The following is a 144,179-nucleotide window of genomic DNA, read 5'->3' as shown; positions in this document are numbered from 1 at the left end:
GACTATGTTAATAGATAGTCTTTATAAATCAGATAGAGAATGTAATGTCCTACGACCAGTGGGGGTATCCTCCATTAGTACTATTTATCATTTACTACATGATGAAGTGTCGGGAGATATGGACAATCTGCTTAAAACATGGGATCAGGATTTGGGACTAGAAATCTCTATAGAAACGTGGACTGATATTTGGGAAAATGCTAGAAGAATTACTATCTGTAACAGAACCCAGGCTATCCAGCTGAAGATACTTCATAGGGCCCACATAGCACCGGCTCAATTGGCAAAATTTAAGGCAGAAGCATCTCCAATGTGTCCCAAATGCAAAATAGAGGTGGGCACTCTTGTACATTGCCTATGGACTTGTCATAAGATCCATAGATATTGGAGTAAAGTAGCAAGTACCCTGACAGAAATTTTAGGAACAGAAATTAGAGTGGACCCTCTATCTCTCCTTTTGGGCTTTTCGAACGTTTCCTCCCTGGATATGCACGGGAAGAGACTATTTTCTATTCTCTCTTTCTGTGCAAGGAAAAATATTTTGGTGAACTGGGTGGCTGAGGGCCCCCCTGGACTTTCTATTTGGCACAGATTAATTATGGAATGTATTCCCCTTGACTTCCTTACAAAAATGGTGCACCGAAAGACTGAATTATTTCATAAAATATGGCAGCCCTTTTTGAATTACATAAATGCAGATATTTCGGCCATCCTAACAAGGGCCTTTATTTAATGAAGATTACAAACCTGGCTGCTCCGGGGCCCCTTGGGAGAGGAATCCCGCACGAATACGGGTTTTATTACATTTGATGTTAATACATTCCGAGCATGTAAGAGACTTAAGTATACACTCTGGTTAGTTATAGGTTAGATTAGTAGAAAGTTGAGTTTTTTTAAATTTTATTTTGTTTTGTTTTCTTTCCTTTGTTAAATTTTGACTATTATATATTTGATTTAATTGTCCATCAATGTTTGTATTTGAGAGTTTTGTTTATTTTTGTAAACTTGTAAAAATGTTAAATTTCTAATAAAAATATCTTTTAAAAAAAAGGAGGTAGTTACAGAGAAGTCTGCACTGGTAGTAATCTTCCAAGAATCCTTCAGTTCTGGTAAAGTCACAGAGGCTTGCAAAACTGCCAATGTAACACCATCTTTTTAAAAAAAGGAGGTAAAAGAAACAGATAACTGTAGTCCAGTTAACTTAATGTGTTATTGAGAAAATCTTAGATGCTATTATAAAGCAGGTAATTTAGAAATGCATAATATGATCAAGAAGAGACAGCACAGCTTCACCAAGGGGAAATCATGCCTGACAAATTTACTAGAATTGTCACAGGAGGTAACAAACAGGATGGATAAAGAGGAAACAATGAATATAATATATTTTAATTTTCAGAAGCTGTTTTGTAAGTTAGCGTGAAGTAAGCTACTTAATAAGATAAGAGCAAAGATGTTGTTGATAGCATATTAGTACAAATAGACAATTGGCTAACTAATAGAAGGTAGCGAGTTAGGATTAGGAAAAAGTTTTCAGGACAGCAATGTGTAACTAGAGTCATAGAGATGTACAGCATGGAAACAGACCCTTTGCTGTAACTCATGCCAACCAGATATCCTAACCTAATCTAGTCCCATTTGCCAGCACTTGGCCTACATCCCTGTAAACTCTTCTTATTGATAAACCCATTCTGGTGCCTTTTATATGTTGTAATTGTACCGACCATCACCACTTCCTCTGGCAAGTCATTCCATACACGCACCACCCTCTGCATGAAAAAGGCCCCTTTTAAATTTTTCCTCTTTTACCCTAAACCTGTGCCCTCTAGTTCTGGACTATTATTTATAATTTATATCAATGACTTGGCTGTAGAAAGTAAATGTACTGCCACCAAGTTTGTAGATGAAAATAAAATTAGGAGGGATGGCAAGGAGTCAGGATGGCACAAGGTGTCTACCAAAAGATATAGACAAGTTACAACAGGTGGGTCAAAAGTTTGCAGATCAAATTTAATGTGGGAAATGTGAAGTTATGCATTTTGGCAGGAACATTATTTAAATGGAAAAAAATCCGCAGAAGGCTACAGCGTGGAGGATTTGAAAGTCTCAGCCATGAATCACAAAAAGCTCACATCCAAGTTCAGAGGGTATTAGGGAAAGCAAGTGGGCCTTTATTTCAAAGGCAATAGAGCATAAAGGTAGGGAGTCAGAATCACAGAGACCTACAGCACAGAAAAAGCCCTTTGGCCCATCACATCTGTGCTGGTCAAAATCAGCTACTGAAATATTCTAATCACATGTTCAGAGCCTTACAAGCCTTGGCAAATTCATTCTGCTAAAACTAAACATGACAGTACTGAGAACACAGTTGGGAAACACTGCAAAGAGTTTTGGGCCTCTTATCTAAGGAAAACTTTACCGGCATTGGAGATATCTCAGAGAAGATTTACTGGGCTGATTCCAGCTATGAGGATACTGCCTTATGTGGATAGGTTGAGTAGGATGAACCTGTACTCATAGCAGTGATAGGCAACCTTTTTTGAAACATACTCAATTTTTCAGGGACTTGATATGGTAGATGCGTAGAGTTTGTTTCCCTGTGTCAGAGAGTCCGGGACAAGAGGGCATAAGCTCAGAAAAAGGAATCACTGATTTAAGGCAAAGATGAGAAATTTCTTTTCTCACAGGGTAGTGAATCTGTTGAAATCTTTATCGCAGAGCCCTATCAATGCTGGAACATTTACTATTTTAAATAGACAGATTTATAGTCATTAAATTAATTATAGGTTTATGGGAAAGACAGGCAAGTGGGATTGAGGGTTATCAGATCAACCATTTTCTCATTGAATAGTGGAGCAAGCTTGATGGGCTGCCTCACTAAATTCTACTCGTATGTCTTAGCGGAGGAATGCAATAGGTCATGGGATGAAAGGGGCAGTAGAAATGTGGATACGAAATTGGTTGAGGGATAGAAAACAAAGAGTAATTATTAATATGTATTTTCTGGGCTGGAGGTAAGGTTCCCAGAATTCCACTGGTTGAAGATTCTAGAACCAGTCTAAGAATTAGGGCCAGGCTATTCAGAGAGATGTTAGAAAACATTTCTACTCAAAAAGAATAGTGAAGGCTTGGAACTCTTCTTCAAATGGTGGTCAATTATAATTCAATTCTTAAATTTAAATCTGAGACAGACAAATTTTTATTCAGCAAACCCAGATAGAGAGTACCACAGCTGAACAGACATTCTCAATATATTCACGAGAAATCTTGTCATAGAACCTTTACAATGTGGAAACAGGCCATTTGGCCCAACAAGTCCACACCGACTCTCCAAAGAGTATCCCACCCAGACCCATTCCCCTGCCCTATTACTCCACATTTCCCTTGAATAATGCACCTAACCTACACATCTTTGGACTGTGAGAGGAAACGGGAGCACTCGGAGGAAACCCCACCCAGCCACGGGGAGAATGTGCAAACTCCACACAGACATTTGCCCCAAGGGTGGAATTGAACCCAGGTCCCTGGCACTGTGAGGCAGCAGTGCTAACCACTGAGCAACTGTGCTGGCCTGTGCATCTGTGACTCTTCCTATGAAGCATCGCTACTTTTTCCTTCCATCAATATGTAAATGAACAATTGGAATGAAAATGGCTGCCACCACACATGGAATCACATGAGAAATCTTGCTAGCTCTCACAGAGAGAAACCCTCCATGAAACTTAAAAGAAGTGAACTTTGTCACGATGGCAACTGTTGAAAAACTGAGGAACTGTTTAAAACTCACCCCATTCCAACCTCATAGTCCGGGAACCCCGCACCGCCCAATTCTACCTCCTTCCCAAGATCCAGAAGCCTGACCACCCTGGCTGACCCATTGTCTCAGCATGCTCCTACCCCACCAACCTCATCTCTACCTATCTTGACACTGTCCTATCCTTCCTAGTCCAGGAACTCCCCACATTCATTTGAGTCACCACCCACGTCCTCCACCTCCTCCAAGACTTCCGTTTCCACGGCCCCCAATATCTCATCTTCACCATGGATATCCAATCACTCTACACCTCCATCCGCCATGACCAAGGCCTCCAAGCCCTCTGTTTCTTCCTCTCCTGATGTCCCCAACAGTACCCTTACCCCGACACTCTCATTCGTTTGGCTGAACTGGTCCTCACCCTTAACAATTTCTCCTTCAAATCCTCCCACTTCCTCCAGACCAAAGGGGTAGCCATGGGCACACGTATGGGCCCCAGCTATGCCTGTCTCTTTGTTGGCTCCATAGAACAGTCCATCTTCCGTAGTTTACACCAGCCCCACTCCCCACCTCTTCCGCCGCTACATTGATGACTGCATTGGCGCCACATGGAGATTGAGCAGTTCATCAACTTCACCAACACATTCCATCTCGACCTTAAATTCACCTGGACCATCTCTGACACCACCCTCCTCTTCCTGGACCTCTCCATCTCCATTAATGATAACTGACTTGACGCCGACATTTTTTACAAACACATCAACTCCCACAGCTACCTGTATTACATCTCTTCCCACCCTACCTCCTGCAAAACTGCCATCCTGTATTCCCAATTCCTCCACCTTCACCGTATCTGCTCCCAGGAAAACCAGTTCCACCACAGAACACATCAGATGGCCTCCTTTAGAGACCGCAATTTCCCTTCCCACGTGGTTAAAGATGCCCTCCAACGTATCACGTCCACATCCCGCACCTCCGCCGTCAGACCCCACCCTTCCAACCATAACAAGGACAGAACGCCCCGGTGCTCACCTTCCGCCCTACCAACCTTCGCATAAACCAAATCATCCAATGGTATTCCCGCCTTCTCCAAACAGACCCCACCACCATGGATATATATTCCCTCCCCACCCATTTCCGCCTTCCGCAAAGACCGTTCCCTCTGTGACTACCTGGTCAGGTCCACACCCCCCAACAACGCACCCTCCCATCCTGGCACCCTCCCCCACCACCACAGGAATTGCAAAACCTGCACCCACACCTCCTCTCTCACCTCTATCCAAGGCCCTAAAGCAGCCTTCCACATCCATCAAACCTTTGTCTGCACATCCACCAATATCATTTATTGTATCTGTTGCTCCCGATGCAGAGTCCTCTACACTGGGGAGACTGGACGCCTCCAAGCAGAGCACTGTAGGAAACATCTCCGGGACACCCACACCAATCAACCCCACTGCCCTATGGCCCAACATTTCAACTCCCCCTCCCAACTGCTGCTCTATCACCACCCGATACCTGGAGGAAGAACGCCTCATCTTCTGCCTCGGAACACTTCAACCCCATGGCATCAATGTGGATTTCACCAATTTCCTCATCTCACCCCAGCTCCAACCTTCCAGCTCAGCACCATTCCCATGACCAGTCTTACCTGCCTATCTTCCTTTCCACATATCCACTCCACCCTCCTCTCTGACCTATCGCCTTCATCCCCACTCCCATTCTCCCATTGTACTCTTTGCTACCTTCCCCCACCCTTCTCTCTGACCTATCACCTCTATCTCCAACCCCATTCACCTATTGTACAACTTCCTCCCCAACCACCCCCCCCCCCCAACACTTGTCTTTCCACTCTGCAGGTACCCTGCCTCTATTCCTCATGAAGGTCTTTTGCCCGAAACGTCGATTTTCCTGCTCCTTGGATGCTGCCTGAACTGCTGTGCTTTTCCACCACCACTCTAATCTAGACTCTGGTTTCCAACATCTGCAGTCCTTGTTTTTACTTGTTTTTACCCATTCCAAACAATCCCAAGTCAGATAGTCTTTTACCTTTCTTTCAAACAGGTGGCGAATCTGGGAGTGACTGTGGACTGTTTCCTATAAATACGGTAACCTTGTGGAATGTAGGTTATAATATATAAGGTTGCATTAAAACATTAATCAGGTTTATCTCTTTTGCAGCTTAGAGCATTAGTCACCCATTGCAATATTCAGCCAACGTGGCTTTAGCTTGTTTGTTCTAACAAAAGATTTTAAACTTGAAATCTTGTCATCTTGTTCCTTTCAGTGAGTCAGTGGAAGTGAAATATCTTTTTAAAAGTTATCAATCTTTAAAGGGATCGTGACAAAATTAAGCTGTCATAGAGAAATTAGATCAGAATTCAGATTTAACACCTGGTGATAATTTGACAAGGAATATTTATGTAAGGCTGAATTTTACTAAAAGTGTCAACTCTGGTGAGTTTCATGGAGGGATTTTCACTGAGGGCCAGCAAGATTTCTCATGCAACTCCAAGTGTGGTGGCAGCCATTTTCATTCCCATTGTGCATTTGCATCTTGAAGGTGTAATGGACTAGGCCAGACCACTCAAAACATTCTTAAGCAGGCAGCACAGACCATAATTTTGCAATTTGTTTTGGTAAGTGTACAGTGAAAATTACCCGGATTATGTTAGCAAGGTTGACTACCAGGTTTAAAACAGACAAAACATTTATGCACAAAATTACACAATGAAACACAAAGAACAGAATAAAGAACCCTTACAGAACTCTGTCTATCCAAATTAGATTTAAGTATGCTGTTCCGAATATACACAACAGCCCCAACAAGCAAACCCCCTTTAAAATACAGTACTAAAAAGGGTCAGATGCTTACAGGTTGACTTTAGAAGGGCAGAAGAGAGAATTTCCACACAGCTCACTGTTGAACTCCCAACCAGTTCTGGACTGAATTAAACTATTTAGCTAGACAGCTGACCACTCCCCTTTCATTCTACAGGTCACTTCTAAAACATGACCACTTTGGCCTGAAGTCTCATCTGTTTACATATAAACAAAAAGCCTCTCAAAATCCTTTTCATCACTGTATCAAACCAATCTGATTGGAGCCCACCTGGTTTATCACTCCTCTGAAAAAAATCAAGGATACAGTATCCTTGAGCCAAGAAACAGCTTTTAGGAAAAAAAGGACTAGCTTTGTGACAAAGGAAGGAAAGAACAGCCATGCTTCATAGAGTGAGTCACAGACTCACAGACTCGGCCTCTCAGTGTTCGTAAACCCCCAAAACCTCCCCCCAGTCCCATCCTGCAAATTTTCACTTTCCCCTTCTTAAGACCATAAGACATAGGAGCAGAAATTAGGCCATTCAGTCCACCAGCTTTGCTCCACCTTTCAATCATTCTCCCACTTCCGCCCTGTAACCCTTGATCCCCTTGATACTCAGTCTTACATATGATTAGATCAGATTTCCTCCAGAATGGAAACAGGTCCTTTGGCCCATCAAGTCCACACTGACCCTCCAAAGAGCAACCTACCCAGACCTATTCCCCTACATTTACTCCTGACTAATGTACCTAACACTATGGGCAATTTAGCATGGCCAATTCAGCTAACCTGCACATCTTTGGATTGTGGGTGGAAACCCACGCAGACACGGGGAAAATGTGCAAAGTCCACACAGACAGTCGTCCGAGGTAGGGATTGAACCAGGGTCCCTGGCACTGCGAGGCAGCAGTGCTAACCACTGAGCTACTGTGCCGATGGCCTGAGCCAATGACCTGACCTCCACAGACTTCTAATGTAATAATGAATTCCATTGATTCACCACTCTCTGGCTGAAGAAATTTCTCCTAGGCCCTCTGGTCCTCGTCTCTCCTACAAATGGAAACATCTTCTCAATATCTACTCTCTCCAGGCCATTCAGTATTCTGTATGTTTCAATTAGATCCCCCCCCCCCCATCCTTCTAAACTTTGTCAAGTGTAGACCCAGAGTCCTCAAATGTTCCTCATATGCTCAGCTTTTCATTTTTGGGACCATTCTCGTGAATCTCCTCTGAACTCACTCCTGAAATATGGCCCAAAACTGCACACAATACTCCGATTCTGATCTGACCAGAACCTTGTATAAGTACATCCTTGCTTTTATATTAAAGTCCTCTCAAAATAAATGCCATCATTGCATTTGCCTTCCTAATTACTGACTCAACCTGCAAGTTTACCTTGAGAGAATCCTGGACGAGAACTCTCAATTTTCTTTGCATTTCAGACTTCCAAACTTTCCCCCCATTTAGAAAATAACCCAGCCTTTTATACTTCTGCCAAAGTGTATGACCTTACACTTTCCCGTGTTGTACTCCATCTGCCATTTCTTTGCCCACTCTCCTAACATGTCCAACTCCTTCTGCAGCCCCCCTGCCTCCTCAATGCTACCTGTTCTTCTGACTTTCTTTGTACCATCTGCAAACTTAGTCAAAATGCCCTCAGTTTCTTCATCTAGATCATTAATGCATAAAGTGAAAAGTTGTGGTGCCAACACTAAGCCTTGCATAATGCCACTTGTAGTGCCAACCTGAGAAAGATCCTTTTATCCCCACTCCTTGCTTTCTGCCAGACAGCCAAGCTTCTATCTATGTCAGCACCTTGCCTCTCACACCATGGGCCCTTATCTTACTCAGTAGCCTCTTGTGTGGCACCTTGTCAAAGGCCTTCTTGAAGTACAGGTTAATAATATCGATTGTCTCTCCTTGGTCTAACTTGCTTGTTAATTACTCAAAGAACTCTAGCAGATTTGTCAGGCATGACCTCCGCTTGATGAAACCATGCTGACTTTGCCCTATTTTACCATACACTTGGATTCCAGGGTCTTACCCAAACTGAGGTTAGGCTAATCAGTCTGTAATTTTCCCTCTTTTGCCTTACTCTCTGTTTAAATGGGGTTGTCACGTTAGCAATTTGCCAAGCCTCTGAGACCCTCCCTGAATCTAGCGATTCCTGAAAGATCACCACTAATGCCTCCACTATGTCTTCAGCTATCTCCTTTAGAACGATGGGGTGTAGTCCATTTGATCCTGGTAATTTATCCAGCTTCAGGTCATTCAATTTTTCTAGCAGCTTCTCCTGGCTCTGTCTCCTCACTCTCTTGAATTTTCATTTTTACTCGTATCTTCCATCATGAAAACTGACACAAGGTTTCTCAGCCATTTTGGCGCAAGGTAATTATTCAGGTGCTCAGCTATTTTCTTGTTCCCCACTATTATCTCTCCAATGTCTCTCCAGCAGTCCCATGTCCACATTTGTCTCTCTTTGAATCTTTATATATCGAAAGAAACTTACAGTCTTCCTTTATATTCTTGTTTGTCCTTCCTATTGATGCTATCAATTTTGATCTACTCCACATTCCCAACCTGCAACTGTGCATCTCCATATGCCAATGAGGCAAGATTAACTAACAATGAGAAGTTAATTACAAATAGGTGCAAGTAGGCCTCTCAGGGCTTATGAGTAAGATTCCTGTCTTGCTTAGTTAGACAATGGAACATGTTGCTCTTGATGTCAAGAAGCCAACTTTCACATCATTGTCTATGTCATTCAGGGGCTGGAAATCACCTCTAGTGACTAAATTCAGTGAGTAGGAAGTTAAAATGTGTTTGGCGTAGCAATTTTCTTGAATGACAAAACATACAAAAATTAAGAGAACGTTAGGTGTTCTTATTGGAAAGCAGGTGCATGCGGAAAGCATCAGAAGTTTTCACAATTTTCAGGTATGCAGTCTAATAGTTATGAGACAGTGAAGAATGCTATTTTAAATATGCATGAGTTGGCGCCAGAAGTTTATACATAAAAAATTGCATTCAAAGGAACAGAATCGGTGTGCTATGAAATTTGTTAGAAAAAAGCAAAAGATATTAAGTAGTTGGTAAAGGGCAACAAAGATTGAGCAATATTTTGAATATGTTAAAGATGAAATGCGCAGAGGAATTTGAAAATAGTGTCACTTTAGAAATATGTTCCTAACAAGGAGACCAAATGTTTCTAAGTTAAAAGCAGCTGAAATTAAAGCTGTTGACCATGCATTATCTCACAAACAAGTGAGTAACTCCAGACCAAATTTTGCAAACCCATAAAGAAACTGAAAAGAGGAGAATATTGTTCATGGTAAGATATCAAAATGAAAAGACAACTATATCTCAATGTATTAGGAGTAGGAGATGGCTTTTGGATTTCATCAGGGCTGCATAACTGTTTGAAGACATTTGATTTTAGCCTTAACCTAACTTTCTCTCCTATCACTGATATCATTTACTCCCTTAATCATTTAGGAGGAGAAAGTGAGGTCTGTAGCATCTATAGACACTGGAGATTATAGAAGGTTGTTTTTCAGACTGGAGGCCTGCGACCAGTGGAGTGCCACAAGGATTGGTGCTTGGTCCACTCCTTTTCATCATTTATATAAATGATGAAAAGCATAAGAGGTATAGTTAGCAAGTTTGCAGATGACACCAAAATTGGAGGTGTAGTGGACAGCAAAGAAGGTTACCTCAGGATCTTGTTCAGATGAGCCAATGGGCTGAGAAGTGGCAGATGGGATTTAATTTAGATAAATGTGAAGTGCTGCATTTTGGGAAAGCAAATCTTAGGAGGACTTATACGCTTAATGGTACGGTCCGAGGGAGTGTTGCTGAATAAAGAGATTTTGGAATGCAGGTTCATAGCTCGTTGAATGTGGAGTCACAGGTAGATAGGATAGTGAAGATGTTTGATATGTTTTCCTTTATTGGTCAGAGCATTGAGTACAGTAGTTGGGAGGTCATGTTGTAGTTGCACAGGCCACTGTTGGAATATTTTATGCAACTCTGGTCTCCTTCCCATCGGAAGGATGTTGTAAAACTTGAAATAGTTCAGAAAAGATTTACAAAGATGCTGCCAGGGTTGGAGGATTTGAGCTGTAGGGAGAGGCTGAACAGGCTGGGGCTGTTTTACCTGGAGCGTCAGAGACTGAGGGGTGACCTTACAGAGTTTTATAGAATTATGAGGGGCATGGATAGGATAAATAGACAAATTCTTTTCCCTGGGTGGCGGAGTCTAGAACTAGAGGGCATAGGTTTAGGGTGAGAGGGGAAAGATATAAAAGAGACTTACGGGGCAACTTTTTTCATGCAGAGGGTGGTACGTGTATGGAATGAGCTGCCGGAGGAAATGGTGGAGGCTCGTGCAATTGCAACATTTAAAGGCATCTGGATGGGTATATGAATAGGAAAGGTTTGGAGGGATATGGGCCGGGTGCTGGCAGGAGGGACTAGGTTGGGTTGGGATATCTTCGAGTAAAAAATGAGGTCTGCAGATGCTGGAGATCACAGCCACAAATGTGTTGCTGGTCAAAGCACAGCAGGCCAGGCAGCATCTCAGGAATAGAGAATTCGACGTTTCGAGCATAAGCCCTTCATCAGGAATCCTGATGAAGGGCTTATGCTTGAAATGTCGAATTCTCTATTCCTGAGATGCTGCCTGGCCTGCTGTGCTTTGACCAGCAACACATTTGCGGCTGGGTTGGGATATCTGGTTGGCTAGATATCAAGTTGGACCGAAGGGTCTGTTTCCACGCTGTACATCTCTATGACTCTATAACATTGCAGAGTAGCAACTAGTTACAGGCTACTTGAATAACACTATTAGAGATTTTGAGGAGCATCAGATTTTAGGATACTCTCCTTCCAGATCCTGAGCCGGTCTGCTCACCATGTCTATATGACACTATCGTAGTGGTTGCCACTAATGGTATTCTTCAGTATTATCCCATTCGTTCCATGTATGTATAATTTAAGATGAACTGAAGGGATGAAGAGAGTTGACACACTTGCTGTGAGTAAGATGCAAAATGTTCACACCTGCAAGTGTGTTAAGAGCAGCTATGCTACCTGTGGATAGATTTTTGGTTTCCAGAGTTTGGGACAGAAAGAGATCCAGACACTAGTCTGCTCAGCAACATGCAGAAGGCAACCATTTAGTGCTACATAATGTAATCAAGCAGATTCAGTTTGATTTCATGAAGGATAAAATCATACCTAATAAGTTTAGTAGAAATCTTTAAGAAGACAACAAGCAGTGTGTCTAACAAATTTGTGCTTTTTCCATAGTGTAGTGGTTATCACGTTCGCCTCAAACACGAAAGATCCCCAGTTTGATCCTGGGTGGGCTCATCGCACTTTATCTTTACTGAGGATTATATCTGCCATAAATGCTGTTGGATGCAAATCTTATCAGATCGAATGGATCGGTTGGTGAGACAGACAGAAGCGATGAGGAATTTGCAACAGCAACAGTACGTGATGGATGGCAGTTATAGGAAGGGGGGAGGGGGGTTAGTCTCAGATACAGTCACATAGATGGGTTAACTCCAGGAAGGGTAAGAGAGGTAGGCAGCTAGTGCAGGAGGCTTTTGTGGATATACCCATTTCAAACAGGTATGCTGTTTTGGAAAATGTATGGGGTGATGGATTCTCAGGGGAACGAAGCACAAACAGCCAAGTTTCAGGTATTGAGACTGGCTCTAATGCAATGAGGGTTACGTCCAAGAGATCAATTGTGTTAGGGGATTCTGTAGTCCGAGGTACGGACAGACGTTTCTGTGGCCAGCAGAGAAAAAGCAAAATGGTGTGTTGTTTCCCTGGTGCCAGGATCAAGGATGTCTCAGGGAGGGTGCAGAATGTTCTCACGGGGGAGAGGGGCCAGCAGGAGGTCATTGTCCACATTGGAGCCAACAACATTGGAAGGGAAAAGGTTGAGATTCTGAAAGGAGATTACAGAGAGTTGGGCAGAAATTTAAAAAGGAGGTCCTCAAGGGTAGTAATATCTGGATTACTCCCAATTCTACGAGCTAGTGAGGGCAGGAATAGGAGAATAGAGCAGATGAATGCATAGCTGAGGAGCTGGTGTATGGGAGAAGGAATCACATTTTTGGATCATTGGAATCTCTTTTGGGGTAGAAGTGACCTGTACAAGATTGCACCTAAATTGGAAGGGGACTAATATACTGGCAGGGAAACTTGCTAGAACTGCTTGGGAGGATTTAAACTCGTAAGGTGAGGGGGTGGGACCCAGGGAGATAGTGAGGAAAGAGATCAATCTGAGGTGGGTACAGCTGAGAACAGAAGTGAGTCAAACAGTCAGGGCAGGCAGGGACAAGGTAGGACTAATAAATTAAAACTTCATTTATTTCAATGCAAGGGCCTAACAAGGAAGGCAGATGAACTCAGGGCATGGTTAGGAACATGGGACTGGGATATCATAGCAATTACAGAAACAAGGCTCAAAGATGGGCAAGACTGGCAGCTTAATGTTCCAGGATACCAGTGCTACAGGAAGGATAGAAAGGGAGGCAAAAGAGGAGGGGGAGTGGCATTTTTGATAAGGGATAGCATTACAGCTGTGCTGAGGGAGGATATTCCCAGAAATACATTCAGGGAAGTTATTTGGGTGGAACTGAGAAATAAGAAAGGGATGGTCAACTTACTGGGATTGTATTATAGACACTCCCCACCCCCAATAGTCAGAAATTGAGAAACAAACTTGTAAGGAGATCTCAGCTATCTGTAAGAATAATAGGGTAGTTATGGTAGGGGATTTTAACTTTCCAAACATCGACTGGGACTGCCATAGTGTTAAAGGTTTAGATGGAGAGGAATTTGTTAAGTATTTACAAGACAATTTTCTAATTCAGTATGTGGATGTACCTACGAGAGATGGTGCAAAACTTGACCTACTCTTGGGAAATAAGGCAGGGCAGGTGACTGAGGTGTCAGTGGGGGAGCACTTTGGGGCCAGCGAACATAATTCTATTTGTTTTAAAATAGTGATGGAAAAGGATAGACCAGATCTAAAAGTTGAAGCTCTGAATTGGAGAAAGGCCAATTTTAACAGTATTATGCAAGAACTTTCGAAAGCTGATTGGAAGCAGGTGCTCGCAGGTAAAGGGACGGCTGGAAAATGGGAAGCCTTCAGGAATGAGATAACAAGAATCCAGAGAAAGTATATTCCTGTCACGGTGAAAGGGAAGGCTGGTAGGTACAGGGAATGCTGGATGACTAAAGAAATTGAGGGTTTGGTTAAGAAAAAGGAGGAAGCATATGTCAGGTATAGACAGGATAGATCGAGTGATTCCTTTGAAGAGTATAAAGAAAATAGGAGTATACTTAAGAGGGAAATCAGGAGGGCAAAACAGGGACATGAGATAGCTTTGGCAAATAGAATTAAAGAGAATCCAAAGAGTTTTTACAAATATATTAAGGACAAAAGGGCAACTAGGGAGAGAATACGGCCCCTCAAAGATCAGCAAGGTGGCCTTTGTGTGGAGCCACAGAAAATGGGGGAGATACTAAATGAATATTTTGCATCAGTATTTACTGTGGAAAAGGATATGGAAGATATCGACTGTAGGGAAATAGATGGTGACATCTTGCAAAATGTTCATATTACAGAGGAGGAAGTGCTGGATGTCTTGAAACGTTTAAAGGTGGATAAATCACTAGGACCTGATCAGGTGTACTCAAGAACTCTGTGGGAAGGTAGAGAAGTGATTGCTGGGCCTCTTGCTGAGATATTTGTATCATCGATAGTCACAGGTGAGGTGCTGGAAGACTGGCGGCTGGCAAACGTGGTGCCACTTTTTAAGAAGAGTGGTAAAGACAAGCCAGGGAACTATAGACCGGTGAGCCTCACCTCAGTGGTGGGCAAATTGTTGGAGGGAATCCTGGGGGACAGAATGTACAAGCATTTGGAAAGGCAAGGACTGATTCGGGATAGTCAACATGGTTTTGTGCATGGGAAATCACGTCTCACAAACTTGATTGAGTTTTTCAAAGTCACAAAGAAGATTGATGAGGGCAGAGCAGGAGATGTGATCTTCAGTAAGGCGCTCGACAAGGTTCCCCATGGGAGACTGATTAGCAAGGTTAGATCTCATGGAAAACAGGGTGAACTAGCCATTTGGATACAGAACTGGCTGAAAGGTAGAAGACAGAGGGTGGTGGTGGAGGGTTGTTTTTCAGACTGGAGGCCTGTGACCAGTGGAGTGCCACCAGAATTGGTGCTGGGCACTCTACTTTTTATCATTTACACAAATGATTTGGATGCAAGCATAAGAGATACAGTTAGTAACTTTTCAGACGACACCAAAATTGGAGGTGTAGTGGACAGCGAAGAGGGTTACCTCAGATTACAACAGGATCTGGACCAGATGGGCCAATGGGCTGAGAAGTGGCAGATGGAATTTGATTCGGATAAATGCGAGGTGCTGCATTTTGGGAAAGCAAATCTTAGCAGGACTTATACACTAAATGGTATGGTCCTAGGGAGTGTTGATGAACAAAGAGACCTTGGCGTGCAGGTTCATAGCTCCTTAAAAGTGGAGTTGCAGGTAGAAGAAGGCGTTTGGTATGCTTTCCTTTATTGGTCAGAGTATTGAGTACAAGAGTTGGGAGGTCATGTTGCGGCTGTACAGGACATTGGTTAGACCACTGTTGGAATATTGCGTACAATTCTGCTCTCCTTCTTATCGGAAAGGTGTTGTGAAACTTGAAAGGGTTCAGAAAAGATTTACAAGGATGTTGCCAGGGTTGGAGGATCTGAGCTACAGGGAGAGGCTGAGGCTGTTTTCCCTGGAGCGTCGGAGGCTGAGGGGTGACCTTATAGAGGTTTACAAAATTATGAGGGGCATGGATAGGGTAAATAGACAAAAGTCTTTTCTCTGGGGTAGGGGAGTCCAGAACTAGAGGGCATAGTTTTAGGGTGAGAGGGGAAAGTTATAAAAGAGACCTAAGGGGCAACGTTTTCACGCAGAGGGTGGTACGTGTATAGAATGAGCTACCAGAGGATGTGGTGGAGGCTGGTACCAGTGCAACATTCATAGGGCATTTGGATGGGTATATGAATAGGAAGGATTTGGAGGGATATGGGCTGGGTGCCGGCAGGTGGGACTAGATTGAGTTGGGATATCTAGGTAAAAACAATGACTGCAGATGCTGGAAACCAGAGTCTAGATTAGAGTGGTGCTGGAAAAGCACGGCAGTTCAGGCAGCATCCAAGAAGCAGTAAAATCGATGCTTCGGGCAAAAGCCCTTCATCAGGAATACAGCTGCGTTGGGATATCTGGTTGGCATGGACGGACTGGACCGAAGGGTCTGTTTCCATGTTGTACATCTGTATGACTCTATGACTAAATAGACAATCCACCAATCCGGAGTTTGCATCAAAGATAAACTTCATCCCAATTGATGAGTATTTCCCGCCAGAACCATCGCAGCATTGGGAAAATAGCTTTGATCCTTTAGGGTTTCTAATTATTTCTGCTCATCTTGCAACAGGATTGACTCTGAAGCAAATAAAATGCTGATGTTTCTTTTTAGGAAATAAATGTTGAATCATGACATATCTATTACAGGTATACAAAGAAGCATAGCAACATATTAGTGAATATCTGTGACTTATTGGTTTCTCAGACAGTGAGTAGAGGTTTTAATGTAATAAACACCGACACTGATTAGTAATTAACAGAAACCTGTACCAAAATCTAGTGTTTTTTATTTCATTGCATATTTATTGGTGGTGAATTTATTATCAGATTTCTTCATACAGTATGGAGTTATAACCCATATCTTTGTTGTGACAGTTCATCATTTATAGGCTATGCATTTTCCAGGATTGTTGCACATTCAATTGCTAAAAGCAGTTCATGTTTATATAGCATCTTTAACATAAATAGTACCTCATGGGGCCACACAACTGAGCATAGAGAAAATACAACAGCGAGGGTAAAAATTAGAGGGAATGCGTGAAAGATAAAGGAGGATTTGAAAAGAATTAGGGATGTAGGAACAGGAGTATGGCATATCTGTATCCTAAATTGTTCGTCTTGCTCTATATCTACTATTATTGTTGGCTAGGCACAACCTGGCAACTCAAATTTAAAGATTATTTATCAAACTGGCACATATTTGTATCACCCCTCTTACGAAGAAATTTTCCCCAACTTTTCTCTCCTATAAGACCAGTGTTATTCTAGGCTCTTCCACCACTGCAAGCATTTCTATCTACTAACAAATCCTTTCAAAATTCTAAAAATCTCAATCAGTGTCAATATGTAAGGAAATGTGAAGCTAGTTTGTGGTTTCAATTCAAAAGTTAACTTATATAGTATTTGTAATATTTTGCTGAATTGGTGCAGCATTCCTTCCAAAGCTCAAATTATCCTCTATCAAGTGCAGTGCCCAGAACTGTTCATGTTATTTCAGATTTGGTCCAGATTTTTTTTGTTAACAAACAGCCAAAACATACTTTCTTCTTTATATTCCTGTTTGCCAAACATGGGGCTCTTGTTCCTTCAGTCTTTCTTGTCAATTAGATTTTCATGACCTATATGCATAGGCCTTCAAATCTCTTTGGACCACCACAGTTCTTCGATGTTCATCGTTTTAAAAATAATTCAATGTGTGTGGTCCCATATTTACTTGCACGAAAATCCATCCCAATAGGTTTGTCTCCAATTTTATACTCAAATCAGCATGATGTACTATGTCGGGGAGAAAGTGAGGACTGCAGATGCTTGAGATCAGAGTCAAAGTGTGGCGCTGGAAAGCACAGCAGGTCAGGAGGAGCAGGAGAGTCAACGTTTCGGGCATAAACCCTTCATCATTAGATAACACTACAGCCGATCCCAAGCCATTGATTTAGCAAAAACAACCTAAGACTAATTTCTAGGGCCAGATAGAATGCACAGCAGTGTAGGGAATAAATCAATTATCTTCTCACTGGCACCATGTTCTTTCTGTTATCTCATACAAACACATGAGCTATCATGTTCCTTATGCAGTATTTCCACTCAACAATGGTCACCAACCTCATTCTTGACAACAACTAACCCTTCTGGCTAAAATGCTATGCTATGCAATTCACAGAGGCTGATGTGAATAAGCACAAAGAAATGAAGGCACGATCCAAAAGATGCATGAGTTGGCTTTTGTGTCCCTCTATACAAAGCAACAAGGAAGGAACATGAAAGTCAAAGGAGTCGCGAAGCTCTAAAGTGACGTTCTGAAGGTCAGAAGTGGATTTTGGGTTCGTCTGAGAATAGCCATGAGAACATATTGAGGGCAATTACTTGCAAATGCCAACTTCAGTGAATGTAGGATTGAGGAGGTGGTCCATAGGATGTGCAATGAGATACTGATGAATGAATCTTAAGATGGAAGCCCAGAGTAGTAAACTACCAGCTGCTACAGTAACTGCTCTTTCAAACTGGGAATTGTTATCATCTAGTCTCTCAAAAGAAAATTGCAAGTGGCATATAAATGAGGTGGATTTGGATACTAATGAGACAAAAATGTATGGAAATAAGGTAAATAATCACTTACCAGAAAGATTCAGATCTCATCATTGGAACCTCAAAGAGAAAACTACATATTTTTCCTTGACATGAGAAAATTCTCCTCAATGCTGCTCGTGTGGAACCTTAGGTATCTTCTCAAAGGCATAAATTAGCCCATAGACTTTCGCTGGATTTACAAACAGGATTAGGCCCTTCAGTCAGTAAAGTCTACTATACCATTTAATACATTCATGACTGAACATTCACTTCAATGACTTTCACCTACTTGATCATTTACCCCATCATCGAATTGTATAAATCACTTTCTAACTTTAACATACACAATGGCTGAGCATCCACAGTCCACTGCATTACAGAATTCCAGAAGTTCATAACTCTTTCAGTAAAAGAATTCTCTGCTTCTTGGCATCCCCTTACACTTAAATTGTATCTCTGTCTCTAGCCTCCCCAACCAAGGGAAATAGTTTACCTGCATTAATCTTGTCTACCCCTTTATCTTGTTAGTTGTAATGAGATTGCCTCACTTTCCATGAAACTCTACAGATTACAGCCCAGTTTGCAAACTTTCTCTTCAAAGGTTAAACCCACTATCCTGAGAACAAGACTAATGAACCTTTGTTGCACCCCTTCCACTGCAATAACATCTTTCCTGAAATAAGTAGACCAAAATTGCACAGTATTCCAGATAACCAGGTTCCCCTGCAATTGAAGCAAGAATTCATTAGGCTAGTGCTCAAATCCTCTTGCAATAAAGACCAATAAGCCCAAGACTGATGTTGGTCCTTTTGATTTCAATTTAGTACTTTTCTAAAAATTCATCTATTAAGTTAATTAGACATGACTTACCCTTTAGAAATTTTTATTGGCTATCTTTAATCCACTGAACTAATGAATCAAATTGTTCATATAGATTCAAACATCTTACTGGATTCTGGCTCTCACCTTAAAAAGTCACATTTTCCAAATGTTCAATCTTATGGGATCAAGCATGCTTTGGAAAGTTGAAGTTGAAATATTTGAAATCGCCATCTCTACTTCCTTTAAAACAATTGGTCCTGTGAATTTGACAGTTGCTGGTGGCACCATTGTTTCTCATTGTTTTTCTTAGAGTCATAGAGATGTACAGTCCAACCCATCCATGCCAACCAGATATCCCAACCCAATCTAGTCCCACCTGCCAACACCCAGTCTATATCCCTCCCAACCCTTCCTATTCATATACCCATCCAAATGCCTTTTAAATGTTGCAACTCCACCACTTCCTCCGGCAGCTCATTCCATACACGTACCACCCTCTGCGTGAAAAGGTTGCCCCGTACGTCTCTTTTATATCTTTCCCCTCTCACCCTAAACCTATGCCCTCTAGCTCTGGACTTCCCGACCCCAGTGAAAAGACTTTGCCTATTTACCCTATCCATGCCCCATAATTTTGAAAAACCTCTATGAGGTCACCCCAAGCCCTGACACTCCAGGAAAAACAGCCCCAGCCTGTTCAGCCTCTCCCTGGCAACGCGCTTGTAAATCTTTCCTGAACACTTTCAAGTTTCACAACTCCTTTCCGATAGGAAGGAGACCAGAATTGCACACAATATTCCAACAGTGGCCTAACCAATGTCCTGTACAGCCGCAACATGACCTCCCAACTCTTGTACTCAACACTCTGACCAATAAAGGAAAGCATACCAAACTATCCTATCTACCTGCGATTCCACTTTCAAGGAGCTATGAACCTGCACCCCAAAGTCTCTTTGTTCAGCAACACTCCCTAAGACCTTATCATTAAGTGTATAAGTGATGCTAAGATTTCCATTCCCAAAATGCAGCACCTCGCATTGATTTGAATTAAACTACATCCGCCACTTCTCTGCCCATTGGCCCATCTGGTCCAGATCCTGTTTTAATCTGTGATAACCCTCTTCACTGTCCACTACACCTCCAATTTTGGTGTCATCTGCAAACTTACTAACTGTACCTCTTAAGCTTGCATCCAAATCATTCATGTAAATGTCAAAAAATAGAGGACCCAGCACCGATCTTGGTGGCACTCCACTGGTCACAGGCCTCCAGTCTTAAAAACAACCCTCCACCACCATCCTCTGTCTTCTACCTTTGAGCCAGTTCTGAATCTAAATATATTCTTCTTGAACCTAGGTGAATTATTACTAGTGATTAGCTTCCTTAACATATGTTATCTTATCCTCTTCTGTGAACAGTATACAAAGTTATCATTCAACAAGACTGCTTCTTCCTAGTTTTAAATTGCAAGGTAACCTGCAAACGTTTTTAAAACAGCCATCAAAAAGTCTAACTTCTATCATTCTTCAACCACACAAACACTTTGTGACCAATGATATTTTCATTTTTTTAATTTATATTCCTTTACTAAACCCAGACCTTGTGTCTTCCAAGGGTATTCTTCACATTTTTCCTGGTCTTTGGATTTACTCGGCTTGCTCTTTCTTTTAGTTTATCATCACCGCACTTCATTTGTCAATCATGGTTGTCTCATTTGGTGAGGAAAAATTTACTCCTTAGGGATATATATTAGTTCTATCAAAGTTTATTTCCTTTTTTTGAATTCCTACTGCTCACTACAGTTTTACTACATTGAAGCTTTGACCAATATGCTGTCAACAGTTTAAATTTGAAAGTTTTTTTTAAAAAAAGCACAGAGCGGACCCAGAAGCTGGTGTAGCACAAGCTTACCTGGGTAGGTTTTTTTTTCCTATAAAGGCGTGCAGGAGAGGTTGTCTCTGGTTTGTTACCTGTGCCACGTGAGTGTGTGTCGAGAAATAGGGGGAAGAGAGCAGTTAAATGCGTGGCTACAGGGATGGTGCAGGAGAGAGGGATTCTGGTTTCTGGATAACTGGGGTTCTTTCTGGGGAAGGTGGGACCTCTATAAACAGGATGGTCTACACCTGAACCTGAGGGGCACCAGTATCCTTGGAGGTGGGGGGGTTTAAAACTAACTCTGCAGGGGCATGGGAACCTATACTGTAGCTTTAGAGTGCAGGACCTGGAGTGTAGGGAGGTTAGGAACATGGCATCAATCCCAAAGGAGGGTGCCTGTAAACAAGGAGGTGGCTTGAAGTGTGCATACTTCAATGCGAGAAGTATACGAAATAAGGTAGATGAACTTGCAGCATGGGTTGGTACCTGGGACTTCAATGTTGTGGCTATTACGGAGACATGGGTAGAACAGGGTCAGGATTGGCTGTTGCAGGTTCCAGTGTTTAAATGTTTTAGAAGGGTCAGAGGTGGGGGTAAAAGAGGGAGAGGTGTGGCATTGCTTGTCAAAGATAGTATTACAGCGGTGGAAAGGACGATGGATGAAGACTCGCCATCTGAGGTAATTTGGGCTGAGCTTAGAAATAGGAAAGGTGAGGTCACCCTGTTAGGAATTTTCTACAGGCCTCCTAATAGTCCTAGAGACATAGAAGAAAGGATTGCGAGGATGATTCAGGAGAAGAGTGAAAGTAATAGAGCCGTTGTTATGGGGGACTTTAACTTTCCAGATATTGACTGGGAAAGCTATAGCTCGGGTAGGTTAGATGGGTCGGTGTTTGTCCAATGTGTGAAGGAGGGTTTCCCGACACAATATGTAGACAGGCCAACAGGAGGTGAGGCCATACTGGATTTGGTTCTGGGTTACGAACCAGGCCAGATGTTAGAATTGGAGGTAGGTGAGCACTTTGGGGACAGTGACCACAATTCAGTGACTTTCACTCTAGTGATGGAGAGGGATAAGTGTGGACTGCAGGGCAAGAGTTATAGCTGGGGGCAGGGAAATGATGATGTGGTGAGGCATGACTTAGGACACATGGCTTGGAAAAGTAGGCTTCAAGGGAAGGACGCAAATCGATATGTGGAGCTTGTTCAAGGAGCAACTATTGAGTGTCCTGGATAAGTAGGTACCTGTCAGGCAGGGAGGAAAGGGTCGTGTGAGGGAGCCATTGTTTAAAAAGGAATTGGGATCCCTTGTTAAAGAGAAGAGGACGGCCTATGTAAAGATGAGGTGTGAAGGTTCAATTGGGGCGATTAAGAGTTATAAGGTAGCCAGGAAGGATCTAAAGAGAGAGCGAAGAGCAGCAAGGAGGGGACATGAAAAGTCCTTGGTTGGTAGGATTAGGGAAAACCCAAAGGCTTTCTATAGGTATGTCAGGAATAAAAGAATGACTAGGGTAGGAATAGGTCCAGTCAAGGATAGTAGTGGGAAGTTGCGTATGGAGGCTGAAGAGACTGGGGAGACACTGAATGAATACTTTTCGTCAGTATTCACTCAGGAACAGGACATTGTTGCCGATGCGAATATTGAGTCACAATTAATTAGAATGGATGGCTTTGAGGTATGTAGGGAAGAGGTGTTGGAAATTCTGGAAAGGGTGAATGTAGATAAATCCCCTGGGTCTGATGGCATTTATCCTAGGATTCTCTGGGAAGCAAGGGAGGAGATTGCAGAGCCATTGGCCTTGATTTTTGTGTCCTCGTTGTCTACAGGAATAGTGCCAGAAGACTGGAGGATAGGAAATATGGTTCCCTTGTTCAAGAAGGGGAGTAGGGATAACCCTAGTAACTAACTATAGGCCGGTGAGTCTCACTTCTGTTGTGGACAAAGTCTTAGAGAGAATTTTAAGGGATAGGAGTTACAAACATCTGGATAGGAATAATGTGATCAAGAATAGTCAGCATGGTTTTGTGAAGGTCAGGTCGTGCCTCACAAACCTTATTGAATTCTTTGAGGTGACTAAGGAGGTGGATGAGGGTAAAGTGGTAGATGTGGTGTATGTGGATTTTAGTAAGGCGTTTGATAAGGTTCCCCATGGTAGGCTACTGCAAAAAATACGTAGGTATGGCATTGAGGGTGGGTTGGAGGTTTGGATTAGGAATTGGCTGGCTGGAAGAAGACAGAGGAAACTAGTTGATGGTAAAGGTTCATTTTGGAGTGCAGTTACTAGCGGTGTTCCGCAAGGATCTGTTTTGAGACCATTGCTGTTTGTCATTTTTATAAATGACCTGGAGGAGGGGCTAGAAGGTTGGGTGAGCAAGTTTGCGGATGATACGAAAGTCGGTGGAGTTGTTGACAGTAAGGAAGGATGTAGCAGGTTACAGCGGGATATAGATAAGCTGCAGAGCTGGGCAGAAAGGTAGCAAATGGAGTTCAATGTAGCTAAGTGTGAAGTGATTCACTTTGGTAAGAGTAACAAGAAGATGAGGTACTGGGCTAATGGTTGGATACTTGGTAGTGTGGATGAACAGAGGGATCTTGGTGTCCATGTACACAGATCTCTGAAAGTTGCCACCCAGGTAAATAGTGCTGTGAAGAAGGCATATGGCGTACTGGCTTTTATTGGTGGAGGAATTGAGTTCCGGAATCCTGAGGTCATGTTGCCGTTGTACAAGACTCTGGTGCGGCTGCATCTGGAGTATTGTGTGCAGTTTTGGTCGCCATACTATAGGAAGGATGTGGAAGCACTAGAACGGGTGCAGAGGAGGCTTACCAGTATGTTGCCTGGCATGGTAGGAAGATCGTATGAAGAAAGGCTGAGGCACTTGGGGCTGTTCTCATTGGAGAAAAGGTTTAGGTGTGACTTGGTAGAGGTGTACAAGATGATTAGGGGTTTGGATAGGGTTGACCATGAGAACCTTTTTCCACATATGGAGTCAGCTATTACGAGGGGGCATAGCTTTAAATTAAGGGATGGTAGGTATAGGACAGTTGTTAGGGGTAGATTCTTTACTCAGCGAGTTGTGAGTTCATGGAATGCCCTGCCAGGAGCAGTGGTAGACTCTCCCTCTTTATGGGCATTTAAACAGGCATTGGGTAGGCACATGGAGGCTAGTGGGCTAGTGTAGGTTAGGTGGGCTGGATCGGCGCAACATCGAGGGCTAAAGGGCCTGTACTGCGCTGTATTTTTCTATGTTCTATCTGTTAACCTAAATGCTTAATCATAGCAGTGTTGAATTTCTCTTTCTAAACCTAACATTAATTATAATGACTGAAGTTATTAATCTAACAGAAAAAACATTTGGAAATCCGACCCTTTGCAAAATCTAATATGTCTAGTGTTTTTAATTACAAAAGATGGAGAAGCAATTGAGAGGGAGCCCCAGTGTAGGAGCAACTCAACAAGAGGCTTATGACTTGATACTAATATACTACAGACTATCACAGTAATATTATCCTACAGGAATTAAGTTAAAAAAAAATAATTTTGTAATAAGTTTAATAGTTTAAAAAAGACATGCACAACAGGAAGATACATAAGCAGCTGCATCATATTCTAGGAATACAAATATACAGGACTTCAAGCGATATATACAGTGCATAATTTTCACAATGTACAAATACTTAATATGAAATTTTAATCTCTAAATAGCTGATATTGCATTGTGGAAATTGTGCAAAATAATTTGGCTGTTAGGGTAGACCACACTGTACATTCTGTAATTTTGACTGACAATGCCCTCTATTTCAATGATGTTAAATTATGAAGTCTGAGTAATAAACTAAACTTTGTATCTTCACAAAAAATATAAAATGTCTGTTCCCTATCTTACAAAAAATAGAATGAGGTCCTGACTTTGGTGAACTTTCTCATTTTCCTTCCCTACCATTAACATATGAAGCTTGGCAAATAGAATTTGTATACCCCAACCAACGATTAAAGAGTATAGAGTGCACCAGCAGGCATGGCATTTTAAATTTCATAAATGCCAAATGTTTGGCAATGTGCAGAAAAATTCCTATAGTTCATCACAAATACGTGATTAGTTGTACCAAAACATAACATTTTTTAAAAATGTAAATCACTAAAGTACACACACAGGCATAATGCTTGACATGAATATTCAGTGTATGCCATGCATATACAGATTTGCTACTTGACAGAAATTTGCATATGAATCTAGACAGAGTACTTAAAAATCAGAAGCATTATTTAAAATAGTTAAGCGATGAAGGCCTCTTCAGAAGCCATTTTCAATTTTCCAACTTCTTTATGCCATTGTGTAACCATAGCTCCCACAGTGCAATGCAACAAGAATTCGATCCTTCAAGTTCTCTTTGCTGGGATATTCTGGCAATTTTAACATATTGATGCTGAAAGATATTTTTTTGAAGCAAGCATCATTATTGCAAGTCACAATACATTATTTTCGAACAATTAATCTAATAAAACAATATTTACAAAGTAAGCATGTAAATAATATGATGAATGCATGAAATAACCTGATATTCTATGTGCTCTTTGTTAGTGTTAGTCAAGCTATACCATAACAATGAAGGAAATCAAGTCATAAAATGAACCAATCTTCTGGTCATTATTTTATTGAAAAATTGCATACTGCACTCAAAATTTCTGGAATGCTCAAATGATGAAAGATGTTCCCTTAGAGGAATGCAAACATAGAAAATTATCCCTAAAACACTTGCTACAAAGAGCCAATATTTGATAATATATTGCTGCATTGTTTTGATTACAATTTGCATATGTTCCACATGCCCAAAGATCACAAGCTGATTTAAAAAGAATAAAACATTAATACACATAAGAAATTGGGTTCCATCTCTCCAAATGGTTCTTTTCTATTTATTGTTCCAAAAGTGCTTTTTGATTATCTCACATAAGTGGTAATCATGCAAAAAAGTTGTAAAGGGGTCTACAGTTCCCTGAAATAGCTCAAAGAAAGATCAGGACTCCAATTTAAACTTGTAGCATGATGAAAACTCTAAAACATTCTATCCAGAACTAAAAAAAAATCTCAAGACTTGTATTTTATGCCTTATGTGTTACCCTGATCTGAAGATATTTAATAACCTATATTCTACAAATATCATAAATATGAATAATTACTGCATTGAAATAGCTATTAGCTATTTTAGCCATGTGACAATCCACATGACCAATAAATACTCTTCGATTACTCAAAGTATGTACATGTTAAAAGGATACTAAAACTGAAAACAAAATACAAATACGGTTGAATGTTTCATTTCCTGATGGAACTTAGCTGAACTGTTAAGCAGATTTTACTGGAGACGTTCTACATGATTTCAGAATTTTGAACACTTCCAGTACAACATTCAGTACTTTGTGATATGGATCTACTTTATTTGTATTAATTCTGATGTCTGCATTTGTCTTCCTTCACAGTAATCTAAAGGCTGAAATCTCATGAAATTATCAGCTCCACCTACAGCAAACTGTACAAGGTACAAGATGGCATTCCATAACAGATGAATTTGAAGAAAATCTTTGCTTTGCCTCGTCTCAGTTTACATAAAGGCATACTATATTTTGTCTTGCATGTGAACTTACATACCAAGTACTGGATGTTGGTAAGAGGTTTGAAGTGTACGGTACAGCAGCTATCGTGAATTTCTGCAACCCACTGCCCCCCATGAGATATGCGAAACCACCATGAGGGACTCTCGAGCTTTGAAAATACAAACATAGAAATTCATCAATATTTTCAGTAAATAAATGCGCTAACGTTGTCATAACAGCAATGTTATATCTGTTATACTTCAGATTAATATAAAAATGTCACTTAAATTTAGAGTATCAGCTATCATTATTCTTATTACCAACGAACAGTGATGAGCCCTATTCTTTTAATTTCCAAATTTAGGCACAAAGTCAATAGTAACAGGTAGGACAACAGCTTTTCACTCCAAAAGAATTTTAAGACGACCAAAAAGGGACTTTGTGAAGGGCTACAGAGATCTGAAATGATAAAATAACCCTTTATCAGTCAAACATCATCTTTTCTAGTGAAAGCTTCATAATTAAATGAGCTTTTAATGCTGTTACTCATAATAAATTTGCTTCAACAAGATTTCATCCTCTTATTAGGTGGAAAAACCTTACAAAAGGATTGATTATCCCCGACTTTTGAATACTCTGCTGTGCATTTAAATTCATATGCCTAAAACACTTGGAATTCTTTCCCTAAATCTCTCCATTACTTCTTCCCTTATAGTACTCATTGAAACCATTCACTTTGTGCCAACTTCTGGTCTTCCATCTTACAATCTCAATGTGACTCTGCAGCAAATTTTGATTAATAATGCTCCTATGAAATACTTTGAGTTGTTTTACTACGTTCACAAGTGCCATACTAATATATGAAAACATTAAATTTATTCCAACTTTTGTGGTAGAAGTGAACATCCAGCACACTCATATTGCACAAATCTCCAGACAGAGTCATAGAAACGTACAGCATGGAAACAGACCCTTCTGTCCAACTTGTTCATACTAACCAGATATCCTAAATTAATCTAGTCCCACTTGCCAGCACTTGCCATATCCCTCTAAACCCTTTCTATTCATCTACCCATCCAGATGCCTTTTAAATGTTGTAATTGTACCAGCCTTTACCACTTCCTCTGGCAGCTCATTCCATACATGCACCACTCTGTGTGTGAAAAAGTTGCCCCTTAGGTCTCTTTTAAATCTTTCCCCTCTCATTCTTGTACACAACTGGAGAAATACCCTCACAATAAGAACTATATAAATAGAGCTACCAGAGGAAACGGAGAAGTTTACAGCAGGTAAGGAAACCATTCATCCCATCGGGTCTGTCAGTTCTTTATTAGAGCAGTCCAAAATTAATCCCACTGCCCTGTTCCTTCCACCTACATCTTGCTCTGTTCCAAATCTATCCATTTTATCCTGAAACAATGATGTCTGCTCCATGGTTCATGAAACAATTTCACCAACTGCATCAGAAATTAATTTGAAAATAAAACATCACATTAAAGTCTACATTGCAGCAGTTTTACTGATTCATCTGGAATAACTCCAATATGGTACTTTGCACCAATAATACAAATTAAATCATACCTGCAGATCTTCAAATACATTATAGCTTCAGATCAAATTTTTTTTTTTAAAACAGAGAACATCTTACCTGCCTGTAACAAATTGCAATAGTAAAACACATTCTTCTTGGGTAAGTGCTTCCACAACCTCCCAGAACCACTTTAAAAATAAAGACAAGATTAACAATGATTTCAAATGTAACTTGCATGCAGAATTTGTGACATATCTGATCATTCACATGCTCATTTTTATCAATACTATAACATACTTCCAGATTCAAATTTTCAAACCACCACTGAGACATTCAAACTGGTGTTCTCTGGAGAACCAGTCCAGTATTATAACTACTACATCACTATAATACCAAAGGCAAAATACCATGGATGTGGAAAATACAAACTAAAATGTTGTGAACAGATCGCATTCTGCTTTTTGCTAAAATCACACCTACCTTCCATCCAGAGCATTACTTTTGCATTTCCTTTTCAACTGTTAGAACTGTAACTTTTTCCAGATTTCATAAAAGACTGCAGGCCTGAAACGTTAACCTGTTTGTCTTAACAGATCCTGGACAGCAGCTACAGAGTACTTCCAGCATTTAGTGTTGACACGATAGTAGTGCACCACATGAGTATGATGTATAAATGAAAACAGCCTGTCTACAGAGTACAAAGTTGAGCACGGCCATTTGACAAATCGGGAGAAAGTGAGGACTGCAGATGCTGGAGATCAGAGTCAAAAAAGTGTGGCGCTGAGAGTACACAGCAGGTCAGGCAACATCCGAGGAGGAGAGTCGACGTTTTGGGCATGAGCTCTTAATCCGGTATGTCCTGATGAAGAGCTTATGCTTGAAACTCCAATTCTCCTGCTCCTCAGATGCTACCTGACCTGCTGTGCTTTTCTAGTGCCACACTTCTGACTCCGACATTTGACAGACCATCCAACTATGAAACCTACCATTGGTATCTTGACTACGGATTAAGAATGCTACTTTACTAAACAGTGACTATACTTCAAATGTACTTCATTACCTTGCAAAGTGCATTCAGATATTTGGTGATCAGAAGTGCTAAATTTTTAACTTCGATTCTTTTCTAAACTGTATTATAACTTAGAACATCGATTATTCAGACTATTCTTGAATAGAATTCAATCAAGGCTGCAATCGTATAATACAGTCAAATTACTCTATACCACTAGTGATTTATGCACAATTGTAAATACTAAATTATTTCACTATAATCTACAATAGATCAGAAATATCATTGTATGGTTAAGTTGCTTGTTGATGCATTTCTATGTCCAATCTTGTCTTTGATTCTTCTAAAACTATTAGTCATTTCTCAAGTGTGGTACAAAAAACTTCAGTTGAAGTCACAAATCAGTGTGGCAAAGTACAAATACGATTTGTCACCAAAGATTTGCAAGGTTTCCAGAATTTAAAATTTAGATTATCTTTTGATCAGTGAACTAGAGGAACCGCAATTATCTGAACAGCACGGGCGGGGAGCATGTTGTCAGATAATCGAATGCCGGATAATCAAGGTTCCAGTGTAATCTGTTGCACTTTATTGATTATTTGTTTACTATTGTTTATTCTTAACAGGACTTTTGTTGTGTTGTGTGCATTCTTTGTACAATTTATTTTTCCTGTGATTTCCATTAGGACTTGGTTCTGGCATGGATATGCCTAAATATCAAGGTAAGATGTCTAATAATTAAGGAATACATATCAAATAGATTCTATTTTAGGTTTTCCATTTTTCTAGCTGATACTAATGATACCTGTATCACCGGGTCATCTTTTTCATAGCCACTGGTGTATTCTGTATTCCGTTTCCAGTCAGCCACATCAATTTCTGGCATCCCAGAGAGGAGCAACTCCTATAGATAAGAGAACAACAGAGATGGATAAGAAATACTTTTAAAAGCATGCCAATTTTATTTCTTGTTGAAATTATTATTCTGGTTCTATTGTAGATTTATTTTTACTCATCTATCCTTTCTTCACACCTGGTTCAATCAACTCCCCAAAGCTATTGCTCTTATCTTTTCTGGTTTCTTTTGCCGCTCTCATAGCCTATTCTAATTTAAATCGAAGCCAATTTGTTTGACATTCTTTCTCGAGTCTGCAGTATCACTGATCTTCAGAAACCTGCATACAGTGTAGTTGGTTTTGATCAATTGCAATTGTCCTGAAAAGCTTTTAATTTTAGTTAATTGGGCTTCAATCGTCCATAGATTGGCACACTTAGGAAAACTGGTGTTTTCGACTTCAAAGTGGAAGGAATGTTTCTAACAGGCTGAATGTGCAGACCACAAAAGTTCAATAATCAAGCTACAAATTGCAAAATTAACCACTATTCAAAAGGCCCAACTACACTTACTTAGTTGCAAAATAAAGTTTATTTCAATTAGAGGCTAACGAGATTATTCGCATCTACTGTTTTCATTGTGCCTGTATTTGCTAATCTAGTGCTAAAGAGATGCAAACTGATGTTTTATTTCCCCCCAATTTATTGCATACAGGAACTACTGTGTTCAGAGGATAATTAAGAATCAAATCATATTGCTTTGTATATGAAGTCACATATGTGCCAGAATACAAAAACTGTTCCTTACTCCTTGCTAGTCAGTGGAAGGATGAATTTTTTTGCTTAATTCTCAGACATGACTTTGGTGTTTAGACCATTTAACTAGGAACAGAAAATAAACAAACTTCAAGCTTCAACATTCCATTCTAGAAAATGACCCAAGGGGTTTGAAAGGGGAACAAGCTGTATCTACAGAGGACTCAAACTCGCATCCATTCTCCAAAAGAACAGAACACAAATCAACATACCCCAATCCACAACAAACCCAAATCAGGAAAATAAAATAAATGGGCTATTTAAATGCTCAGATTGTTGTTTTCTCCCCATCATATTATGGTTTCCAATCCTACATCAAGTATTCAACGTTTGAAAACATTTTATTAAAATCCTTTCATTGTTTTAAAGGGAAATAAATTGTAAATAATTCAACCAAGGTCAGAGTTCAACGGAATTTGAGACTCTCATCTATTGAAATTTCTTGACCATGTCTCTGTATTGCTTAATGAATCCTCAAAAGCACATTTTACATAGGAAGCAGCTAACAATTTCATTAAAAGATCCAAGTAAAATAGATCAATGAGCTTGCTATTGGGCTGCAGAGATCAGAAAACATGGAACTTGAACTTAGCCTGCTTCAAATATACCACAATTAGCAAAAAAAAATTTGGTCTGTTGTTATGAGAAAATTGATAATGGGGAATAAGGGAGTGGCATAAAAACTAGAGGAAAGTATTAAAATAAATCGGAGAAATAATGAAGAATCGATGGGCTAGTGTGAATGAGGAACTGCATTAGTAATTAATTTTTAAAACTCATGGAGAAATTTAATGGGATTTAAAGTACATAAATCCCTTCGACCTGATACTCTGCATTTCAGACAATGTCCTTTTTATTCACTCGTGGGACATGGGAATCATTGGTTTGTCAGCATTTGTTGCCAATCCCTAGATGCCATTGAGAAGGTGATGGTGAGCTGCCTTCTCGAACTGTACTCCAAGTGCTGCACCCCACAATGTTGTTAATGATTTTGATCCAGTGACAAGAGAGGAATAGTGACATCTAAGTCAGGATAGCGAGTAGCTTGGCGAGGTATGTACAGGCGGTGTTCCCATGTATCTACTGCCCTTGTCCTTCCAGATGGTAGAGGTCATGGCTTTGGAATATGCTTTGAGGATTCTGTGGAATTTCTACAATGCATCTTGGAGATCTTACTGCTACTGAATTTCAGTGGAGGAGGGAGTGGATGATTATAGACGTGGTGCCAATCAACCTGGTGTCAAGTCTCGTAAGTGTTGCTGGGAACTGCACTCACCCGGGCATGTGAGGCATCAGGTGGTGAGTTGCTTGCTGCTGTATTCCTGGCCTCTGACCTGACTTTCTAGCCACCATATTTATGGCAACATCATTGAATGTCAAGAAATCATGGTTAGACTGGTTCTCATTAAGGAGGGGCATCATCTGGTATTTGTGTGGTATGAATGTTACATTTCGCTTTGTAGCTCAAGAAAGAATTAGTTGTAGAAATAGAGGATGCGGGATGCATTTTCTGAACTTTGGAATGGTTCTTGCAGTTTGGAAGGTGGAAAATACAACACTATGAAGTGAGGACGGACTGAGAAAATAGGGAACTGCAGACCATAACTATTACATTAACAGTCATAGGGAAAAAGACATTTATAAAACGTGATAATTGACAAATTTAGAAAATAATGGTAGGATTGGGCAAAATTAACATGGATTTATGAATGGGAAGTCTTGCCTGACAATCTTATTCGAGGATGTAACTGGCAGAATGTATAGGAGTATTATTAGCATGGATTGCGATCTGATTAATGAACAAAAGGTACAGCAGGAATAATTGGGTAATTTTCAGGTTGGCCAGCTTAACTAGTGGTGTACCACAGGGATGAGTGCTTTGGGGAGATGATGAACTAAGTGGCAGAGGGAGTTGAGAGGATCCAAGGAGGCTTAAAAACTAAGTTAATAGGCAAACATTGGCAGATGGATTACAGTATGGAGAAATGTGGGATTATCCACTTCAATAGGAAAAATGAAATACAACATATGGACGTAAGTGGAGAGAGAGTGGGAAGTGTTGAATTTCAAAGAACTGGATCCCTTGAGGGGTCATAAGTTATTGCAAGTTGACATGCAGGTACAGTGAGCAATTAAGGTGACAATGGGACATTTGCCTTTCTCACAAGAGGGTTTGACAAAAGCAGCAAAAATGTCTCATTGCAATTACAGAAAACCTTGTTGAGACCACAAATGGAGCACTGTGGCCAGTTTTGGTATGTCTTTACTCAACAACAGAAACACTTACCAGAGAGGGAATGCAACAAGGAAGTATTACGCTATAAGGAAGGATGAAATAGACTTTACCTTTATTCCCCAAGAGCTGATCTTATTTAAATATACAAAATTCTTCTAGGGATTAACAAGGTATATGTAGTTAAAAACCACAACACCAGGTAATAGTCCAACAGGTTTATTTGTAAGCACTTGCTTTCGAGGCACTGCCTCTTCGCGGGTGGTTGTGGGACATGACCATACGAGACAGAATTTACAACAAAAGGGTTACAGTGTCACAGAGTTGTAACGATATATTAAACAACTTCAGTTAAAAATCACGCACCAGGTTATAGTTCTTTAAAAGTAAAGTCTGTACCAATATTGAGTCAATTCTATTTCTAACATAGGGCTTACAGAATCTTATATGGATTAATGCAGTTTTTGAGCAAAATAAAATGTAATTCTGCACACACAAATTCACCCCATAACCTTATGTGTATGCAGAGACAGGGGAGACAGAGTGGGTGGGAGTGCATATGGAAATGTGCATGTATGTGTGTAAGTAAGTTTGATCAAGTATGTGAATGTGTGATGGGTATAAGCTTGTGAGAGGGTGAGTCCGTGTGTGTGTGCAGATGAGAGCGCCCTTGTGTATGATACACAGTCTGTGTGAGCGTGCGAGTAAGTGCATGCATGAGCATGTGCGCGGGCACATATTTTTTAGCATATATCTCATTCTTGGACACATGCATCTCCATCAAGAATGGGCACCTCAGCACCACACTCTACCGCAAACCCACGAATAACCACACAATGCTGCGTGATTCTCCAGCTTCCAACCAAAACATATTAAAACAAGAGGAGGAATGTGTATGGACACTGAAGGTGCTCAAGAATGCCCTCATAAGAGCAGGATACGATACTCAACTTGTCAACCGCCAGTTTCGACGTGCCACAGCGAGAAACCGCAACGATCTCCTCAGGAGACATGGGCTGTAACTAATAGGTACCCTTCATTGTCCGGTACTTCCCAGGAGCTGAAAAACTACACCATGTTCTTTGCAGCCTGTAACACACTATCGATGTAGAGGAGCACCTTGCCAAAATCTTCCCTACGCCTCCACTTCTTGCCTTCAAAACAACCACCAAACCTCAAAATAGATCATTGCACACAGATAACAGCCCAGCCTTCAGGACAACATTGGCCACAACACCATATAACCCCGTCATAGCAGCCACTGCAAGACGTGTCAGAGTGTCAACACTGATACCACCATGACACGTGGAGACACCTTCCACCATATACACGGCAGTACTCAATGTTTTTTGGCCAACATTGTCTGCAGGCAGGAATGCCCTGAGGCTTGGTACATTGGCAAGACTGAACAGACATCGCCCAACGATCACTGGACAACTGGACAGGACTGCTCCCTCCCTGTTGGGGAACATTTCAGCAGTCTGGACATTTGGCCTCGGATCTCCAGGTGAGCATGCTCCAAGGCAAATTTTGGGACAAGTAACAACACAAAGTGGCCAAGGAGAGACTGATAGCCAAGTTGAATATCCATAATCAAGGCTTCAACCGGGACCTCGGGTTCATGTCACACTACAGGTGATTCCACTGCAACACACACACACACACACACACACACACACACACACACACACACACACACACACACACACACACACACACACACACACACACACGTCTCTCCTGCATGTGCAGAATTACATTCTATTTTGTTCAAAAACTGCATAAATCTATGTAAGATTCTATAAGCCTCACTTTAGAATTAGAATTGACTCAACATCGGTACAGATTTTACCTTTACACATTTCATGCATTGTCTGAACGGAGATGACACCTATTATTAGATGAACTGACACCATCTTGAGAATGTAATTCTGGGATTTACATATTAAAGAGTCTAAATCACTATTTCCCATTCTAAAAGATGAAAGACCATTTAAATTTGTTTAAGAACTATAACCTGGTGTTGTGTGATTTTTAACTAAAGTTGTTTAATGTATCATTACAACTCCATAACACTAACCCTTTTGCTATAAACTCTGTCATTTGGCCATGTTCCACAACCACCTGACGAAGAGGCAGCGCCATGAAAGGTAGTGCTTCCAATTAAACCTGTTGGACTATTAGCTGGTGTTGTGAGATTTTTAAACTTTGTCCACCCCAGTCCAGCACCGGCACCTCCAAATCAAGGAAGATGTAGGAAGACTCATGGGGGTGATGTAGATCAAAAGATCTGAGGTAATTCAGAATAAGGAAAGACAATCTCAAGATAAGGAGTAGGCCATTTAGAACTGTGAGAAGGAGGTATTCCTTTCCTTTGGGGTGGTGAAACTTTGGAATATTCTTTCCCAGAGCACTGTGGAAGCTCAGTTTTTGAGTATGTTCAAGATTGAGACTGATAGATTTTTGCATGTGGTTGTGTCGTGGATATATCAAGGAAAACAGGGATAATGTTCAAGTTGAAGAGCAGCAATTATTTCATTAAATTGTGGAACATGTTTAGAAAGCTGACTGGTCCTATTTCTTACTTTGTTATGTAAACCAACTTGTTGATTTTATTGCAGCCAACGGGTACTGATACTGCAAATATGAAGGAAATCCTGCCCCTCATGGTGCAGCATAAACAAGTACAGCCTATTATAAAATCTACAGTTTTTAAACACAACCATTAGTTGCGTGGTCACCTGTACTGATACCAACCTTTTGCTTCAAATTTGTTCAATTAACTGAAATTGAATTTTTCAACTGCCCACAGTGAATTTCAACTCACATTAGGTTCATTAGCCCAGGTCTCTGATTGTTAGCCCAGTATTTTAACTGTTGTGCTACTTTACTCTCCAATATCATTGTGTTTATTTGTTTGGTTTCTTCAGAGAGCAATTACAGGGACACTATGTGTTGGCTTTCCACATGGGCTGAAACAACTTAACATTGATCACCCTAAACAATTAACTTGACCAAAATACAGATCAGTTAAAAATCTGTGCAAATTCAGTAACATCATGCTTTCTAACCTAATTATGAAATACATTTTCAATTCTAACAAAAATATGGAAATTCTGCATGTTATATTGAGCAACCACCTCAGAACGATGATCATTCCTCATTTCTATCATGTTCTATCCTACACTCATTGCACATTTTAAATCAGCACCAACATTCAGTGTGCTGTATATACTAGAGTTCTTACCAGCTCATATTCGTCAAAAAGCTGAATGAGAGAGGGTGGAATAAACAGATGGAAACCTTGCAGAAATGCATTTATCTGGGGTTGAATAGCACGAGTCATACGTAATTCAGTGACAAGTTGCACATATTCATCCTGAAAAGAAAGTTTGCCATTTAATCTTCAAACATTCACAATTTTACCAAAACATTTAACTGAATGAAATAATAGATGCAAACATTGCTACTAATTTACTTAACACATAATATGAAGTTCTTGCAATTTATTTTAAAAACTTCTGGAAAGGGAGGGAAACAATTCACCAAAAACTTTATTTCAAAAGCACTTTTAAAATGGCACCTAATGAAATTCTGAATTACTCAATTTCACATAATAATGTCTATTGAAACATTAGCATCAGAGCCTCAAAGCTTTGGAAACTTAGCATTCACACATTAGTTAGCTGCCGCTTCATTCTATTACAATTAGCAGGAGGAAGCAAATAAATGCACTCCAGCTGATTTTGCGGACAATGCTGAAATAGGTAGAACGGCAGTTTGTAAAAAAAAAGTTACATATAGTTTACAGAGCGATATTGATAGATTAAATAAATGGACAAAATGTTAGGAAATGGAGTACAACATGGAAAAATGCATAGTTTTTCATTTTGGAAAGGATTTAAAAAAAGGTGTATTATTAAATAGAGAAAAACTGCAGAAAGTTGTATACAAAGGGACTTGGGGTACTTATGCACAAACACAAAGCTAGCACACAGACAGCAGACAATTATAAAGACTAATGGAATTGTGGCTCTTATTTCAAGGAGTTGGAATATAAGAGTAGGGAAGTCTTACTGCAATTGCACACAAGGTGCTGGTGAGACCACATCTGGAATGCTGTGAGCAGTTTTGGTCCCTTTATTTAAGGAGGATATTGCTTCATTTGAAGCCGTTCAGAAAAAGTTCACTAGGATAACACCTGTATGGAGGGAATGCCTTATGAACAAAGGCTAAATAAGATGGGACTCTACCCATTAAAGTTTAGAAGAATAAGAGCTGATCTAATTGAAAGGATTCTTCAGGGCTTGACAGGGTAAATGCTGACAGTAAGTTTCCCCTCATGGGAGGCCAGAGGACCAGAGGGCATGATCTCAGAATAAAGGGGTGCCCAATTTAAGACTAACGTGAGGAGGAATTCTTTTTGAGGGTCAAGTATCTTTGGAATTCCTTGCCACAGAGAGCTGTGGGGTAAAGTCCTTCGTATATTTAAGGCTGAGATGGATAGATTCTTGAAAAGTAGGGAAATCAAGGGCAGGAAGGTGGATATGACAAATATCAGAACAGGCTAGAAGGGCCAAATAGTCTACTCCTGTTCCTATTTCTTAGGTTACCTGCCATTTTATTTCTGGATAAATCCTACACCAGAGCAGAAAGACTCAATGGTAGCAGTGAATTAAAAGGGCAGCCAATAAAATAGCCCAGAACCGGTGAAGTACAGGAATTATTAAATTATGGACCAAGATATGTGCAGGGATGTTGGACAAAGGACAGGATCTGGTGAGAGGGAGAAGAAGGCTATCATTCAATCGAGGATCATCAATACATCCGTGAAAATTCCCTTTGCTCAATAGCACTTCTAACTGTAGAAGCATTTAAAAAGGAACAAATTTAAAGTTTTACTAGAAACAGCAAACACATGAAATCTTCCTAAAAGCACATCTAATTCTGAGATATAAATGACAATAGGAATTCTTAACAGTTTGGCAAAATACCTGTGTATACATGTAGTCCTCACTTTAATGATTAAAGCACAATTGATTTCGTTGCGCTCCAGCAATTGAACAACTTGAGATTTCTGGATTTTTAACTGCTCCACCAACAGCAGCAATGCTTTTGGTTGCCAAAGCCCTGAACTTCTCTGCATGGATCCCTTTGTCCTGTCGTTTTACTAAAGATGCTCCTTGAAACACACTTTTCACTAAGCTTTGGTCTTTTTTTAAAAAAAGTTCCTTCACAGCATGTGGGCATTGCTGGCTAGATCAGCATTTATTGTCCATCCCTAGTAGGCTGGAGAATAGTTAACAACCAACCACATTGCTATGGTCTGGAGTCACATTTAGGCTAGAGCAGGTGAGGACAGCAGATTTCTTTCCCAAACCCCCACCCTGCCAATTCCTCATACATCACTGTTGGGGTATTCAGCTTCCAGTTCAAACTGAGCTGGCGAAAGTGCAAAAGCAATTTACAAAAATGGTTCCAGGAATTACAAACTTCACTTATGAGGATAGATTGAATATATTAGGACTAATCTTGAAAAGAAAAAGATTTTAATTATAAAATCATGAAAGGTTTGGCAAGAGTAGATAGGGGAAGCTGTTCCCACTCATAAAAGGAATATGAACAAGAGGGCAAAGAGTTAAGGTGATGTGCAAAAGCAGCAAATGGCCAAACGGGGTCCTTCTGGGCCATAACAATTCAGGGATCCGGTCATTGTGAACATATTGGTGGGTGTTCTCAATGCGAATAAGGGAGTAATCTCAAGGACTGTCTGGTGGTCACTGCTATTGATATCGTCATGGACAATTGGATAGATTTGCAGTGAGGACAATTGGCAAGTAGGCTTTTCCCCACTGGATACTGCGTCATGTCACAGGCACAGCTTAGCAACTCTACTTTAGGCCTCAGTCTGCTCGATCATTTTGGTGCCACTATGCCATTCTTGGTTTAGACATTCAAGTCCCTCAAGAAGGGGGAGGTTCGTAAACTACAGAACAGCTTACATTTGATTAATCATAAAACTAATAGGTCACATATGTAACTTGTGGCAAGTCACTGCATTTCAGAATGTCTAGTTGTGGTCTGTGAAAACAATTTGATAAGTCCTTTCCAAGTCGATCAACTTTCCACAAATATCCTGAGCTCTCACAACCTGCAGATTCTCAAAAATTTCTCCTCGTTCAGAAGGTACCTTATACAATGAGCATGCTATGATAACAATGAAGTCTTCTAACAAAGATTTGGAAACAAGTAAACCAATAAATGGCAGATCTGTACAACATATGGAAGAGTAGAGACAGATTGCATTTCATGCCTCCAACATGCCATTCAACAAGTTTATTCTTCATTTGGATGAAGCAGAAGGAAGGCAAGTTGTGCTCATGGCCATAGGGTGGTGGGGTTAGGAGAGAAGAAAACTTTTAGAAATCCTGACACTTCATTAGCTGTTCTGCACCTATCAGTTACCTAAAATATAGCATGTAGAATATATGGCTTTTCTGAATTTAATATTAGTTCCTTACGCAGTGTAAAGCTCCATTTATACACAAAAGAAACCTAGTAAAGGTTGTCACATATCTAATTCTGAAATCAATGCTTCAGAAGTGACCCTACATTATATCAATATCAACATGTTGCGTTTGGAATCAGCCGAAGAGATTGCAGTTTTGTACAGACAATAATTCTTCTTTCCTCAGTTTTTACTTTTGTGATCCCAACTAATGGCACTACTCAACAAGTCAGAATTCAGAGTAAATCTTAGCTTGATTGATTTTTTTTTTGTTTCGTTAGTTCATATGGTATTTAGTCACCTAGAGACGTCACACAAATTTCCAGATTTACTTAAACAGAACAAAAGTCAATTACACAAAATAAATTTTAAAACAAACAAGCTGGTCTTTAGAATTTTACACAAAATGTATTATGATGCATTTATATTTTCCAATTAAAGGCCATTTAGTCAAGATCACAAAATAGTTAGTGCCTTTTTTTGAAAACATTGTCTTTTGAATATTAATAATATTTAACTAAATTAGATCCAATCTAAAGCACAGATAGACAGCAATGTATCAGAAGGACAAAGTATTTGATTAAGAAAGGACATTCAGTATTCTTTGGTGTTGTCTCAATTCCTGTACCAAAATGCACTTGGCTAATGTTAATCATTACTGTTAGTGATTAATGTTAATTATAACTAATTGTAATGCATACTTTTGCTAAAATCCAGATATATTAAGAATCATGTTGAAAATGGCATAGTATTTAACACATTTTTAGATCTACTAACTGTGAAACTGATATATGCTTCTGGTGCTGTATGACAGATAGTGTTAAACCTAATTGTTAATGCGCTATCAGGCAGACAATATTGCCATCCTTTTTAAAAACATCACCTTTAATTGAAACTGAATATGAAGGCACTGACTAAGGTCAGCTGCAGTGCACAACGAGATTTCTAAAACAGTGTATGGTGCCCAATGGAAAGGCTTGCTCAGTTGGAATTCTAATTCCACTTTTGAACAAAGTGTCATTGGACCTCAGTGCCAAACCTCTCATATGAAAAGGGGCTGTTTAAATAATATAGCAGGGAAAAGATTAAAGATTAACTTACCTTATTTTCCTGGGTGACAAGTATACTTATTCCCCCAGGTTTCAAAGGCACCTCTTCCATTGCACCAAATACATCAGTCTCGACAGAAAAAGTAAGTTCTAGGCCAAGATCGCTAATATCATTGTCCAGAATCCACTGAAGATTTTTAGCATACTCAGGATCAATGGAGGCCACATCCTGATAGTTTACAGGGATACCTGAAAAACATGTGTGGACATCAGAAAAACGTGTAGCACAGGTGCTGCAAGGATTTAATGCAAGTATTTTAAAGGCTAAACAACAAATATATTAAAATATATAACAAAAAGCAATAAATATATTAAAACATATAATAAAACCAAATCACTATACACAAAAGCTAGAATAGCACAGCTGCAGCCACTATTGGGACTAAGTTAACTGAAGATTTCTGTTTTTTTCCCCCAATAATACTAGATTTAGAGAAATAGATGCTTCTTTGTTTTCATCTTGCCTTGCTAGCTATTCTTGTAAACACGCCTAGTTTCATTTCCATAGTCTTTATCCTTTTACCTTTTCAAATGCAAAGAAAAGGAAACAAAGTGGGAACGGAGAGTGGGGGTGGGGAAGTGTAGGGAAACAATGAGGGACAAAGGAAGAGAAAGATTACAATCTTAAATTGGACACAGTCGCAGGATAGGAATTTGATCATTTAGAATTTAAATGAGGAGAAACTAAGGAGTTTGTGAATTTTTGGATTTGTCCATCAAAGGGTTGTAGAACAAGGGATATAGGGACTAGGGAGTAAGCGCTGGGAGCCATAGATTCACCTCCTGATCCTATTTTATATTTAGTCAAAACATATTTTATTTCTCTATTCTGATTTCAAAAGGACATAATTTTCCTGTATTCCCTTATATCACATTTTCCTTCCACCTCCCAGCATCCTTCCAGACCAAAGTCTTAAAAATGAACCATCTGTAGCACAGTTAATGTACAGCTTTCTCCCACTTCAAATGTTACTATAGGAAGCCAAAGAAAAATTGCACAAATCAAAATCTAAAAATGTGTGACTTAAACAATTCTTACCAAGGATATGTTTGTAGAATGAACGTGTGAAGTAGATGTTAACCAACTGTCGGTGGTAAAGTGCCAAACCTAGAATCTGCCCTGCAAACCGAAAATAATTTAGGTGGTCTGGATTCACAGAAGAATTACTGTTAGGCTGGAAGGTAGTTCCTGTAAGAACAGACAAAACTCAGTTTGCACTGCAAGATAAGTCAACAACTTTAATTAAAAGTAAGATGGAAAAGAATTTTAAGATTGACTCTGTACACAAAACCATTTCCTGGCAAACCCACAGGGGTCACTTACCATCAGCTGATTGAGTGAAAAGCGCATAGTCTGGATTAATTATCTCACTGGAAAGGATGTCAAACCATTCACGAACCACACCTTGACCCTGAATATAGAGAAAGGAACACAAGACTGAATACAATACTAATCAATTTAAAGGTATACAGATACTAAGGTTTAGCTGCCCATTCATCTATCTCTCCCATCTTTGTGTCAAATGTATTTTACAACCAAATTTATTGCAAAGCTCTCTCAATATCATTTAGAGCTGGTCACTTGGTGTGAATGACAAGAGTCTCCCAGTTATTTTGTATCTTCATTTGTGTACTCTCTCCTCCATTTCACTGACCACGAGGGAATCTACACATCTAAGGCACCAGGAATCCATACTGCACTTCTTCATACCATGTTGTGAGAACTAGAAATAAACAGCTACACGGATAGCAAATGTTACCACAAATCTTAAGTGGATTCATTGGAACAAAAGTAAAACAATATTTTTATAGGACTGCTGTGACAGCAGTCAGAAGAAACTAATAAGCATTGTACAGATACATTTCAAACAATTTCATCTGATTTCAAATTTATTTTCACTACTGTTTAGCTCCCATTCTTAGCCACCACATACTGAGCATTCATTTTATACTTCCATTTGACTTTTCGATATGGTTGACTAAGAAAATCTCCTTGCAGGATTCAAGTGGAATGCAATATAACAACACAAAACAACAATTTGCTCAACAAAAATGGTTTCGTTCACTGATAATGTTGAAGAGAGTTAGCAAAATGGACCTGAAAAAAAAAACACAACTTGGTATGTCTGGTATTACAAAACAAAATTGTCATTCAAGGGTGTCTCAAAGGTCTTTATACCTTCAGGGAATAACCTTTGAATTTTACAGTACTCCTAAATAATTGCAGTATTGTTTTAAATATTTTTATATTGCTACCGGCATGATTTGAATCAGTCATGCGTTAATATCTTCAGAACAATTATTTATCAAGTTTATTTAAAATTATCTACAGTAACATACCATGCCTTCTTCACCATGAAAACGTACAGCAACACCTTGTTTCAATTTTTCATAGCTTGCTTTTGACACAACTTCACAGCTGCTCTGGAAAATTGAATCTGCAAACACAAAGTCTGTGTGTTATTAAGGTTATTCGTCAACACACAAAATATAATTCACACAAAGCATAACAAGGTGAGTTTTCATTGCTCTCATACTCTTCTCACCCTTTTCTTCATGTACAAGCCCGATCTTATAAAAAGTAATGCAAAATGTCATTGCATTTAGCCCTCTCACTCACTCAGTCAATTCAGACAAGCAGCAAGAGTTCTCCAGTTTCCACTAAATAATTCAAAGGAAGAAAGTCAGCTTATGACAATGCAGCAAACTCTCCACTGCTGGTCTAATCATTATTTATGTACGAACTTCTGGCAAATGCATTTTTGCTCTGAAATAGGTAAATTCAGGCACCTGATGTCAGAAATTCCCTACTCCTCAAAATTGTACAATTGGTCCTTGCCATCTGACACACCATTCAAACCCAATGAAATGTATGCAGCACTTTTACTTAACTAATGCAGAATAAACTCACCAAAACTAAATTTGTTCATTGAATTGAATCATTTATTATCACATATATTCAATATAAAATACAGTGAAAACTTTATACTGTCACGTTTCATAGGCGCCATTCACATTAACTTAGAATAAAACAAAGATAACCTGAAGAGAGTCCAACTTTTCCTTCTTTGCTGTTACAATCTTACTCCAGGCTTCCTAGCCCATGCCACCACAAGTGGCTGACTCTAGGCTTCACAGGCCAGCCAACTGTCGTCATGCTGCTTCTGAAGACACACTGCCACTCCAGAGTCCATTAAAGTACAAATATTTCTTAATAGCATGGTTAAGTCTTTATTTTTGCCAAACAATCCCTCTAGTATTGAAAATTCATCTTAACTATAGTTCAGGTTTTAATTTTTGCTTGAAACTTTTAAGAAAAAAAAAGTATCTTGTCTGTCTTTTTTTTGCTAGTTTGATTCTCTGTATCTGATTGGACACCAAATTCAATATTTTAACTAGCATTTGTTACTTCCAAGTCTTCTATTCAGCAGCAATTTTCAATCAAACTATTTGCCTTATTCACACAAGTCGCTACCCTCTACAAAAGTGCTGTGAATTTTAGATGGATTGAGGGAGCAAGTTTCAAAGTGTACAGAAGAGAAGGCCTGGTCTTTCTATTGATGATGGTAGATTTTGTTTTCTTGGATCCGAATGTGGATAAGTAAAACAAAGGGAATAATATTACAGTTAAATGATGACGATGTATTTGGCAATTTGAGACTAAACCAGACTATTCACAACCTGATCTCATATTTGGCTGTTATGAGCTTCTAAACACATATTTAGATCAGACTGTCCATTTCCATCTTCATAATATTGGTGGAGTCTGCCCAACCGCAATTCATTGACCACTGAAGTTTCCATTCAAGCTTTTGTCCCCTCTCGACTCAACTATTTCAACACTCTTCTGGTGGATCTCCCATTCTACCCTCAATAAATTTGAGATCAACCAAAATTCTGCTGTCATTGACCTTTCTCACTCCAAGCCTGTTCTCAATCAAATGCATTTGCTAATGTACATCAACTTTGGATCAAGCAATGTTTTAATTGTAAATTTTTTATCCTGGTTTTCAAAATTTATCTATGGCTGCACCCATGCCCACATCTAATCTACTTCAACACTACAATCCTGCAAAATGTACTGTACTCACCAATTTACAGCCTCAAGCCTCTCTGATCTTAATCGCTCCACCACAAAGAGATCGAGTTTTCAGTTGCCAATGCCCAAACTCCAAATCCCTCTCTGTCTCTTTCCTCCTTTAAGAGGTTCCTTAAAAACCTCTGACAAAGCTTTTGACCATTATTTCCTTATGTAGCCCAGTTTATTCATGAGATATTTGTGAAGTACCCAAGGAAGTTTTATTCCACTCAGTCCCTGCTTAACATCAACTCATCTGATATTGTTAATAATGTTGAAGCGAATAAGTGTCAATTACATCCATTTAATATAGTGAATTTCTCTTTAGTATTATACATCACAGACAGTTCTGTGGCCTGCAATTACGTATTATCTTTTCCTCAGTGATCCCATTCCCACTCTCCTAGTTGAGTCTCTCATCACCCCGGTTCAGATTCTAAGGCACCCAGAGTCCATTACAATAATTGGGGGTGTTAGTTGCACCTTCAGCACTGCCCTAGCACTGGCTCTGACCTGCCAACCTTACCATAGACAAAGGGCCCAGATCCGTTCTTGAGCTGCTCTTCACCTGGCCCTGTCAACATTCTGAAGTAGAGTCCTGGGCTCCATCTAGTGGCAGACATTTTTGGTGCCGGTAGTGTTATCCAGCTGATGTGTGCACTGCCACTGAATGCAGCCTGGTCAGTCTCTGCACTGTAGTCAAGTAACTTTTAGTGTGTTCTGCTTGATATTGTATTTCTTAGATAATGTGAGAGTTATTTAATTGAGCAAGTTATTTCAACTGAGGGATGCACAGTGCTGCCTGTGAATTGTACAGAATTCTTACTTGTATACTCAATTGAATTCAATTCAGATAAGTGAGAGGTGATGCATTTTGGGAAGGACAAACGGGGCAAGGAAATACAATGAAGGGTAGGATCCTGGGAAGCACCGAGAGTCAGAGGGTCCTGGATGCTCATGTCCACTGGTCACTCGAGGTATTAGGGCAAGTGGATAAAGTAGTTAAGGTGGCATACAGAATACTTGCCTTTATTTGTCAAGGCACAGAATTTAAGAGCAGGAAGGTCTTTTCTACACAGAAAAAGGTCTTCGGCCAGTTATAGAGTCCTAGAGTGATAGAGATGTACAGCATGGAAACAGACCCTTCGGTCCAACCTGTCCATGCCGACCAGATATCCCAACCCAATTTACTCCCACCTGCCAGCACCCGGCCCATATCCCTCCAAACCTTTCCTATTCATATACCCACCCAAATGCCTCTTAAATGTTGAATTGTACCAGCCTCCACCACATCCTCTGGTAGCTCATTCCATACACGTACCACCCTCTGTGTGAAAAGGTTGCCCCTTAGGTCTCTTTTGTATCTCTTCCCTCTCACCCTAAACCTATGCCCTCTAGTTCTGGACTCCTCAATCCCAGGAAAAAGGCATTGTCTATTTACCCTATCCATGCCCCTCAAAAATTTTGTAAACCTCTATAAGGTCACCCCTCAGCCTCCGACACCCCAGCCTGTTCAGCCTCTCCCTATAGATCAAATCCCCCAACCCTGGCAACATCGTCGTAAATCTTTTCTGAACCCTTTCAAGTTTCACAACATCTTTCCGATAGGAAGGAGAGCAGAATTGCATGCAATATTCCAATAGTGACCTAACCAATGTCCTGTACAGCCACAGCATGACCTCTCAACTCCTGTACGCAATACTCTGACCAATAAAGGAAAGCATACCAAAAGCCTTCTTCACTATCCTATCTACCTGCGATTCCACTTTCAAGGAGCTATGAAACTGCACTCCAAGGTCTCTGATCAATTACACCTCACACACCTTAATGGTAAGGTCCTACAAGTCCTGTTAAGATTTACTTTCACAAAATGCAGCACCTCAGGTTTATCTAAATTAAACTCCATCTGCCACTTCTCAGCCCATTGGCCCATCTGGTCCAGATCCTGCTGTAATCTGAGGTAACCCTCTTTGCTGTCCACTACACCTCCAATTTTGGTGTCATCTGCAAACTCACTAACTGTACCTCTTACGCCCGCATCCAAATCATTTATGTAAATTACAAAAAGTAGAAGACCTAGCACCAATCCTGGTGGCACTCCATTAGTCACAGGCCTCCAGCCCGAAAAACAACCCTCCACCACCACTGTGTGTTCTATCTTTGAGCCAGTTCTGTATCCAAATGGCTACTTCTCCCTGTATTCCATGAGATCTAACCTTACTAATCAGTCTCACATGGGGAACTTTGTCGAACGCCTTACTGAAGTCCGTATAGATCACATCTACTGCTCTCCCCTCAACAATCTTCTTTGTTACTTCTTCAAAAATCTCAATCAAGTTTGAGAGACATGATTTCCCACGCATAAAGCCATGTTGACTATCCAGAATCAGTCCTTGCCTTTCCAAATACATGTACATCCTGTCCCTCAGGATTCCCTCCAACAACTTGCCCACCACTGAGGTCAGGCTGACCGGTCTATAGTTCCCTGGCTTGTCTTTACTGCCCTTCTTAAACAGTGGCACCACGTTTGCCAACCGCCAGACATCCAGCACCTCACCTGAGACTATTGATGATACAAATATCTCAGCAAGAGGCCCAGCAATCACTTCTCTAGCTTCCCACAGAGTTTGCGGGTACATCTGATCAGGTCCTGGGGATTTATCCTCCTTTAACCGTTTCAAGACATCCAACACTTCCTCCTCTGTAATCTGGACATTTTGCAAGATGTCATCATCTATATCTTCCATATCCTTTTCCACAGTAAATACTGATGCAAAATATTCATTTAGTATCTCCCCCATTTTCTGTGGCTCCACACAAAGGACGCCTTGCTGATCTTTGCAGGGCCCTATTCTCTCCCTAGTTACCCTTTTGTCCTTAATATATTTGTAAAAACGCTTTGGATTCTCCTTAATTCTATTTGCCAAAGCTATCTCATGTCCCCTTTTTGCCCTCCTGATTTCCCTCTTAAGTATACTCCTACTTCCTTTATACTCTAAGGATTCACTCGATCTATCCTGTCTATACCTAACATATGCTTCCTTCTTTTTCTTAACCAAACTCTCAATTTCTTTAGTCATCCAGCATTCCCTATACCTACCAGCCTTCCCTTTCACCCTGACAGGAATATACTTTCTCTGGATTCTCGTTATCTCATTTCTGAAAGCTTCCCATTCAACCCCCCACTTACTAGTTTAAATCCTCCCATCTAGTTCTAGCAAATTTCCCTGCCAGTATATTAGTCCTCTTCCAATTTAGATGCAATCTGTCCTTCTTGTACAGATCACTTCTATCCCAAAAGAGATTCCAATGATCCAAAAATGTGAGTCCTTCTCCCATACACCAGCTCCTCAACCATGCATTCATTTGCTCTATCCTCCTATTCCCGCCCTCAATAGCTCGTAGCACTGGGAGTAATCCAGATATTACGACCCTTGAGGAGCTCCTTTTTAAATTTCTGCCTAAGTCTCTGTAATCTCCCTTCAGAGTCTCAACCTCTGCCCTTCCTATATAGTTGGTTCCAATGTGGATAATGACCTCCTGCTGGCCCCTCTCTCCCATGAGAGCATTCTGCACCCTCAGACATCCTTGATCCTGGCACCAGGGAAACAACACACCATTCTGCTTTTTCTCTGCTGGCCACAGAAACATCTGTCTGTACCTCTTACTACAGAATCCCCTAACACAATTGATCTCTTGGAAGCCGACATAGGCCTCATTGCATTAGAGCTAGTCTCCATATCAGAAACTTGGATGTTTGTGCTTCGTTCCCCTGAGAATCCATCACCCCCTACATTTTCCAAAACAACATATATGTTTGAAAAGGGTATATCCACAAAAGACCCCTGCCCTAGGTGCCTACCTCTCTTACCCTTCCTAGAGTTAACCCATCTCTGAGACTTCTCCCCCTTCCTATAACTGCCATCCATCACGTACTGTTGCTGTTGCAAATTCCTCAACGCTTCTATCTGTCTCTCCAACCGATCCACTCGATCTGATAAGATTCACATCCAACAGCATTTAATGGCAGATATAATCTGCAGTAACCCTTAAACTCTCTCTAAACTCCCACATCTGACAAGAGGTACATATCACTGCAAAGGCCATTTTTGCTCCTTTACAATCTATAGATCCAGAAAATAACATCGTCTTATTCCTCTACAAAACACTGCACCAGGTTAAATTAATAGCTACGGCTTATATTTTAATCTTATTCAAGAGACCTATCTCCAAAAACATATAATCAAGAAAGAACCCACTGTACTAACTAATACAGCCTCTCTCGGACAGACTTAAAACAAACAATTAACTTATTTGATTCTGTGTTGTGAACTTCACCCAAACTGGTTCCTCCAAGATTAGTTGTGAAATTCACTGTTTGTTAATTTTCCCAGATACATTCCGATATCCAGCAACACATGAATTCAAAAACAGCAAAGGCACTAACTGTGCAGGTTCTCTCTCTCTCTCCTGCACTGACCTCACCATGTGCTTCCTTTGTCTGTTCTTCTCCCTTTCAAAACTGCTGTTGTTTGACTTTTTTTTAAACCACAAAGTTCCAAAACAATGCAACAGCAGATAAAACAGTAATTGCTGCTCCTGGAATTCGAGGAAAATTACCCCCACCTCCTAAAATACCCTCCCCCTCCCCCAAAAAAAACAGCTCCTACAACCAGAAATTTTTCCCATCCTATATCTTGGATTACCCAGAATCCTTGTAGATCTCTATAACTCAATGACTATGACATTTGATTCTCCAGGTGTAAAATTTTGAAGAGACTCAATTCTGGCTTTGACATCTATTCCTACTTACTGAATGCAAATCCCTGGAGCCAAGTAACTGTCCCCTTGTTTGGCTGAGTTATAGATAATTAGTCCCCTACATGTACTATCGAGGAAACATTCCTTGGTCACACGAAGTTGGTGTCTCTCCATTTATACATAAGCCCCAGCACGAGAAGTTTGTTTTGCAGGGGCTCTGGCTTACCCTGAACCTGCTTACTAAGGACCTTTTCATAATACTACAGCTGGACACCTGTTTTGATAACCCACATTTCCTTTGAAGGCAGCAGTGAGCTCCTTCCATGCAACAGGTTCTCCTAAGGGAGTATCTGCATACAAAAGTGTTCAATTTCACAAAACCTGCCAAGAAACGGTATCCCAGCCTTGCTTTGGTGGTTAGCCTAATCTAATGGACAATTTGATAATTCCAATCTTTACAATGGAAACAATAAAACAATTTGTCATACTTTAACTGGGCATAAAGTCAAAAAAAATGGAGAAGGAACAATTATATAATTTCTTTGAAGATCCAAGGTCTTCTTGCTGTTAACCATTTTGTAATTATATTTGAAAAAAGCATCCTATCATCATGTTGAAGGGTCATTTGCAATAGTTTTATTTGCAATCATTATATTTCTAAAAGGTTCAAATCCAATGTTAATTTGACAAGATTTCTAAAATAAAGATAGATGATTTTTTCTTTTGTTCTCGCACACTTCATTCAGAAAAGAGGGAAGACATGAAACATTGCTGCTACAAGATAAAATTTTCAAATGGACTACTTTTGTACAGTTAACATAATTCAAACTATACCTCGATGAACCAGTAGGATATCATTTTCATGAACTGGCCTGTGCACCATATCAGAGTCAGGATGATTAGCATGAAGGTGTTCATAGAACCACTCACATCTATCCTTGAAGGGCTAAAAAGTGAGAAAAGAACCCAATTGATATTTTTTCTTATAAAGTACAAAAAAAATTAATAAAAATATAGGCTATTGAATTGAAGATGAAGACATTTAGAAAGTGTTGATGCTCCCCTTATCATTGTAATACTAGACTTCAATCAAAAGCCTCTTATCCCTGATCACTAAATGCTAGTCCAGAATAAAGAGACAGAACAGAAAGGTTTCACACCATGAGGCACTAATAGCAAGATTAAGTAGTGGAAGTAAGAACACAGATAGAGGTAACAATTTACTTAAGGATTGCTTAAAAAATGAGACAAGTTGTCAAAGATTTCTGTCTTGCACTCATCAGGACAAACGCAAAAAAGCCAAATTTCAAAGACAGGAGCAAATAAAGGGCAGAGCAACTCCAAGCACTGCCATGAAGAATGTGCAAGAGAGTTATTGTCCCCCAAGACTTTGTTCAATTCAAAACAAAGCTCAATGTTTGGTCACGTGGTTTGTTTTTTCCAGACGACAGGAACCTGCGTATGGATATACTTAACAGTGAATAAGTTTAAGTGATCGGAGTTGCAAGCCCAATTGACAAAGAGTTTTTTTTGTGTTAGGCTTATAATTCGTAACATTTGATTGTTCAGCAAATGCGGTCCAATTGTGGACTTGATTCTAATATCAGGCAATATGGTGGCACGGTAGCTAGCACTGCTGCCTCACAACACCAGAGACCCGGGTTCAATTCCTGCCTCAGGTAACTGTTTGTGTGGAGTTTGCACATTCTCCCAGTGTCTACGTGGGTTTTATCCGGGTGCTCCGGTTTCCTCCCACAGTCCAAAAACGTGCAGGTTAGGTGAACTGACCATGCTAAATTGCCCATAGTGTTAGGTGAAGAGGTAAATATAGGGGAATGGGTCTGGGTGGGTTGCTCTTCGGAGGGTCGGATTAGTTGGACCGAAGGGCCTGTTTCCACACTAAGTAATCTAATTCAATATTAGATGTACTGAGTTTTGCATGCTTGTGATTGTAGACAGTAAGTGTTCTTATCGTAAACTGCCAAAAAGATGTGCTATTTGATTCAATTCACTAGTTGTTGGGGTATACAAAATACATATTTAAGACTGTATTAGGACTAAAGTTCATATACCACATTACTTATTTTTTCATATGCAGAATGTCTTTGCAGTTTGACAGCAGCATCCGATTAGTGAAAAATACTACTGGTCTTGCTTTATTTTGAGAAAAGCTTACTTTTCCAGGGTAAATTCAGACACACTGGACATTTTTTCAGATCCAAAAGTGGCAGCCTCCGGCCCATTTCAGAGTACTTGTGATACACAGTGACCAATGATCAGAATTGGAGCAAGGACACTGGCAAGGGCTATTTTAGAAACAAAATTCCTATCCTACCTTCCTTTCCCCCACCCGCCACCACTATAGACAAAATGCAACAGCAATACAGTGTGACCACAATTTGCAATCACATGCGAAAATAATTTACTGCTATACTTGAATACGCAATGCCTGTTAGTGATATGAACTTATCAACAAGGTTAACCAATGTTACTTTGTGTAAGGCAATTAGTAGTCAAGCCATATACAATGAAGGATGCATGTTTGATCACTCAGTATTAACAAAATTAACTTCAGCTAGAGTGACTGTAGGCACGCAAGAGCTAGACTGGGCTCTCAACATAGATTCACAAGAGTGAGTTTCATGTGCAGCAGTTGTCCTCCGGTATTTTAAGGGGTCATATTGTCAGCACTACACAATCTTATCTTCACAAGGCACGCAACATTTCTAGCAGGAAATCACTATTTTTATTAGTATGACCTCAATCAATTGCCCCCTTGTAAACAAATAACCGATTGGCTAACTGTAACAGCTACTTCAAATGACATCTAACGTTCAATGACGTTCAGAATCGGAATATGATACATCACTGACTTGCAAACTCATGATTTCAATTTACTGAGTTCTTATATAAAGTTAAATTTATAAGCTTTAACAAAGCTTACCTGTGCTTTGATGATATGCATAAATCTTGACATCAGCTCTGGACACTCCAGAAGAAAGTGAAAGTGGTCAAATATTATTATAGGGTTTCTGTAACAAAATATATTTTTTTTTGAATGAGCACTCAATAATGCTACAGTGAAGTGGCATTGAAAAGCATGTATGCTCACCTTGTCACAAAACACTTCAGAACTTCATCATGCTTGCACACAAACTCTATAAAGCGAGGTGATGTCATTCTGTAAAAAAAAGTGACGTATGTTTTTTCTCATATTCACCAATGTGTTCTATGTGGGATGTGAGGAAGAGCTTTTTTTTAAAAAACCAAAAATGATAACATCTAACTCATTGCCTACAATGGTAGTGGTGAAGGGTCTGACTGTACTAATCTCAAAAATGGCATGGATTCAACTGGGCCAAATGACCTACTTCCACGTGGTTATCATTATCACTTCAATTGAAAAGCTGATGATATATACATAATAAAAGCCTACATTTCAGAACTTTAAAGTCTCAACCATGTGCACAAAATAAAACAGTTTCACACATTAAACCAGCCATTTTTAATATAATAGCTCTGTGATCAAACTATTTCATTTTAAAATTCTTAGTGTTAACATCATATAATCACTGAATGCTCCCAAAAAGGATAATACCCCAATACAACTATATCTCAATCACAAGTTATTAACCAAGAAAGTGCAGTTCGGAGTAACTTTCAATTTGTTGCCTTAAAATTTACTTCAACATTCCACTGCAGCTTATGCAAATGCTAACTCTGTATTGACACCATTTGGCAAATGTGTATGGTTCAAACCTATTCCCTGTGCTGAGACCAAGTAAGTAAAGATCATACACCTAGCTGAATAACTAAACAAACATCAGAGTTAGACTCAAAAGAGCATGGTATAACCAAAACAAAATTGGCCAGTCTTAGCATATACAAAGGATGAACATGATGCATTTCAACACTCAAGTTCCTGGATGAAAAAAAAATCAGCTGAACACTCATAATTTCATACTTTAAAGGCAAGTCATTCAAGTCAAAGCACAGTTTAAGATGATCATACTCAATGTTCCAGGTCTGGCTTGAACTTTAATGTGCAGGATAATAACAGTACCTGGGTACTGGTCACTGTTGCACAAAACCTATCTCCAACTATACACAAAAATGTGAAACACCTTCCATTTCATGTATGTTCACATTAATTTAGATGAATATTTGAAAATTGGACAACTACACTGTAGTGACCTACAAACCAATCAATCAGTCTAGTTCAAGAAAAAGTGGTCACCTGAATGTAGAGTTGATTCCAATCAGCACTAACCATAAAATGGTGACAAATGCAGGTCAACACATCTCTAACCACATTAAGACATTAAAATTAAAATAGTGGATAAGTTCTACTCACTTTATTAATTTTTCTTAAAGTGAAGTTAAGAATTAATGATAGGTTTAGTTTCTACTTACTCCTTTTAAGGTGCCAATATTGCATTTACCGTTCATGGCTTACATGAGAACCATACATATTACATAATCCCATAAGATTAGTATTAATAGCCACTTTCAATGACAAACTTGACTACATTTGTTCCTGTGTATTTTCCTTCAATATCCCAGGGATCTTGTTGTGACTTTAAGCTTACTACTATGATAATTAGACCAAGGTCAGAGGCTGGGAATTCTGCAAGTTCACTGACTCCCTAAGCATGTTCACAATATATGAGGTGTGATGTAATGTTCTCCACCTGCCTGAATGGGTAGAGCTTCAACAATACTCAAGAAATTTAACACCAAGGATAAAACAGTCCATTTGTTCGGCACCTCAGTCACCTTAAATATCAACTCTCTTCATCACCTGCACAGTGGCAGAAATGTGTACCATTTGCAAAATGCACTCCAGTAACTAACTAAGCCTCCTTTAAAAAAGATTCAACGGAGAGTTCAGGAGGTTATGCAAGGAGCAGAACCAAACTTATTTAAAAGTCAGATGTCAACTTAGCGAAGCTACAAAACAGGACCACTTGCACGTCGAGTGTCGAAGTGATGCAATACATGATTCCACAGCCAATGAACCAGACTGTGGCTCAACAGATCTGTCAAATCCAATTGTGAATGGTAGTGAACAATTAAACAACTCACTGAAGCAGACAGCTCCAAAAATATCCCTATCCTCAGTAATGGAGAAACCCAGCCCAGCAATGCAAAAGACAAGACTGAAGCATTTGTAGCTATCTTCTGCCAGAAGTGCTGAGTAGATGACCTATCTGGAACACTCCAGAGGTTCCCAAAATCACAGGTGCTAGTCTTCAAACAATTTCATTCACTCAACCTCATACCAAAAAATTCTTGAAGGCACTCAATGCTACAAAGCATGCAGGCCCTGACAAAATTCTGGCAACAGGACGGATTGCGGCATCAAGGAGTCATAACAAAACTGGAAAACAGGCGAAATTCTATGGTTGGAGCCATATCGGACTCAAAGAAAATGGTTGCAGTTATTGTATGTTAGTCATCTCAGTTCCAGGATATCTCTGCAAAAGTTCCTCATCTTCGGCTGCTTCAATGACATTCTCTTCATCATAAACTCATGAAAAAGGAGATGCTTACTGATGACTGCACAATGTTCAACACCTTTCAGAACTCCTCAGATACTATGTCCAAATACAGCAAGATCTGGACATTATCCAAGCTTGATCTGAAAAGTGGCAGAAACATTCACACCACATAGATGCCAAGGCAAGGACCATCTCTAACAAGAAAGAACCTAAACATTGTCCTTTTATATTAAATGGCATTCCCATCACTAAATCCTTCACTATCAACATTCTATGCGTTACCATTGACCAAAACTGACTTGGACTAGCCATATAAATACAGTGGCTACAAGGGTAGGCCAGAGGCTAGGAATCCCACAGCGAGCAATTCATCCCTCAACTCCCCAAAGCCTGTTCACCACGTACAAGGCACAAATCAGGATGGTGATGGAATACCTCACATTACAGAATTATTACAGTGCAGGAGAAGGCCATTTGACTTCACTTGCCTGGATGAGTGCAGTTTTCAATAACATTTAACATGCTTGACACCATACAGGACAAACTAGACCGTTTAATTGGCACTCATGCAGAAATTCACCAAGATTCCTTAGACAGCTCCTTCTAAAACCATGACCACAACCATGCAGAAGGACATGGGGATTAAATACAGAGGAACCTCCTCAACCCTCAAATAATATCGACTCAAGTGGCCAAGAGGCGTACCCCTCTTTCCTTTGGTTCCAACAGTGAACCATGATCACAGTCCTTTATTGTCACTATTCAAAAATCTGATCTCCCTTCCTAATAATACTATTGGTACACCTATGCCTGATCAACTGCAGTGGTGCAACTGAACAGCTCACATCACCTTTGCAGGGTAACTGGGGATGAGCAACAGTTTGCCAGATTTATCAGTGATGCTCACATACCATGAATAAATAAGAAACAAAAAGAAAGAGAGGACTGGATTTCAAACCTGACATCAGTCTCAATTGAGTCAAGAAGTCAGAAGCAATTGTGGCAGCACATTTGCTGCAATTTTCCCAAGAATTCTTGGAAGCAAGAACAACAGGCGAACTAGAGGGCTGTAAAGTACAGAAGGTTTGCAGTGGTAGGCCAGCAAAACAGTTGGATGTTGCATAGGCAGGCAGGAACTGGAATGCTGCAATAGAATGGACACCTACCATGAATGTATTTCTCGCTGAGAGAGAAAGTGTTATTTGATCTCTCAGGAAACAGAGGGATATGGGAATGGGAAAGAAAGTGGAGTTGAGCCTTCAAACAGCCATGATCATATTGAAAGGCAGTGGTCTGTATGGTCTACTGCTCCCATTACATTTTCTTGCACGCCCTCTGATTCAGTATGACAACCTGCGGCATCTATCTTACCGCCTTCTGCTTCAGCTGCACATTTTCAAAATCCCTCCTTCTGCACTTAGACTTCTAAAATGTTTACAAAATCCTCAAGCTAACAGTCACTAGTTCACTTACCGCACCAAATGTTCCAATACCAATGTTCTTTAACGTTTCTATCTCATTCTAAAAAAATTTATGTTTCTACATACCACAGTAGAGGAGATAGAAAGAATTTTAGTTCTAATGTCAAAAATGGGAGCTATGTTGTCTAGATAATTTGAGTTTCTTATTTGGAGAAAAAGGTACTTGACGTCAAAGCTCCAGTGTAAACCAGTTGAGATTTTCACAATCGAACTATTTTATCCTGTAGACAGATGAAGACAACAATAGAAAGGCAATGACAGAAAACAAACCAAAATTTGAATTTTTCTCACCCCGGAGGCATTTGACAGGAACAGCACATATAAAAAGCCTGGATGACTGCACTCAGTCGATTTGCTGTCATAGAAATTACATCTAGACAATCTGAACTGGCATCCTGTGTAGTGTTGTCACTATCTTCAAGCTTCTCTAAGCTGGCATGTTGGTCTTCCAAGATCTCTTTGCTAACAGTCTTAAACACTCGACTAGTGACAACTTCTTGCTGTTCTTGAGCTCTTTGTTTCAGTAAAATTGAAGTGATGTTTTTAGCATCCACTTCAGAGTCCTCTTTATTTTTCTTCAATTCTGTGGCAATAAGAACTAACCATTCATCCAGCGAATGCCATAGTAGTTCCAAAGGCTGTTAAAACAAAGAGGAAGCAAAAAATAATAGTTATGTTATTATTGAACTATCACCTGGGGAACTGCTTTGTAAAAAAAATATAAATATAAGAATACCCATCAACTTAAGTACTATATTGGATTCTATTTGCTCATATTGCTTCAATCTTAGCAAGTATAGAATGGGCCAATTAGAATCATAAAAGGGATACGATGGGAAGAAACAACTGAACAGCCTGCAGCTCTTCATAGTTTGGTCACGAGTAAAATCTCAATCTTGAATTGCTTTTCAGCCAAATAGATTTTGAAAAAGGTATAGAACTAAATCACAATAACCATTACCAGAAGACATAACAATATTGCTTTTTTGATATTGCTTAGCAAATGTAGATCCCAGCCAGGTAGACCAAAGACAGCACAGGTCCAACATATAACTTATGGGGTACTGCAAGGATCAGGACTCACATCCCAGCTGTTCACAAATTATATTAATGATTTGGATCTGAGGAAACAAATAACATTTCCAAGTTTGTGAATGAAACAAAACTAATGGAAATATATCTTGCGAGATCACAAAGAGAGGTTTCAGCATAGGTTGACTGAGTGGACAAGAAAATAGCAGATGGAAGGCAATGTGCTTACGAGTGAAGCTATCCATGTTCGTAGGAAGGATGGAAGTGAAGAAGTTTCTTAAGTGATTAGATATTGAGGAGTGTTGATGCTGAAATGGATGTGTGCCCTTGATTACAAGTTGCTGGGAAATTACATGAAGGTATAAGTGATTCAAGTACCAAATTAAAGATGTGCGATGCAATTGAAAACACTGGTGAGTACTGTGTGCAATTTTGGAGCTTTCAGCTGAAGATACTACATACTTGCCATAGGAGGAATGCAGTAGAGGTTCACCAGACTACTTCCAAGGACGGTGGGAGTTTGCTACGAGGACAGATCATTGTATCCTCAAAAAGAATAATGAAATGTGATCTTATTAAAACTTGTAAAATTCTTTAAAAGGGTAACACCAAACTGGATAAAAGATATTTCTGCTGCATGTTTGGTGGGTGTGTTTGGGGAAGAGGAGAGTGAGTACTGGAAAGAAAGAGACAGTCTCAGAATTAAGGACCAAGACATTCAAAATGAGATGTGATGGAAGTTCTTTGGATTCTTTGAAATTCTCTACACAGAAGGGCTGTGGAAGCTAAAAACATTTAGTTTGTCAAGACAGACATTACCAAATTTCTAGATCCTAACGACATCAAGGGATATGGAATAGCGTGGGAAAGTGGTGTTGAGTTAAATGATCAGCCATGATCTAGAATGGCAGAGCAGAAAGAGGAACATAAATGGACTACTGTTTTTTGACACTCTCATCTCAAAGAATAATTGGCAAGGCAATTTTTGTTGTCCATCTTCAAGTACCCATGGACTGCAATGAACGTTTCAGAAGACAACTAAGAGAGAGCCACATGATTGAGGGGCTGGAATTACATGTTGACCAGATCAAGTAAAGACAGAAAATGTCTTTTTCCTTTAAAGGAGAAAACATTAGCAAACCTGATGTACCTTTAAAAACAAATAACTATTACAGAGACTAGGTTTTAATTCCACGTCTGAATTCTGAATTTGAATACCACCAGATGACATGGTGAGATTTGAACTAATGTGGACAGAATATTGAGCTAGAGCCTCTATATTACCACTACATGTCCAATTCCTGATCTTTTCACCTATGCTTTATGAAGCTACCTAACGGAGCATTAATCAGAAACAAGCAAGAATCATCTTTTCTTTATTCAGCCATGGAATGTGGGTATTGCTAGCTGGGCCAGCATTAATTGCCCAAATTGCCTTCTTGAATTACCACAATCGGTTTCTGTAGGTACAGCTAAAATGTCATTGCAGAAGGAACCCCAAGGTTTTGACCTAACATCACTGAAGGAGCAGCAATGTATTGCCACATCAGGCTAGTGAGTGTCTTAGAGGGGAACTTGCAGGTCCAGTTGACACTCCAGTTAGGGAGGGTGTGCTGCATTGCTATTTGGATGTAAAAGATTACATTCCACACTTTTGAAACAGTTGAGTCAACCCCAGAGTCCTGGCCAATAGTTATCTCCCAAAGAACATCATGAAAATGGTTATCATTCACACATTGCTGTTGTGGAAGTTTGTTGTGCACAGTTTGACTGCAGTGTTACCAACAATGCAATTATGATTCTAAAGAAATATTTCATTTGATGTCTAGTAGACATAAAGACAAGTCTTCCTTTTTCTCTATCACTGAATCCAAACTTTTGAGTAGAAAATTAATTTATGTTACACAGTTTATAAAAACCTTAGTATCCCTGATGTTTAGTTAGTTACATTGTTTGGAACCTTGTGTGCATACTGGCTGCTTCATTTTTCTCCCCCCAGAGAAATGAAATGCTGACCAGTTCATCTGTTTTCAGTGATATTGGTTGCGAGGTAAATGTGAGCACAAGTGCCAAGAGAATTTCCTTTTTTTTTTGAAATAGTGGTGAATATGTCCTCCTGAAAAGACAGGTGCGGTTTCAGTTTAACCTCCTATGTAACCAGTGGTGTGCCACAGGAAATCAGTGCTGGGTCCACTGCTTTTTGTCATTTACATAAATGACCTGGATGGGAATATAGGAGGCATCTTTAGTAAATTTGCAGATTACACCAAAATTGGTGCTGCAGTGGATAGCGAAGGTTACTTCAAAGTATAACAGAACCTTAATTAGCCGATAGGTGGAGGAGTGGCAGATGGAGTTTCATTTAGATAAATGTAAAGTGCTACATTTGGTAGGGCAAATCATTTTGGTAGTACTTGTACACTCATCCTGGGATGCATTACTGAACAGAAACCTTGGAGTGCAGGTTCATAGTTCCTGGAAGGTGGAGTGGCAGGTTGACAGAGTAGTGAAAATGGCACTTGGTACTGTTACCTTTATTGGTTAGTGCATAAAGTAGGGGAGTTAGGAGGTCATGTTATGGCTGTGCAGGACACTGGTTGACCACTTTTGAAATACTGCATTCATTTCTCGTCTCCCTACTGTGGGAAACTTTACCAGGTTCAGAAAAGATTTACAAGGATGTTGCCAGGGTTGGACAGTTTGAGCGATAGGGAGAGGTTGAATACTCTGGGGTGATCAACCGTGGAGCGTCAGAGGGATGGTCTTAGAGGGATAATAATGAGGACATTGATAGGGTAAATAGCCAAGGACTTTTTCCCTCAGCACGGGAGCCCAAAACTAAATGACATACGTTTACAGTGACAGGAGAAAGATTTGAAAAGGGACCTAAGGGGAAACGTTTCATGCAGAGGATGGTGTGTTTACGGAATAAACTGCCAGAGGAAACGGTGGAGGTTGGTACAACTACAACATTTAGAAGGCAACTGGTTGGGTATACAAATAGGAAAAGTTGAGTGTGATATGGGCTAAATACTAACAAATAGGACTATGTTCATTTAGGATATCTGGTCACCTTAGACTGAAGTTGAAAATGTGTTGCTGGAAAAGCGCAGCAGGTCAGGCAGCATCCAAGAAACAGGAAATTCGACGTTTCAGGCATAAGCCCTTCTTTAGGAAGGCACCTCTTGCAAGGATGCCTTCCTTGAAGAAGCTCTCTTCCTCCTGATCTGCGGCGCTTTTCCAGCAACACATTTTCAGCTCTGATCTCCAGCACTGCAGACCTCTTTCACCATGGACTGAAGGGTCTGTTTCCACGCTGCACATCTCTATGCCTATCTGAAAACCAGACATCAGACACAGCTGTATTCCTTCAAAATTCTGAAGTGGCAAGCTTTGGACTTAAGTTCTGCTTCAGAGAGGAGAATGATAGATGTAAGCAAAATCTCAGTGCATTGTTAAAATCTGACTAAAAATAAAAGATAAAACAAAGCTCAAAAGTGTGGTCTATGCTCTGCATATCGAATCAAAATTGGAAAAACATGCCTGGTATTATATACAGAAAAGCTGAGTATTAGCTAAGGATCCTTAAAAATCCTTAAAAAGAGAAATTGCTTCAAAATTTCCTCTGCCTTTACCAAGAACTCTAAGAGAATTTAGTTGAAACATTAACAGAAAATGGCATTTATCCATTAAAAGTAAAACACTTGTGAAATCAATAAACTGATTTGGGAATTTTCAGCTCAAAGCTGAGCAAAAATAAAGTAAAGAAAAGGGAGGCAATTCATCTTGCATTAATCTGGACAAACACAAGAATGATCATAATAACCTATGCTAGAAAAAAAACAGTACTAATTGGCTAACAAGTTCACAATGATTTCTCAATGACAAAGCCTTAACCAAGAGCTATTTTCCACACTCAATGTTGCCATTAGTCCAAAATGATGCTCCAATAAAACATTAAGCAACTTGCATGTGAATTTAGTGCCAATGAGATGCGATTTACATGTCTTAAAGATTAGCTAAACAAAATCATACATCACTGAAAATGATGGAGAAATTCAGTAGATCTGGCTGCATCTGTGCAGAGACAAACAGCGTGAATGTTAGTGGGTTTTGAGAAGATTTGTAGCTCAGGTTGAGCTCCTGGATGCAAGTTTGCTCGCTGAGCTAGAAGGTTCATTTCCAGACGTTTCGTCACTCTACTAGGTAACATCTTCAGTGGGCCTCAGGCGAAGTATGGTACATGATTAATGCTTTTTATTTGTGTTTGTGTTTCTTTGGGTTGGTGATGTCATATCCTGTTCTTTTTCTCAGAGGGTGGTAGATGAGGTCCAACCTGACATGTTTGTTGATAGAGTCCCAGTTGGAATGCCATGCTTCTAGGAATTCCCGTGCATGTCTCTGTTTGGCTTGTCCTAAGATGGATGTGTTGTCCCAGTCGAAGTAGTATCCTTCCTTATCTGTATGTAAGGATATGAGTGACAGCGGATCATGTCATTTTTCGGTTAGCTGACATTCATGTATCCTGGTGGCTAGTTTTCTGCCTGTTTGTTCAATGTAGTGTTTGTTACAGTTCTTGCCCAGTATTTTGTAAATGACATTAGTTTTGCTTGTTGCCTGTATAGGGTCTTTCAAGTTCATTAGCTGCTGTTTTAGTGTGTTGGTGGGTTTGTGGGCTACCATGATGCCAAGGGGTGAACCAATTTCTGAGCAACAAACCCAAACAAGCAGACAAAACACATCCAGAAACCCTAACCACTCTCCCTTACATCAAAGACATCCTGGAAATGACTGCCAGACTACTCAGATCCCTTGGCATCATGGTAGCCCACAAAGCCACCAACACACTAAAACAGCAGCTAATGAACTTGAAGGGAGCAAAACTAATGTCACTTACAAAATACTGTGCAAGAACTGTAACAAACACACTACATTGGACAAACAGGCAGAAAACTAGCCACCAGGGTACATGAACACCAATTAGCCACAAAACGACATGACCCACTCTCACGAGTATCCTTACATACAGATATGGAAGGACACCACTTCGACTGGAACAACATTCATCTTAGGACAAGCCAAACAGAGACACGTACGAGAATTCCTAAAAGCATGGCATTTCAACTGGAACTCTATTAACAAACACATCGAGTTCGACCCCCATCTACCACCCCCTGAGAAAAAGAACAGGAAACAACATCACCAACCCAAGGAAACCCAAACATATAAATAGTAAGCAGGAATCATGTACAGTGCTTCACCTGAGGCCCACTGAAGATGTTACCTAGTAGGGTGACAAAACATCTGGAAATGAACCTTCCAGCTCAGCGAGCAAACCTACATCAGAGTTAATGTCTCGGGTCTAATATGACATCTTCAAAATAGTCATACAAGACTTGCCCTCTCCACAGATGCAACAAGATCTGTTCAGTTTCGCTGGCATTTACTATCAGCTCCATCCAACATCTGCAATATTTTACTTTGATTAAAATCAAGCATCATTCTCCTTTGGCTGTTCATAACAGACTTAACTGTAAATCACTCATTCCTAAAAGGGCTTACGTCCTAAACATCAATTTGCCCACTCCTCGAATGCTGCCTGGTCTGCTGTGCTTTCCCAGCACCACAATTTTCAACTCTAATCTCCAGCAACTGCAGTCCTCACTTTCTCCTGTAATCACCCAGCCCAAGTTTGCAAACCCCAAAGCAAAACATCTTTGCTAATTGCGATTTCGACCTTGGCACTGCATGCTGATAATTCCAAGTGTTAACAGCTAAACTAACAATCAATTTAAAATATTCAGTCAAATTCATAAAACTGCATATATATGCTTCTTAGAAGCAGCGTGCATTCATACTAATTCCTTGCAAAGGACCTTATTTTCTCCAAACAAAAGGAATCTATTCAAGTACCTTCATTCTTGCATTGTCTAGAAGCATGGGGAAACTAGAACCTCTTTCTCCATGGCAATGCTTTGGCAATTCAGTGTTGACATGCCCAATAATCAGCATTCTTTTCTCCTTCAATATAAATTGCTATGATTGTTTGAAATTAAGCTTTTTTTTTAATATTTATGATGAATGCAAGATAAAAGCAGGAGCAACATTGCTCTCATTTTAAGCAGGATACACAAGCAACAGATTTTGTAAACATCTATAAACTCTGTCAACCAAACCTACTTCTCTTTCAAGAGTTGCCTGATTAATGTTTGTATGCTCTGTGAAATACATCTCTTTTACTTCAATGTTCCTAATAAAATTATACATTTTTCAGACCTTGAAAACTTGGCTTCGCGGTGTTTTATTCCCATTGTAAGCCATGTCATTTCCATTACTGGGAGAGGTTGGGCCAATGCGAAACACATGACAGAATATACGCACTATCTTCAACAAACTCTTCATCTGTGCTTCATAGTTGCTTGATAGGCTGAGGACAGAGGAAAAGTAAAATCTAATATTTTGACATACAACAATTATTTTGCAAAACAGTAAAAGTACTCAATAAACAACCAAAAGAACTGGAAATCAGAAAAAATCAAAAATTGCTAGAAAAAGTCAACAGTTTGGCAGCATCTGTGGACAGAAATCAGAGTTAACATTTCAGGTCCAGTAATTCTTCTTCAGAACCTAAAACCTTAACTCTGATTTCTCCCTGCAGATGCTGTCAGACTTGCTGTTTTCAATTTTTAAATTCCTGTACATATCTGCAATATTAATACTGTTAAATCTCAAGTTTGGCCATTTCATTCATGTTTGAAAAATAATTTGGCATTTAAAATCCCTCATAATAACCTCACAATACTACGTATTCAGTTGTCTGTCAAGAGTATTCCTGACGGAGGTGGTGGCAATGAAACAAAAATCACTTTCTTGCTCAATGTCAGCCTAATATTCAATGATTCACAGACAACTCTGTAGCAAATATTTACTAATACTTCATTAAAGCCCAACACCATAACTTCATTTATCACAATAATTTCAGCCAGAAGGGTAAGTAAACCAACCTTGATTCTTCATTACTCTGGAGAATGGATAATGGATAATTGTTTGACCATCCAGCACAAAAATACATTTTAAGAATCAGTGGCCCAAGCTTGCACATGAGGCTTGATCAAATGAGAAAAATTTAGCGACTTCCCAATGGAGGAACTAAGTAATTAATGTTAACATTTAACTTTACACTAACAAATTTCCTTTAAAGGATCTGAAGTTGTGCTGAAGGGACTGAAATTCAAGTCCACACTTAGTTTGGATCCCATTGCTGTTGTCAACTTACCTAAGCAACTTGTGACCATTTGTTGTAGCAACTTCAGCAAGACTGATCAGGATCTTCTGATACAGACTTTCATTCTGTGGACATAGGTGCTCAAGAACTTGCCGCAACTAAATGCAAAATAAACCACACCTAACTTTAAATGCTTATTCAAAAGGCTATCATACACAACATGAATGACTAATAGTGGTGCTATCTACAATGTGGTAGGGAATGCAAAATTAAAATTAGCTTGTGACTTTTCATGCTGATGCATCTTGGTCATTTCTACAAAATCCATACTATTAAGCAGAAGATTTCTTTTGAATTAAGAAAAGAACAAATGTCCTCATTACACAAAAACAAAGGAGCCAAAGGAAACTAAACTACAACTGTAGCAGGCTTTTACAAATGAACAATTGCAGTATCTTTTAAAGTTACTTTGAGGCTTCTCTTCCCTTGGAGGATGTGGAACTAAATTATATGAAAGGGATGGATGACTGTCAGGATAATCACCCACAGAAGTCTCCATTTCCAAAAATTTAACCTTCAATGCTATTAATTAGATTTTAACCTTCTTTTTAAAACTTTAATTTCAAAAAGTGGAACAAATGTCAACATTAAAGATTTGAGCAAACAATTCATTTTCTTCATCGCTAAAAAGACTTTTTTAAAGTGCAATACTAGGTCATAATGAAAGCTTAAAATTACACAGATCAATAAGATCAATTTACAGTTCATATGAAGTCTTGTAATATACTATGCAATGCCATCATAATATATTGCCAAGCGTTCTACCACATATGTTTAAGCTTCTCACAAAAGACACAAAAAGCTTCCACACACAAGGTGGAAGCCTCTGATATTACGGTAACAACTGAGCTGGACACAAGTCTGTTTGGAAGAGAATGTAGGAAGAAAGTAATTATAAATCGATTTGCACCGGTTTAGGACTGGTTACCAGGGGTGACCCATAGGCATTTGTTTTGAAGAACTTTTGTTCTTTCCTAATTTTATTCATGTTTTGTATATAGTCACTGGAAACATGATTGACAAATTTGCAGACTGATTGTTTCCATTCTAACCCACGCAGACGATCCAATGTTCAGCCATTGCAGGCAGATCTAGTTATTTTGGGGGAATTTATGACTGTGAAATGATGTTCAGATTGGTAGCATGCTGCTTTAAGCCGAAGAGGAAGGACACACGCCCAACTTGCATTCACATTTTAGCATTAAAAGAAGCTGGAAATAAAGAGATATGTTCTAGAAAGTAGATTTCTGAAGATTCACGAGTAGTGTCATAATATCATAATTAAAGCATAGCGTCTTGTACAGTATTTATTTATAGGATAATTGACTAAGACAAAGCATACTATTTTGCCCTTGGTAATTCTATTCAAAAGCAAATTCTACATATATACTAAAGATGTCCACTACTAGCCCAGCACAACCTGCTTGACTCACCCACTGTCTACATATCTTTGGACTATTGGTCCAACATGACCAAGCAGAAATATTGCCAAACTATATATTGGGAATACTGAAGCCACTGTTTTTGGTCCCCAGCATAAACATCCCTTCTTGGCAACCGTCCAAAGATAAACAAGTTAAGCTTTAACCTTGGTGTTATATTTGACATTTGGGTGTGCTTCTGACCACTACAAAAACCACCTACTTCTCCTTCCCAAATATTGCCCATTTTAGTTGCTACTTTTGCAAAGTTTCCTGGTCGAACCTTCATCCACATCTGTAACCTCTGGGTTTTTTCTTCATTTGACTATTCCTAAGCCTTCTGCCTTGCATTCTCCATAAAAGTTAAGCTCATTCAAATCTCTGTTGCTCATAAGCTAATTTGTACCAACTCCATTCAGCTACCAACCTCCATGGCTCATGGCTCACTGCTTCTAATTTATGCAACCTCTTCCAGTCCTGTACTCCTTGATATGCTGCGTTCCAATTCTGGCCCGAGTGTCCCTAAGTTTAATCACTTCATCACTACTGGTTATGGATTCAGCTATCTAGGCCCCAAGCTCTGCAATACGGTCCCTTCTCTTTTCTAATTCTTTACACTGCTCTTTCAAACCTTCTTCATGTAGCACAGTTTCAAATTATATTTGATAATAGCTCTGAACAATCTGAATAAACCTCAATTTTAGAAGGCTTTGTTATGGGTAATTTATTTTTGTGCAAGACCTTGGTCATGACTCCACTGAAAAACTATTAGTCTCCTGACATGGTGTCTGATGTGGAGGCTTAAAAAATTCTAGGAGACTAATTCAGAACAGATGGACTAAAATACATTTTAAAAAAAATCAGAGTAATCTGACCCACGCTGAAAAGATGATTAAGATGACAAAAACATTTGTGCTTGAATTAAGAACTAGCTTAAGTTAATGCTTGTAGGTGAGAGATGTTGATGGTATCGCAATTTTAAGTTGCATTAATTCAGATTCAGGATTAGGTGTCAGGAGATATTGAGGTTTTCAGAAAAGTAGACTCCTGAAATAGGCGACTGCCTTGTTCAGCTGGCACCAATCTTGTTGCAGTTCTTTAGACAAGAATTGAACTTGTCAGGCTGAAAAAAATTAAAACGGCAGACAATACAAAGAATGATGAAGCTTGATGGATTTCTTTACATCTCCATATTTTTGTTTGGGGTAAAAGGAATGCCCTATTTCACTCCCCTGCCCAATGGGCCTGAGCTTTTTTTAAAAAAGGACCAAGTACCATAAATGCTGGAAATCAGAAACAGAATCAGAAATTGTTGGAAAATCTCTGGTAGTATCTATGGAGAGAAAGCAGACCTTAAAGTTTGGATTCTGTGACTCTTCTTCAGATGCTGCCAAGCCACCTGAGTTTTTCCAGCAATTTCTGATTTTGGCCTGAGGTTTAAATTGGTTTTGGTGCCCCTTCCAGGTAATGATGCAGTGTTTAGATGCATATATTGATAATGTATGGGACCAGGATGATAGACATTAATCGTCTAGCCTATCATTCGATATTCATATTTTATTCTGCACTGTAGTATTAAAAACTATACTTTTAAAATTCATAACTGATCTAGTGAATTAAGTTCAAAGAACATTACCATGTTCTCCTTGATATCTTCATTCTGTGTCATCTGAATCAGTGTCTGGAAGAGTCTGGGATGGTGCTGGATCAAAACTTCACACGTCTCTCCATAACCTCCCTAAAAAAGCAGAATAATTACAAGAAATCACATTTGATTAACAAAATAAGGTGACCAGACAATGGAATAAACAAAAGATTATATTTTGTTTACAGGACCATTGAAAAACAATTAAACTTACAAGCTACAGAATCCTTCACTGCTTAAAACCATAAAGCAGGTTAAAAGGAATTCAGCAACACCTATGGGACAGATTAAACTTATGCCTTATGTTCTTCTCACAAGAGGGGAAGTGAGAATGTTCTAGAAAGCATTTCTGTGAACCAATCAAAAAATAGTTCTCATGTGGAAAAGGGTACCTGCAGAGCTTTCCAACATATTAGAAACATAGCAAAGTTACTTGTTTTTTTTTAAAACAGATGTGCTTTATTATCCATGCCCAATCAATTTGATAGCATACAATGGCCAAGATCTTCCAAACTGCTAATCACTATTTTGGTCCATATTGAACCCTTCCTATTCATATACCCATCCAGATGCCTCTTAAATATTGTAATTGTACCAGCATCCACTACTTCCTCTGACAGCTCATTCCATACATGCACCACCCTCTGCATGAAAAAATTGCCCCATAGGTCTCTTTTATATCTTTCCCCTCTCACCCTAAACCTATGCCCTCTAGTTCTGGACTCTCCCATTCCAGGGAAAGACCTTGTCTATTTATCCTATCCATGCCCCTCATGATTCTATAAACCTCTATAAAGGTCACCCCTCAGCCTCCGACACTCCAGGGAAAACAACCTCTTCCTCTAAGTCAAATCCTTCAACCCTGGCAACATCCTTGTAAGTCTTTTCTGAACCCTTCAAGTTTAACATCCTTCTGATAAGAGGGAGACCACAAATGCATGCAATATTCCAAAAGTGGCCTAACCAATTCCCTGTACAGCCGCAACATGACCTCCCAGCTCCGATACTCAATGCTCTGATTAATAGAGGAAAGCATACCAAATGCCCCTTTCACTATCCATCTATCTGCGACTCCGCTTTCAAGACACTGTGAACCTGCCCTCCAAGGTCTCTGCTCGGCAACACTCCCCAGGACCTTACCATTAAATGTACAAGTCCTAACCGGATTTGCTTTTTCAAAATGCAGTACCTCATTCATCTAAATTAAACTCCATTTGCCACTCCTTGGCCCATTTGATCAAGATCCCATTGTAATCTGAGGTAACCTCCTTCGCTGTCCACTACACATCCAATTTTGGTGTCTGCAAGCTTACTAACCATACCTCCTATGTTCACATCCAAATAATTTATATAAATAACGAAAAGCAGTGGACCCAACACCGATCCTTGTGACACACGCTGGTCATAGGCCTCCAGTATGAAAAGCAACCCCCCACCACCTTCTGTCTTCCACCTTTGAGCCGGTTCTGCATCCAAATGGTTAATTCTCCCAGTATTCCTTGAGATCTAGCCTTGCTAAATCAGTCTATCCGAAGGAACCTTGTCAAACTCATTGTATTCCTTGAGGTTGTTTTGCCGTTTATTGTTTGGCACTGGGTTTTTAACATCCTCCAAACTACACAACCTTCACCCCAAGAAACCAACCCCACCCCCACCCCCAATGCCATCATGCTGACCAGATCTTCTCAATCCACCCCTCAGCACTCCTGATCATGCTCACCAGTACTACTTAGCCATGCTGGCTACTGCCCAGGAGTAATGCTTCCATACTATGTTTCCCACTACCCATCAAACCACACCCCCTACCATCAGGCTCATCACCTCCCCTCGTTATCACCTAATAAGAGTTGGCAATGACATCTGTTGAGATATATGCAGTATGTGTACAAAGTAACATTTAAAAGGAAAAAAAAGAAAGTGCATATGAGAACTTAACACCATAAAGCTGTTTTGAGATTTGTTGTTCAGTTAAGTCTTAGTCCTGCTTGGTGACACTGCTTGTGGTTTTGACGAGCATTCATTGAGGTGAAAATTATTGACCTGAATTTTGCATTAGAAGGAATTATAGAATCACTATTGTGTGGAAACAGGCCATGCAGTCCAACAAGTCTACAATGACTCTCTGGAGAGTCTCCCACTCAGACTCAGCCCCTATTCCATCCTAGTGCCTGTCAGCTTAGGTTATTTAACAAAGATGACAAAAATTTTGGAACAAAACTTCACAATGCTCGCATTTGCTAACTGAAAGTAGGATGAAAGATCTGAGAGTGCAAATAGTAAGCAGCAATTAAACACAGTTTGAAGGGGAGAGCTCAAAATGGAGTCAGAAAAGACTGCAAAGAGAATGGAATGAATTCCTGATGGAATGCAATGCCAGGAAGGTAGATAGCATCATAGAAGTCTACAGCACAGAACAACACAGCCAGTCGGCACCACTCAAAAAAAAAGCCTAACTATTCTAATCCCCAATTTCCAGCGTCAATCTAAAAACTTCTTAAATACATGAGTTTCAGCATCTACCAACTTTACAGGCAGTGAAGTTCCACATTTACACCACCCTCTGGTGTAAAAAAAGGTTTCCTCACATCTCCTCTAACTTTCTATCCCTTGCTTTAAATGTACTGCCCCATCGTCACAGATCCCTTCACCAGGGAGAAATGTTTCTTCCCACGTACCATATCTACGAACCTCAGTCTCCTCTTCTTGAAGGAAAAAAATCCAATCTTTCAAACTCTCCAACCCAGGCTACATTCCTGTAAATCTCCTCTGCAATTGCATTCATTCTATAATGTGGATTCCAGAACTGCACACAATACTCTAGCTGTGGCCTAATCAACAGTTCCAGCAAAACCTCCCTGTCTTAAACTCTATGCTTCGACTAATAAAAGTGAGCATCATATGTCCCTTCTAAACCTAAACTTTACCTACTTATCCCACAACCTTGAGGATTTGGTGGACACGTGCCTGAAAAATGATTCATTACTAAGTCAGTTTGCTGTTTTACAGCCAATTTCAAATTTACCTCAGCACATCTTACTGTAGGAATGAACTGCATACTTTCCATAAGGAACAAAAAAAAAATTCTATTGCAAGTAACTTATATTTAAAGCCAAAAACAAAGTTGCTGGAGAAACTCAGCAGATCTGGCAGCTTCTTTGCAGAGAAAGCAGAGTTAACATTTTGAGTGCAACAATCCTTCAGAACCATCCGGAATAGTCACTGGACTAAAAATCTCTACTTTGCTTTCTCTTTACAGATGCTGCCACACCTGAGTTTCACCAGAAAATTTGTTTTGCTTCAGATCTTCAGCATCCGCAATTCTGTTTTATTTTGTTTAAACTGTTAAAATATAGTGCCATTATTCAACTTCCAAACTAAAATTTAAAATAAAACTTTGCCGCAAATATCTCATACCCAAGTTTTTACAAAGTTAGGAAGAAACGTCTTCACCCGATGTGTGGTTGAAATGACGGAAGACAAAATTTAAGGACACACTAAACACTGATTTAGATGAAGCTCAGATTGTTTTCTTTGAAACAGAGAGGGCTGAGAGGAGACCTGATTGAGATGTATTAGATTAATTTGATCGAAACTTTCAAGGACACAACTATGTGTAAACGAGAGTAGTGCAATTTATAGTTTATAGGATTTCGGCAAAAACTTGTAAAAGATTCCACATGAGAGACCAACAAAGAAAGTAAAAGTACATGGGACCCAGGGCAAGTTGGGTCCAAAATTGCCTTAGTTGCTGGGGGACAAAGGGTCATGGTGATCAAAGACCGGGATAGGTCGTGGGTCACAGGGGTCAGTGCTGATTTCATTTTTGATCATGATATGTATATGAATGATGTAGAAGAAAATGTGGGGGTGGATGGTAAAATTTGGGAAGGCTGTGAGTAGTTCAGCTATGAAGAGTCTAGATAAGCAAAAGAGGCCAAGGGTAGGGAACACTATGAGGGGCATGAAGAGGATAGATAGAAAGCAGCTATTCTCTATATTTGAAGAGTCAAAAACAAAGTGGCACAATTTTAAGGTGAAAGGCAGAAGGTTTAGAACGGAATTGGGGAAATTATTGTCACCCAGAAGTTGATAGGAATCTGGAATGTAATACTCTAAAAATTACTTGGATGTGCACTTGAAATGTCACATTATTCTATGGACCAAGTACCAGAAAGTGGTACTACTGTAGATTTAGTTATTAAATCGGTACAGGTTCAATGGGCCAAAGGGACTCTTCTGTACTTTGAAATATTATGATTCTAAGAAAGATGGGGAATTTAGTTTTAGATTAGATTAGATTACTTACAGCGTGGAAACAGGCCCTTCGGCCCAACAAGTCCACACCAACCCGCCGAAGCACAACCCACCCAGACCCATTCCCCTACATTTACCCCTTCACCTAACACTACAGGCAAATTGGCATGGCAAATTCACCTAACCTGCACATTTTTGGACTGTGGGAGGAAACCGGAGCACCCGGAGGAAACCCACGCAGACACAGGGAGAATGTGCAAACTCCACACAGTCAGTAGCCAAGGCGGGAACTGAACCCAGGTCTCTGGCGCGGTGAGGCAGCAGTGCTAACCACTGTGCCACCTGCCACACAGTTCTTAGAAATGTAAATAAATACTAGCATGGAAGAGTTGGGATGAATGGCCTGATGCTGTACTGCATAAACTATGAACTGAATGGCACATAAAGTCATCAAAGGGCAAAGCAGCCCATTTGATTGGCAACACATCTATAAACATTCACTCTCTCCACCAAACCTCAGTAGCAGCAATGCATTCAAGATGCACCACAGACATTCAACAAGGCTTGTTGGACACCAACTTTTAAACGTCATGGCCTCAACCATCTCGAAGGTCAAAGGTGGCAGATACATGAGAACACCACAATCTGCAAGTTGCCCTCCAAGCCATTCGCCATTCTGAGTTGGAAACATATTCTTCAGTGTCATTGGAACAAAATCCTAGAACTCCCTCCCTAACAGCATCGGGAGTCTACCTACTACACATGGATTGCACAGTTCAAGATGCAACTCAAAATCACCATTGCAAGAGTAACTAGGGATAGTAACAAATGCTGGCGTAGCCGCGACACTCATGTTATGAATGAATTTTAGAAAAAGCAAAAAAAAAATGAACATTGGTTGAGAAAGTGAACCAGAGTTCGGGTGAAATCTTTGAAACAAAAGATAATGTACAGCAGTATTAAATAACCTCGCCAAAAATGGGATGAAAACTGGAGATGGGAAATTGCATGGGGCAGTGGTAAAGTCACTGGGAATTGAGAACGCTTTTGTTCTGGGGACTCTGGATGCAATCTTAACATGGCACATGGTGAAATTTGAATTCAATACAAAACATCTGGAATAAAAATAGTTATTCTCATAGATGACCATGTAATCATATATCTACAAACCCAAATGTTTCACTAATGTCCTTTAGGGAAGAAACTGTTGTATTGGCGTGTCTGCAGGCAGGACAGACCAAAATGCCCTCTTAGCAATTAGGCTTGGGCAATAAATGCTGGCCTCACTGACACCCATACCCCATGAACGAATTAAAAAATACATACAGATTTTACAGTGGAATGGGATCTTTATTACCAATAAGATGTTCAAGGAGAGAAAAAGAGGCAAAGTGGGGGGAACAAAGGTCTGGGGATTCTAAAGAAAGAAGGGACAAAGAATAATGCAATGTTTATATGTTATCAAGCTTGTTCCATATACTGAAAAACACACCAAAACAAGGAGAAGCTCTTTGATTGAAAAGGTTCTGTAGTGAAGAGCAGAAACTGAAATCACAATAAGCTTGCCTGATCTCGCCAGAACAAAATTGTACATATATAATTTATTCCAATAGGTAACGTGAAATTGATAGTGAGAGGTGGACAAAGATTTGAAAACTCCTCCGCCAGTTATTTCAGAATTCAAATTCATTACAAATATACCCAACAAAATTCATTCTACTCCAGAAAAATAAGCTTTGTTTAGTCTAGAACAAACTTTCTATTTCTCCTTTGGATGCAAAAAAAGGAGCCAAGAACATTTTCTAAGTCATAATACCAGAACCAAAGTTGTACCTGTACACAGAGATCCAGTGGAGTTACACCATTTTTGTCAGCTAAGTATTTGGCTCCCCTTGAAATCAAAATTTGCGCTGTATCTCTTTGACCATGACTGCAAAAGATTGATAAATAAATTAGTCAACTTAAAAATTTACAACTAATAAATGTACTCTGCATTAAATCAACTCAGTTCTTTTCCCTTGGAACATAGCAGTACAGATAGGTCATTCACCCCTTCAGCTTCATCACTCTATAAAGAATAATGCACATCTGGTTGTTACCTCAACTCCACTCTCTACCTGTTTCTTAAAACCAGGGCTGCCCTTGACTGAGCAGCACAAAATGGCCATAAGACTGCCCATAGTTAATGCAGCAGATATTGGCTGACAGTAATTCAAGTTAACAACAGATATTTGCTTAATGTAGTCTTCATAAGTAGAACAATAGCAGCTCAGTAGACTCACGGTTACTGAACTGAGATAGAATATGCAGCTGTAGTTATTTACATATAAAATACAGATAAGAACATTTCACGCTAATTAGTGAATTCCTCAAATTATTTAATCAATCTGTTACAATACAAATCGTTGGTTTCAGTGAAGATTCTTCAGATAATGAGACATAATCAGTTCTGAAGTAGTCATAGATTCACCAATTACGAAAAGCATTAGGTAAAAGGTTTCAAATAAAAATTGAGAGCACAAACCAGTCTCGTGGTTTCAGTGCATAAAAATTGTCTGACTTTGAGTAAACAGAATTTCGAATTTGAACAAATTTACATAGAGATGGATCAAATATCTGGAGTGGCTTATCAAGTAACTTTTTTTTAAAAAAGTGGATCTTAAAGAATGAACAAACTATGTTTTGCCTAACTCAAACAGAAATATTATGTTCCATGGATTACATATCTCGCCAGAGCTCTGGGATTAGATAGGTGGTAATAATTAACTTGCAAAATTGAACAAAGTAATTAAGGGTGGAGACTAATGGCACGTACACAGAAAACAAATGAGGGTCCATTTGATTATTGAGAGTTTAAGGTGGCATGGTCAGCTTACTCGGTATTTGACATTAGGGAGTCTAATGACCTGGATAACAATAGTGAGAGACCACTAAAGGCTGTCTTTGTGGCAGGGATGAAGCCGGAATTTGCCAAAATGCTGCAAGTAGCGCATCACGCCTGGGAGGATGACTGGTGACAGTGGAAAATCTGGCCGCTTGATGCAGATGGCTGGACAGGGACATGAGAGCAATGCAGACCACAAGGAGAAAACCAATGGTGAAACAACTGCTGGGAAGGTCCCCTAGCAAATACTACTATTGCGGCAAAGAAGGGCATTAGGTGAAGACTTGCAGGACCAAGTAATGAAACCACCAGGGTGGGCCATGAGGCAACTCTGAACCAGGATCAAACCACCTGAGAATAGTAGTTATAGACAGGATCAAGAATATGATCATAGACAACCGTAGGAAACGTTGAACACAAAAAAAAAGAGGACCCCCGCCCTCTCCCTCAGCGTACCTGATGGTTCGAGTACAACATGGGAGGACAGAATTTATATCCTTATGAGTATAAGCAACCATGACATAAACTGTTTTTTGGATACTGGATCAGAATTAACATTTTTACCATTTATGGAAAATTGCTACCCTTGGACAGGAAAATACAAATAGCACGTGGAGTAGAAGACGAAGGTCTCACTATTAAAAGAACTTCCCAGTGCACATTGAGTTGGATCTGCATGAATTAAAGACACAGCTTGGATAGGACCGGTGGTACAAGCTCTCTTGGGAATGGACATTCTGACCCAGGTAACTTCCTCTTTGTACTGAGTGGCCTGGTCCATAAGACGTATGAAAAGGAAAGAGTTCAGAGACATTCAAATCTAGGCGAAGAATAAGAGTTATTGTGGCTTGTTCCAGATAGAACCAGCATCAATCAATAGAGTCATCCTTCCATGTACCAAACAATACTCCATTACCCCAGCCTCAACTGCAGGAATCTTGCAGTCATCCGACAACTGGAAGAACAAGGCATATTGGTGAAAACACACAGCTCCTCCAACAGCCCCGTGTGAAAACTTGATGCAACTTGGCAACAAATGCCCGATCGATCAAAAAAACTCCTTTGGTCACAGATCCCACTACTAGTTTTAATGCCCTCACACCGGGACATAAATACTCCTGTGTTAGACACGGCCAAAGGATTCTGGTCAGCATCTTGGCCTGAAGTTTGCCTTCACTGTCCAGGAATAGTGGTTTCTGTAGCAGTTCTATTGTATTTCACTTGGTCCTGCATAATCATTTGTGAAAAGCTGTTTTTTTTTTCCCTTTACGGTACCGGAGACTGAGGGGGCATCTGAGAAATATATAAAGATTATGACAGGCATGGATAGGGTGAATGCACTCAAGTCTTTTTCCCAGGGTTTGGGAATAGAGGATGAGAGGGCATCAGTTTAAGGTTTGAGAGCAAAGGATAAAAGAGAACCTGAGCGGCAACTTTTGTTTTAAACACAGAGGGTGGTACACATTTGGAATGAGCTGCCAGCAGAAGTGGTTGAGGCAAGTACATTAACAACATTTAAAAGGCATTTCGACAAATACATGGATGGGAAACATTTAAAAGGATATGGGCCATATCCAGGGAAATGGGGTTAGTGTAGATGGACAGTTTGGTCAGCATGAACCTGTCTGGGCCTGAAGGCCTGGCTCTGTGCTGTAGGACTCCATGACTATGTGACTCCATGACTATATGATTAATTACCGGTTTGTCTTTTACAGTTATTCAGTATGTGGATGATATTCTACTCACCTCCAATACAGAGGAACAGCAGGAAGAGGAACCGTGAATTCAACTAGACCACTTGCACTCCCGAGGACATAAAGCCAATTTTAACAAGGCTCAAGAGTGTTGCAGGAAGAAGATGTGTATATAAAGGGCAGAAGACTTCAGAAGCGAAAAAAAGAGAACTTACTCAGAACAGAACTACAGCAATTTGGAAGGCCCAAGAGCCCACTACTATCCAGGAGCTCAGATCCTCTTTAGGACTGAGTAACTTTAACAGGAGTTAGATTGATTCCTACACACAACTAGCACAACCACAACCACAACCACAACCACAGAACAATCTCTTAAAGGGCAAGAGAGCACCAAAGAAGGTTATCACTCTCACAGAAGAGCAACAAGAGGCTTTCAGGAATCTAAAAAAAGGTCTTATGCTAGACATCAGCTTTGGGAAATGTGGAAAACTATTTACCCTTTTTGTAAATGAAAAGTAAGGATCCATGACAGCCAAACTGATGCAAAATCATGGAAGTTTACAAAGACCCATGGATACCACTGAACAAACCTAATTGCAGTAGGCCTGGAATGGGGAAGTTGCTTGAGGGCAGCGGAAGTCACAAGTTAGGCTGTAATGTCGACCAAAACCGGTCAAGTTTCCCACACAGTATATGCTTTACTGTCAACTAATAGAATATTGTAAGTAAGCGCAGCCAGATGGACCCACTGTACAACAGTATTAGAAGCCCCCAAATCCCACAGTTCAGGCCAGCCCACTTAACCCACAACAATGCTCCCAATGTCCAAAGAGCAGGAAGAGGGAGGAGAGAGGTTTGAAGAACAATACTGTGAGGAAATTTTAAAACATGTAGACAAAGCAACTCAAGCAGGACAGCCTCTGCAGAACCCAGATCTCATTCTTTGTACAGACAGGTTCTCTTCCATTGAAAATGGTATCAGAAAAGCAGGTTGTGTAGTAACCATTCTTCCTGAAGTCATGGCAAAAAGTAGTCTACTTGTCAGAATATCAGTCCAACAGGTCAAGTTGTGTGCTCTAATCAGATGCCTGCAAGATAGCAAAAGAGACAGATGGCAAATATCTACATAGATTCCCATTACGCATTTGGAGTAGCCCATAATTTTGGGCCACTTGGCAAAGGAGGGGATTCCTTACAGCTGCAGGTCATAGAGATGTACAGCATGGAAACAGATCCTTCGGTCCAACCCGTCCATACCAACTAGATATCACAACCCAATATGTTCCACCTGCCAGACCTCGACTCATATCCCTCCATACCGTTCCTATTCATATACCCATCCAAATGCCTCTTAAATGTTGTAAGAGCCTCCACCTCTTCCTCTGGCAGCTCATCTTACCATCCTCTGCATGAAAAAGTTGCCCCTTAGGTCTCTTTTATATCTTTCCCCTCTCACCCTAAATCTATGCCCTCTAGTTCTGGACTCCCGACCCCAGGGAAAAGACTGTCTATTTATCCTATCCATGCCCCTCATAATTTTGTAAACCTCTAACTTCACCCCTCAGCCTCCGGCATTCCAGGGAAAACAGCCCCAGCCTGTTCAGCCTCTTCCCTATAGCTCAAATCCTCCAACCCTGGCAACATCCTTGTAAATCTTTTCTGAACTTTTTTAAGTTTCACAACATCTTTCCGTTAGGAAGGAGACCAGAATATTGCATGCAATATCCTGTACAGCCGCAACATGACCTCCCAACTCCTGTACTCAATACTCTGACCAATAAAGGAAAGCATACCAAGCGTCTTCTTCACTATCCTATCATCTGCGACTCCACTTTCAAGGAGCTATGAACCTGCACTCCAAGGTCTCTTTGTTCAGCTACACTCCCTAGGGCCTTACCATTAAGTGTATAAGTCCTGCTAAGATTTGCTTTCCCAAAATGCAGCGCCTCGTATTTATTGGAAATAAACTCAATCTGCCACTTCTCAGCCCATTGGCCCATCTAGTCCAGATCCTATTGTACTCTAAGATAACCCTCTTTGCTGTCCACTACACCTCCAATTTTGGTGTTATCTGCAAACTTACCAACTGTACCTCTTATGCTTGCATCCAAATCATTCATGTAAATGACAAAAAGTACAGGACCCAGCACCGATCCTTGAGGCACTCCACTCGTTACAGGCCTCCACCACCACCCTCTGTCTTCTACCTTTGAGCTAGTTCTGTACCCCTATCTGAAATGGGAACAAAGTCTGAAATCTACTTGAAGCCATGCAATTATCCCATAAAAATCCAAGAAAATGGTCTGGCTGACCAAGCAACCAGAGACGCTGCCTCACAAGAATAGCCTCCATTGGAACCCACCTGAAAGTGTAAACTAAAAACTCTCAGGACTTTGACACAAGACCTAAAGATTTCAGGGCGGCACTGTGGCTCAGTGGTTAGCACTACTGCCTCACAGTGCCAGGAATCCAGGTTCGATTCCAGCCTCGGGCAACTGTCCGTTTAGAGTTTGCACATTTTTCTCATAGCTGCATGGGTTTCCTCCCACAGTCCAAAAATGTGCAGGTCAGGTGAATTAAGCATGCTACTTTGCCCATAGTGTTAGGTGCATTAGTCAAGGGTAAATGTAAGGGGATGGTTCTGGATGGATTGCTCTTTGGAGGGTCGAATTATTGGGCCAAATGGCCTGTTTCCACACTGTAAGGAATCTAACCTAAAAAAAATCTAATCTAAAGGATATCCAGAGTCAGTGCTGAGAGAGGAAAAAATGGACCTGGATTAAGGCAGGACTTTACCTGTACAAAGACAATATCTAGTGACAGAAAGACGACAAACTCATTGCCCTGAATTCATTAATGCCCCTTTTTAGGGTAATACATCCACTCATGGAGACATTTGGCTCTGCAACAAACAGCACGATTCCAGAAGAGCTGGTGAGCTCGAGGTTTTAAAAGGCATGCACAGGTGGTGGCAGACTGTTGCACGACCTGCAACTCCAGACCCATCACAGCTATACCGCAAGTGAGACCCCCCACTTCTGCAGGACCTTTCTAATACCTACAAGTTGAGTACAAATCCCTCTCGCAATGATGAGGCTATACTGAAGTCCTAGATACCATCAACAAACTCTATAGTTGGGTGGAAGCCTTTCCAGCCTGATGAGCCACAGCCAATCACATAACTAAAGTTTGTGTAAGGATCACATTCCTCAGTGAGGAGTCCTGACCAGTAGCTGAAAATGTGTTGCTGGAAAAGCGCAGCAGGTCAGGCAGCATCCAAGGAACAGGAAATTTGACGTTTCGGGCATAAACCCTTCATCAGGAATGAGGAAAGAGTGTCCATTTTTTTTCCCCATCCACACCCCTCAAGTTTTTATAAACCTCTTTTAAAAACACACACTCAGCCTGCGATGCTCAAGGGAAAACAGCCCCATCTTATTCAGCCTCTCCTTGTGGTTCAAACCCTCCTACCCTGGCAACAGCCTTGTGAATCTTTTCAAGTTTCACAATATCCTCCCTATAGGAGGGAGACCAGAATTGCATACAATATTCCAGAAGAAGCCAACGAAAACTGACTTTTGCAGAGTCTGCTCCCTGCTTGGATTCATACTCTCTGCCTCCCGTTGCTGCAAGTGAACAGTGCTTTCACCTCTTCTCTCTCCCTCCCAGGATAAGGAATGGAAAGGGGGAGACATTGCTTCACTCCCACATTTTGCCCAGAAGAGCCCCCCATTGTCTGAATGCACAAGTTGGACCATGAACTTCTGAAGTTCGGACAAGTTGGACCATGAACTTCGGACACGCTTTCCTCATTCCTGATGAAGGGCTTATGCCCGAAACGTCGAATTTCCTGTTCCTTGGATGCTGCCTGACCTGCTGCGCTTTTCCAACAACACATTTTCAGCTCTGATCTCCAGCATCTGCAGACCTCACTTAGTCCTGACCAGTACAAATGCTGACCAAGGGACATGCTTCATAGGTGCTGTCTGCAAGAGAGTCTGCAGGTTGCTAAACATTAAACAGGCTTCCACTGCCCTCATCACCCCCACTTCAGGGGGAGTGGAACAAACCAACCAGATGATATAACAAAGATTCACTAAGCACCACCCAGAGGGAGTGCCCTGGCTACAAGCCCAGTCAACAGTACTATACAGCATCTGGGCAACCAAAATCAATGGGACTAATCATCACTAGAAGGCCAATGTCACCCCCCAGGAACAATTGATTTCCGCAAAACCAATTGCCAATTAATGATTGACATATTGTTGAAATATTGTCATGACATAACCAACTCCGTCAGGTCAACTTCCCAAAAGATATCAGCTGCTTGGGGTAATCCACGAAAGGGAGGATACAATATTGTCTAGGAATGTGGATCTACCTGAAGAAAATCCATAATGAACTGTTGGGGGCCAAATGGGAAGGACCCTACCAAGCGCTGCTGACCACTCCAGCAGCAGTAAAAGTCCAAGGGAAGAAAACTTGGATCTACGCATCACACATTAAACAAACCACAAATAATTCAAGTATTAAGAACTGTTACATCTAGCCAAAGATGGGGAAATTGATTGTATTATTAACCATACTCATTTTAAGTGTCTGCTTTCTAGTGAGTTGCCAGACTCCTGCATGAGAGTGAAGACAAAGAAAAAGGGAACTGCATGTAAATGACTTTTTATACAAGTCTTGCACATATGTCAAACAAGCTAATGTTTCCAGTTGCTGGGTGTGTGCCCCACAGCCATCCACTCGAAAGATGGCGTCCCTATAAGACCCATCCCTTTTAATGCATCCAAAATGGCAGAATGGGTAATTCGCCAGAATGCCTTTTTAGAGAATCCAGCACTACAGGCATGGCAGTCCTCAGCAGGGTCAGGAGTGTATTGGGGCAAATGTAGGATAGGGGAATGGGTCTCGATGGGTTACTCTTCAGAGGGTTGGTGTAGACTTGTTGAACCGAAGGGCTTGTTTGCACACTGTGGGGATTCCAATTCTAATTAAGACCCATTTATCCCTAATCTGCACTTCCTGTTCATTCATACTAATTTACAACTCCCTTGCGGCTGATGGTCTTATGTGCAGCAACTTTTGATGGGGCAGGTTATCAAGTGTCATTTGCAAAATCAAGTATACCATATTTAAAAGATCCTAGCAGCTTTGCCCAGTTTCCCTGTTTCTCTGAATGTCAAATAATCTTCAATATTTAAAGCCTCTGTCATCCTCCACCATACTGCTAATAGTTATTCAGTCATGCATCTTCATTTCTATCAATGATGTAGTGGAGATGATGTTGGACTGGGGTGAACAAAATTAAAAATCACACAACAGAAGGTTATAGCCCAACAGATTTATTTGGAAACACTAGCTTTTGGACTTCTGCTCCTTCGGAAGCAGTGCTCCAAAAGTTAGTGCTTAGAAATAAACCTGTCAGACTACAACGTGGTGTTGCGTGATTTTTAACTTCACAACTAGGTAGCGTGTGTGTGTGTGTGTATTTGTATAAAATATAAAATTAATGATGATCCTTAAAAAGGGTGGCCTGATTTACCAGTAATGAGCAGCTTATGTCCTTTGAATGAGTTAAACTCATGCCCCAGCCAATGGAGGCAACACCAATTAAATACTGCCATGACACTTTCAGTTAGAAAGTTGCTGTACTTGTGCAGTATACTGCCAGTGGCTCCGAAGACTGTTCTGAAATGACATACGAAACCCTCCACCATACTGCTAATAGCTATCTTCATTGCTATCTGTATGAATAACTCATTCATTTTGTTACAAATGTTACGTGTATTCAGATTCCGCCACCTTCCTGCTTCTGATGCAATTCAAGTCGACTTTCCATGGAGGTATTATAAATTCATAGTCACGTGGCTATTGAGAGGCAAGAATTCTTCCCAGCTCACCAAATGCTGCAGCTCAGCCATGGTACATCTTTTTTCAAGCTTAATTTAAAGTGAGGCTGTTAAATTTAAGGAGCAGAATTTTCCTATATTTTTCAAACCTGTACTTTTACGTGTCATGGAGGGAAGAGGAAGGCAGACAGAGAGTAAGAATAAGGCAGACAAGGTGAGCAAGTGGTTATATATGAGGGAGGGCAGGGGTGCTGATAGTAAATATGCTTGCGCTAATAAGGTGGTTAAGTGTCACATGGGATACTTGCTGTTGAAACATGATACAAAACTTTTGGTTAGTCCACAGCTGTAGTGTTGTACATAATTGTGGTCACTGCACTATAGGAAAGATGGGAATTCACTTGAGGGGAAACAGAGGAGATACACCAGGATTTTTCCAAGGATTGAAAATTGGCTTTGAAGAGAGGCTGGATAAGCATAAGTTTTCTTATTTGGAGAATAAAAGGTTGAGGGGACACCTGATGGAACTATATAAGATTATAAGGAATGTGGACAGAGTGGAGAGAAAGTAGCTGTTCGCCTTCGTTGAAGGGTCAGCAACAAGAAGCACACTTTTAAAGGAGAAGGCAGGAGACTGAGAGGGGTTTCCACTCAGAATTTTTGGGCAGGGTTTGGAATGTTCTACCTGGGAGGATAGTTGAGACAGGTAACTTCACAACATTTTTTTAAAAAAAAAATGGATGAGCACTTCAAAACATCTATTCAAACCAGGGGCCTCGCGTTGGAAAGTCAATTCAGCATAGTTAGGTGGTACAGACTGAATGAGCCACAAGAAAACTTCTGTACTGTGCGATTCCATGGAATTCATATACGTCAAAAATCTGTTAAATTACCTTTCAAAAATTATCAAATGTATTTTCTTTATTCTTTCAAGAGTGCTTTCCTAATCACAAGTTATTGCACAAAAACAGTTAACATTTCACATCTGCCTTGTCTGAACTTTATGTCCTCCGATTACTAACACTTCTACCACTGGAAACAAATTGATTTTCAATACCAAAACCATTTATATGACTTTGAAGATTTCCATTTAGTCTCCTTGAATCTTCTCTGTTCTGGAAAAAAACACCAGTTTCTCTAGTCAAGCATCTGAATATACAATTCTCATTCCCCTTTTGTGTTTTTACAATTTGTGCCAATTGATAAGACAATCAAAGCTTGATTTTCCTTAAGCAAAAACAAAAAAAAAGATAAATTACCCTTCAGCACAGTTTTCATAATTTGGTTAACAATGTACTTCCAGTAACCATAGGTGAGTCGCATAAGCAAATTTAAAAAAAGAAAATACATGCTGCTTCTTTCAGCCTCTGTCATTGTACTTCAGGTCATCACTATGCTGGTTGGCTCGCCATGTTACCACCTCAATTCCCTTCTTTGATTCACTCATTCATCTTCTAATTCCACTTGCAAAAAGGGCATATGTTTTATAATCGCAGACTTTGTTCATCAACTTTCACTCCTCCTTTACCGGAGTTTGTTGGGCTGCAAGGGCCTCATATCAAGCATCCATGACCAAGTTATCATTCTACATGAGGCCAGACTCAGAATTGGCAGGTCAGTTATTTGTAAGAAAATACCACAACAAAGCCTTGTCCAGACAGTTCATTTTCTGGTGACCTCTGCTGACAACACACAATGAGGAATGGAAATGACAACTAGATCCAAGCTTAAAACAGGGCATTTTGACCAACTGTGGCACTATCACTACAGCAGTTCATTAATTCAAGAGAAAAAAAAACAATTTGAATCCTTTCAGCTGAATAGACTAGTCAACCTGCTGGAAGCCTTCATTAAGAAAACCGAGAAAAAAATTGACCAAGTCCATTTTCAGGTATTGGAACGGTGATACGATTATCTTGTTGAAGCAGGCTTGACACAACAAACATTGCGTTAGCTAATCATCTAAACTATTTCAGTGTGGAACAAAATCATTGTTGACTGGTTAGGGTCCTGGCAGTCACGTAGCTAAACTGGACCTCAAGATAGCCTTTCCTCACCGCACTCCTGCAATAGGAACAGCTGCAACCACCTCTTGATAGGTTGCCAGGAAGGAAAACTATAACCGACAGAACAACAAGGCAGGGAGGAATCCCAGGCTTGATGACAAAGACATTCTTGTTGGAGGTGAAGATGGCAGGAGAGGTGCCAATTCTCAATGGGGAGCTGAAAGAATTTTAAGGGACTGTCTAAGCTGGGCAAGAGGGAATTAATTCCTGGAGATTTTGCTCAAAGATCTGGCTGTTGTGCCAGAAAATGTAAAATGAACTCTAACAAGCAATCAAGATTAGTCACTGCAACTTCTCATGACACCATCCATAACATTTCACAGTATTTAATTCAAAGCTTGCATTCAGCAATCAGAACCATATCCAACACCCAGATAGATACCCAATATCAGTAATTGGAATTATTCACAATTCCAGCTATTCAACTTTAAGCATTTATTCCATTTCAGTGAAAATATATTCCATTTAAGTGTTCTAAAACCCAAGTCAAAATTCTTCCACAACCTACTAAGTATTTGGAGAGAAATTAATGAACAGATTTAAATAAATTTGTGGGCAGTTTAATTCAAAAAGTCAATCCACAATACCTGCAAGCAAAGTACAAAGGGGTAGCTCCAGAAACATTAGGCCGGTTGATATTTGCACCACTTTCAAGAAGGCAAAGTACTGTCTGTGAAGAGAAAACAAAAGATGACAATGAAGATCTCAATGGGCTGTCAAAAACATTCGCACAATACATGCACCAGAAATTATCCACCTCCCATCTACTTTCAAATAGTATTAACATTGGTGGATCCAACAGTAACAGTAACTGGGTCACAATTAACCATATTATGCAACTGAAAAGCAGGTCAGATGTTGGGAAATGTGCTGACTGCAACTCACCTTAGGATACCCAAAACTTTTCCAGTCACCAAGACAAATCAGGAGTGCAGGTGGAAACCCTCCATTGATAACTGAAACTTTATACAAGCGAAAGCAGGCCATCCACCTCAAACATTCTCTGACACAGAAACTGCAGTATGGACCATCATTAAGATGCATTGCAGCAATTCACCAAAGATCCTCTGACAAGCAAACCCACAATCCCTACTAGTAAGGAGAACAAGGCCAATAGGTGCACAAAGCAACAAACCATCCTGGAAAAGTGCTGATTTTACACTGTAGAAAATTTGGGGCAGAGATAGCAAAACAGAAGGGAAGATTAGATAATAAAAGAAACAATAGATCGGAGATATCAGAGAACAGACAACAGATGCAGTAATGGTTTTAAAGAAGAGATAGGCCCACAGAAGGTGTTAGCACAACCAGGTGACAGGGAGAAATCAGCCTGCCTCTTTCTTAACCCCATTTTATGTTAGTTACAACAGCCATTTTCACCATTTTAGCACGTAGCTATCACACTAAAATATGATATGGGTCAAAATTTTAAAAAGAGTCAATTTTAAGATGTTCCTGAGTTCAAGATCTGATACAGGCAGGAAGATTAAAAAGTATACAGATCAAAAAAGTTCCATGGAGCAAAAACAAACAGCTGGAAAAGCCCTCCAGGTCTGGCAACATCTGTGGAGAGAAATCAGAGTTAACGGTTCAGTCCAGTGACCCTTCCTGAGGACTGATGGTAGCTAGGAAAAAGTTTTTTTAATGCAGAAAATAGGGTAAGCAGAAGGGTTAAGGAGGAAACAATAGGGGAAGATAGAGGCCAAAGAGAGAACAGTTGGACAGAAAGGAGCGGATAGCAATGAGCCTTGGAGAACAAACAACAAATGGGGACAATTAGTGGCTAACAATGGGTTGTGCGTAATAACAGATCATATTAGGGTAAGGTACCAGAAGCCCTAAAATTGTTGAAATCAATATTGAGCCCAGGAAATTGCAAAGTTCCCAATTGGAAAAATGAGGAGATTTTCTTCCGGCTTGTGCTGAGCTTTGCTGGAACACTGCAGCAAGCCTGAGAGAGAGATGCTGGCCAGGGAACAAGGTGATGTGTCGAACAGGCAGGCAACCAGAAGCTCAATGTCTTTTTGCAGACAAAACATAGGTGTTCTGTGAAATGATGACCCAGTCTACACCTCATTTCCCCAATGTACAGGAGACTACATCTGAGCAGCGAATGCAGTAGACTAGGTTGAATGAAGTGCAAGTAAAGTGATGTTTCACCTGGAAAGTGTTTCAGTCCTTGGAGGAAGGAAGGAAGTAAACGGGCTGATGTCACAGCTTCTGTGGTTGCAGGGAAAGGTATAACAGAGCTGATGGAGTAAGGTGGAAGCAGGGGTAAAAGAGAGGGTGTCTGGACGAAGGCCGAGTGGACCAGGGTATCCCAGAGAGAATGGTCCTTGCAAAAGGCTGACAAAGGAGTGGAGGGGAATGGGTATCTGATGGTGACATCTCACTGGAGGTAGCGGAAATAGCAGCTAATTATTGTCTGGATGTAGATGCTGGTGGGATGATAGGTCCCACTTGTCCTTACCTATCACTGTTGTGGGAGGAATAAGGGGTGAGGGTTGATGTGTGGGAGATGGATCAGACCTGGCTGAGGGCCCTGTCAATTACAGCTTTGGGAACCCTTGGTTGAGGAATAAGGTAGACATTTCACAGGCCCCTGTGTCAAAGTTGGCATCATCAGAACAAATGTGATGGAGACTGGAAACTGGGAGAATGGAGTAGCGTGTTTACAGGAAGCAGAGCGTAAGGATGTATAGTCAAGGTAACTGGGGAATTGGTTGGTTCTTAGTGAATATAGGTGGCCAGCCTATCCCCAGAAATGGAAACAGAGATATTGAGAAAGGGAAACAGAGATATTGAGAAAGGGAAGGGAAAAGTCAGAAATGGACCAGGTAAAGGTGAAAGCGGGGTGGTAATTGGAAGCGAAACTGATAAACTTTTCCAATTTCAGAAGAGAGAGGGAAGCAATACTGAAAATAGCATCAATATATGGGAGAGAGAGTTGCAAGTGGAAGCTGGAATAAGACTGGAACAAGGAATGTTCCACAAAGAGACAGGCACACCTGGTACCCATGCAAGTATCCACTGCCACCCCCTGACGTGAAGAAAGTGAAAATTACTAAAAAGAGAAGTTGGTCAGCATGAGGTCAAGCTCGGCCAGGTGAAAGAGGGTGGTGGTAAATGGACAGTTCAGGCCTTTTGGTTTTCCAGGAAGCAGCGGTGAGCCCAAGGAAGACATCCTGGGGAGACAGATGGAGCCTGTAAACTGGAAATTCTGAAACTTAACAAAGAGTCAAAAGAACCTTGGATCTAAATGGGAAGGGACTGGACAAAGGGAGAGAAAAAAAAATAAGAGTTGCAGTAGGAACAGATGAGTTCTGTGAGGCAGGAGCAGGGAGAAATAATGGGGCTGCCCGAGCAGTGCGGTTTGTGGAGCTGTGCAGGGTTGGGAGACTATGAGCTCAGAGGCAGTGTGGGGGCACTGGGGGAGATCAGTAAATGAAATGAGGTTAGTGACCACAGTGCTCACCATGGCCTAGTGATCCATGGTGGGGTCATGGTCCAAGGTGAGATAGGAGAAAGCATCCGAGAGCTAGTGCACAATCTTTACAATGCAGAGGTCAGTTGACCAGACACCAGCCTAGTCAGCAATTTCCATAGAGTCCTTGAGATGTTTGATTGTTAATCTGGATCTCAATTGTTTAATGGTCAACCTCTATATTCAGCATTGCAAAATCTGGAGATATCTTTTAGCTCTCAGTGAATGAAATCTTTCTAATTTGAGACAGACTTTGAGTCCTTGCTGTTGCAAACAAACATTTTTCTATCTCCATCTTCCAGAGCTCAAACAGGCTGCAAACATAGGGTTGTCTTGCGTATTCAAGAATCCAGCCCCATTGAACTTCCAGGCTAGATACTCTGCAAGCAACCTTATACGTTTAGTATGTGCCAGTCACAAGGCATGTGCCTGGAGATCAAATACAGTCTTGATTGCTCTACAAAACCTCTCCACTTAGTCTGCAAGAACAATTCCAATCTTTATGCACTTGTCATCTTATTGCACCAGCTTGCTTTTATGCTCACACTTCTATCCTAGGTCAGCCTTGGTATTCCAACAAAGACCAATCCAAGCTGCAGGAACACTAACTCATTTTCTGTTTAGGTACTTTATGGCTTTCTGGACTTAATATTGAATTGAATAATGTCAAATCTCATTCCTTGATTTTGCTTTACCTCACCTTACCCAATCTTCACCCCTGCCATCAAACTGTTAAAATCTACTATAAGCATCTTCTCTGGACCGCTCTCTTTTCTTTATAACATTACTACTCCCCTCATTTTCTGACCTGTAACACTGAACTCTAATCATCTGCACCATCTAACATTTCCCTGACCTTTTTGTTCCACCCTTTTCTCCTGACCTCTCTCTATGGAATAAAACTAAGCCAAGTTTACCAGACAGGAGGAATTAACCTATGAAGACAGATTGGATCAATTTAGACCACGCTCACTGGAGTTTTTTTTTAAAGAAATGGGGGATGGGGGAAAGAGAGAGGTCTCAGGCATTTATACGGTTCTAACAGGATTACCACAGCAAGATGCTTCTGATGACTGGGGTTTAGAGAATCAGGGATTAGAGTCTAAGGATATGAGGTAGACCATTTAGGAAGCAATAAAAAAAAATTGTTTTGCAGCTCTTTGACAAGCTATCACTTTGGTAATGTAGCTAAATGTGACAGACAGCTGGCAACCACAAGTTCCACAAGGAAATAAAACTGATTATCTGTCATCTGTCAAGTCTAGTTGAAGGATAAACATTAGCCAAAAATTTGGGAGAACTCCTTTCTCTTCATAGAAAGCTGAGAATGTGTTATCCCCACTGGAGAAAGTCTAAATGTACTGACAAACTGGAGAAAGCTTAGCATTACACCAAAAAGTAATTTCTGATTTAATTGAGATCTTCATAATCAATAAGAATAATGATACAGCAAATAAACAGAAATTTGTTTCCAGCAGCAGTGGTATCTGGAAGAGACAGATTTAAATATATCGACAAAAGAACCAGAGGTGGAATGAGGGAAAATAAATTTGCACAGCATGATCTGGAACATACAGCTTGAAAAGGGTGATGGAGCAGATTCAATAGTAATTTTCAAAAAGGAACTAGGTAACTTTTTGAAGAAGAAAAAAAATTTCAGGATGTTGGGAAGTACAGGGGATTGAACAAATAGAATACCTCTTTCACTTACACAATAGGTCTAAGGGTGACCCTCTGCACTTCATTATTCTACGGTTTCGCATAGTGAGGGACAAGTATTGTACTGAAATTGCATTGTATTCTCAATTCTGAATGCCAACAGAGTTCTCAGCATTTTGATTTGAGCTAATATATTATCACACAGCTAAGGGTGATACAAAGAAACACATTTTACTCAAAACAGAGCATCACTTCTGCAAAATTCCAAAAAGCAACTGATTTTAGGGTAGTGGATGTAGATCTGTTACTATCAGATAAATATATATCATTTTATGATATGTTAGTAATCACAAATATTATAGTTTTGCTGGGGAAATACAATTTGTCAAAGCTGTTTGTCTTATACTAGTCAGAACAATTCACAACAATGCAAGGTCAAGGGGAAAATCAACACTTATACTACATGAGAGGAGTGTGCTGATTTATTGGCCGGTGAACTCTGAATCACAGGGGTATTACCACACAGAATACATTAACTAATGTTGATTGACAGCTAACTGTCAGGCTATTTACATGATTAAGGATTCCTAAATACTTGCAAAGATCATAACTGACTTGCATATCAGCAGTAATGTAATTTTGAGAAGATTCGTAGCTCAGGTTGAGGCTCTGGATGCAAGTTTGCTCGCTGAGCTGGAAGGTTCGTTTTCATCACCATACTAGGTAACATCAGTGAGCCTCTGGTGAAGCATGAGTAGTATGGCCTGCTTTTATATGTGTGTTTAGGTATCCTTGGGGCAGTGATGTCATTTATTGTCTTTTTCTCAGGGGGTGATAAATGGGATCCAAGTCAATGTGCTTGTCGATAGAAGTATGGCACTCCAACCAGAACTCTATCTATACACACATTGACTTGGATCCCATTTACCATCCCCTGAGAAAAAGAACAGGAAATAACATCACCAACCAAAGGAAACCGAGACAAGTAAAAAGTGGGCCACACCAACAGTGCTTCACCGGAGGCTCACTGATAACGTTATCTAGTTATAGCAACACAACTTCTGAAAACGAACCTTGCAGCTCAATGAGCAAACATACATCCAGTAATGTAATGTTCAAATGCTCATTTGACATTGATAGCCTACTTACTAAGGCATTACTCAAGAAATCCATTGATATCTGCATTGCAATATTACAACATGGAGATTTAGATTGCTCAAATATCATTAAAATTATGAGCTCAGCAACTCAAAAAGAAACAAAGAGAAACAAAAAATTTACACTTCAAGAACAGGCCCTTCGGCCCTCCAAGTCTGAGCTGATCCAAATCTACTGTCTAAATCTGTCGGTCAATTCCTAAGCATCTGTATCCCTTTGCTCCCTACCTATTTATGCATCTGTCCAGCCGCATCTTAAATGAATCTACAGTACCTGCCTCTACCACCTCTGCTGGCAATGCATTCCAAACGCCCACCACCCTCTGTGTGAAGTACTTAACGTGTGTATCCCCCCTAAACTTTCCGCCTCTCACCTTGAAAGGACGACCTCTCGTTATTGAATCCTTCGCCCTTGGAAAAAGCTTGTCCCTATCTACCCTGTCTATACCCTTCCTGATTTTGTAAACCTCAATCACGTCCCCCCTCAATCTCTTTTTTTCCCTAATGAAAACAATCCTAACCTAATCAACCTCTCTTCATAGCTAGCACCTTCCATACTAGGCAACATCCTCGTAAACCTTCTCTGCATCCTCTCCAAAGCACCCACATCCTTTTGGTAATGTGGCGACCAGAACTGTACAAAGTATTCTAAATGCGGCTAAACCAACATCTTGTACAATTTTAACATGTCTTGCCAGCTCTTATACTCAATACCCCTTCTGATGAAGGCAAGCATACTGTCTACCTTCTTAACCACTCCATCCACTCGTGCAGCAAACTTCAGGGTACAATGGACTTGCACTCCCAGATCTCTCTGCACATCAACTTTTCCCAAGGCTCTTCTGTTCATTGTAGAATTCGCTCTAGAATTAGTCTTGCCGCCCCAAGGTGGGCGGCACGGTGGCACAGTGGTTAGCACTGCTGCCTCACAGCGCCTGTAGATCCGGGTTCAATTCCCGACTCAGGCGACTGACTGTGTGGAGTTTGCACGTTCTCCCCGTGTCTGCGTGGGTTTCCTCCGAGTGCTCCGGTTTTCTCCCACAGTCACAAAGATGTGCGGGTCAGGTGAATTGGCCAAGCTAAATTGCCCGTAGTGTTAGGTAAGGGGTAAATGTAGGGGTATGGGTGGGTTGCGCTTCGGCGGGTCGGTGTGGACTTGTTGGGCCGAAGGGCCTGTTTCCACACTGTAAGTCTAATCTAATCTAATCTAATAAATGCATCACCTCACATTTTTCTGGCATCTGCCACTTTTCTGCCCAACTCTCCAGTCTATCTATATCCTCCTGTATTCTCTAACAGTCCCCTATGCTTTCTGCTACTCCACGAATCTTCGTGTCATCTGCAAACTTGCTGATCATACCAGCAGTGCCCTCTTCCAAATCATTTATGTATATCACAAACAACAGTGGCCCCAGTACTGACCCCTGTGGAATACCACTGGTCACCTATCTCCATTTCGAGAAATTCCCTTCAACTACTACTGTCTCTTGTTGCTCAACCAGTTCTTTATCCACCTAGCTAGAACACCCTGCACACCATGTCACGTCACCTTCTCCATTAGTCATTAACTTTAACAAATGCCTTACTAAAGTCCATGTATATGACATCTACAGCCCTTCCTTCATCTATCAACTTGGTCACTTCCTCAAAGAACTCTATTAAGTTGGTAAGGCACGATCTCCCCCACACAAAACCATGTTGCTCATTCTTTTTTAAATATAAATAGATCCTATCCCTCAGTACTCATGCAGTTCAGTCATGTTTAACAACACCATGTGATCCCCAACAGGTGCAGCCCTCACAACCAGCTTTGCTAGATTTTGGATGTAGGTTTGTTCGCTGAGCAGGAAGGTTCATTTCCAGACGTTTCGTTACCTTGCTAGGTAACATCTTTAGCAGGCCTCAGGCGAAGCAATCCTGAAAATTCCTGCTTTATATGTTTGATGTAACAGCTCAAAGAAACCCAAAGGAGACCATTATTTCATCCTCTTCTATCTTAGCTTCTTTGATGGTCTTCAGGAATTCTTGGGTGGAGTGGATGGAGTGGCGTGAGTCTTCTACTAAGTGTTTTAGTCTTGGGTGTAACTCCTTAGCCAATCTGTAAGTTGGTGTTCCAGGTAGTGAGCCTATGGGTCTGAGGGGGGCTCCTGGTTTTTGAATTTTGGGCAATCCATAGAAGCGTGGTGTGTTGGATCTGTCTGGTTTCATTTTTCGGAAGTCAGTCTTATTTATTTCTCCAGATTTCTGAAGTTTCTTTTGAGATGGGCTGCAATTTGGTTCTGTAGTCGTGGGATCAGGTCTATCGCTACTTGTTGGTATCAGTAAGTGGTGCGTTCGCTTTTTCAATGGAGTCTCTTCGATTTAGAATGACTGTCAAGCGTTGTTTGCCTGCAGGTGGGATAACAATGTTTTTTTTCAGTCTTTCTAGCGCTTTCCTTTGTGTATTGAGTGTGTTTTCTTCCTTTTTTCTGCTTAATGTTGGTGCGACTACCTGTCTGATGGTTTGCTGGGTTTCTTCTGTGAGTTGGTTGTCTTTTAGTGTTGTTTCTAATCTTTCTTGTCCACATCCTGGCAGTTGTAATTTAATCTTCTTACTAAGATAGCTTTTTCAGTGTCTGTTAAGAGTCGGTCAGATAAGTTTTTTATCCCTGCTTCTGCGTTGTCAGTGTTGTTACTTTGTCTAAGTTTGTCTAGTTTTTTTTCTCATTTTCTGCGTTTGTCGCTGTCTAATTTCTATGGCTTGTTGTACTGTGTCTTATCTATTCATAGTCTGTTCCAGCATCTGCATGACGAGTAAAGATTTTTCATGCAAAATTTCCTGGTTGTACTTACGGAGTCGGTTGTGGGCATCATTAATCATTCTCTAAGCATTCTACTGCCATTTTGCTCTGCTATTCTTATGGCTAGTGGGGTGTTATGGGGAGGTTTTTATTGAAGACATTTAGGTAGTACCTGCTTCCTCAGGCATTCGTGCAGGAAGTACAGCCGTTAGAGGGTGGCAATCTGTCGGGTGGCATTAGTTTCCCATTTTCAGGCCAGTTTTAGTATATTGCGCTCATAGGTGTTAACGAAGATGTTACCTAGTAGGGTAACAAACCACCTGGAAATGAACCTTCCTGCTCAGCGAGCAAGCCTACATCCAAAACCTCAACCTGAGCTACAAATCTTCTCAAAACTCACTAAGCTTTGCTAGATTCCATGAGAAACACAACTTGAAAAGATCGACAGATAGCCCAGCATAAGAGCATAGGCAATAGAAACAGAAGTAGGCTGTTCAGTCCCAAAGACTGCTTTGCTATTCAATAGGATCAAGGCTGATCTGATACTCATGTCTGCTTTCTTGCCTTTTCTTAGCATATTTCTGACATGTAAAATGATACATTGGATATCCTCATATACGTTAATGGGCTCCATATGGTGTTCCAATTCACTTCTGAAATGAAACAGACCCTTTCCTGGATGCCCTAGTTGCAAAATCAACCTTGTAGTTCTCTACTACTGTCAAAACCTGCCTTCGCTGGTCAACATAAATGTTGGGATTTGTACAGTTCCACAAGCTCTCAGATTGGCCGAGATGCGGATAAAACCAATCGCTAACCATACAAACTTGATGTTGATAAGAGGATGCATCCAAGCCATCCTATAGGATGACTGCCACCTTGATCAGATCATTACTCACCATCTATTGCAAAACTCAGTAAAGCCTCTGTGGTAGTCACTTTTGAGCCTGACATGTGCCTAATTATTTCAGATTATCCTGGAAGAGAAGATACCTCAAAAAGATCGAGCAACATGTGAAGTTAGCACTTTGACGTCACTACTATGTAGTAACAAAAATTATGCTTGCCACTAACAGAATGCGGTTGTCAAGCCAAAAAGGCATCCGTCACATAAGTGATGAAACGTATGAATTTTGGTGTTATGAGGCCAGGTGTGTAGGTCAAATATCCTAAAGACCAATGGATCATATCAATGTCCCCTGCACTATTTACAATGAGCAAGGTACTGACTGTATCAAACCAGCCCGTACTTGCAAAACTTACAAGTATCCAAAATTAAGTTTAATTCTACATAGAACATTTAACAGGACAGCACAGGAACAGTCCCTCTGGCACACTATCTACACCAATCATGATGCCATTCCAAACTTGTTATGCAACTGAACAATCAGAACTAGATAATCCTGAATATGAAACTAATTGAACTGGGACGTAGTGTGGTGCACTTCCGTGTACTGGAACCTATATACATTAGTACAGAAACCCTGTTCTTTGCATAGTAAAGAACACGTTCTCACACTGCATCTGCTTTAATGTAACAAGATGGGCGACAGCCATTCACTGGTTCATTTCACAGGGTACCGGCCAGTGTCAACCTGCATTGAATAAAATTTAAAGAAAGTTTGGCAGTTAACTGAGAGACAGAACATTCTCCATGACAATGCCTCTACCTGAGTCCACTTGTTGCTCAATTTGCTCGCTCCTCCCAGGCTGTTCAAGTGCTGGTTTATCCCTGGAGTTGGTACTGTCACAAATTCTCATGACTGCATGATGGAGTTTCAATAAATTGGCAGTAAGTGACTTAGTTTCTGCTGACAATTTTGATCAATGGTCCCATCCAAATAAATTTGATACATACAGGGTGGACTAAAAATGTGGTCTGAGATCAGATAAAACTGAAGTGAAAATGATAAACTGCCATAATCAAAATGCTAATCTAGCACATTGTAAGCAGGTCATTTGATTAAATAATTCACTGGATAGATATAAAAAGGGGAACAGATAAGACTGGTGCATACACAAAGCTGAAAGTACAAGCGGTTAATTAATGTAATGCATGAAAGATACCCATTTCTGTCTCTGCCTTCACTCTAAATTGACAGAACAGGGTGGAGCAGAAAAATGGGATCTTTACAAGTTAGTTGCATGACATCTATAAAGATCAAACTTTTCTATTTTCCTTGTTGATAACAAGAGCTAAACCTGATCTACAAACTTTCCTTGCAACATATACATGGTATCCAGTTGGCATTCTATCCTGAGCACCAATTTACAATACGTAAAAGACCTATGGTCACACCACACATTAGAGTAGACAGTGACAAAGAAATGCATGAAGTAGCAAATGAATCATTCCTATTTATGCTGAAGCATGCATAAACAAGTAAAGCAAACTGTAGTAGGTTTGACAGCAAGCTCAACAATAAGGATCAAATAGTGCTTTTTCTCCTCTTACCTCCTGTCTCCGCACCACACACACACCCCCCCCCCCCCCCCACCTCCTCCTCATAGGATGAAGAAAATGCATCTGTTATAACAGTAATGGGCTAGGAGTAGTAATATGATTTAGCAAGTTAAAACAATTTCAGACCATATTCTTGATGTGCGCAACTGGTGAACTGACAGAATATGCTACCCTTTATTCAAAGCAGCAAAAAAAAATAACAAAATGCAGTGCAAGAATTTCAGTTTAATATTTGAAAATATTTAAAATCAATACTTTTATGCTCTTTGGTGTTGCAAGAACAACTGAACTGATTCCAAACCTAGTTTAGTGTGATAAGTCAAACACCATAAAAACTTATTAAACGTTTGGACAAAAATTGTGAATGCCTGATAGAAATTTCTTTCAAGACATGTACACTCACCGTTTTATGCCCATTCTGACAGGCTACATGTAAAGCTGTCTGACCCATTGCATCTTCAACATCCACATTAGTAACATGTTGCACCAGATCGTGAAGAAGCTCTGTGCGCCCATTTACAGCCAACCAATGAATCTGTGTTAAGAGATTTGTGTTAAGAGACATGCCATGACTAAGCTGAAGTCAATGTTTCAACAGCAAGGTCTTCAGTTGAAAGAATCATGCTCATTCTACTTTTATTGATAGTTTTAATTAATTATCACAACAACCTCTTTCCCTCAATTTGATTCATTCCCTGTCCAGAAGACCACCTGAGGAAGAACTCAGCTTTTTTTTAAAATAAACCTGACCATTAACAAATCAATAAATTATATAAGTACTGCCCACCAGCGAACAGTGACCTGAAATCTAAACAAAAGAAAGGAACGGTTGGAGGTAGCATCCTTATCTCTGGGCCAGGAGGCCCATGATCAAGTTCCACCTGCTCCAGAGATGGGTCTTAACATCTCTGAACAGGTTGATTACAATATATCCTCAGAAAAGAAAAAGGAAAACTTGGAGAAAGAGGGATACAAAAGCAGACTGAAAAAAAATCAAAATAATGTTGAAGGGAGAATAATAAATAAACAAATCGAACCAAATTAACCAATCATCCAGCTAACAAGTAACATTAAAAAAAAAGGTGCAGGAGTACATCATTTGGCCCTCTGTGTCCGTTCGGTTATTTAATACAATCACAGTTGTTTGTGTCACGTGGAATTAAGGGCTACAGGGAGAATGCTGGTAAGTGGAGTTGAAATGCCCATCAGCCATGATTTAATGGCGGAGTGGACTCGATGGGCCGAATGGCCTTACTTTCACTCCTATGTCTTATGGTCTTATTATCTAACTGAGCACCTTTTTCCACCCTCACCCTCCTAACTACTTCTTGAAGATATTCAATGCTTTAACTTTATTTGCTTTCTGTGATTCCTGGTCATCAGGAATATCCTGTGTTTACCCTTTCTAGTCTTGTCAGAATTTTATGGCTTTCTAGGAGATTCCACCTCCCACCCCACACCAATCATTCTTAGTGTATACTTCAGGTTTAACTCCATCCCTCGGGATTTACATTGCTTTGTTCAATATTTCCAATTTTGTTGAATTTTGTTTTCACTTTCTATCATCTGCAGTATTTTGCTTTGTCAGAAATTCTAACTTCAGTACAATTTCCTGGAATTGGGTAGCTTCACACTGACTCCCAGATATCCCTTTATAACGGATTATATTGAAGCTGGGGAATTTCTGTCAGTATCAAATGCTCAGAGACATCAGAAGCCCTTTGAGTTGGGAAGTCATTTTGAGGTTGTACAGGATATTGGTGAAAATTATTAAGCTGGAGAGGGTTCAGGAGAGATTTACCACGATGTCCCGAGACATGAAAGATCTGAGTTATAAAGAACAGCTGGAACTTTTTCCTTGGAGCACAGGAGGTTGAGAGATAACCTGATGGAAGTTATAAAATAATGAGAAGTGTATATATAGAGTTAATGGTAGTTGACTTTTCTCTAGGATGGGGGATTTCAAGACAATGAGGCACATTTAAGATGAGGGGAAGAGAGATTTAAAGAATACATATGAGGCAACGGGTGGATTTGTGTATGGAATGAACTTCCTGCAAAATGGTGGATGTGGATACAATTACAATGTTTAAAAGACATTTGGATAGATACATGAATAGGAAAGGTTTGGAGGAATTTGGGCCTGGAGCGGTCAGGTGGGACTAGTTTAGTTTGGGATTATATTTGCCATGGATAGGTTGGATTGAGGGGTCTATTTCCATGCTGTATGACTAAGTTTACCTGAGTACCGCATAGAAATAGCTCCCAAAGCTTCTGTCTTTCAGTTTACTAAAGCACAGATGTTATAATTTTTTAACATTCCTTTTTAAAATAGGACTCCCATATTTCCAGTTTTTATAATATTCAACTCACAGCAGCCATCTTGGAATTAAAGTTTAAAACAAATTTACTCAAATAGAAAACAGTATAGATTAGGTGAGAATAGACAAGAAATATGAAATATATTTCAAAGGGTCAACTTTATTTTAGGATGCAGAGTGAAACAAGGGGCTTAACTGAAATCTCTTACATAAGTGTTATAGCAGTGACTAAACATCAAAAGTACTCAATTGGACTATAAAGCACTTGTGATATTTGGAGGTTGCAAAAAGAATACGATTCAAAATTGATGCTAAAAATGGATAACGAAACTTACACATTCTACATTGAACACTGCCTGCCAAAACAAAAGGCAGGTAAAAATAACAGTCCTGAAGAGTCCAACCTTACCGCAGTCAGTCCTTCATTGTTGCAGATGTTCACATCAGCACTATATTCCAATAATTTTCCCATACATTTCTTCTGCCTACAAACAGGATATAAGTTTTATCAGCCATGCCTAGTGATAGAAGCTACATTACACTTGGGTCATGGGGATGGCTTCCACACATTCAAGGACAACAAGATTTAATCAGGATTTCCTCCATCAATGCAAAGACCATGATTCCATTCATCTACAAAACCTAAATTAATCAAAAGATTAATCACAACGTCAGTCAACTGAATCCTACCATCTTGAGCTTCTTCTTGTACCTACATGTAACTAACCTCAATTTCACCAAACTGGGTACTCAGTCTTCAAGTCCAGGCTCTGCATTCTACTTGATGACCAGCATCAATCACCATTTACATTCAAAACAACGAAGGGTCTGGACAAAGCAGATAGGAAGAAATGCTCCCATACATGTAAAGGTCAATAATCAAACTGATGTAAAAGAAGCAAAAAAAAAGTTTCATCATGCAACAAGTTTTAAATGTCTGGAATGCACAGCCAGAAACTGGTGGAGGGAAGTTCAGTTGATAAAATCAGGAGGGAATTAAAACAATTACCTGAAAAGAAAGAAATTGCAGGGTTATGGGGAGAAGGTCAGAGCATGGCACTAAGTGAATCATTCATTCAGTGAGCCAGTGCAGACCCAACAAGTTGAATGTCTGTTTTAGAACAAAGAACAAAGAAAATTTATAGCTCAGGAACAGGCCCTTCAGCCCTCCAAGCTTGGGCCGATCCAAATCTACGGTCTAAACCTGTTGCCCAATTCCTAAACATCTGCTCCCCACCTACTCGTGCATTTGTCCAGATCTCTGTGGCAACACGTTCGAAACAGCTACCACCCCTGTGTGTGAAGTATTTGCCACATGTATCCCTCTTGAACTTTTCACCTCTCACCTTGAAAGTGTGACCTCTCATTATTGAATCCTTCACCCTGGGAAAAAGCTTATCTCTATCTGCCCTGTCTATACCCTTCATGATTTTGTAGGCCTCAATCAGGTCCCCCATCTCCTTTTTTTTTAAAAATGAAAACAAACCTAGCCTACTCAACCTCTTCATAAATAGCACCTTCCATTACCAGGCAACATCCTTGTAAACCTTCTCTGCATCCTCTCCGAAGTGTCCACACTCTTTTGGTAATGTGGCGACCAGAACTGTACACAGTATTTTAAATGTGGCTGAACCAATGTGGTGTACAATTTTAACATGACCTTCCAGCTCTTATATTCAATACCCCATTCAATGAATGCAAGCAAACCATATGCCTTCTTGACCACTAACCACCTGTACAGCAACCTTCAGTGTACAATGGACCTGCACTCACAGATCTCTCTGCTCAATTGTAAATATTGGGTGAATGCAACAAAAATTCACTTTCTCACTCACCACAAAACAATGTCCCTTTACATATTTGTCAGGCGATGGAAATTCTAATATCCACCCATTCTCTTGGAAAATCACTTCCACAAATGGTCACCTAGTTATAGTCCATTCTTTACAAATTACAATTCTTTGAGAATACTGCAGCCCATGCCCTTACCTAACCTACAGTAATCAGGTTGTACTTGGCAAGCCCTACTGGTTCCACTGAATTACGCATATTAATTATATTTTGTTACCTTACTTTCAAACTCCTTCCCCAACCTTATCAGTAATGTACAGTTATATGTAAACTCCATTTTGCTAACGGTGATTGAATTCTCACCTCTGACTAATTTAAGTCAGTCCTCTGGCGCTCCCCTCTCTTTGCCTCAATAATTAATTTTCAATCCTTAAAAGGAGCATTAAACTTCCTGGTTGTCTGTGCTTTTAGTTACATATTTGAAATATTGCTGTTCTTCCTCTTCCCTTCTTGTCCAATGCTCACTTCTTTATCTTACAGCATTTAGTGCCTTCTTCTATCATTTAAATTATTAAACAATTAGTTGTTCCACCAATATAAACATTTCTGTACAACTACTAGGGTGGAAGTTTCAAGTAATGTGACTAAACATGTTGCATGACAATAATATTTTGACCCATTTTACCCAAACAAACATCCTTCAGCATTACAAAACTACCTGGAAGTTGCACTGAATTTACTTTTAATATTCGAAGTAGGAAACTAATTATTTCTTAAATAATTCAAAGGATTGAGATCATTTAGCAAACTCACCCATTTCTTGCTGCTAAGTGAAGGGGTGTACACCCAGAAATGTCTTGATAATTTGGATTTGCTCCTTTCTTCAGTAGTAGAATAAGGCATTCAACAGAGCCACAACTGCACAAGATATTTAGAAAACCAATCAATTGGCAAAACTTGATTTTACGTGAATTTTATCACTGAGATAATGAAAAGAGTTTACACAACTAATGCTCATATCCCCTTGCATTAAATTGCAACTAAATCCATAGAGTTTGAGATGTCAGAAAGATTTTTGCTTTCTTACAAACCAACTAATAATAGCATTAAATGAAGCTTTACTATCAAAGCAAGCTCAAATTCATAATCAAAAGCTTGATTTCCTTTATTCAATCATGGCGACATATTTTCAGCAAAACATATAAAGGAAACAGCACACAATAAATAAACAGATGCTTAACAGTTAACATCAACAGCAAAAACAAAAACTCAAGATATAGCTTGAAAGAAGATGTATTAGCTATACTAATCCATATTGTAACTGAACGTTTGATGCACTTCATCTTAGAGATTAAACTTTAAACAGACTAACCTAGTCAGTTGGGAAATTTGCAGCAAGACCCAAAGTGCCATCGTTCAAGTAAAACCTGACACCAAAGCCCAGATACCCTCCACACCAATAAAGGTAATTCCAAGGCAGCAACCTACACTTACACATCAAAATACCCTGACTAACATTCACGCTGTGCATATGGCCCATGATTATACCACATCATATAATTCAGTCAACTTATGAACAATACAAAGTCTTACTTTGCCGCTATATGCAGTAAGCTTCTCTTGACACGACCAAATGCATAATTGACGTCAAACTTGGAATTTGTCAGCAACTCTGAAACAGATCTTAGAAAGAAATATGGCGCAGAGTGCGTCAGGAAATGACTTTAAAAATTAATTTCATTATTTGTCACAACTAAATGTCATATTACTAACAACAAACTACACATGAATGCAAATGAAGAACATATTCTGAAAGGACTTTAAATTAGAAAAATGCAGATCTGTAATACAAGAAATAGAACTGGTTTATATACAATGGGTTGGTTTTATGGTCAGCAATGAAGCCAAGGTGCTCACTATTCCTCAAAAGGAAGTCAAACACAAAATAACTGGCCTTCACAGTGACATAAAATTTCCCTTTCTCAATGGCAGTTTTACATCTGAATAATGAGATTAAAAAGTTCCAAACAGTAGCCTACACTTAATTACATTTTGACTTCTTACCATTAGATTATTCTATTATTAGAGATAACGTTCTGTTCAATATTTCTTTATTGATATGCAACTGTAAACAAAGCTCACCTGTGCTGATCAGCCATTACCATTGGCATCAATGTATAAACTGCAGTTTCGTTATCTGTGGGACATAGTGAAAAGAGGTTTGTTAGCCTGCCTATGATGATCCACTGAATATCCTGACGCAGCAATATGATAAATGTTCACTTTCACTTCCTCAAAGCTGAGACAGAGTTCAATAAGACAGAAAGAGGAAAAAACTATAACTTAGGCATAAATGGAATGGTCCAATTATCTGGCAAACCTAACCAGAAAGGTACTCAACTACACAATATTTTTGATTCCCAATATTTTTCCATTACTCCTGCTAACTACAAAATTAAAAAAAACCTTAGTGGAAATACATACATAGCTGGGTCAGCTTTACTAAAGAGAAAAGAGAAGGTCATGGTATTTTGGGCATACAACCTTCATCAGATTCCCATCCTGATTTTCCTCTTTACAGATACAAACCGACCTACTACTTTTTAATTTGCTCATGAAATGTGGGTCTTGCTGGCTCCAGCACTTATTGCTCATCTCTAATTGCCTCAGTGAAGGTGATGGCAAGTTGTTCCATTACTGTTTCAGAATTCCACAACCTGCATATACTTTTTTTTCAGTTTTCCACCTAATATTGAAAACATTTACTTTACATAGCAGGTCGTGGAACTATTACATTGATACTAAACAGAAGGATTCCTTTCAATATGTCCATTCCATGAAAGCAGAATATCTTCCAACTACTTTGGAGAAATAAACTGGATCAAGTTTCAGGGTAGGAAGTGGGTTGAAAGGGAATTATTTTTCTACTAAAAATAGAAAACGCCAAGACATTAATAAATCTTTCAAGAGACTGACTAGGAATCTAGATATTGAAACAAAGAAATATTTCTTTTAAATAATATTTACATATTGGAAGCTGGTACAGCTGCAACATTTAAAAGGACATCGAGATAGACATATAGGCCAAGGGTAGGAGGAGGTGATCGCAGGTGAGGCAGGTATGAGAAACTCGGGATTACAACTGAGGAGCCTCAGCCTCTACAATTCTCCAACAGCTACAAGGTTCTTAAAAACTGTGTGGATGACATTGGAGACTGGAGGGAGGTTGAGCAAACTGATTATGGCAGCTTGGAAAAGGGAGCCATAATTAGAGGGATAGATACTGTTCTCTGCAGCAATGGGCAGGAGCTCCAAAAGTTGTTATCTGTCCAGTGACAGGGTTAAGGGTTAATTTTGGAGAATTGAAAAAGAACTTGGAGTGAAAGGAGAGGAATCTAATTACCGTCATCTATATCGGTATCAATGCAGCTATTGATCGATCGAGAAACAAGGACTTTGAACAGATAAGAACTAAATTATAAAGCAGAACTTCCAACGTACTAATCTCAGGATTGCTAACGGAACCATAAGCAAACCAGCAGAGGGTAAATAAAGGCAAGCAGTTAAATGTATACTTCCAAGATGGAGGTAGGTGGAATGGGTTTCAGTTGGTGGGATACTGGCACTAGTACTGGGGTAGAAGAGAGCTGTTCTGGTAGGAGAGGCTTCATTTGAATCGTGTTGGGACCACTTGCATGATTAGGGCTATAGAGAGGACTTTACATGGGAGGGGGTTACGAGCAGGAGAATGTAGACTTACAAAGTAAAATAATGTGGCATCATTACAGGGCAGCTATTCAGATGACGACATCCAGAGGGACAGACAAAGAATAGCAGCAAACAGATTCAGAGGAAAGCATGTGAAAAAGCAAAATTAACAGCTCTTTACTTGAATGCACATAGTACTTGGAATAAAATAAAATGAATTCCTGGCACAAATACAGGCTAATGGGTAGGACTTTACAGCCTTTACAGAAACAGTTACAAGGAGATTGGTGTACATGACATTTCGAAAGTATAGGCAGGAAGCAATGGGTGATTTGTTAGCCATGGATGGAATAAGTAGTATTAGCAAGAAACCATCTTTGATCAGATGAGGAGTTCAATAAAAATCTGTAATAAGAGTCTTATTATGATCATGAAACCATTGTCAATTGCTCAGTAGTATCCTTTAGGGAAGGAAACTCATCCTTACTTGGTCTATGTTTGAGTCCTAACCGCCCTCTGGGCAGTTAGGGATAAGCAATAAATGCCGGCTTAGTCAGCAGCGCCCACAACCATGAATGAAGAATAAAGAAGAATGGGTAAGTAATAAGGGAAGACATCACTGGGAGTAGTCTATAGGCCTCCCAGCCGTAATCCTTCTGTAGGAATGGACATTAAATCAAGAGACAAAGGGCATGTGAAAAAGACAGTACATTAATCATGGGTAACTTTTGACTACATTCATGTCTTCACTAAAACCACCTTTTTCCACATCTAAAACACAATTTAACTCCATCGATTTTCCACTATTCGCAGCTATAAAGCCAAATTAAGTCTTTACTTGCTTTAAGAACATACCAAACAGCCTCCTATTTCAAGGACTGCAATTTCCCCTCCCTCCAACCCATTTCCTCCACTTCCTGCACCTCCATCTTTGAACCCCACCCCTCCTCCTGCAACAAGGATAGAATCCTCCTGGTCCTCACCATCCATCTCACTAACCTCTGGATACAGAGCATCAACCTCTGCCATTTCTGCCACAGTCAAACCCCAGAGATATAATTCTCTCCCAACCTATCAGCATCCCACACAGACCATTCCCTCCGTGACTCCCTAGTTAGGTCCATGTCCCCCACCAACCCAAGCTCCATTCCCAGCACCTTCTCTTGCTGTCGCCAGAGGTGCAAAACCTGCACCCACACCTCCATCCAAGGCCCCAAAGGATCCTTCCACATCCAGAGATTTTCCTACATATCTAAACACCTCAGCTACTGTATCCATTGTTCTTGATGTGGTCTCCTCTGCATTGGGGAGACAGGCCGCCAACTTGCAGAACGTACAGTGGATAAGACAGATGAACTTAGAGATTGAATTGGTACCTGGGAGGATAATGTCTCTGTGATTGCAGTAGCTTGGTTGAAGGAAGGGCATGATTGACAACTAAATGTTCCAGGATATAGGTGCTTCAGACAGGACAGGGAGGGAAGTAAATTTGGTGGGGGGGGGGGTTTGCATTTCTGGTCAGGGATGATATTACAGCCGTGCTAAAGGAGGGCACTATGGAGGGCTTGAGTAATGAGGCATTATGGGTGGAGCTGAGAAACAAGAAGGTGCAGTTACATTGTTGGGGCTGTACTACAGGCCTCCCAACAGTGAGCATGAGGTAGAAGAACAAATAAATAAACGGATTATGGAAAGATGGAGAGGTGGTGGCGAGAGATTTTAATCTTCCCAACATCGACTGGGATACACTTAGCGTCAGCGGTCTGGTTGGGACAGAATTTGTAAGAAGCGTCCAGGAGAGTTTTCTAGAGCAGTTTGTCAATAGTCCAACAAGGGAAGGGGCCATATTGGATCTGGTGTTGGGGAATGAGCCAGGCCAGTGGGGGATTTTGTTGGGAACAGTGACCACAATTCTAAGTTTTAGAATACTTGTAGACAAAGATGAGAGTGGTCCTAAGGGTAGAGTACTAAACTGGGCCAAGGCCAATTATATCAAAATTAGGCAGGAGCTGGGAAATATGAGATTGGACACAGCTATTTGAAGGGAAGTCCATATTTGACATGTGGGAGGCTTTCAAAAGATAGGTTAAAGATAGTGCAGGATAGGCATGTCCCATTGAAAGCAAAAGGATACGAAAGGCAACATTTGTGAACCATGGATGACAGGAGAAATCATACGACTAGCAGAGAGGAAAAGGGAAGCATACATGAGGTTCAGGCGGCTAAGAACAGAACGGGTCCTGGTGGAACATCGGAAGAGTAGGACCAATCTTAAACACGGAATCAAGCGGGCTAAAAAGGGGTCACGAAATAGCTTTAGCGAGCAGAATTAAGGAGAATCCCAAAAGCCTTTTGTTCTTATATAAGAAGCAGATAACTAGAGAAAGGATTGGTCCACTAAAGGATAATGAAGGAGGCTGTGTCTTGGACCTGAGAGAATGGGCGAGATTCTGAATGATTATTTTGCATTAGTGTTCACTGAGGAGAGGGACATGATGAATGTTGAAATTAGAAATAGAAGTTTGATAATTCTGGATCACGTTGATGTAAGTAGGGAAGAGATGTTGGTAGAGGTTTTTAAGGCAGACAAATTCCCATAACAAGATGGGATCTACCTCAGGTTGCTGAGTGATGCGAGAGGGGAAATAGCTGGGGCCATAACAGATATCTTTGCAGCATTCTTAAACGCAGGTGAGGTGCCAGAGGACTGGAGGGTTGCTAATGTTGTCCCTCTGTACAACAAGGTAGTAGAGATATTCCGGGTAACAACAGACCAGTGAGCTTGACGTCAGTGGTGGGAAAGTTGCTGGAGAAGATACTGAGGGATAAAATCTAAATATTTGGAAAAGAATGGGCTTATCACTGATAGACAACATGACTTCATGCAGGGGAGATCGTGCTGTACCAACTTAGAGTTCTTTGAGGAAGTGACCAAGTTGATAGATGAAGGAAGGGCTGTAGATGTCATATACATGGACTTTAGTAAGGCATTTGGTAAGGTTCCCTATGGTAGACTAATGGAGAAGGTGACGTGACATGGTGTGCAGGGTGTTCTAGCTAGGTGGATAAAGAACTGGTTGAGCAACAAGAGACAGTACTGGTTGAAGGGAATTTCTCGAAATGGAGATAGGTGACCAGTGGTATTCCACAGGGGTCAGTGCTGGGGCCACTGTTGTTTGTGATAAATGATCTGGAAGAGAGCACTGTTAGTATGATCAACAAGTTTGCAGATGACACGAAGATTCGTGGAGTAGCAGAAAGCATAGGTGACTGTCAGAATACAGAAGGATATAGATTGACTGGAGAGTTGGGCGGAGAAGTGGCAGATGGAATTCAATCCAGGCAAATGTGAGGTGATGCATTTCGGCAAATCTGATTCTGGATCGGATTATACAGTAAATGAAAGAGTCTTGGAAAACGTTGATGTGCAGAGAGATCTGAGAGTTCAGGTCCATTGTACCCTGAAGGTTGCTGCACAGGTGGATAGAGTGGTCAAGGTGGTATATGGTATGCTTGCCTTCATCAGACAGGGTATGGAGTATAAGAGCTGGCAGGTCTTGTTAAAATTGTACACGACGTTGATTCGGCCACAGTTAGAATACTGTGTACAGTTCTAGTCACCACATTACCAAAAGGATGTGGATGCTTCGGAGACGGTGCAGAGAAGGTTTACGAGGATGTTGCCTGGCAGTGGAAGGTGCTATTTATGAAGAGAGGTTGAGTAGGTTAGGTTTGTTTTCATTAGAAAAAAAAGGAGATTGAGGGGAAACCTGATTGCGTGTAGAAAATCATGAAGGGTATAACAGGGTAGATAGAGATAAGCTTTTCTCCCAGGGTGAAGGATTCAATAACAAAAGGTCACGCTTTCAAGATGAGAGGGAAATGTTTAAGGGGGATACATGCGGCAAGTACTTTGCACAGAGGGTGGTAGGTGCCTGGAACACATTGCCAGCAGAGGTAGTAGAGACAGGCACAACAGATTCATTTAAAATGTGCCTGGTCAGATGCATGAATAGGTGAGGAGCAGAGGGATACAGATGCTTAGGAATTGGGCGACAGGTTTGAACAGTAGATTTGGATCGGCTCAGGCTTGGAGGGCCTGTTCCTGGGCTGTAAATTTTCCTTGTTCTATCTTCCACTTTGGGACCCTCCTGTCTACATCTACCTCTGATCAATATTTTGATCCTAACTCCAAATGCTTGATTTTGGAGTTTTTTTCTTAGTATCTGTCCCGTAAATGGCCTTGAGGTTTTATTCTGTCAAAAGCACACTATGTATCATCGTTGAGACTAAAGAGTGATTTGAAAACAAAAGATGAGAATCTTAGAAATCACAAGAATTTGCACAACTGGAAGTCAATGGTAGACAGCATGGAAAGGGGCAATAGATTCTGATTAATGAATCCTCTCTCCAAGTGATTTTGCATCTAATAAATTTAATGAATTAACTACGGAATACAAACACTTTTGTTGCAAAAAGTTTTCATTGACAGACATCTTTGTATCCTCTTTGGTCATAGGTGAGGTCCCAGAGGACAAGAGAATAGCCAGTGCAGTTCCATTGTGTAAAAAGGGTGGCAGGGATAATCCAGGAAATTACACACGTGAACCTCACATCAGTGGTCAGGAAATTATTGGAAAACTTAAGGACAAGATCTATAAGCACTTGTAAGCAAATGGACTTATTATCGATGGATAGCATGTTTTAAGCAGGGGAAGTCATGCCTCACTAACTTGATTTGAGTTTTTTGAGGAGGTGACAAAGATGAGTTATGAGGGAAAAACTGTTGATGTTGCCCACATGAACATTAGTAAAGCCTTTGGCAAGGTTTCTCATGGCAAATTGGTACAAAAGGTGAAGTCATATGGTTCAGGGAAGAGCTGGCAAGATGGATACAGAACTGGCTTAGTCATAGGTGAGAGGACAGCGATTGAAGGATGCTTTTCAGAATGGAGGGTTGTGACTAGTGATGTTCCACAAGGATCAGTGCTAGGACCTCTACTGTTCATAATCTACAGAAATGATTTGGAGGGAAACGTGGCGGGTCTAATTCGTAAGTTTGCGGACAACACAAAGATTGGAGGAGTTGTGGATAGTGAGAATTGTCAAGGATTCAGCCGGATATAGATCAGTTGGAGCCATGAGCAGAAAAATAACAGATAAGGTTTAATCCTAACATGTTAAGTAATCCATTTTGGAAGGTGGAAATTATACAGTGAATGGCAAAACCCTTTGGACTTTTGATATGTAGAGGGATCTGGGTGTGTAGGTCCATAGATCACTGAAGGTAGCAATGCAGACAGAGAAGGTAGTAAGAGAGGTCTATGGCTTGCTTGCATTCATTGGAAGGCACTGAGTATACGGATGGCAAGTTATTTAATAGCTTTATAAAACTTTAGATAGGCCACACTTGGAATATTGTTTAGAGTTCTGATCATGACACTAGGATGTGGATGCTTTGGAGGGAATACCTTGAAGGACGTTGCCTGGTACGGGGGATTTTAGTTATGAGGAAAGGTTGGAAAGACTGGGTTTGTTTTCACTGGAATGCAGCAGGTTGAGGGGTGACCTGATAGAAGTTTAAAAGATTGTGAATGGCATGTATTGGGTGGAAAGGATGGGGTGGGGGGGCGTAATTTTGCGACACCGGGCCCTGTTAGCTCAGAACTGGCTTCTACAGTCAACAGAACCCCTGCCAGTCCTGTTTATATGTGTCAGCCAGAACTCCTTGATTGGACTGGGTTAACAGACCCAGTCAGGAAATTCCTATTGAATGAGATCTACTTGGCTGACCTCATTCCAATCACTACATTCCTTCTCCTCCAAGTCATAGGATGTCAGCTCTTTTTGTCCTGAGGCTTTTTTGCACCAGGATGCTAGTAGTGTGTATCAGACTGTAGCCTGTCTCTTCTGTCCAGAGCATCACGGCCAAAATTAATATTTTTCAGGGCAGTAATGGTGTCATGGCTGCAATATCTGCCATGACACTTTCATCGTCAGAAGTTTCTTCAATGGGAGGCAGAGGGGGAGAACCCACGGGTTCTGACAGCCTTGCCGGATGTTCTGATGGGCTTCATATGTTTTGCTACTACCCAGTTTAAGAGGTTGAAGCTTTCATCTGGTCCATGTGCTTGTTCAGGACCCCCTCTCCTACCCAAATTTGGTACCATGCGGCCATGTTCTGACCACCAGCAGGGCTTTGTCGTCTGTTACTATTACAAATTTATATCCATAAAAGCATTGGAGAAACTTTCTCACATCTAAACCTTCCTTCTCTGCCTGGGTGTATCTCTGTTCAGCATCACATTCTGTGAAGTATATGCTAATTGGGAGTTCCTCTCCATTGGGCCATCTGTGAGCCAATACTACCCCAATACCATACAGGGAGGCATTGCATCTCTACACCACACCTCGCTTGGGATCACAGTTTTCCTAAGCCAATGATAGCTGCTTCTTCACTTCACTAAAAGCTACATCTTGGTTAGGACAGCATTTAATAAGACTAATGCTTTCTCAATAGCGGATGTAGGGTGCCAGGATGGAGGCCAGGTGATGTATGAGTTTACATCATAATTCACCAGCCCAAGGCAAGACCTGAGCTCCGGTATAGACGGGGGAGCCAGGGCAACTTTGACTGCTCTCAATATCTTGTAATGTAATCCAGTCTTGTTGACTCTGCAGGTCACTTGAGGCGCTTGGCACACACACATTTCCTAAGATCTACCCCTGTCTTGGAGAAACATTTAAGCATTATGTCCAACTCAAAGCTCTTTACTGGTCTTTCCAGTTATTAGCACATCATCCAAACAAATGGCAACCTGGGGTAGACCTTCTAAGATGTTCTCCATTGTCCACTGGTATAGGGTCTCGGCCTTGCTGAGATCTTATGCAAACTTAAGGTTGGAGTCCAGTACGAATTTTGATAAAGACTGATTCCACAATTACTGGTATGGCCATGCCAGTGTCAACCTCCATTCGAACAGGGTGACCATTTAACCAGACATTTATTTTGATTGGTTCAGATTGTAATTTGCTAAGCAATTTTATTTCCAAACCAGCAAGAGGTGGACTTTCCAGGATGCGTACTCTCCTGAAACCAGCCTGATGGGACTCATTTTCTGTCTTAAGTCTGCGTAATGGCAGCAACCAAATGGCCTGCTGGTCCAGATCCCTGAGAAAATTTTTAACTGTTTGGCTGAGGCTTACCTTTGCTTTGAGGTTTTGTTGTGGGCTGACCTAGAGCCCCTTTGTTTAGCTATGTCCTGAGTGAGGGTCCACAATTGTCTTCGTTCAAGTGACATTCCCCAAGCTCAGTCAGCCTGGGCAGGGTGTCCACTTCCACTGGAGTACCCTGTAATGCCTAAGCTTCACTGGCCACATTTTGTAACGACAAAGCTAGCTGTAATACCTGTTTGAAGTCCAGTTGAGTTTCAACATAGTAGGTGCTTTTCCAGTCACATTATTAATCCCACATACCAAACTGTCTCTCAGCATTTCACTTAGGGTCAAACCAAAAATCATAAGCCTCTGCCAGTCACCTTCTCACCTCATCAAAAAATTCCAACATGGATTCCCTGATTCTTGAACTACTGAGTAAATCCGATAATGTCTCGGAATTAGTGGTGGCTTGCAGTCATAATTTTCCTTAGCTAAATCCATCAACTTTTGAAAGGTTTCAGTATCTGTTGCCTCAGGGAAAATTAGACTCCTAACAACCGAGAAAGCTGCAGGTCCACAAGCTGTCACTGGAATTAATCGTTGCTTTGCATTTTCTGCAATGTCACTTGGATGGAAAAAATAACGCATTATTTCCACACACTGGGCCCAGTCTTCAACAGCAAGATTGAATAAGTCAAGCTTCCCAAATAGCAGCAGGATGCCAGAGACACTTCCACCAGCACAAAAACAACTGTTGCAAGCACATCACTTCAGGAATATGTTTTTTCACTTATTGTGAAAATAACTCCACGAAGGCCAGTAACCCATCACCAAGTCACCTTTAATTTACATGTGCATAATACATTCCATGGAATCCAGCTAAATCAGAGCCAGCTCCAAAAGTGAACAGAACCATTGACACTCCTGTTTACAGTATATCTGTCAGCCACAATTCACTGGATGAACTGGGTTAACAGCCCCAATCAGAAAACTACTTTCTATGAGATCCACCTGGTTGACCTCATTCTAAATCATTCAAAGAGAAACAGCAAAAGCAATGCTCGCAGTTTGAAACAGTTGAGACATGGTGGACAAAACAACTTTTTCTATTACCAATTTAAAAATCAAATCACGTAAATGGCAGTGATGTGATTCTTCACTCAATGTAAAATTTGTACAAGTATTAACCAACTTCAAAATAATCATAAATTGCACTGATAATTTTCCATTTCAGTATCTTAAAAGAAGATGCTACCACAAATGCTCACTATAAAATATTTAAAATGGTTTGGGAAAGGACATTAGGCGAAAGTGAGGACTGCAGATGCTGGAGATTAGAGTCAAGAATAGAATGGTACTGGAAACGCACAGCAGGTCAGGCAGCATCCGAGGAGCAGGAAAATCAATGTTTCAGGCAGGAGCCATCCATCAGGAATGAGGCTGGAAGCCTTGGGTGTGGAGAGATAAATGGGAGAGGGTGGGGCTGGGGAGAAGGTAGCTGAGAGTGCAATTGGTGGATGGAGGAAGGAGTAAAGGTGATTGGTCCACCCTCCTCTCCAACCTGAGAGGTGGGAAGGAAGATTGACAGGTGGGACAGATCATGAGGACGGCGCTAAGCTAGAAGTTTGGAACTGAGGTAAGGTGGGGGAGGGGAAATGAGAAAACTGGTTTCGTCCACATCGATTCCCTGGGATTAAAGGCAATGGGGTTGATTGGTGCAGGTATCCCAGAGATTTTCTCTGAAGTGCTCTGTGATAAGGCATCCAAACTCCTGACCGTAAAGGAGACCCCATCGGGAGCAACAGATACAACAAGTGACAGTTGTGGAAGTGCAGGTGAAACTTTGATGGATATGGAAGGCTACTTTGGGCCCATGGATGGAAGTGAGGGGGGAGGTGTGGGCGCAGGTTTTGCAATTCCTGCAATGGCAGGAGAAGGTACTCAGAGGAGAGGGTGGGTTGTTGGGACGGGGGGAGGTGGAGCATGGATCTGACCAGGTAGTCAGAGGTGAAAAATGTGTTGCTGGAAAAGCGCAAGTCAGGCAGCATCCAAAGAGCAGGAGAATCAACGTTTCAGGCATAAGCCCTTCTTCTGGAGTGAGGAAGGTGTGCCAGGCAGGGATAAAAGGTAGGGAGGAGGGACTTGGGGGAGGGGCGTTTGAAATGCAATAGGTGGAAGGAGGTTAAGGTGAGGGCGATAGGCCGGAGAGGGGGTGGGGGCAGAGAGGTCGGGAAGATGATTGCAGGTCAAGAAGGCGGTGCTGAGTCCAAGGGTTGGGACTGAGATAAGGTGGGGGAGGGGGGTGGAATGAGGAAGCTGGAGAAATCTGCATTCGTGCCTTGTGGTTGGAGCCTCATCTTCCGCCTAAGAACACTCCAACCACAAGGGATGACTGCAGATTTATCCAACTTCCTCATTTCCCCTCCCCCCACATCTCAGTCCCAACCCTCGGACTCAACACCGCCTTCTTGACCTGCAATCATCTTCCCGACCTCTCTGTCCCCACCCCCTCTCCGGCCTATCACCCTCACCTTAACCTCCTTCCACCTATCGCATTCCCAACGCCCCTCCCCCAAGTCCCTCCTCCCTACCTTTTATCTTAGCCTGCTTGGCACACCTTCCTCATTCCTGATGAGGGGCTTATGCCCGAAACGTCGATTCTCCTGCTCCTTGGATGCTGTCTGACCTGCTGCACTTTTCCAGCAACATTTTTCAGCTCTGCTCTCCAGCATCTGCAGTCCTCACTTTCTCCAGGTAATCAGGGGGAACGGTCTTTGCGGAAAGCTGATAGAGATGGGAAGGGAAATATATCTCTGGTGGCGGGGTCTGTTTATGGGTGACGGAAACGTCAGCGAATAATGCGGTTTATGCAGCAGTTGGTGGGTGCAAGGTGAGGCCGGGGGGGGGGGGGTTGTCTTTGTTGTGGTTGGAGAGGTGGAGTTTGAGGGCGAAGGTGCAGGACAAGGATGAGATGCATCTGAGGGCATCTTCAAACACGTGGGAGGGGAAATTACGGTCTTTAAAGAAAGAGGCCATCTGGTGTATTCTGTGGTGGAACTGGTCCTCCTGGGAGCAGATATGGCGGAGGCTAAAGAATTGGGAATACGGGATACCATTTTTGCAAGAGGTAGGGTGGGAGATGATATAATCCAGGTAGTAGTGGGAATCGGTGGGGTTGGAAAAAAATGTTGGTGTTGAGTCGGTCGTCATTGATGGAGATGGAGGGGTCTAGGAAGGGCAGGGAGTTGTCAGAGATGGTCCATGTGAATTTAAGGTCAGGGTGGAATGTGTTGGTGAAATTGATGAACTGCTCAGCCTCCTCATGGGAGCATGAGGTGGCGCCGATGCAGTCATCAATGAAGCAGAGAAAAAGATGGAGCGTGGTGCCGGTGTAACTATGGAAAATGGACTGTTCAACGTAGCCGACAAAGACAGGCATAGCTGGGTCGTTGTCTATTAGTTCACTCAGTGAAACTCAGTGCATAGAATATCTATTGCACAATTAAGTGATGCGTAATGATTGAAACAGCAATAAAATGGAGTCAAGTTAAGAACATAAGAGGATAATAATATTAAAAGTCAATTGTACATCAATTATCTCCAAAGGCTGCAATAGCATGCAACATTGCTGTTGTTACGCCTCATTATAAATGGACTCAAGGTTCGCTACAGTAGAGAAAGTATCAAATGAATTCAAAGGTTTTCATGGCCACTGGTGAATCATTAGACCTGCTAGTCTTTTTTTATTTCTAATCATCATTTTGTCAGAAATGATTTTTTTCCCCAAATAAAGGCACATTCTTTTCATTTTTTGCAAAATAAACTTTCACCTTCAATTTTCTGGTAAGTAGTAATTTTACATTATTACTGATGGCAAAAAAACGTGAATTATTGTGATAGGTGGTACCAGGGGACTGGAGAGTGGCGAATGTTGTGCCCCTGTTCAAAAAAGGGAATAGGGATAACCCCAGGAATTATAGGCCAATTAGTCTTACTTTGGTGGTAGGCAAAGTAATGGAAAGGGTACTGAGGGATAGGATTTACGAGTATTTGGAAAGACACTGCTTGATTAGGGACGGCCAGCATGGATTTGAGGGGTAGGTCTTGCCTTACAAGTATTATTGAATTCTTTGAGGTGGTGACCAAGCATGTGGATGAGGGTAGAGCAGTGGATGTAGTGTACATGGATTTTAGTAAGGCATTTGATAAGGTTCCCCATGGTAGGCTTATGTGGAAAGTCAGGAGGCATGGGATAGTGGAAAATTTGGCCAGTTGGATAGAGAACTGGCTAACCGGTCAAAGTCAAAGTGTGGTGGTAGATGGTAAACATTCAGCCTGGAGCCCAGTTACAAGTGGCGTTCCGCAGGGATCAGTTCTGGGTCCTCTGCTGTTTGTAATTTTTATTAATGACTTGGAAGAGGGAGTCAAAGGGTGGGTCAGTAAATTTGCAGACGATACGAAGATAGGTGGAGTTGTGGATAGTGAGGAGGGCTGTTGTCAGCTGCAAAGGGACTTAGATATGATGCAGAACTGGGCTGAGGAGTGGCAGATGGAATTCAACCCTGTCAAGTGTGAAGTTGTCCATTTTGGAAGGACAAATAAGAATGCGGAATACAGGGTTAACGGTAGGGTTCTTAGTAAGGTGGAGGAGCAGAGGGACCTTGGGGTCTATGTTCATAGCCCTTTGAAAGTTGCCACTCAGGTGGCTAGAGCTTGTAAGATGGCCTATGGTGTATTAGCGTTCATTAGAAGAGGTATTGAATTCAAGAGTTGTGAGGTGATGTTGCAGCTGTACAGGACCTTGGTAAGGCCACATTTGGAGTACTGTGTGCAGTTCTGGTCACTTCACTTTAGGAAAGATGTAGAAGCTTTGGAGAGGGTGCAGAGGAGATTTACCAGGATGTTGCCTGGAATGGAGAATAGGTCGTACGAGGATAGGTTGAGAGTGCTAGGCCTTTTCTCATTGGAACGGCAAAGGATGAGGGGTGACTTGATAGAGGTTTATAAGATGATCAGGAGAATAGATAGAGTAGACAGTCAGAGACTTTTTCCTCTGATACAACAGAGTGTTACAAGGGGACATAAATTTAAGGTGAAGGGTGGAAGGTATAGGGGGATGTCAGGGGTAGGTTCTTTACCCAGAGAGTGTTGGGGGCATGGAATGCACTGCCTGTGGGAGTGGCAGAGTCAGAATCATTGGTGACCTTTAAGCGGCAATTGGATAGGTACATGGATAGGTGCTTAAGCTAGGACAAATGTTCGGCACAACATTGTGGGACGAAGGGCCTGTTCTGTGCTGTATTGTTCTATGTACTTGACATTGGTAACGGACAGCAGAGGCACTACTCTGCTTTGGATTCTACGGTTGTTCAAAACAAAAGATTTAAAAATTCGGACTTGTGCAAGATGCCAGAATTGGAAGAGTGTGGACATCTCGGAGGGAGCTAGGCCTGAAGAAGGTGACAGAGAAGGAAGAAAGCCTTTTTGAGAGTTAATATAGCTCAAAAAGCACATCCGCAGTGATGGGAGGAGTGGCAGAAGGGGAGAGTTTTGAATAAGCTCAAACAGAGGTGTATATGCTCTTCCACGTGCAACCACAAAACTTCTGAAAGACCAATGAGTTCTCAAGAATTCAAAATGACGTGTCAGATGGTCCAAAATGATAAAAATATTTACTTACACTTCAAAAATAATTAATTGGTTATGAAGCACTTTAGAAAATTCTGAGTGTGTGAAAGGCATTAAAAAATTCAAGTTGTTTTAAAAAACAAGTTCATGGGGTATAGGTGTTACTGACCAGGCCAGCTTTGTTGCCCAGCCCTAACTGCCTATGAACTAACTGGATTGTGAGGCTACTTCAGAGGACAGCTAAGATTCAGCCACACTGCTGTGGATTTGGAATCCAAGGTCACAGGTAAGGATGGCAGATTTCCTTTCCTAAATGAAAGGAGTGAATCAGATTAAGTTTTAGAACAATTGTTTCATATTGAATTTAAAGTATCAAAGTCAATTCAGTACAAAGAAATCATGTAGGTTTCTAAGATAGCACAAACATTTCCCAAGGTGTTACTCAGGGAGGATACAGAAATTAGAGAGTTATCAAAGAGGAGCAAGGAATATCACAGACCACAATATTCATGGATTGCCAAATTATACACAAAATTGTAAGAAAAATAAATAACATTACAACTGCCTATTCTGCCCACATAGATATCTCTCTGCGATGAGTGGCAGCCATTGCATCATAGCATACACAAATTAATAGCTTCCCATTGATTACATCACTGAAGATATTGAAAGAGAAGAGCCCATTTAGGTGGGAAATAAATTGTTGACATCACATGTGGATACTGTGATTAAGGTGGCATTTAGCATGCTCACCTTCATTGCTCAGGTCTTTGAGTATAGGATTTCAAATATAGTTATGGTGAGGTTTCACAGGTCATTGGTGAGGCTTCTTCTGGAATACTGTCCAGTTCTGGTTTATGGAAAAGGTATTAAAGTGGAGAGCATTCAGAAGAGATTTAGATTAGATTAGATTACTTACAGTGTGGAAACAGGCCCTTTCGGCCCAACAAGTCCACACCGACCCACTGAAGCATAACCCACCCAAACCCATTCCTCTACATTTACCCCTTCACCTAACACTACGGGCAATTTAGCATGGCAATTTAGCATTCACCTAACGTGCACATTTTTTGGATTGTGGGAGGAAACCGGAGCACCCGGAGGAAACCCACACAGACACAGGGAGAATGTGCAAACTCCACAGAGTCAGTCACCTGAGGTGGGAATTGAACCCGGGTCTCTGGCACTGTGAGGCAACAGTGCTAACCACTGTGCCACCGTGCCGCCCACGTGGATTTATCAGGATATTGCCGGGGATGGAGGGATTGAGTTATCAGGAAAGGCTGGGACGTTTTTCACTGGTTCATAGGACCTTACAGAGATTTATAAAACCATGAGGGGTATAGATAAGGTGAGTGGCAGGGGTCTTTTCCTTAGGGTGAGGGATTTCAAGACTATGGGATATATCTTAAAGCTGGCAGGAGAAAGAGTTTAAAAAAGATGAGGCACATTTTTCTTTAAAAAAACAGATTGGTTTGTGTGGACCTTCCAGAGCAAGTGATGAATGTAGGTACAACTTTTAAAAGACATTTAGAGAAGTACATGAATAAATATTTGGAGGGATTTGAGCCAAGTTCAGGCAGGGGGAATTGGTTTAGTTTGGAATTATAGTCAGCAAGGACTGGTTACACTGAAGGATCTGTTTCCATGCTGTACGACTCTGTGTCTTTATGACGAGTCCATTATCAGCAGGAATCGTTATGGCAGCATTACAATTAGTAATTGCAATGAACCAAATATAAACATCTCAGCACCTACGAATAGAGCAAAAGAAGATTTTAAAAATAGCTCATGACCCCAATATCTGTCATGGATAAAACTTTACTTATGGTGTCATAGACAGACTTCCCAAAGTGACTAAAACCATGACATCCATTAGTAGGCCATGCTCAACAAAAGTACTTTTGTTTTAAGGATGTTAGAGATCGTGGTTGAAGGTAACATTATTGATTTTGTTCATTTGGACTGCAAAGTATCTGGTCCAACACTACATGCAAGATTGGCTTAAATGCAGACAAAATGTAGCAACGAGGATGGTCAATGAAGTGATTTTACAAGTAGAATCAAAGGAGAGTGTCAGGATGCATTTAGCCACAAACAAGTGTCAAGAATCAGAAAATGAGTGTAGAAGTGAAAATACAGGTTAAAAAAGTTGCACATTTTCGATTACAGTAAAATTAAAATAGTTAACAGCCAATGAGGTGCAAAGGCAAAATGGAAAAGTGAAAGCCAAGATTAAGTAATACAAAAGGGAACCCAAACAAACAGATGGCTGCCAATCAATAAAATTCAGCATGGGACCAAGAAATTCAGTACATTGGTGACAGCAAAACAGACCTTAACACATGGCTAATGTAAGCTCAAATGGTCTGATACTTCCACTAACTGCAATATGTGGGACATGGGAAATACACCTTAGCACGTGAAATTTACAGCCACTGATTTATTCCTTACTGCAACATCATGAGTGAAAGTAAGAAGGATGTGATGCATGATTTGATTTTATTTGACTTTATTTATGTGAAATGGTGCAAAGGGCTAACCCACCCTCACCTGGCAGCATACGTCAGGGCTAAGTTAATTTACACTACAAAAAAAACTAAGGAAATTGAGGAAGGTGCTTAACGAGATCCTTTGAAGCTATTAACAAAAGGTGGCCTCTGATAAACTTTCCACTTCGAATCGACATGAGATGAGATTATATGACATAAGGTTAGATTGACCCACCCTCCACATTAAAAACCTGGACGCACCTTCAGGTAGCTCCACAGTCCGAGCCCGCCTCAGAGAACGGGTCAGTCGGTTTAGCTGCTCCATCGCCCGTTCCATCATCTACGGCCACAACGGGGGACAGAGGACTGAGGACAGCGTGCAGGCCCGACCTCGGTCCCCCTCCTTCCTCCTACTTACAGCAGCGAGGCCACCGGCCGGCCGACCGCGTGCTATCGCCCCTCGCCCGCCCACATCGCGCGACCACGGCTGGCTTCGCCCCTCCCGCGCCTCCCCCGCCAAAGGGCAATCCGAATCCCCGGCCGTTAAACCGTCACCCTCTTCCAATCCACTTCCGGATGAGTGGCGCATCCAATTGGTCCGCCGGGAATACCGGAAGCGAGCCATGTGGCATCCTGGACGTTGTAGTCCCACCTCAGATTACATTGGGGTGCCCGTCTGCCAGGGTGGTATCACATCTTTTGACTTCAGTTTTTGCTGCAGAGACTTTGGGGGATGATGAAGAGCAGGACTTGCGGCTAAACAGACTTTCAAAGGACGTTTATAAATCCTATTTTTCCTTCATTGTAATGTCTCCCAAGGCGCTTCATGAGAACATTAGTAAAGTTGATACTGCTGCACAAGGAGATTTTAGGACAGGTGAGAAACAGCCTTGTTTGGAAGAAAGACTTGCGTTTCACGTCTTCCCTGACCTCGAGAGGTCTTCAAGCAATTTATAGTAATTATATTTTACAAAGCAACTAATTGCCTGTTGTAATTATGGAATTGCAACAAGACCTAGCGTACTTACAGCAAGGTCTAAAATGTTATACAGATAATACAATAAATTCAAGTGATCTGTTTGAAGTGTTGAGTCCAAGAAGTGTGGTGCTGGAGAAGTACAGCTGGTCAGGCAGCATCCGAGGAGCAGGGAGGTCGACGTTTCGAGCATAAGCCCTTCATCGGAGTTAATGCACGAAACGTCCACCCTCCTGCTCCTCGGATGCTGCCTGACCGGCTGTGCTTTTGCAGCGCCACACTTTTTGACTCTGACTCTGATCTCCAGCGTTTGCAACCCTCAACGTTTATTGTTTGAAGTACTGTTGATCGGGAGAGAAACATCGGCCAGCAGGCCAGGGAGAACCCCCCCTTCAAATAAAAGAGGGGCTTGAGAGGCAGGTGGGTCTCCTTTAGAGAGAAAAAAAATCTGATGAACAGTACCCCCAATAGTGCAGAACTTGCCCGTTACGGAATTGCAGTGTCAGTTGTGTTTTCTTCTATTCATTCACGAGGTGTGAGCATCTTTGGCAAGCTACCATTTATTCTGCCATCCCCAAATACCCTCGCAAACTAGAGGGAGGCTGAGTGAGGTTGGCAGATTTCCTTTAGTGAACCAGATGGAATTTACAACATTAAATGATAACTTCAATAGTGGCAACGATAGCACTAGCTTTACATTCCATATTTATAAATAGAATTTAAATTCCCATCAAAAGCCACAGAAATTGAACCCTTTTCCCCATGGGATTAGCTTGGACCTTTGGATTACTTGGGTTAAAATGTATTACGTGCAGTAAAAGAAAAAGTTAATTAATTAACACTGAATATGCCGGTACAGGTGATGTGCTTCATAGGAAAGATGTGGGAACATAAACACAGCAGGTAGGGGAAGTTGCTTGGTCACTAATCCTAGAAGCAGTCATGCTTCTCAGAATAGAACTTTCTGAATTGGTCAGTGGTCACAGACAGGAAGATATGACTGAGAAAAGCAGGAAAGGAGATCTAGAAGGGCTACAACCTTAGCAATTGTCAAACAGATTTGAAGATCTTTTAGCTTGGGTGGATGAGCTGACTGACCATGACACTGATACAAGTAATTCAAGTGGGGGAACAGAGATCAAAGAACTGACAGTGCAGAACAATATAGTGATGGCGATTGACACTACTGCTCCAAATGGGCAAGAGACCAGAAGGCTGTGTTGCTGTATAGTGCAATTGTTCAGGACATTTGCTCAGGGATGTAAAGGAACTCATAGTTAGAGGATGGGGATTTGATCACCGGGATCCTTACAGGTAGCAGCAAAAGGCAAGTCAAAGGAGGAGTTCTGCATAGGTCAATATGAAATAGATGCCAAATTCAGAAGAAATACTTGAAAATAATAACCTCTGGATTGTTACTCAAACAACATTCTTTTTTTGTTGATCTTTCAGGGTGCAGACCATCAAGGTTTGAGAGAGGTAGCAGCTTCTGGAAGCAGAATACAATATTGTATTGGCACTCTGATAAGCATGCACAGAACCTTCCAGCAACCATAGAGGGAATTTTGCTGAGTCATGTGAAAATTGGTATAAAACCAATAGGATTAGAGAAATGAAAACATGGTTTATAGACTGTTCCAGTAGAAGTGGTTTTGGTTTATGGAACAGTGTGGCAAGGGGTAAGTGGAATCTGTATTGTTGAGACAGTCTCAGCTTGAACCATGGAGGAGAAAGTGAGGACTGCAGATGCTGGAGTGCCAGAGTTGAAAAATGTGGTGCTGGAAAAACACAGCAGGCCAGGCAGCATTCGAGGAGCAGGTGAATCGACATTTCAGGCATAAGCCCTTCTTCAGGAATAAGGACTTATGCCCGAAACGACAATTCTCCTGCTCCTCGGATGCTGCCTGGCCTGCTGTGTTTTTCCAGCACCACATTTTTCAACTCAGCTTGAACCATGGTGAGGCTCATGTTCTGCTGAGCTATCTAATTAGGAATTTGAGGAAGATCTATTTGAGAAAATGTGATAAAGCAGAGAATACAGAAAAAGGCAAGAATGGGATATGATAAATGGACCAGGACAGAAGCAATCACACAATCCAAAGTGAATCAGCAGATATGGATAGAGGTTAAAAGATAAAATAAAGGACAAAACTGAAAGCTGTACATCATTGCAGTTAGCTTTCAAAATTAACCAGATGAATTACAAAACAACAGAAATAAATATGATCGATTGGTATTTCACAGACATGACTGCAGAATGGGACCTAGATGTTGAAGGGTGTGCAACATGTAGGAAAGATAGGAAACTAGGAAAAGGCAGAGGCATTACTCTATTAATACCATTATTAGTTAACACAATAGAAAGGGATACCAAGCTCAGTATTACAGGGTATACAAGCAGTTTGGGTAGGAATTATAAATGCAATAAATGACTTGTTAAAATGCTATATGGGTTCCCTTACAATAACTACATGTTCATACAGAGTGGTAAAGAAAAGATAATGGGTCCTTGAGAGATGCGTATGACAGTAATCATGGGGGATTTTAATCTACATGTAGATTGGAAAGATCAGATTGGCATAGTGCATAGAAATGTTTGAAAATATCCTTAGAACAAGAAGTTCTCGAGCCAACCAGGGAGCAGGTTCTACTCTACCTGCTCATGTGCAACAAGATCAGATTAAGTAATGAGCTCATTTAAGGCACCCCTATGTACAAAGAATGGTATTTTAAACTTTAATAGAGAATATTATGAGGGTGTGAAAGCAGAGCTAATATTAAAAAGCTGGCAAATTAGGCTACAAGATGGATCATTAGAGTGGCAGATATTTAAAGGGCTATTTCAGGATGCACAATAGATAAAAACTTTTGGGGAAGTCCCACAACCTGGTTAACCAAAAAACATACCAAATTTAAAGCAAATAATTCCACAAAAATAGGAAGAAGGTCATAAGATTAGTCCGAATATTAAAAAAATTAATAAGGAAGGGAAAGTTAAATTAGGAGAGAAAGCTATCTGTAAATAAGAAAATGATGGAAAGAGTATCTATAAATATTTCAAAAAGAAAAATATTAAAGTAACATTGGTGCTGTGGAAAGCAAATTTGGCGATTAAAAAAGAAGAAGGAGACATCAGACTAAATGAACACAAGTCTTTACTACAAAGGATACAAGTAATGTCCCAAGAAGAGCTGCAAGTCAGGAAGAGAGAGAAAGGAAAATAAATAGTTGATATGTTGGTTTAATGTTCCCCAAATTCCAGATTGCAGGAAAGTTCCATTAAGTTGAAAATTAGCAATTATAATTCCTTTTTCAAGAAAGGGACTGAGATAAAATGGGAAACAACAGATTAATTAGCTTAACATAGTGGTTCTGTTCGCCAAGCTGGAAGTTTTTGTTGCAAACGTTTCGTCCCCTGGCTAGGAGACATCATCAGTGCTCTGGAGCCTCCTGCGAAGCGCTTCTTTGATGTTTCTTCCGGCATTTATAGTGGTCTGTCCTTGCCGCTTCTGGGTGTCAGTTTCAGCTGTCCGCTGTAGTGATTGGTATATTGGGTCCAGGTCGATGTGTCTGTTGATGGAGTTTGTGGATGAATGCCATGCCTATAGGAATTCCCTGGCTGTTCTCTGTCTGGCTTGCCCTATGATAGTAGTGTTTTCCCAGTCGAATTCATGTTGCTTGTTGTCTGAGTGTGTGGCTACTAGGGATAGCTGGTCGTGTCGTTTCGTGGCTAGTTGGTGTTCATGTATGCGGATTGTTAGCTGTCTTCCTGTTTGTCCTATATAATGTTTTGTGCAGTCCTTGCATGGTATTTTATAAACTACATTAGTTTTGCTCATGTTGGGTATTGGCTCCTTTGTTCTAGTAAGTTGTTGTCTGAGCGTGGCTGTTGGTTTGTGTGCCGTTATGAGTCCTAGAGGTCGCAGTAGTCTGGCTGTCAGTTCTGAAACACTCCTGATGTATGGTAGTGTGGCTAGTCCTTTTGGTTGTGGCATGTCCTCGTTCCGTGGTCTATCTCTTAGGCATCTGTTGATAAAGTTGCGCGGGTATCTGTTTTTGGCGAATACCTTGTATAGGTGTTCCTCTTCCTCTTTTCGCAGTTCTGGTGTACTGCAGTGTGTTGTAGCTCTTTTGAATAGTGTCCTGATGCAGCTTCGTTTGTGTGTGTTGGGGTGGTTACTTTCATAGTTTAGGACTTGGTCTGTGTGTGTTGTTTTCCTGTGTACCCTTGTGGTGAATTCTCCATTCGGTGTTCTCTGTACTATCACGTCTAGGAATGGGAGTTGGCTATCCTTTTCTACTTCTCTCGTGAATCGGATGCCTGTGAGTGTGGCGTTGATGATCCGGTGTGTTTTTTCTATTTCCGTGTTTTTGATGATTCCGTGTTTTGAACGTGGACATGCCACAACCAAAAGGACTAGCCACACTACCATACATCAGGAGCGTTTCAGAACTGACAGCCAGACTACTGCGACCCCTAGGACTCCTAACGGCACACAAAGCAACAGCCACGCTCAGACAACAACTTACTAGAACAAAGGAGCCAATACCCAACATGAGCAAAACTAATGTAGTTTATAAAATATCATGCAAGGACTGCACAAAACACTATATAGGACAAACAGGAAGACAGCTAACAATCCGCATACATGAACACCAACTAGCCACGAAACGACACGACCAGCTATCCCTAGTAGCCACACACTCAGACAACATGCAACACGAATTCGACTGGGAAAACACTACTATCATAGGACAAGCCAGACAGAGAACAGCCAGGGAATTCCTAGAGGCATGGCATTCATCCACAAACTCCATCAACAGACACATTGACCTGGACCCAATATACCAATCACTACAGCGGACAGCTGAAACTGACACCCGGAAGCGGCAAGGACAGACCACTATAAATGCCGGAAGAAACATCAAAGAAGCGCTTCACAGGAGGCTCCAGAGCACTGATGATGTCTCCGAGCCAGGGGACGAAACGTTTGCAACAAACACTTCCAGCTTGGCGAACAGAACCACTACAACAAGCACCCGAGCTACAAATCTTCGCACAAACTTTGAATTAGATTAGATTAGATTAGATTACTTACAGTGTGGAAACAGGCCCTTCGGCCCAACAAGTCCACACCGACCCGCCGAAGCGCAACCCACCCATACCCCTACATTTACCCCTTACCTAACACTACGGGCAATTTAGCATGGCCAATTCACCTGACCTGCACATCTTTGGACTGTGGGAGGAAACCGGAGCACCCGGAGGAAACCCACGCAGACACAGGGAGAACGTGCAAACTCCACACAGACAGTCACCCGAGGTGGGAATTGAACCCGGGTCTCTGGAGCTGTGAGGCAGCAGTGCTAACCACTGTGCCACCGTGCCGCCTCTCCAAAAAAAAGTAGTAATTAGCTTAACATCTGTCATGTGGAAATTGTTAGAAGCTATAATTAATTACGTTATTGCAAAACAGTTGGAAAAAAAATCAATGTAATTAGTTAGGAGCAACATTGTTTGAGAAAATTATATATTACAGCAATTTATTGGAGACCTTTGAAGAAATTATGCACTGTGCCTAAAGGGGAACAGGTAGAAGTATGGTATTTGCATTTCCAGATGACATTTGATAATGTGCCACAACAAAGGTTATTTGCACAGAATAGAAGTTCAGGAGTTAATGGTGTAGGGACTAACAAATTTCATAAATAGATGAGTGGCTAGCTAACCAGAAATAAGGCATAAATGTGCCATTTTCTGGATGGCAATAATTAACAAGTGCTGTACCATATATCTCAGCCTCTTAAAATTTCTATAAATTGTTGAAGCAACCAAAGGTGTGGTTGCTAAATTTGCTGATAACAGAAAGACTAGTCAGAAAATAAATTCTGAAGAGGATAGAAGAAAACACTAACAGAATACAGACAGTTTAAGTGAGTGGGCAAAGATCTGGAAAATGGAATGTAAAATGTGAAATTTTCAATTTTGGCAGGAAGAATAAAAAAAGCATATTATCTAAATGGAAAGAGATTATAGAGTTGTGAGGTAGAGACAAATCAGAGTATCGTAGTACATGAATCACGTGTACTAGTTAGTATCAAGTGCAGAACACAATTCAGAAAATCAATATGATGTTATTTATATTACCTAATATGAACTGAATACAAAGGTAAGAAGTCTATACTTCAATTATATGGCATTGGTGAAACCACACCTTGAGTACTGTATATAGTATTGCCTTCGTTACTTAAGTATGGTGTAAATACACTGGAAGCAGTTCAGAGAAGGTTTAACAGATTAATGTCTGAATGGGTGGGTTGTCTTTTTATGGAAAAAGTTTAGACAGGGGAGGCTTGTTCCTGATGGAACTCAGAAGAATAAGAGGAAAATTGTTTGAAATGTAAAATGTTAAACGGTTCTGAGAGATTAGATGGGAAAATCTAGAACTAAGGATCATTGTTTAAAAATAAAGACTTGCTATTTACGACTGAAATTAGAATTTCTTTTCTCAGCCATGAATCTTTGGAAATCTTCTTCAAGCAGTCTTTGAATAAGCAGAGGTTGATAAGTTCTTGATAAGAAAGTGAAATGCTCTTTGAGGTATGCAGGTATGAGATGTTTAGATCAGCCATGATCATATTGAATGGCAGCACAGGCCCAAGGGGTGAAGTGGCTTATTTCTGCTTCTAATTCATATGAGCAAGTACACTGAATATTTCAAAATATGTTTGGGAGTTGTAAAAATATGCAGTTTGAAGTGCTGGTTTTGTTCAATGGGACCATACCATATAGATTTGGAAGTATAGTATTACATCTCATCCTGGAGAAACGTTATACAGATAGAGACATAGAGATATATAGCACAGAAAGAGGTCTTTCAGTCCAACTTGTCCTTGCTGACCAGATATCTTAGATAAATCTAATTCCATTTGCCAGCATTTGGCCCATACCCCTCTAAACCCTTTTGATACATCTACTCATCCAGATGCCTTTTAAATCTTGCCATTGTACCAACTTTCACCACTTCAAATGGCAGCTCCTTCCATACATGAACCACCTCTGCATGAAAAGGTTGTCCCTCAGGTTCCTTTTAAATCTTTCCCCTTTCACCTTAGACCTATACCCTCTAGTTTTAGACTCCCCCAACCCAGGGAAAAGACTTTGTCTGTTTACCCTATTCATGCCCCACATGATTTTATAAGCCTGTATAAGGTCACTCCTCAGCCTCCAATGCTCCAGGGAAAATAGCCTCAGCCTCTTCAGCATCTCCCTATAGCTCAAACCCTCCAACCCTGACAACATCCTTGTAAAACTTTTCTCTTCCCTTTCAAGTTTCACAACATCCTTTCTATAGCATGGAGACCAGAACTGCAAGCAGTATTCTAAAAGTGGCCTAACCAATGTCCTGTACAACTACAACATGACCTCTCAACTCCTCAACTCAATGCACTCAGCAATAAAGGCAAGCATACCAAAAGCCGCCTTCACTATCCTATCTAACTACGACTCCACTTTCAAGGAGATATGAACCTGCACTCCAAGGTCTCTTTGTTCAGCAACATTCTCCAGGACCTTACCATTAAATATACAAGATCTGCTCTGATTTAGCTTTTCCAAAATGCAGCACCTCACATTAATCTCCATCTGCCACTCCTCGGCCCATTGGCCCATCTGATCAGATCCTGTTATTCTCTGCAGTAACCTTCTTTACTGTCCACTACACCTCCAATTTTGGTGTCATCTGCAAACTTAGTAACCAAACCCCCAATGCTCACATCCACATCATGAAAAGCAGTGGACCCAGCACTGATCCTTGTGGCACACCACTGGTCACTGGCCTCCAGTGTGAAAAGCAATCCTCCACCACCACCCTATGTCTTCAACCTTCAAGCCAGTTCTGTATCCAAATATATTCTCCCTATATTCCATATGATCCAACCTTGCTAGCCAGTCTATCATGAGGAACCTTGTCAAATGCCTGACTGAAGTCCATATAGATTCCTGAAGGACTTTTGCCTGAAACATGGATTTTCCTGCTCCTCGGATGCTGCTATGCTTTTCCAGCATTACTCTAATCTTGACTCCAGATAGACCATACCCACTACTCTGCCCTCATCAATCCTCTTTGTTACTTCTTCAAAAAACTCAATCAAGTTTGTGAGACATGATTTCCCACGCACAAAGCCATGTTGACTGTCCCTAATTAGTCCCTGCCTTTCCAAATACATGTAAATCCTGTCCGTCAGAATTCCCTCCAACAACTTGCTCACCACCGATGTCACGCTCATCGGTCTATAGTTTCCTGGCTTTTCCTTACCACTTTTCTCAAATAGTGGCACCATGTTAGCCAACCTTCAGTCTTCCAGCACCTCACCTGTGGCTATTGATGACACAAATATCTCAGCAAGGGACTCAGCAATCACTTCCCTGGCTTTGCACAGAATTCCAGGGTACACCTGATCAGGTTCCAGGGATTTCTCAACTTTTATGTGTTTTAAGCTGTCCTGCACCTCCTTTTCTGTAATATGGACATTTTTTAAATGTCGCTATTTATTTCCCCACATTCTATACCTTCCATATCATTCTCCACAGTAAACACTGATGCAAAATGCTCATTTAGTATCTCCTGCGGCTCCACATATAGGCAGCCTTACTGACCTTTAAGGGGCCCTATTGCCTTCCTAGTTACCCTTTCAACCTAAACATACTTACAAAATCCCTTGGATTCTCCCTAACCCTATCTGCGAAAGCTATCTCATGTCCCCTTTTTGCTCTCCTGATTTCCTTCTTAAGTATACTCCTACAGCCTTTACACTCTTGTGGGCAATCACTCGATTTCTGCTGCCTCTACCTAACATGTGCTTCCTTCTTCTTCTTGACCAAAACGGCAATTTCTCTAGTCATCCACCATTCCCTACGCCTTGCCTTTCTCCCTAACAGGAACATACTGTCTCTTGTTTAAGAAGGGCAGTAAAGACAAGCCAGAGAACTACAGACCGGTGAGCCTGACCTCAGTGGTGGTCAAGTTGTTGGAGGGAATCCTGAGGGACAGGATGTACATGTATTTGGAAAGGCAAGGACTGATTAGGGATAGTCAACATGGTTTTGTGCATGGGAAATCATGTCTCACAAACTTGATTGAGTTTTTTTGAAGAAGTAACAAAGAGGATTGATGAGGGCAGAGCAGTAGATGTGATCTATGTGGACTTCAGTAAAGCGTTCGACAAGGTTCCCCATGGGAGACTGATTAGCAAGGTTAGATCTCATGGAATACAGGGAGAACTACCCATTTGGATACAGAACTTGTTCAAAGGTAAAAGACAGAGGGTGGTGGTGAAGGATTGTTTTTCAGGAGTCCTGTGACCAGTGGAGTACCACAAGGATCGGTACTGGGTCCTCTACTTTTTGTCATAAATTTGTCATACTTTTTTACATAAATTATTTGGATGTGAGCATAAGAGGTACAGTTAGTAACTTTGCAGATGACATCAAAATTGGAGGTATAGTGGACAGCGAAGAGGGTTACCTCAGATTACAACAGATTGGCCCATCTGGTCAATGGGCTGAGAAGTAGCAGATGGAGTTTAATTCAGATAAATACGAGGTGTTGGATTTTGGGAAAGCAAATCTTAGCAGGACCTATCCACTTAATGGTAAGGTCCTAGAAAGTGTTGCTGAACAAAGAGACCTTGGAGTGCAGGTTCATAGCTCCTTGAAAGTGGAGCCGCAGGTAGTTAGGATAGTGAAGAAGGTGTTTGGTATGCTTTCATTTATTGGTCAAGAGTATTGAGTATAGGAGTTGGGAGGTCATGTTGTGGCTGTACAGGACATTGGTTAGACCACTGTTGGAATATTGCCTGCATTTCTGCTCTCCTTCCTATTGGAAAGATGTTGTGAAACTTGAAAGAGTTCAGAAAAGATTTACAAGGATGTTGCCAAGGTTGTAGGATTTAAGCTATAGGGAGAGGCTGAACAGGCTGGGGCAGTTTTCCCTGAAGTGTCGAAGGCTGAGGGGTGAGCTTATAGAGGTTTACAAAATTATGAGGGGCATGGATAGGATAAATAGGCCAAGTCTTTTCCCTGGGGAGTCCAGAACTAGAGGGCATAGGTTTAGGGTGAGAGGGTAAAGATATAAAAGAGACCTAAGGGGCAACTTTTTCATGCAGAGGGTGGTGCATGTATGGAATGAGCTGCCAGAGGAAGTGGTGGAGGCTGGTACAATTGCAACATTTAAGAGGCATTTGGATGGATATATGAATAGGAAGGCTTTAGAGGGATATGAGCCAGGTGCTGGCAGGTGGGACTAGATTGGGTTGGGATATCTGGTCAGCATGGACGGGTTGGACCGAAGGGTATATTTCCATGCTGTACATCTCAATGTCTCTTGATTCCTGTTGTCTCAGTTTTTAAGGCTTCTCATTTTTCAGCTGTACCTTTTACTGCAAACATCTGCCCCCAATCAGCTTTTGAAAGTTCTTGTCTCATACTGTCAAAATTCACCTTCTTCTGATTTAGAAGTTTAACTTTTAGATCCTTTTTCCATCACTATTTCAAAAATAATGGAATTATGGTCGCTTACCCCAAAGTGCTTCCCCACTGACACCTCAGTCACCTGCCTTATTTCCCAAGAGGAGGCCATGGTTTGCACCTTCGCCAGTAGGTACATCCACATACTGAACCAGAAAATGTTTTTGTATGCACTGAACAAATTCTTCTTCATCCAAGTTCTCAACATTATGGCAATCCCAGACAATGTTTGGAAAGTTAAAATCCCCTACTATAACCACCCTATTATGCTTACGGATAACTGAAATCTCCTTACAAATTTGTTTCTCAATCTCTGGATGACTATTAAGGGGGGGTGGTGTCAATGGTATAATCCTCACAAGGTGATTGTCCCTTTCTTACTTCTCATTTTCACCCAAATAACGTCCCTGGACGTATTCCCAGGAATATCCTCCCTAAGTACAGACGTAATGTTATTCCTAATCAAAAATGCCACTCTCCTTTCTATCCTTACTATTGCATCTATACACAGGAATATTAAGCTTCCAGTCCTGTCCACCCTTGAGCCATGTCTCTGTAATATCTATGATATCCCAATTGCATGTTCTCAAACATGCCCTGAGTTCACCTGGCTTCCCTGTTAGTCCTTTGCATTGAAATAAATGCATTTTAATTTATCAGTCCTAATTTGCTCTCTGCTTTGATCTTGCCTGGCCTGACTGTTTGACTTGCTCCTTTTCCCATCTGTCCTAGACTGATCGTGTTCCTCACTACCTTCCTGGATCCAAACAGCCTCTTACCTGCCCACCCCACCCTTACTAGTTTGAAAATCCTGAAATGCAACAAGGCTTATGTCCTGAGGGGTGTATTTGCTACAATGGTTGGGGAGATTTTAAACTAAAATGACAAGGGGATTCAAACCCACGCAAGGAGTCAGAGGAAATGAATCAAGGACAAGAACAAAATATAGAAAGGGGAATAAGAAAAAAGTGGTTGGCAGAGAAATTAAGAACCTGAATCAGATAGGCCACAGTAAAAACAAAAGGACAAGTAATATTAAAAAGATGAGCTTTAACGTTTTGTGACTGAATGCATGGAATATTTGCAAAAGTGTTGATGAATTAATTGTACATATTGATGAAAACAAATTTGATATAGTTGGGATTAGGGAGATGTGGCTACTGGATGGCCAGGGATGATTACTGAATTTGCAAGGGTAATTAGTATTTGGGAAGGACATACCAAAAGGAAAAGATGGGTGGAGTTTCATTGCAAGTTAAAAAGGAAATTAATGAAATAGTGAGGAAGGATATTAGCCCCAATGAAGGGGAACCTGAAGGAGTACAGCTGAGAAACACCAAGGACAAAAATAAACTGTTGCATATAAATGCCCAAACTTTAGGGGTAATGTTGGGAATGACATTAAACAGGAAAATAAAAATGTATTCTGAGCCTGGAATCCTGAATCTAAGTAAAGAAAATTACAATGATATGACGCACACAATGGCTATGACAGATTGATGGACTTCCTTTTAAGTAATGTCTATCAAAAGACAAAGGCAAATAATCAAAGAGCACATGGGTGAACTGCAACAATTATCCATTCCGGTCTGGCACAAAAGTAAAACAGGAAAGGTGGCAAAACCATAACTTAAAGAGAAATCAGAGATAGCATTAAGTCCAAGGAAGCAGCATACAAATTAGCCATAAGAGACTACAGATCTGAAGGGTGTATACAGTTTAGAATTCAGCAAAGGATAACAAAGAAATTGATAAATAAAGAGAAAATAGAGTACAAGAAGGGGCTTGTGGGGAACATAAAAACAGACTGTAAAAGTTGCTCAGACCCCCTGATATTGATAACACATATGAATGATTCAAATGAGGGAACTAAGTGTCATATCTCCAAATTTGCAGGCAAAACAAAGCTCGGTGTGAGGATGAGCTGTTAGTGTGATTTGGACAAGGTCAGTGAGTGGGCAAATGCATGGCAGATGGCGTTATAATGTGGATAAATGTGAGGCTATCCACTTTAGTAACAAAAACATGAAGACAGGTCATTACCTCAATGGTCACAAGTTGAGAGAGGGGAATGTACAATGTGACTTGGGTATCCTTGTACACCAGTCACTGAAGGTCAGCATGCAGGTGCAGCAAGTGGTCAAGAAGCAAATGGTATGTTGACATTAGAGAGACGATTTGAGTACAGGGCTGTAATTATATGGGGAGGTGATGGCCTCATGGTATTATTGCTGGACTACTAATCCAGAGATCCTGGTAATGTACAAGGGGCTTCATGTTTGAATCTCACCATGCCAGACGTTAAAATTTGAATTCAATAAAAATGTGAAATTGAGATTGTAATGATGACCATGAAACCACTGTTAATTGCCAGGAAAAGCCCATCTGGTTCACTGATGTTCCTTTAGGGAAGGAAACTGCTGTCTTCATCCAGTCTGGCCTACATGTGACTCCATACCCACAGCAATGTATTTGACTCTCAATTGGCTAATGGGAATGGGAAATAAATGTTGGCCTTGCCAGTGATGTCCACATCCCATAAATGAATAAATAAAATACAGGGTCATAGTGAGACCACACCTGGAATATCTGAGGAAGTATGTTCTTATTATCAAGGTTGTGCAGCAAAGGTGTACAAAACTCATTTCTAGAATAGGAAGACTGATGTATAGTGAAAGGTTGAATTGGTTAGGATTATATTTACTGTAGTTTAGACAGATTGGGCGGAGGGTGTGGGGTCGTCTCAAAGAAACCTATAAAATTCTAACAGGACTAGACAGGGGAGATGCAGGATGATTCTGCCCGATGAGAAGGATATCCAGAACCAGGGTTCACAGTCTAAGGAGGTAGGTTAGGCCATTTGGGACTGAAATGAATAAACATTTCTTCACCCAGTGAGTGGTAAGCCTGTGGAATTTGCTACAACAAAAAGTAACTAAGGCCAAAACATTGCATGATTTCAAGAAGGAGTTGGATATAGCACTTGGAGCTAAAGCAATCAAGGGATATAGGGGAAAAGCGGAAACAGGCTATCGACTCAGATGATCAGCCATGATCACAATGAATGGCACAGCAAGCTTGAGAGGCTGAATGGCCTAATCCTGCTCCTATTTTCCCTGGTTTGATGCAAAACATGAGATAGATTGCAGCTATTTTTAGGTTCAATGATTATATTATTGAAAATATATCATTCCCGGAAGATCTGGATGTTAAAGTAATAAGTGTGATGAGGAATAAATAGCTAAAATAAATCTGAAAAATATATTCACAACAGAAAACAAATTTCTGCTCTTGAAGTGTTTGTTATCTATCTTCTACACATGATGATGTGCCCAAAATGTTAATTTTTTTTTAAGTCAATCAGTTGTAGACCTAACAGTGAAGGGCTGGAATTCATTCCCATACAGATATCTCTGTAAAGAATAAGTATTCCTATCTGAACAAGCAACAGAAAGCTAACCAATAATCTGACCTAATATGGCTCATGGTTTTAATTGTTGCTTTCCAGTGGTGTTGAATCTGTTAGTCTGCACCATGTGGATTTGGGTAAATGGTATGAATTATCTGGGAGGAAGTGAGTGTATTCCACACTAGTCTAAAAGAAACCCAGCAATCCATTTCTATGATATATGTAGATTTACGAACAGTTTTGAGTTAGACAGATTTTTAAACAGGAAACAAGAAAGAGACAAGTGGTTTAGGTATGATATTCATGGGGCTGCTTCTAAAAGTGGTGACATCAATTCTGAATTTTAAAAGAAGTTAAAACTTAATGATATTGAAATTTTATCTTGGACCCTCATGAAAACATTTTGCAACTCTGCCTTCACCACTTATGGCATATGTTTTTCAATTGTTTCAATTGTTATCTAGTCCAGATAATGGAGGATCTATCCAGACAAGAAGTGTCAGAGGTACAAGGTTATTAGTTAAGGCCTGGAAACCCAAACCCCACATCAAATATACAAAGCATTTCTTCCAAATGAAGCAGGTAAAAACAATGACTGCAGATGCTGGAAACCAGATTCTGAATTAGTGGTGCTGGAAGAGCACAGCAGCTCAGGCAGCATCCAAGGAGCAGCAAAATCAACGTTTCAGGCAAAAGCCGCTTTTGCCCGAAATGTCGATTTCGCTGCTGCTTGGATGCTGCCTGAACTGCTGTGGTCTTCCAGCACCAATAATCCAGAATTCCAAATGAAGCAGTTGGTTTCTTACATTTGAAAATCCTCAAAATGTTCTGAAAATACAATTCTTCAATTAAAATCAATGCCAACATCTTTAGTTTCCCCTTTGTTCATTTCAAATACCAGTTTAAAGCATGTCACTACTAATTTCTATTCTAATAAAACAGGGAGTAATTAAGAACAAAACCTTCATCTCTTTGCTGGACAGTATTTTGAAATACACTCATTTTCCAACTTTATATTTTTCACGTCAAAGTTTGACAACCAGAAAGAATACAACATGTTTGAAAAGAAATAATTCACAGCCATGAGTTACTTTCGTAATAGATAATAGGAAATTGATTAAGCTAAATATTTGCAAGTCGGTTAGACTGATCTGCCCAAGATAAGGATGAATTAAAGTTTTGGATAGAAATTATATTTTGACAGGCAATAATTTACTTTCATTTTTTGGAGGGGAAAGCAATTATTGGCCAAATGATTGTTAGCAGTTGACATCCATTATAGTAGCTACATAACTAATCAGGTTTATCAACACTCACTTCTTTGCTGTCCAAGAAGTGATTGAAATTGCTTTAAGAAGATCAAGAGCTTGCTAATCTCATTAATTCCAATGTTTGACAAATTATTTAAAATAAACTTATAGAATGTTCTGGTGAATGCTATGAAAAAGCAGCACAGAATAGTGCAGCTGGTGACAATTCTAACTGGGATAGGGGTCTCTTTGTGTCTGACTTTGCAGTTGCTAGCAGTACCAAAAAGCCAGAGGAATGAATGTAGGCAAATTACTACCTATTGTATTTCATTGGCTGGAAAGCACTTTAAAATTTCCTGATGTTGTGAAAGGCATTATATGAATATAAGTCTTTTCATCCATTGCTCAGGTTCAGCAAATAACAGTTGGCATAGCATTTGATCTCATATAGATGTGGCAAAATTTCAGATAATGCCACTGACCATAAGGATTCCAAGGGCAAGGAGAGTATTGTGTGAAACTTCAGATTAGCTATTCCAGCCAGCAAAGTTCATCAACTTACTTAAATAACATTACTTTGGTACATACAAACTTTATTTCATTTACCATACACTTGCCATCTATTTATTGTTAAAAGAAGGGGGTCAAAAGGGGAGAGAAAGACTCTGCTTTTCTATACCTAATACTTCAAAGATAGAAGGAAATCTTCAGACACTTGATCTGAAATGCTAAACCTAGCTTTGTCCACAGTTGCTGCCTGAACTGCAGAAATCCTCCAACATTTTATTTTTATTTCATATTTCCAGCATCAATAGTTTTTTTTTGCATCTATAATAATGCAAATTTTATTTCTTTCATTTTTTGAAGACACAAATATGACTCGGTAATCAGTCACTCTGTTTGGAAGGGGGTTGAGCAGCAGTGTTTTCAGAGAACAGAAGACAAGAAAATCATAGGCATGACACACAATTTTCAAGCTGGAAGCAGTATATTGACCAACAAATACCACTTCTTGGATCCATAGGAATAGATGTGCCATTTTCTCTGATAAATCTTGGAAGTCCCTCATCTGTACTTTGAAATTCTTTCTGGGAAGTTTCGTGATCGTCTTTGATAAAAATTGTGGAAAACAAGAGGCAATTGTTAACTCTTCACAAAATCAAGTTTATACAAAACCAAAATATATTGGAAATTTAGTTTGACTCTCTTTCAAGCTCTTGAACAGGATATAAGTCAAGCTTACCAGGGTGGCACGGTGGCTCAGTGGTTAGCACTGCTGCCTCACATCAACAGGGACTGGGGTTCAATTCCAGCCTCGGGTGACTGTCTGTGTGGAGTTTGCACATTGTCCCGTGTATCCAGCTGTTCCTCCCACAGTCCAAAGATGTGCAGGTCAGGTGGATTGGTCATGCTAATATAACCATAGTGTTAGGTGCATTAGTCTGAGGGAAATGGGTCTGGGTGGGTTACTAATCAGAGGGTCAGTTTGGACTTGTTGGGCCAAAGTGCCTGATTCCACACTGTACGGAATCTAATCTAATCTTACGATCCCTGATCACAACCTTTAGCTTCCAACCACTTTCCCTTTTCGTATTTCTCTATTTTATTCATAACACAATGGCTGTGGATATTTTTCTCATGTTTCTTCCAGGTTACAAATCACTTTTCGACACATATTCTCACTTTGTACTCTCAACATCTTGAAGGCAAGACTTATCAGACTTCTAACATTTTTTTAAACCAGCCCTTTAAAAGATTCAGAATTGTAGATGTTAGTATTAATCCGCTGGCCCACTACAAATGTAAGAGGTTCAGGATGAGAAATTTTTTTAAAAATCAATTGCAAAATGGAATTGGAAGCCACAGGATGCTGTTTTACACTGGGCAGGATAATGGTGAACCTCTGTACAAGTGTTAGGAAGTATAACTCTTCATTACAATATTTAATTCAGACTACCCCTGTAGCTGGCAGCCCAATTTTGATTTAAAGTTAACCTGGTAGGTCTCTAAGAGCACAGGAAATCAGGCCACCACTGGAATCAGAAGCAACTATATGCACAGGCACGTTCTTTTAGAGTACCGCTTGTGAGAATACAAGAAATTGGATCAGGAGTAGACCATATGGCCTACTGAACTCGATTCACCATTCAATACAATTGTGAGTAATCCAGAGCTCAGTCGCACTTCCTGTCTTCTCCATATATCCCTTGACTTGGAGAGACCAAACATATATCTATCTCAGCAGTAATTATATTCAAAGATGGACAATCCATACCCCTCTGGGGTAGAGTATTCCAACAGTTCATAATCTTTTACATTAATAGGAACAGAAATAATCTCCTTCTGACCTCTGAGCAAATATCCTGTCAATTCCAGTCTGCTCTTGGTGCAACTATCAGCCAAGTCAGTCGTTGTGCCCTTACATTTATCTCTCTCTTTCCCACCAAATTGTCATGTTCCAAATTTCTCCCCCATCAAGACCTCTCCACTTTGTCATGTCTCCTGACTGTTGGGGTCTAAGCCCCAACCTGTCCCACCCTCTACTCTCAGCCATGCTTTTACTCTACCGATCTTCCCAGCAGCATCCTTCTACCTGTGGCCCTCTCACATGGTAAACAGTTAGCTTATTATTTGATCTGGTTGTGGATAAATCAGAATTAAAAAGTGATTTTAAGGTTATGTCGTTGAATTTATAAATACATCTGCATTCTTGGGATTTCTACTTGCCCCCCTAATCTCCAGAATAGAACTTGATTGTTTCTACCTCAGCAGAATTACCCCCACCCCTCACCTGACCCCAATAAATAAATATCATGGCAATAAACTTTCTAAATTTTATTCATAAAAGCCACAAACATTTGCAACCTTGTATCAATACTCACTATTTCTTCCCTTACCTTGTTGTCTCTCCTAAAAAAGACTCATTCTGTCAAAGCCTGACAGTTAACGGACCCCACCACCAGGGATATATTTCCCTCCCCTCCCCTATCAGCGTTCCGCAAAGACCACTCCCTTCGTGACTCCCTCGTCAGGTCCACACCCCCCACCAACCCAACCTCCACTCCCGGCACCTTCCCCTGCAACCGCAGGAAATGTAAAACTTGCACCCACACCTCCTCCCTCACTTCCCTCCAAGGCCCCAAGGGATCCTTCCATATCCGCCACAAGTTCACCTGTACCTCCACACACATCATCTATTGCATCCGCTGCACCCGATGTGGCCTCCTCTATATTGGGGAGACGGGCCGCTTACTTGCAGAACGCTTCAGAGAACACCTCTGGGACGCCCGGACCAACCAACCCAACCACCCCGTGGCTCAACACTTTAACTCTCCCTCCCACTCCACCGAGGACATGCAGAACATAACAACACGACGGCTGGAGGAGGAGCGCCTCATCTTCCGCCTAGGAACCCTCCAACCACAAGGAATTAACTCAGATTTCTCCAGTTTCCTCATTTCCCCTCCCCCCACCTTGTCTCAGTCGGTTCCCTCAACTCAGCACCGCCCTCCTAACCTGCAATCTTCTTCCTGACCTCTCCACCCCCACCCCACTCCGACCTATCACCCTCACCTTGACCTCCTTCCGCCTATCACATCTCCATCGCCCCTCCCCCAAGTCCCTCCTCCCTACCTTTTATCTTAGCCTGCCTGGCACACTCTCCTCATTCCTGATGAAGGGCTTATGCCTGAAACATCAAATTTCCTATTTCTTGGATGCTGCCTAACCTGCTGTGCTTTAACCAGCAACACATTTTCAGCTGACAATTAACCATCAATCAATGTTAATGGGGCATTTTTCCATACTTCTACTAATCAAAGACTACTTACCATTCAATCAGTACTTTTCTATCATGTCATATAAATCTTGGTTTTCCTTTTGAATTGGTATTCTTGTAAAAAGTCCAGATAAGTGCAAACTTAAAAGCTTTAATTTTTTTTCCAGCAGTATCCAAGTTTGCTACTACCAAACATTCATAAACTTTTATTTAGGAGGATAACTTTCACCAGCTAGCTGGAAACCTGATGGAGCCAAAAACATTTACAGAAGCCTAAGGATCAGCAGGAAATGTATTATCAATGATCAATAAATTCTTAAAATTGACTTTCTATCACACCTCTGTCTACTGTATTTGACCTCCACAATAATTACTGGGTTCTTTTGCAATCCTGGCTGCCTATTCTAATGCACCTAACTTACTTTGATTTGAAAGTGCTGGTGTTGGACTGAGGTGTACTAAGTTAAAAATCACACAACGCCAGATTATAGTCCAACAGGTTTATTTGGAAGCAGTAGCTTTCAGAGTACTACTCCTTCTAATGAAGATTGTCAGCACATAAAATGTCTTAGCTCCTCAACAGAACAGCCTCCAGCCCGATTTAGGGTACCAATTTTCAAATTAGACTGCATCAACAGACAATCATCAATGGGAAATCATGCTGTAAATTACTTTATATGATAAAAAAAATCCTATAAAGGGGCTTTCAATCTTGCACTCGTGTAATTGTGAAATGTAATAAGAAATCTAAACATAACTGGTACTGAGATTTGGTTGTTAAAATTGGACATCCAGTTTGAGATATTACTAAGTATGTGTATCCCAATAAAAAATGTTAAACTTGATGCAGTTCAGCTGCAATACAGTTGCATCATTCATTAAAGTAAAATATCTGGCTGCTGGAAATCTGAATTAAAAATATAGAGCTGGAGAAACCTGCAACATCTGTGGAGAGGCAAACAGAGGTCAAAATCTTCCCAGGCATTGAACAGCATGGACATTGGTGAGAGAAGTTGGGAGAGTCACTTTCCTTCATTCATTCAGATATCACTGGCTATACCAGCATGTATTGCCCATCCCAAATTGCCCAGAGGACAGTTAAATGTCAACTGTGGGCCCGGAGTCTCATGTAGGCCAGACAGGTAAGGATGGCAGTTTCATTCCTTAAAGGACATTAGTGAAGCAGATGGGTTTTTTTTTCAACAGTCAACAATGGGTGTGTGGTCTTCAGTGGACTCCTAATTCCAGATTTTTATTGAATTCAAATCCCATTATCTGCCATAGCAAATTTCAAACCTGTGTCCCCAGAATCTGTGCAGGGTCTCTGAATTAACATTCCAGCAATAAGACTGGGTCTAATGATGACCATGAAGCAATTGTTGATTGACAGGAAAACCCCATCTGGTTCACTAATGTCCTTTAGGGAATGAAACTGCCATCCTTACCTGTCTGGCCTATATGAGACTCCAGGCCCATAGTTGACGCTTCACTGCCCTTTGGGTAATTTAGGGATGAGCAATAAATGCTGACCTGGCTAATGACTCCCACATCCTGTAAATGAATTTTAAAAACTATATTTGTGATGACAAGAGTTATAAAATGGGATTAGAATAGTTAGGGGATTGTTTTTGACTGCTGCAGACTCAATGGGCCAAAAGGCCTTTTTCTGAGTGGTAGACCTCTGATTCCATGACTAGTTCCACCTTCGGCAAATAAGAGAAAATAACAAGAAGGAGGCTAGAGAAAGTAGCATCAGGAGGTGGAGTAGTTGACATTTTGGGTATAACCTTGGTTATACACGAAACATCGATTTCTGCACCTCCAATTGCTGCCTGGCTTACCGTGTTCCTCCAGCCTCCTGCTTGTCTACTTTGGATTCCATCATCTGCAGTTTTTTTGTCTTTTCGGAGAAAATAACAAGCAGGTCACCATTAGGGCATGGTACATAGGTAATAAAGTGCATTTGGGAATGCAACCTGATTAAAAGTTACTAGGGCTCTTAAAAATAAATCGTGCATTAAATTTGGCAAAAATAACACTTAGCCAACTTCTACTAAGATTCAGTCCAGAGTTTATGTTTCGCGTCCAAATTACTCTTCTTCTGTACTGAATCCAGTTCCAGCTCTAAAGAACTCAAGACATTAAATCTACCAGTATTTCTCTCTCCTCAGATGCCAGCAGATCTGTGGAGTTTTTCTACACGTTGAACTTCTTTCACTCATAAAAGTGTTTTGCTAAGTGCTGTCATTATCCTATCCCCTATCAAGGAAAATGGCATGCCATTATCACAACCATAATTTATTTTGAGCAGGAACCATTAAAATCCTATTGTATAGTGTCATTTTCAAGCTTTCATCATCTTTGTGATTGCACTGGATTTGTAGTCCTTTTTAAGTTAGGCAGCTATAAGATGTAGCAGAGCTGCACTGCCAGAACCAAAACAATCCTGCATCAATGTGTGTCTAAAATACATTTTTATATTATGCAGCTTGCTTCCACACAAGTATTTAATTCAGAAGAGGTGATTAACATGGATTTTGGATTTTGCCAGATCACTGGATAAATGAGGAAACCATTCAGAAAAAAGCTTTTATTAAATCATGCTGTTTGCTTTTAATGATTCCAGGGGTTTTATCCACACTATTCTTAACTTAGGATGTATAAAGAAGAACACTTGAATACCTATCCAAAATTTAAAAATAATTAATGTAAACATTTGTCCTGTTTGCGGTTTAATTGGCAACAGTTTTCTGGATTTACTTTTTGCATATTACTGACTACTTCCTTGTGTATCAACAAGAGTCTGCCCAATATGTTCCAAGATCCACATGATTTTAATACATTTCTTGTCTTTCATTTATGCACAAATTAAACTGCACCATTTGTTTTCTGTTCTGAAGAAGATACCTCCTTTCATTTAACAAAATAACTTTCAGAATTTAAGAATGGACCTTCACCCATTTTGGTCTGAGTCTAAGAACATGTTTCCTCCAACAAAGATTGATTTTGACCTTAACTTGCAACTGAATCTTCCAGCTGAGTTATCTATTTCATCAGAAATACCTGACTCTCATATGCATCTGAGCTAGGGTATGGCACAACTTCTGTTGGAGTAAGTATTTTGTACTGTACTCATATCCAAATGATCTGATTCATCAGACTCCTGATTCTTTCCAACTTCCTTTAATTTAGTGAACTTCTGAAGTTGTAAAATGATGTATATGTCCAAACCTAATCTTTGCACCACAAAATATCTTGACCAAATATGTGTGAGGACCCTTCCTGGTAACCATTTCAACCACATAATACTTCACTTTTGTAAAATTTTCAATGGTTTGAACATTGAATATATTCAAGGTTGAGTTGGATGCTTGATTGAAAGAAGAGTTATGAATGGAAAAGGAAAGTGGATCTGCAGTCTGAATCAGATCAACTGAGATTTTACTGAATGGCATAAAAGACTATTTCTGTTTGTTATGGCCAAGAAAAATGATGTTTTCCTTTGTTCTGACCTTCAGTTACCGCAAACAAGACATTCTTTCATACGTACTTTTCAGTAATAATTTTGGAATTAGTTTAAGTCAGAAGAGAACATATTGCCCCGGATTTTACACTGGCAATCAATATTCCAGCATAGAACTGTCAGAATAAAAGCACAACTCTACATTTCTGACGGAACCCTGAACAAAATCTCTGAGATAAGCATAAATTTCCCTTAGAAATTCTTTCCTTGAAAAAGAGGAAGGCCAGTGTGGCTATCTGAGTGAGATTTCCACTTTTTTGAAAATTCGATTGATCATTTATTCAGTCAACACCTTGAGTTGTAAACACAATGTAAGGTTCATTCCCTCACCCTCACATACACAAAACCATAGAAACATGTCAAGATGATTCTAGAAATAAAACAATTGTTTAAATTGTCAGTAGAAATTCCAAACTGGTCCAAACTTATTGGCGGCCTGGACGGGTCTTCTCTCATTCTTTGGAAAAATGGAAGTTGAATGTTCTGAGTTTCCAGCCAAACCCATGGCTAGGTTTTTATGGAGGCAAATGTTTGCAGGCTGTTGCAGGAGGGAGGAAGTAGATTGCAAGAGTTCTGACATTAATTTGCAATTCCTCTCTAGCCACAGGAGAGGTACCAGAGGACTGGAGGGCATCTAATGTGGCACTGTCTTTCAAGAAGGATGGTAGGAATAAAGCAGGAAACTACAGACCAGTGAGCCAGGGAAACTATTGGGAAGAATTCTGAGGTAATATCCACTTGAGATGTAAGGATAAATCAAGGAATCAAGGATAGTTACCATAGCTTTGTAAGGGGGAGATCATGTGTCACAAATGTGATTGCATTTTTCAAGAAGATGATTCAGTGTGTAGGTGAGGGTAGTGTAGTTGATGTGGTCTACATGACTTCAACAACATTTTTGACAAGGTCTCATATGGCAGCCAAGTTAAGAAACTAAGAGCCCATGGAATCTAGGGTATTTTGGCAAATTGGATCCAAAAGTTCCGTTGTGGCAGGAAGCAGAGAGTGAAGATCAAATGGTTGTTTTGTAGCCAGAAGCCTAAGCCAAGTGGCATACTACAGGATTCAGTGCTGAGTCCCTTCCTGTTTGTTGTGTGCATTCTGGTCACCATATTATTGGAAGAAGCATTGCATACAGTGTGGAACAGATTTACCAGGATGTTGCCTGGCCTGGAGTGATTCGGCTATGAAGAGAGACTAGAGAAGCTGGGTTTTCTTGAGAGCAGAAAGGTTCGGAGAATCGGATTGAAGTTGACAGAATTCTGTGGGACATAGACAGGGTAGATAGGGAGATATCTTTCCCTTTAATAGAGGGCTCAATGACCCGGTGGTGCAATTTTAAGATAAGAAGCAGGAGGTTCAGCGGGGATTGGAAATTAATTTTTCACCCAGAGGGTTGTGAGTATCTCAAACTCATTGCCTAAAAGGTTGGTAGATGCAGGGAGTTCCAGATACCCACACTCTGAGTTGAAGTGAGGGCAGACCCTTCATGAAATACTCAATAAGTGTTGATCATGAAGATCATATAGCAACTGAAATCTGTACTATGCAAAGATTACAATTCTGGCTCCCTCTGTGACACATTTATTAACTGATGACTCATTTTTCCACATAAATAATTATCTGATTTGTACATCTAGTCACTTTGGTGGCCACCCATTTGTGATATAGTTATACACCCT

The 144,179-nt window shown here is 40.6% G+C and overlaps 1 protein-coding gene across 1 annotated transcript; it reads right to left on the bottom strand.

Moving 5' to 3' along the window:
- Nucleotides 1-24,372: 24,372 nt before the first annotated feature.
- hace1 (HECT domain and ankyrin repeat containing E3 ubiquitin protein ligase 1) lies at nt 24,373-119,595 on the bottom strand. Its single transcript, XM_060856606.1, has 24 exons — nt 119,295-119,595; nt 102,190-102,244; nt 101,641-101,730; nt 100,861-100,965; nt 98,666-98,741; nt 96,339-96,470; nt 84,979-85,061; nt 73,726-73,822; nt 67,630-67,731; nt 64,564-64,670; nt 63,564-63,714; nt 56,547-56,893; nt 52,386-52,454; nt 52,218-52,305; nt 50,108-50,219; nt 42,775-42,872; nt 41,759-41,846; nt 41,474-41,623; nt 40,427-40,623; nt 36,065-36,196; nt 29,740-29,838; nt 28,043-28,113; nt 26,450-26,563; nt 24,373-25,226 (listed from the first exon to the last, which is right to left on the bottom strand). The coding sequence occupies exons 1-24, from the start codon at nt 119,371-119,373 to the stop codon at nt 25,124-25,126; spliced, it is 2,745 nt and encodes a 914-aa protein (XP_060712589.1). The 5' UTR covers nt 119,374-119,595; the 3' UTR covers nt 24,373-25,123.
- Nucleotides 119,596-144,179: the final 24,584 nt, after the last annotated feature.

The sequence above is a fragment of the Hemiscyllium ocellatum genome, chromosome 3 (genome assembly GCF_020745735.1).
Source record: "Hemiscyllium ocellatum isolate sHemOce1 chromosome 3, sHemOce1.pat.X.cur, whole genome shotgun sequence".
NCBI lineage: Eukaryota > Metazoa > Chordata > Chondrichthyes > Orectolobiformes > Hemiscylliidae > Hemiscyllium > Hemiscyllium ocellatum.
The sequence above is the reverse complement of the archived record's forward strand: the minus strand, read 5'-3'. Positions and strand labels throughout refer to the sequence as shown.

Bases quoted from the DNA above. Each gene is read 5' to 3' on its own strand.
- hace1 (XM_060856606.1), bottom strand. From the start codon at position 119,373: ATGATGGAACGGGCGATGGAGCAGCTAAACCGACTGACCCGTTCTCTG. The intron at 96,471-98,665 runs GTAAGGTTGGAC...CTCTTAACACAG, and splicing joins ACAATGAAGGACTGACTGCG to ATTCATTGGTTGGCTGTAAA. The intron at 85,062-96,338 runs GTGAGTGTACAT...TTCTCTTCACAG, and splicing joins GTCAGAATGGGCATAAAACG to ACAGTACTTTGCCTTCTTGA.